General features: G+C 48.4%; 7 protein-coding genes across 10 annotated transcripts; 5 read left to right on the forward strand and 2 right to left on the reverse strand.

Annotated features, from left to right (window-relative positions):
* The first annotated feature begins 26,728 nt into the window (after positions 1 to 26,728).
* On the forward strand, positions 26,729 to 37,640 carry PDIK1L (PDLIM1 interacting kinase 1 like). 2 transcript variants are annotated; one of them, XM_058553299.1, is made up of 3 exons: positions 26,729 to 26,798; positions 28,988 to 29,289; positions 33,265 to 37,640. In XM_058553299.1, exons 2-3 carry the CDS (start codon positions 29,005 to 29,007, stop codon positions 34,003 to 34,005), a joined length of 1,026 nt encoding a protein of 341 aa, XP_058409282.1. In that variant the 5' UTR covers positions 26,729 to 26,798; positions 28,988 to 29,004; the 3' UTR covers positions 34,006 to 37,640. The 2 variants fall into 2 exon arrangements, with proteins under 2 accessions (XP_058409282.1, XP_058409281.1); XM_058553298.1 differs by lacking the exon at positions 26,729 to 26,798 and adding an exon at positions 26,965 to 28,786.
* An 18,491-nt stretch (positions 37,641 to 56,131) lies between these two features.
* Positions 56,132 to 65,102, forward strand: FAM110D (family with sequence similarity 110 member D). Of its 2 annotated transcripts, XM_058552057.1 has the most exons (3): positions 56,132 to 56,186; positions 57,476 to 57,646; positions 63,884 to 65,102. In XM_058552057.1, the coding sequence occupies exon 3, from the start codon at positions 63,977 to 63,979 to the stop codon at positions 64,790 to 64,792; it is 816 nt and encodes a 271-aa protein (XP_058408040.1). In that variant the 5' UTR covers positions 56,132 to 56,186; positions 57,476 to 57,646; positions 63,884 to 63,976; the 3' UTR covers positions 64,793 to 65,102. The 2 variants fall into 2 exon arrangements, with proteins under 2 accessions (XP_058408040.1, XP_058408039.1); XM_058552056.1 differs by lacking the exons at positions 56,132 to 56,186; positions 57,476 to 57,646 and adding an exon at positions 61,335 to 62,048.
* Positions 65,103 to 66,273: 1,171 nt separating this feature from the next.
* C13H1orf232 (chromosome 13 C1orf232 homolog) lies at positions 66,274 to 69,747 on the reverse strand. Its single transcript, XM_058552058.1, has 4 exons — positions 69,648 to 69,747; positions 68,248 to 68,331; positions 68,039 to 68,136; positions 66,274 to 66,568 (listed from the first exon to the last, which is right to left on the reverse strand). Exons 1-4 carry the CDS (start codon positions 69,729 to 69,731, stop codon positions 66,274 to 66,276), a joined length of 561 nt encoding a protein of 186 aa, XP_058408041.1. The 5' UTR covers positions 69,732 to 69,747.
* A 1,396-nt stretch (positions 69,748 to 71,143) lies between these two features.
* ZNF593 (zinc finger protein 593) lies at positions 71,144 to 72,345 on the forward strand. Its single transcript, XM_058552059.1, has 3 exons — positions 71,144 to 71,401; positions 71,634 to 71,696; positions 71,791 to 72,345. The coding sequence occupies exons 1-3, from the start codon at positions 71,202 to 71,204 to the stop codon at positions 71,930 to 71,932; spliced, it is 405 nt and encodes a 134-aa protein (XP_058408042.1). The 5' UTR covers positions 71,144 to 71,201; the 3' UTR covers positions 71,933 to 72,345.
* A 36-nt stretch (positions 72,346 to 72,381) lies between these two features.
* ZNF593OS (ZNF593 opposite strand) lies at positions 72,382 to 72,864 on the reverse strand. Its single transcript, XM_058551940.1, has 2 exons — positions 72,820 to 72,864; positions 72,382 to 72,540 (listed from the first exon to the last, which is right to left on the reverse strand). The coding sequence occupies exons 1-2, from the start codon at positions 72,862 to 72,864 to the stop codon at positions 72,394 to 72,396; spliced, it is 192 nt and encodes a 63-aa protein (XP_058407923.1). The 3' UTR covers positions 72,382 to 72,393.
* A 3,254-nt stretch (positions 72,865 to 76,118) lies between these two features.
* CNKSR1 (connector enhancer of kinase suppressor of Ras 1) lies at positions 76,119 to 85,769 on the forward strand. Of its 2 annotated transcripts, none has more exons than XM_058553300.1 (21): positions 76,119 to 76,202; positions 78,466 to 78,623; positions 78,729 to 78,910; positions 79,521 to 79,605; positions 80,008 to 80,049; positions 80,130 to 80,234; positions 80,802 to 80,861; positions 80,975 to 81,043; positions 81,368 to 81,469; positions 81,551 to 81,621; positions 81,696 to 81,793; positions 81,919 to 82,025; positions 82,102 to 82,132; positions 82,526 to 82,698; positions 83,595 to 83,668; positions 83,786 to 83,857; positions 84,122 to 84,195; positions 84,311 to 84,402; positions 84,484 to 84,583; positions 84,658 to 84,839; positions 85,089 to 85,769. In XM_058553300.1, the coding sequence occupies exons 1-21, from the start codon at positions 76,151 to 76,153 to the stop codon at positions 85,356 to 85,358; spliced, it is 2,199 nt and encodes a 732-aa protein (XP_058409283.1). In that variant the 5' UTR covers positions 76,119 to 76,150; the 3' UTR covers positions 85,359 to 85,769. The 2 variants fall into 2 exon arrangements, with proteins under 2 accessions (XP_058409283.1, XP_058409284.1); XM_058553301.1 differs by having other exon boundaries at positions 84,341 to 84,402.
* Positions 85,770 to 86,431: 662 nt separating this feature from the next.
* CATSPER4 (cation channel sperm associated 4) lies at positions 86,432 to 100,352 on the forward strand. Its single transcript, XM_058553303.1, is given in 11 exon segments — positions 86,432 to 86,743; positions 86,745 to 86,837; positions 87,305 to 87,448; positions 90,576 to 90,677; positions 94,669 to 94,766; positions 94,932 to 95,052; positions 95,256 to 95,389; positions 97,551 to 97,725; positions 98,506 to 98,714; positions 99,062 to 99,227; positions 99,875 to 100,352. Coding segments are annotated over 11 exon segments (1,476 nt in total). The 5' UTR covers positions 86,432 to 86,563; the 3' UTR covers positions 99,929 to 100,352.
* The last annotated feature ends 15,774 nt before the right edge of the window (positions 100,353 to 116,126 follow it).

Raw genomic sequence — 116,126 nt, forward strand, 5'->3', positions numbered from 1 at the left:
ATCTTCTCATTTATTTATTTTTACTGTTTATTTATGAAAATTTCAAACATACAAAAGTAGAGAGAATAGTATAATGAACTCATGTGACCAAACCCTCTTCAATTTTTATCAACATTTTACTAATCTTATGTTTTTTTCTTTTTCTTTTTTTTTTTTTTGGTGAAGAAGATCAGCCCTGAGCTAACATCTGTGCTAATCCTCCTCTTTTTGCTGAGGAAGACTGGCTCTGAGCTAACATCTATTGCCAATCCTCCTCCTTTTTTTCCCCCAAAGCCCCAGTAGACAGTTGTATGTCATAGTTGCACATCCTTTTAGTTGCTGTATGTGGGACGCGGCCTCAGCATGGCTGAAGAAGCGGTGCGTCAGTGCGCGCCCGGGATCCGAACCCAGGCTGCCAGTAGTGGAGTGCACGCACTTAACCACTAAGCCACGGGGCCGGCCCACCAATCTTATTTCATCTATACCTCCACACACTTCCTTTTTCTGGAATATTTTAAAGCCAATCTTGGGGCTGGCCCTGTGGCCAAGTGGTTAAGTTTGGTGCACTCTGCTTTGACAGCCTGGGTTCAGATCCCAGGCACCGACCTACACCACTTGTCAGTGGCTATGCTGTGGCGGCGACCCAGATACAAAATAGAGGGAGATCGGCATGGATGGTAGCTCGAAGCGATTCTTCCTCAAGCAAAAAGAGGAAGATTGGCAACAGATGTTAGCTCAGGGTGACTCTTCCTCAGAAAAAAAAAAGCCAACCTTAGACATCAAGCCATTTCACCCATAAATACTTCAGTAAGCACTTCTAACTGATAAGGATTTTTGTCTTACATAATCAGCATGCCATTATCACATCTAACAAAAATAAGAATTTCTTAATATTATCTAATTTCCAAACCATTTTCAGAGGTCACCAAGTGTCTCAAATGTCTTTTGACGGTTGGTTTGTCCAAATCAGATCCAAATAAAATCTTACATATGACAAATTTTGTTGTTTTTGTCTCATCAATTTCTTTTAATCTATAGCAATTGCCTTCCCTCCCATTCCTCTATGCCACTGATTTGTCAGAGAATGATTCTGGGTATTATGGTTCTCATTTTGACATATCAGGACCTGAAGTTCAGAGAGGTTAAGTGACTTCACATCACCCAGCTAAGAGACAGACTTCTCATTTGGGACTGCCCCCAAAGTCTGTGTTACTAGTGGGAGGAGCTTTAGTGCCAGATGGGGTCCCAGCTGGGTAGGTGTCAGGCAAGGCAGCAGGGAGAATGGTCTGGGACTAGCAAGGAAAAGGGAGGGATGAAAGGTAACAGTAATTATAACACTATTTTATTTTATTTTATTTTTTTGGTGAGGAAAAAAAAAAGCCAACTATGCCCATCTTCCTCTATTTTTTCATGTGAGACGCCTGCCTCCGCATGGCTTGATAAGTGGTGCATAGGTCCATGCCCAGGATCCGAACCTGTGAACCCCCAGCCGCCAAAGCGGAGTGCAGGAACTTAACCACTATGCCACCGGGCCAGACCCTATAACACTATTTTTGATTGATTTAATGCTTGCAAGTGGCACAGCATCTACAAAGAGCTTTACAGCACGATTTCATTCAGTCGCCCACAGCAACCATGAGTAAATCATACTTATCTCCATTTTATAGATGAGGAAACTGAAGCACAGATTAGCATATAGAGTTGCTCTAAGTCCCATGGCTAGTGTAGGCAGAGCTGGAAGAGGCTGATTTAACCTCAAAGTCTATGCTCTTTTTGATAATCACTAGAGAGGGACTTTTCAGAAACCTGAGATTTTGTGGCCTCTTGGTTCAGGGAGAGAACCCTGGCCTGGAGCCTGGACACCTGGACTTCATCTCCAGCTCTGCCAGAGACAAGCGATGTGATGCCCAGCAAGCCCCACCCACCTTCAGTTTCTTCATCTGCCAAATGGAGCAACTATAAGAGATGATCCTAAAGGGTCCTTCCCCCTCCCAAGTGGCCGGGCTCTCAGAGTCCTCCCGGGATGGATGACGCAGGCCTGGGGGCAGTGATGCTGGAGAGTAAACCACCCTCCATCTCCCCTTTCATTTCCACATAGCTCAGGCTCGCTTCTATGCTTCCTCAGTACATCACGGAGCAGAGCCTTTCCACATGTGTGCTGTTCTTCCCCTGCCCTCACGACTCCCCTGGAGCGGGGAGACTGCCCTGCCTCTTCCTTTAAATTTCCCTTCAAGCACCCTCAGAGGGCCAGCCCGTGGCTTAGCGGTTAAGAGTGTGCGCTCCGCTGCTGGCAGCCCAGGTTCGGATCCCGGGCGCGCACCGACGCACCGCTTCTCTGGCCATGCTGAGGCCGCATCCCACATACAGCAACTAGAAGGATGTGCAGCTATGACATACAACTATCTACTGAGGCTTTGGGGGGAAAAATAAATAAATAAAAATTGTACAAAAAAAAAAAAAGCACCCTCAGAAAGAAAGAAAATAGTCCCTTCCCCTATTTTCTTACAGTTTGAGATCCCTGTCACATGCTTCATTGTCATCCTCATTGAAGAATCATCCCAAATCACGGGATCAAACCCATAGGTCATTTGATCCAGAGGCTAAAGCTAGAGCAGTTGGCAGAGGCAGGTCCATGTGGTCTGGGGTGTGATGCAGTGCCCCAGATGCCAGGGCAAAGCCCACTGGACCTGGCCCACGTGCCATGGAAGGGGAGCAGAGCATCTCGGGATCTCAGCACTCAGGGCCAGGAGTCCCACAGCCCTCTTCCCTCTGTCCCTAAGTCCAGACAACCATTGTGGGCAGCTACAAGAGCCCTGGGGAGTGGGTGGCCTTTAGAGAAAGGGTACATGGGTGCCAATAGGATCTGGAGGGGACTCTGCATCAAATGATCCTGAAATAAAGTATTGAAAGTGCTTTATAAACTGTGAGATGCAATAAACCCTTATCATCAGGCCCTGAGAGCACAGAGCAACAGTCAAGAGGCTGCCCGGGGCATTAATGGATCTGAGTTCAACTTTAGGCTCCTCCACGGACCAGCTCTGTTACCGGTAACTTAACCTCTGTGTCTCAGTCTCCTCATCTGTAAAATGAGAGTTGGGTAGAGTAATGATCTCTTTGAGCCTTTCTAGCCCTGAGAGGCTAGGTTCTGGGTGACCGTCTGCCCCCAACACTCTATTCCTTGCTGAAAACTGATGGTGTGGAGGTGGGAGTCCATTTGCCAGGCACATGGCACATATCTGGCACATGACAGATACTCAGCAAACATTGTTGTTAACATTTTCACAATCAGGGGACTAATACTGGCTGGCATTTACTGGACAGTTACTATGGATAACCCCATGGTCTGTGTTTTATCTATTGCAGCATCACAGATTTTCCCCAAACTTGGCAGCTTAAAACAATAATAAACATTGATTATCTCACACATTTTCTGTGAGTCAGGAATTCAAGAGTAGCTTAGCTGAGTGGTTCCAGCTCAGCGTCTCTAAGGAGGTTGTAGTGAAGATGTTGGCTGAGGCTGCAGTTGAGTTTATCTGAAGGCTTCACTGGAGCTTGGAAGGACTGACTTCCACGATGGCTCACTCACATGGTCGGCAAGTTGGTGGAGGCCTCAGTTCCTCGGCACAGGTACCTCTCCATAGGGCTGCTTGCGCGTCCTCATAGCAGGCAGCTGGCTCCCCCCAGAGCGAGTGATCCAAAAGAGCAAGACAGAAGTGGCAATGTCTTTTGTGACTCAGCCTCAGACATCACACACTATCATTTCCACCATGTTCTATTGGTCACACAGACCAACCCTGATACAGTGTGGGAGGGGACCACATAAGGGCATGAATATCAGGAGGCAAGAGTTATTGAGGACCATCTTGGAGGCTGGGTATCACAGACTATTCTAAGTGTTTTATAGCTATTAACGTATTTATTAGTTCAAGAGGTCGAAAATATTATCATCCCCATTTTACAGATAAGAAAATGAGTCACAGAGAGATTAGATAACTTGCCTAAAGTTATACTTCTAGAAAATGGTCTGAGGCATTGTTATGGACTTAATGTTTGTATCTCCCCAAAATTCATATGTTGAAGCTCTAACCCCCGATATGATGGTATTTGGAGATGGGGCCTTTGGGAGGTAATTAGGGTTAGATAAGGTCATGAGTTGAGGCCCTAGTCCAATGGGACTAGTGCCCTTAGAGACACGAGAGAGCCTGCTCTCTCTCTCTTCATGCACACATGCTGAGGAAAGGCCACATGAGCACACAGTGAGATGGCAGCCATCCATAAGCCAAGAGAAGAGGCCTCAGCATGAAACCTACCTCGCTAGCACCTTGATCTTGGATTTTCCAGCCTCCAGAACTGTGAGAAATAAATTTCTGTTGCTTAAGCCACTCGGCCTGTGGTATTTTGTTATGGCAGCCTGAGCAAACTAAGACAGGCATTGAATTCATATAGAGTTCGGGATTTGAATTCAGAGAGTTGGGCTCTTAAACTTTCCCTCCCTCTACTGCCCATTAACACTGGCCCTGACACGCCCTGACCCCTGCCTGACCCCTGGCGGGTGGCCAGAGACTCTCTTCACTAACAGTGAGCCCAGGAGGCAGAGGAAAGACTTGGAAAAGGCACTGGAGGAAGCCTTGGGGCCAACTCCAGGCCCAGGGGCTCAGTGCTGGCCCAGATGTCCCCGTGCTCGCACCCCGGAGAGACAGTCTTGGGGGCCTGCTGCCCACCCACCTGGCCTGCTTCTCCCCACCCCCACCAGCTTGAACCTGGGGTTTGCCACACACACCCTCCGGAGGATCCAGATCCTAACAGTAAGCAGGAGGAAAACAAACTATATTTAAACCCGCAGTTGCTCCATAAACAAAGCTAAAAGACAAGTGACCGTTGGGAGAAAACAGTAGAAACACACGTCAGGATCAGGTGTCAATACCCATAATACATTCAAGTTTTAAAAACAACCAAAGGATACAAAAAGGCAATTCACAAAAGAGTAACTGCCAATGCCCTCTCCCCAAAAACAAAACAAACAAAACAAGGTGCTTGTCCTCACTAATATAAAACATCTCATTAAACCACAATAAAATCTGATTTTTCTTCTATCAGACTGATAAAAATATTAAAGATTAATAATACCCAAGGTTGGTGAAGGTGTAGGGCAATGGACATTGCCATTCCTCTTGACCTTGGGGGAAGGGGTACAATTTGACAAAATGGAGATGTAAAATATTCATACATGTGACTCAGCAGCCATATTCCGAGGAATATATCTTATCAAAAAACTAGAAAGATGACAGAAAGATGTAGTTAGTTAGCTAGCTGGAGATAGATACATAGATAGATAGATAGATAGATATTCAGATAGATAGATCTATTTAGGTACAAGGATTTTTTTGCAATATTGTTTGTAATGCAAAACTTTGGAGACAATCCCAATGTCCATCAATGGAACAAATAAACTGTTGTGTGGTCACATAGCGTACTACATACAGCAAAGAAAATGAACAAATATTGCCACGTACAACAACACAGATGAATCTCATAACAAATGTTGAGCAAAAGAGTACAGACTGTATGATTCTGTCTATATAAAGTTCAAAAAAGACAAAACTAATCTAGGCTGTTAGAAGTCAGGATTACGTTACCCTGGGTTGGAGGGCTGGAAGGGGTGTAAGCCAGGCTCCAGGACTGCTGGTGATGCTCTGTTCTTGACCTGCGTGTGGGTTCTGCAGACTTTCTCACTTTGTGAAAATGTCTTGAACTGTACCCTTACGAACTGAGCACTTTTCCGAAAGTATATTAGACTTAAAAAAAGTTTACTAAAAAATAAAACAAAAGCATACTCCAATAAGCATTCCAACTGTCCGTGCATAAAATAAATATATACATACACAAATATTCCTTCAATTTAAAAAATGACATTGAGCTTTCTACATTGAATACCAATATGAAAAGATGTCAGCAATATGTTAGGCGCAAGCAGAAAAATACACGCCACTTGTATGTTTTATGATTCTTTTCTATTAAAAAAATAATACGTGTGTATGTAAATAGATTTATATCTCAAACATGTTGTACAGGCATAGAAAATGGCTGGGAAGAAAGCTCCACTGTTGAAAAATCACTGTTCCTATGGACTAGAACTCAAGGGCTGGCGTTCCTTGCTGAGGCCCTCTAATGAGCCCAGCAGGAAATCTGAGCTACAGCTGAGCGAGGTGGGTGCTCGCCTCTGTCAGAGCTGGGCCCCTGCCAGCAGGCCACAGGGGATTTAGGATCAGGGTTTCTGAAAGCATTGTGAGACCCGGAGCAGCCAGGTCAAGGCCTGAGGGAGTGTATTTACAGGCCCCAAATAGCCCTGCCCTCGTGGGCCCCAGTGGTGGTGGCGGAGGGGTGAAAGAGGGGGACACAGCCCTATGAGGGGACCCAATCTAGTCATCCCAGCCCTATGAGGTAGGTATGATTGTCTCCATTTCTAGGTCAGGAAGTAGAGGTTACATACGTCGTCCAAGGTCACCCAGGTAGTAAATGGAACAGCTAGGCCTTGAACCCAAATCTGTCTGAACCTCGAGTTAGGGGCTCTGCCCTGGTCTGGGGAGGAAGGGGGTGAAGACAGCAGAGAGCAGCAGGCTGCCCTCAGCAAAGACTCAGAAACGCAGCTCACAGGTCTTTGCAGGGCTGAGAGACTCGGAAGCCCCCAACCCACCAGGAATCACAAAAGCGGGTTCTGCCCAGGGCCTACAGCCATGCCACCTATCTGCGGTCAAAGCTCAATCACTAAATCTGGCCCCTGGGGCCGCTCTGTTCACTCAGCACGGACACCTCGGCTCCAGCTGCCGGCAGCCTGGAGGCCGGCACCATCCAAAATAGATCCCAGAGGTGAGAGCCTCGTCAGCCTACTGTGCCTCTGCACACAGCCTCCCCTGAGGCCCCCAACTCCCTCTCCACCCCCTCACTTCCCCTCCCCCTTCCCCCCACCCCTACGCCAGCCCCTGGGTTCTGAGTCACTCAGGACATGAAGCCTGGCTATTGGGAAGAAGCAAAGGGCTGGCGCAGTAGGGCAGTGGTGGCTGGGACAGCCCGGGTTCTGAACTCAAGTCGCTGAACATGGAGCCAGATGTGGCCTGGCTGATTGTCCTCAGCTGCTTGGAAGAAGCTAATTTACCGACCGTTGGGGGTGGGAGGTGGGGGGCAGCAGTGGTTGTGAGCCTACTATGTACCAGATTTCTTCAGTCCTTACAACTGTGAGAGGTAGGTATCAGCGTCTCCACTTTACAGATAAGGAAACCGAGGCTCAGAGGGGAAGTAACTTGCCCTAAGGTCACCCACGACCTGGACTCTGGAACGAAGGAAGACCTAGATTTTGAGGCTGGCCCTGCTACTTACTGGCTGTGTGGTCTTGGGCAAGTTTACCTCTCTGAGCTTCAGTTGCCTCATCTATAAAGATGATATTAAATTAATATCCAAGTTATAAAATTATTGTAGGGATTAAAAAAGGCAGTGTTAGGGCCGGCCCTGTGGCTTAGCGGTTAAGCACACGTGCTCCGCTACTGGTGGCCCAGGTTCGGATCCCGGGCGCGCACCGAGGCACCGCTTCTCTGGCCATGCTGAGGCCACGTCCCACATACAGCAACTAGAAGGATGTGCAACTATGACGTACAACTATCTACTGGGGCTTTGGGGGAAAAAAAGAAAAGGAGGAGGATTAGCAATAGATGTTAGCTCAGAGCCAGTCTTCCTCAGCAAAAAGAGAAGGATTAGCATGGATGTTAGCTCAGGGCTGATCTTCCTCACAAAAATAAATAAATAAATAAAACTGTTAAAAAATAAAATAAAATAAAAAAATAAAAAAGGCAATGTTAAAACTTTTAGCATGATATCTGGTACAGAGAAGGTCCTTGGTCAGTGTTATCACGATTAATTCAATTATCTGACCAATGAGAGGGTTCACTTCCAAACAGCAGTGGGACTAGGGAACGGTTTTAACCTTCCGGGAGCAACCCAAGAGGTCTTCCTGAGAGAAGCAGCATTTCTGTCTCATTTTAACCCGAGACCATGAGTTCACCGGGTGTGTGTGCGGTTGTGGTGAGGCGGGCGCGAGGGACATTTGGGAGAAGGTGAATGACTTGGGTAGGGAGATTGCCTCAGCCTGGTGTGGGGGGGTCGGATCAGGTCTAAACACGGGCCAGCTTCCAAACCTCGTTCTCGGAGGATGTCCCAACAGTCTGCTTGGGCACCTTGGATGATAAACAAGTTGTCACCCTCCGAGCCCCAAGTGAACCTGACAAACCCTGGCAAAGCTGAGGAAAGAGGAGGAGAGGAGGCCCATCTATAAATACTCCGTGACTCAGGCTCAGCGTCCTGTTGAAAGAGCCGCTTGTGTTTGTGGCTCTGTTGCTCTGGGGAGGTGTACCAGCTAACGGAGGAAGGTCTGGGCCAACCTGAGGTCTCAGACCTCCCAGTTTCCTCTGCTGGGGCAAGTTTGGGGTCTGGGGCCAGGCCCACCATGGTCTGGCTTAGTGTCCAGTCCATTATGGGACTCTCAGAAAATCTCTCACCAGTCTGGGCCACCTGTCATCCAGGAAATGAAACATGTTGGCCCTCTCTGCTTTTGCCAAATGGGCTGTGAGGCAGGATGGCCTAGTGGTTGCGTATACAAGTTTGGGGGTTTTTTTGGTGCCAGAAAAATGTGAGCTCAAGTCCCAATTTCATTCCATAAGTAGCTATGTGATTTTAAACCAGTCATTTCACTTTTCTGAACCTCAGTTTCCTGAACTTTAAAACGGGGAAAATAACGGAAATTCCTTCATACGGTTGTCAGGAGCATGAGAAGAGAGCATATATAAGGCACTTCACACAGGAACAGGCATGTAGCAAACTCTCAGGTAATGATAGGTATTATGATGACAAATTAAGCTCTCTGTTTAAAATACTTTGAAAAAGGGACACTTGGGGATTTGGTTTCCCCAGAGAGATATTTAGGGAGTTGGTGGTTACCCCAGACCTTTACCATCTCTCTGCTTCCCAAACATGAAGAGCTAGGGTATGAAGAAAGCAAGACAGTTCCCAAGATGGGTAGGGAATGGCAGGGCACTGTCATTTATCAAATGCCCACTGTGTGCCAGCTGCTGTCACCATCATCATCTCACTTGACTCCCCCACGACCAGCAGGGTACAACTCCCCTCTACAGACCAGTAAACCAAGGCCCAGGGAAGCCAACTGAATGGCAGAGCTGGGATTTGAACCCAGGTCCATGTGCCTCCAAGTGTGTGGCCCACTGCACCACAGCGCCTGGCTGCCTCCCTGGTCTAGACAGGTGGCCAAAGAAGGGACAGAAGCGAGAGAATGAGGAAGGAAGAACCAAGGAGCTTGGCAACAGTCTGGAAGAGCGTAGTGAACTAGAAGGACAACTGGAGATGGGGAGCTGGTTGGGGAAGACACATGACTTTGAGGTGACTGCTCTGCGGGTCAACCAGCAGACAGACGGGAAAGTCTGACTGAACTCAGAAGAAGGATTAGCCTGGAATGGAGGGAAGCGTCCTTTGCTCAAGACTGTGTGAAACAGGGCCGGCCCCCTGGCTTAGCGGTTAAGTGCGTGCGCTCCGCTACTGGCGGCCCGGGTTCGGATGCTGGGCGCGCACCGCTGCACCACTTGTCCGGCCATGCTGAGGCCGCATCCCACATACAGCAACTAGAAGGATGTGCAGCTATGACATACAACTATCTACTGGGGCTTTGGGGAGAAAAAAAAAAATGAGGAGGATTGGCGATAGATTTTAGCTCAGAGCCGGTCTTCCTCAGCAAAAAAATAAGGAGGATTAGCATGGATGTTAGCTCAGAGCTGATCTTCTTCACACACACACAAAGACTGTGTGAAATGACTTCTGAACTTGCAACATTCAAGACCCTCTTCTGCCTGGCTTTGAGAGCCCTCTCTGTAGTACCCACCTCAGGGCCTTTGCATGTGCTGTGCACTCTGCCTAGTATAGTTTTCCCTTTCTCCTGAGACATCACCTCTCCAAAGAGGTCTTCTTTAACCACTCTATTTAAATAGGTCCCCATCCCATTACTCCTGGACTCAGCACCTATTTGATTCTTAACATTTATCACAATCTATAATTGTTTTACGCAATTTCCTTATCGATTGTCTGTCCCCACCTCCCACCCAAGAAAGTATCTGTTCCATGAGCGGAGGGATTGGATGGGCTTGTTTATTGCTATAGCCACAGCTCCTGGCATACAGTAGGAGCCTAGCTAATATTTGTGGAATAAATGAATGATCCAGCCCCACCTGTCTCCTAATAGCCCCGTTTTTCTGATTCTCTGCTTCTTTGAGACTAGTTTCCCACTATTTCCCTGTCACACCCTCCTCAATCTCGCCTCCTGTGTGACTCCTCTTGGAATGCCCTCTCTCTCCTCTGCCCATTCAAACTCTTCCCAAGGCTTAGCTCCTACCTCCTATAGGAAGCCCACTCAACCCCGGATCAAGTGCCCTTGTGAAGTGAACAACCTATACAACTGTGCATGGCGGCCCTGCTCCAAGCACCACTACTTCTATGTGACTTTGAGCAATTTACTTAGCTCTCTGGGCCCCATTTCCCCCAGTTAATTCTATCCTTGGGAATGTATCTAAGGGAAATAATTCAAAAGCAGAGAAAAACCATAAATGTCCAAAGATATACTCTGAGGCATTATTTAAAATAGAAGAAAAAAATTGAAACAACAAATATGTTAAATGCTAATAATAATAAAAGCTACTGTTTAATGAGTGTTTGAACAGGCCAGGCCACAAGCAGGGCATTGAAAACTGTGGTTAAGAGCACAGACCCCAGAGCCTCGGCCTCACCGTTTACTCTCTGTGATCTGGAGCCAATGACTTAACCTCTTTGATCCTTAGTTTCTTCATCTGTAAAATGGGGATGCTAAAGCTTCCTACCTCATGGGGCTTTTGTTGTTGTTGTTAAGCAAACTTTTTGTTAACTCTAATCCAAATATAGAAAAGTATGCAAATAAGTTGCAGCCCGATGCCTTTTCCCAAAATAAGCCTGGTCATGTAACGAGCAAAGAGGGCGGTTTTGAGGATTACATGAGACAAAACCTGGAAAGTACTTAGAGCGCTGGTAACAGATGGCCAGTATTACCTGCTCTGAATTTCATGGGCATTGTGCGAAGCACTTTACAGGCATTATTTTTATTCAATCCTCACAGTAAGCCTATGAGGTAGGCACTAATATTACCCTCATTTCAAATAAGGAAACCTAGATTCAGAGAAGTTAAATATACTGGCCAACGTCACAAAGTTAGTAAGTGACAGAGATAAGAGAGGAACCCAAGTCTTCTGCCAAAACCCTCCTCCCACACTCCTTGATGCACTGAATCCCCAAGATGTCTATTGCAGCACTAAGTTTAAAAAATTGAATAGTCAATGACCAACTTGGAAAACTGTAGTCCTCTGAATTCTTGAGTCAATAAGTAAAGATTTATTGAGCACCTACTGTGTGCCATGCACTGTTGTAGGCACTGGAAATACACAGCAAGCAAGACCGACAAGTTCCCTGTCCTCATGGAGCTTACATTCTGGTGGGAGAAGACAGACATAAAAATAAAGATAATTTCTGATAGTAATAAATGCTATCAAGAAAATAAAACAGGATAATGGGATGGAGAGCCACTTGCGACGAGGAGGACTGCTTTAGATAAGACATCCAAGGCAGGCCCCCCGAGGAGGTGACCTGAATGATGTGGAGGAGCCGACCATGTGGCAACCTGGGGAAGCCCATTGGAGACAGAGCAGCAATGAGCTTGGCATGTTCAAGAAATAGACAGAATATTATGCAGCCAATCTAAAATATCATCTTGAAAACTAAAACCTGGGAAACGTAAAATAAAAAAGTGCAAGATACACTAAGGTGATAACCATTACAGTACCCTCGTCCCAACCTTCGCTAGACAGACAAAATTCTCAGAAAAGTGAAATGGTTGATTTATTGAGGTGGTGTGATTGTGGGTGGGTTTTAAATTTTTTCCTTCTCAAAAAACATCTGCTGCTGTCACGCTATTGTTTCTGCAATTTTTAAAAAGCATTCCAGGAGTCTCATACAGACCAAATAAGACATTTCTCTGGAGCCGGCCTGGTGGCGTAGTAGTTAAGCTCGTGCACTCTGCTTTGGCAGCTCAGGGTTTGCAGGTTCAGATCCTGGGCATGGACCTACACACTGTTCATCAAGTGATGCTGTGGCGGCGCCCCACATACAAAATAGAGGAAGATGGGCACAGATGTTAGCTCAGGGCCAAGCTTCCTCGGCAAAAAGAGGAAGATTGGCAACAGATGCTAGCTCATGGCCAATCTCCCTCAGACACACGGAAAAAGACAATTCTCTGGTTACTTGCAGGTTATACACACAAGATGAATGTATCATCTCAGTGAAACAGGCTGTGCAATTTCAAGCAAGTCACAGTCTCACTCTGGGCCACAATACTGAACATACAGGATGCCACATTGCCCCGTACACCTGCCAAAAGTGGGGTCCCTCACGGCTGAAGGCACTGGCAAAGTCAAGCCTTTCTGTTATTCATGTGACACATACTTATAAGAATACTTTTTTTTTTAATAATAGGAAAAGAAACTTTGACTCAATAAAAATCAAGCCAGAGAACAAGACGACAAGCCACAGACATATTTGCAAAAGACATATTTGATAAGAACTGTTATCCAACATATACAAAGATCTCTTAAAACTCAATAATAAGAAAATGAACAACCCAATTAAAACATGGGCAAAAGATCTGAACAGCTCAGCAGAGAAGACATACAGATGGCAAATGAGCATATGAAAAACTGATAAGGGAACTGCAAGTGAAAACAACAGTGAGATACCACCACGCCCGTTAGAATGACCCGAATCGGCAACACTGACAACACCAAATGTTAGGGAGGATGCGGAGCAACAGGAACTCTCATTCATTGCTGCGGGGAACGCAAAATGGCACAGCCACTTTGGAAGACAGTTTGGCAATTTTTTATAAAACTAAACATACTCTTACCATACAATCCAGCAATCACACTCTTTGGTATTTACCCAAATGAGTTGAAAACTTACATCCACACAAAAACCTGCACATGAATGTTTATAACAGCTTTATTCATAATTGCCAAAACTTGGAAGTAACCAAGCTGTCCTTCAGTAGGTGAGTGGATAAATAAACTGTGGTACAGCCATACTATGGAATATTATTCAGCAGTAAAAAAAAAAAAAAAAAGGAGAGCTATCAAGCCACGTAAAGACATGGGGGAAATTCAAAGGCATATTACTAAGTGAAAAAAAGACAATCTGAAAAGGCTATATACTGTATGATTAAAACCATGGGACAGTGTGAAAAAGGCAAAAACATGAAGACGGTACAAAGTTCAGTGGTTGCCAGGGGTTTGGGGAGAGGGACAGATTAATAGGTGAATTACAGGGAATTTTTAGGGCAGTGAAAATATTCTATATGATATGTAATGGTAGATATATGTCATTATACATTTGTCAAAACCCATGCACACCAAGAGTGAACCCTAATGTAAACTATGGGCTTTAGGTGATAATGATGTGTCGATGCTGGTTCATTGATTACCACACATGTACCACTCTGGCCTGTGTGGTGGGGGATGCTGCGCGGGGGGTGACAGGGGATATAATGGGATTGTCTGTACTTTCTGCTCAATTTTGCTGTGAACCTAAAATTGTTTAAAAAGTTAAGTTTATTAATTTTTTAAAAAAATCAATACAAGAAAACAAAGAAGCATTGTCTGGTATAGTTCTTAGCTCAGGAGGGGGAATGGGAAATTCCTAGAAGACCTTTGTTCCTTGAGGTCTGCCACCACTCACATGGGAAGGAACAAAAAGTCATATGTAAAATGAAGAGGTTGAACACTACCTATGCACTGAGCTCTGTGCTGTATATGAATTACTTCATTTGTCCTTTCAACAGCCAAATGAAAATGTTTATATTGCACAAAAGGGTTGAAAATTATTATTATTCCCAGTTAACAGCTGAGGAAACTGAGTTTGAGGGATATAGATCCTCCCAGGCACCCTGGTCTGTCTGAGCCCAGAGGCTGGGCTCTAAGCCACTAGGGCAGGTTGGGCGCTCTCTCAGCCCCCTTCTACCTTTCACATTCCACGATTCCGTGAGTTGGTGAGTTGATTTGTCGCTTCTCGGGGGCCCTGCTCACTTGGGCCTTAGATCTCTGGAAGAACAGTGCTGTGCCCTTAGGGGACTGAGAATTTGACTGCCAGGAGCTCGAATTCATGCAGGAATTTCTCACCTTCCCAGACCTTTGACTGCAGGTAGATGGTGTCTGGCAGGAGATGGGGCCAGGTGCTCCCGCTAGGCTGGGAAGGGCTGCTCCCACACAGAGGGAGGGCTCCTTCTCCAGCCCTCAGCCACCTGTTCTCCTGCCCCAGCCTCCCCACCTCCCCTCCTCGTCTTTGGAATGCTACATCCAAGAGCTGGTGGGGCCGGCTGGGTATTAATAACTAGACTCTGACGTGTGTGCTGATTAGAAAGGCATTCCCTCCGGGCAGCCAAGACATTTGAACGCCTTGTCAGCCCATCTCTCCAAGCCTTCCACGGCCCTGAAGAGGATGAGGGTGGCAGGATAATAATAATAACCACAGCTAACCTGTTTTGAGTGCTGTAGGGTGCCAGGCCATGGTGCCAAATGTGTCACTCACATTGTTGAGTTCAATCCCTTCAGGTACTTTTAGTATCTCCATTTTATATATGGGGAAACCGAGGCTCACGCAGGGTGACTGAGAGGTCAAGTAACTGGCCCCAGGCCACACGGTAGGTGAGTGGCTGGGCAGGAACTCAAATCCTATCTGCCGGCAGCACCGAGCCCTCCTGTGGGTGGTGGGAGCCAAGGACAGGCGTCCTGCTCCAGCCACAGTACACACAGTGGCCCGGTTCCTTTAACTTCCAGGAACAGAGCTGACTGAGATGGGGCGGGGGAGGGGGATGAGCTTCCGGGAAGCTGCCCTTCCCGTGGACGTGGATGGCAGAACCAGGCCTGCTGGCCCAGGCCTCGTGACAGCCCCAGGGGGCAGGGACAGGGCCAACCCGGGAGAGGGGCTCTCCTTGGGCTTCTGGAGTGGGGAATCAAGTAACAGGAACATCTGTTCCAGCTGGGGGAAAACAGGGCTCTGCTTGGAACAGGCCTTGACCTCTCTGCTCACTCTTCTCTTCTGGTTCTGGTCTCCATCCCTCACTCACCTCTCTATTCCTTTGAGGTGCTTGACCATTTGGGGCCTCCCAGGAGACAGGGTCAATCACAGGGAGAGGGGAGCAAAGAGGCCCATCTGTCCAGGGGCTCACAGTCACAAAGGCCTTGAATTTAGGCTTTTGACATTAGCTCTTGAGGGGCAGTGTGGCATAGTGGTTGCTTCAGTGGCCACTGAAGCCAGACTACTGCTGGGCCTCCCTTCCAGGTCTGCCACTTAGGGCTGTGTAGCTTTGGTAAGGTTGTTTAACTTCTCTGTGCCTCAGTTTCCCCATCTGTAAAATAAGGATAAATACCTACTTCATAGAGTTTTGTGAAAATTAAATGAGTTAATAAATGTAGAGTGTACATTTCTGTTAAGTGTAAAGCCTGGCACAGAATAAGCACTCAATCAGTGTGAGCTGCTATTCCAAATGATGTTACATATGAAATCATGGACAGCATGGAAAGAAGAAGACATTCATCGAGGAAACTTTAAAAAATCATCACCAATAATCCTGCCATTCAACACAACCAACACCATTTCACCTCATTTCCTTCTGATTATTTTCCTCTCCATCATTTTTACAACATTGTAATCACAATGTACTTAAAAGTTGTACAAATTTGGGAATTTTTTTTCATTTAACGTAATATCCTAAGTATTTCCTATAATCATTCAATAGGCTTTTCTTGAGGGTCTACTATGTGCTGAGCATTGTTCTAGGCTCTGGGCATACAGCAGCCAGGAGAACAGACAAACCCCTTCCTCCAGAGCTTACATTCTAGTGGGCATCCTACATTGCCTTCAGAACTCATTCTTTTACATTGAGGTCTCGTTTACATACAGCAGAGAACACAAATATGAAGCGTGGAGTTTCAATAAATTTTTACATATGTAATCACCCATATAACCACCACCCAGATCAAGATTCAGAACATTTCCATCACCCCAGAAGATTCCTCCACTTTCCCCGTCAATAACCACCCCTCGTCCCCATAGATTACTTTCACCTGTTTAAGAACAGAATTTTCTCTTTTGAGAATGCCTATGTTTTAACGGCTGCAGAATATTCCATCCTATGGATATATTATTGAACATGTATATTGCTTTTAGTTTCTCACTGTTATCAATAGTGCTACAGGGAATGCCACATTTTTAATGATCTCCTTAGGCTAGACTCTCAGAAGTGGGATTGATTTTTGAAAGGGTACTTGGTAAATATTGACCGATTGCTTTCCTAAAAGGTTGTACAGCTCCACCAGCAGTGGGAGGAGCAAGCTACGAGGACACAGCACACTAGAGTCCAGCTCAATCACCCACCTTCTTAGCTAGAATCATCTAGAATTTAGCCTGGGGCCGGCCCAGTGGCTCAGCAGTTAAGTGCACGTGCTCTGCTTTGGCTGCCCAAGGGTTCACAGGTTCGGATCCCAGGCAGCACCGACGCACCGCTTGTCCAGCCATGCTGTGGCAGCGCCCCATATAAAGTAGAGGAAGATGGGCACGGATGTTAGCCCAGGGCCAGTCTTCCTCAGCAAAAAGAGGAGGATTGGCATCGGATGTTAGCTCAGGGCTGATCTTCCTCACACACACACAAAAAAGAATTTAGCCAGAATTTTAGCTAGAATCCTCAGCCGATAATGCAGTGGTACAGCAGCATGTCTCCACAACAAGTCTGACTGGCATGAGAAGAACTCAGAAGACAGAACCTGTCTTGGTCCTGAGTTTGGGACTCAGCTTTAGAATGTCAGAAAGTTTCTTGGTGGTTCAGTCTGGGTTCCCCAGAAAGCAGAGCTAGTGAGAAGGAGGCATTGAGATGTGGAGAGAGGGCATCTTATCTTCAGCCCAACAGATTCCCTCAGCTCTGGGTCCTTAAGGAAAACTGAGTTCAGTGCAGCATTCCTTGACGATTTGTCTTTCCCACCCTAAACTTCCAAACCCCAGGTCTTATGCAATCTCCCACCTGCCCTTCTCCTTGATCACAGCCCAGTCCGCACCACCATCATCTCTCACCTAGATCTTTGCAACTAACCTCCCCACATCCCTCTTGCCCACCCTTGATCCAATCTCCAGCTAGCAGCTGAATGATCTTTTAAACTGGAAATCTGACCATGTTTTAAATCTCTACTTAAAACCCTTTGGTGATGGAATGGATAGACAAAAATCAGTGGATGAATGGATGAACAAAACGTGACATATACATATAATAAAAGATTATTCAGCCTTAAAAGTGAAGAAATTCTGACACATGCTACAACACAGATGAACCTTGAAGACATTATGCTAAGAGAAAGAAGCCAGACACAAAAGGACAAATACTGTTACATATCATATAATGCTTATTTGAGTTACCTAGAATAGTCAGATTCATAGAGACAGAAAGTACAATCATGGTTGCCAGGGGCCGAGGGGAGGGGAACGGGGAGTTATTATTTAACGGGTACAGAGCTTCAGTTTGGGAAGACAAAAAAGTTCTGGAGATGGATAGTGGTGGTGGTTGCACAACAATGTGAATGTACTTAATGCTGCTGAACTGTACACTTAAAAAAGATTAAACCAGTAAATTTTATGTTATGTATATTTTATCACAACTTAAAAAAAAACTTTGACGACCCATTGCTTTTATCTCAAAATCCATAGCATGGTCTACATGACCCTCCAGGATCTGGCCCCCACCTTCTGTTGGTGTTTTAAGGCTGATCATCACATCTCTTCCCCCTTCAACTGGGATCTGGTCCTATTAGGAAATAAGAACAGGAATCAGACAGATGGAGAGAGAAAGATATTTATCTTTCAATTGCAGCAATATTAACAGTAGCCAAGATGTGGAAGCAACTCAAGCGCCCTTCAACAGATGAATGGATAAAGATGTGGTTATATACACAGTGGAATACTACTCAGCCATAATAAAAGACAAAATCGTGCCATTTGGGATAACATGGATGGACCTTGAGGGTATTATGCTAAGCTAAATAAGCCAGAGGAAGACAAATACTGTATGATTTCACTCATATGTGGAAGATAAACACACAGATAAGGAGAACAGGTTAGTGGTTACCAGAGGGAAGGGGGTGGGGGAGGGGTGAAAGGGGTAATGGCGCCCATGTGTTTGGTGACGGAGAAAAACTAGACTATTGGTGGTGAACACAATACAGGCTATATAGAAACTGATATATAATAACGTACACCTGAAATTGCACAAAGTTATAAGCCAATATGACCTCAATAAAATAATTCTTTTTAAAGTGATTAAAAAAAAAGAAATGGGCTTTATTACTGATAAAGTTGGGCTGGAGACAAGGCTTGTATCTTAATACCTTCCTGCCTCCACTGCTGCCCCTAACTCCTAATTTAAACTTCCAGCTCAGTGCTCGGTAGAGCAGCTGGGCACATATATTCCCTCCACCCAGGGTGCTCTTCCCACCACTGCGCACTTGGCTAGTTGCTACTCATCAGTCATTTCTTAGCATAAATGTCACATGCTCAGACAGGCCTTTCATGACCTGAACAACCCATCCTCCCTCCACTCCCGGCCTACTAACAAGTCTCGTGGCCCCTAGCGCTTCTTCTTCATAGCAGTTTCCACAACTATGCTTCTGTGTCTCTTTCCATGATCCTCGTGGAATAAGAAGGTCAGCTCCGTGGTGAGGGCAGGCCCTGTGCATGTGCTGTCCATGGCCATGTCCCCAGTGCCTGGCAGTGCCTGGCTCTTAGGGTGCTGTACATGATGGGGCATGTTACATTCACTAGCACTGCTCACGAGCTCCGTACACTGTTGGGAGGAAAATGTGGGTAAGGCTCTGGGGATGGGAGGTCAGGGGCGAGACGAAGTAACATTCGGTGCTACACTGAGAAGCAGGCCTTTTTTGTTTTGCTGTGTGGGGACTACAGTTTTGTCCAGGGCCCAACTGCTCAGGACCATCGAGAAGCTAAGTGTGGTCACCCGGGGCCTCCCTCTCTGCTCTTTCCCCAAACGGTAATCCACCTCTGCTCTAAGTAACCATTGACCAAGTATTCAAGAAATTGACTCAAGAAAGTCAATTTAAAGAAGTGTCCAAGTGTCTCACTTTGACTCTCAATCTCAATTTAAATGCTACCTCCTCTCAAAAGCTTTCCTGACCCCCATACCCATCATGTAAGAACAGCTTAGGATCTCCTCCTGTGGGCTCACGTAACCCCCTTCTGGCACTAATCATATTGTACTGCCTTTGCCTGTTTAGGTGTCTGTCTCCCCTAATAGACTATGAGGGCCATGAGGGCAGAGCCCTTGTCTTCTTGTTCACTGCTTTTTCACCAGCATCTAGCATAATTGCATCTTGCATCTTGCACAAAGTAGGTCCTCACAAATAGCTGTTGACTTAATGAATAAAGTGCCCACTGTGTGTCAGGCACTAGTTGACTCCTCAGGAGAGGTTTGTGTAGTGACGTTTGCTAGCTGCTCCTCAGCCTCTGGATTTAAGCCAGTGAGTAAGCCTCATCCTCCAGGACATGCAGCTTGGTCAAGAAAGGGCCCACAACCCTAGAAGAGCCAATCAGGTCTGAAAAGACTCAATTCCAGGACTATTGTTTAAGGAACGGAGAAGCTGACTTTCTCATTCCTGTGGGATGTGAACTTCTGAAGCTGAATCCCCAGGAGCACCACTGACCACCTGGGCCCATGAGAGGAGCCAGGCTTAAGAAGAAGTCAGTATGATTGAAGGCAGAGCAAAGGAAGCTGGGTCTTTCCCGATATGTCAGCAGCTGAATCCAACCTTTCCTGAAGCCCTCCCATCTCCGTTCTTCTCAGGTAAGCATGCCAATCATTCCCTTTAAGTCAGTTTGAGTTGGGTTTCTGCCCTTATAACATGAAGCATCCAGAAGGATCAGAGGCAGCCCAAACTTCATCATCTCAGCACCTGCCAAGGCGCTGAGTGAATCCTCAGTTTGGAATGCTCTTGGGACCTTGTCTTGCAGCCCTCAACTTCTCATCCACTCAGTGGATGTGGCTCAGTGGCTCTCAGACAGGGACACTCCCCAGCAGCAGCTCTTGACACCAAGGGCAGGGAACGTGGAGCTTGATTTTCACTACCAACTGCTCCAGTTGTTCTCAGTCCTCACGGAGGAGACAACTAGGACCCATCCAAAGACAAAACAGCTGAAGTTGCAGCTGGCACATGACCTTCTTGGGCCCCTAAATCACTTGTCTGGGGGCTGGATCAGAAATAAACGTTTTAATCTTCCTGGTACAAGCATAGTGGAGGTGTAGGATTGAGGAATCAGAGTGTCAGAGCTGGAAGGATCCTTAGAGATGAGCTGGTCAGACCCCTCATTATGCAAATAGGGAAACTGAGGCCCAGAACAGAGAGGGGACTTGCTCAAGGTCACATAGCCTGGTAGTGCCAAAGCTGGCACTCTCCTTAGAGGAGTTTCTCTATCAGCTTCCCCCTGCAAAGATGGGTCTTGGGCTCCCCTAGCTTGGGAAAGAAAGGAAGGGTACCCTCATGGGGATTCTCTCTGCTATGGCAAGGTAGGAGCTGCTCCCCCAAACAGTCACTGGTCGGCCTGGTGAGTTGTCCACAATAATTCGGTAGAATTTTGATAACACCTTGTGTCTGGCCCAGGGTGAGATGACTTCAGACTTTTGTCAGAAGTCTCTAACAAAGCATCAATGATGCCTCCAGAATTTCTACAGGGAAGGAATTTAGCACCAGCAATCTGGTGGGAAAAGGGACGAAGAGACTTGCCTTGAAGCTGCATTTGCTTAGCAAGTCTACTATGGTTACTGAGATCAGGGTTCTCAATGTCCACTACTAACATTTTGAGCAGGATATTTCTTTGTTGTCGGGAACTGTCCTGCGCCTTGAACAGCATCCTTGGTCTCTACCTACTGGATCCCTGTAGCACCTACCCTCCCGGTTCTGACAGCCAAAAATGTCTCCAGATACCACCAAATGTCCCCTGAGAAGCAAAATCGCCCCATTTGAGAACCACTGACTTAACAGTATGTTTAAGTAGCTGAGAGGGCATGGTATGATACAGATTCCTTTAAAAGAACAGAGGAGACAAAATATAAGGGGCCACCTCTACAAGAAAAGAAAATCATCAGAGGGCTGGTCAGCTCTGGGCAGAACTGTGAACTTTGAATTTCCATGGCTCCCATTCCTATGTAGAAAAAGTGAATAAACTTAGAAAAAGTGAATGAACTATCCAGGAAGAAATTAATATTTGGGGGCCGGCCCAGTGGCGCAAGCGGTTAAGTGCACGCGCTCCGCTGCGGTGGCCCAGGGTTCGCCCGTTCGGATCCCGGGCACGCACCAACACACTGCTTGTCAAGCCATGCCGTGGCAGCCTCCCATATAAAGTGGAGGAAGATGGGCATGGATGTTAGCCCAGGGCCAGTCTTCCTCAGCAAAAAAAGAGGAGGATTGGCAGATGTTAGCTCAGGGCTGATCTCCTCACAAAGAAAAAAAAAATTAATTAATTAATTAATATTTGCATTCATGCTCAAGTGAAGGAAGTAGTATTTAATAGCTACAAGAAGTCAAAAACACCAGCATTATACACTTAAGATGCGAGCATTTCCCTGTATGTAAACTATATTTCAAAGAAATTAATTTAAAAACACATGGGCATTGTAGTCAGACCTGGGTTCAAGTCTCAAAATTCAGACATTTCCTAGCTGTGTCACTTGGGACAAGTCCTCTCACCTCTTAGAACCTCCGTTTCCTCAGTTGTAAAAGGAGAGTAATAATAGTGTGTACCTCACAGGATAACTGCAGCGGGAAGAAGATAATGTATAAACACCACTTCGCACAGTGCCTGGCACAGGAGGCAGTATGAATATTACCTATTATTTATTTACATTTATATTACCTATTTATATTTATCTATAGTTTATAGATGAAATTGCTCCCTAATGATCTGCTTCCTGTGGACCCATTCTAATGAGAGGCATCTCCACTTGCTTCTTCCCCTGTGACCTCTTTGTTCAGATAGGAAAAGTAAGTCCAGAAACACAGCAATTTATGGGGCTTGGGACCTGGAGTCTTGGCTCCACCAGTGACTTATTAGGAACTTAAGTTACTGAGTCTCTCTGAGTCTGTTTCCTCAGCTGTAAAATGGTATGCTAATACTATCCACTTCCTAGGGTTCTTGTGAGGTTTATAAATGACGTGACCCTAGACAGTTCTGGGAATTCAGAACTGCTTTAGGCTGGGGCAGCAGCTGCACTAACAGAATCTACCACCAAGGGGCGGGATTGCTACATCCAACTTCCCACCCAGCCAAGGGAATCTGAGGATAGTTGTCTAATTTTTTATTACGAAAAACTCAAATGTTCACAAAAGTAGAATAGTATAATCAACCCCATGTTCCCAGCAGCAGGTTTCAACAACTGTCAGCATTTTACTAGTCTTCCTCTTTTTGCTTGCTTTGCTACCTGTGGAGTATTTTAAAGCATATCACAGACCTCATTTCATTTTACCAATAATACATCAGTGTGCAGTTCTAATTTGATACAATCAGACATCTTTTGACAGCAAGTGGAGATGGCTCACTTGAATCAGAATCCAAATAAGGTTTTTGCATTTGGTAAGTGTCTCGAGTTTTATGCTTTAACATTCTACCTTCCTTTTTTACTTTCATGCCATGAATTTGTTGCAGAAACCAGGTCACTTGTCCTGTAGAATGTCCCACATTTTGAGTTTGGCTGATTGTGCTGTTTGTCTATTCCCCAAATTTCTGGTAAACTGGTAGTTAGATCTTGCCTTGATTAGGCTTAGATTCTTTTTTTATTTTGTTCAGACAAGAATATTTCATGCAGAACATGGTGTCCCCCTCTTAGTGATTTTAAGATTGGTCAGTGGATTCAGGCAGTGTCAGCCTAAGCTCGCCATTACAAGGCTCCCTAACAACTTTTCATCCAATTGTTTCAGCATCATTTCATGATCATTGCCTAGGCTCATTATTTCATTAGGGTTTGCAAAATTGTGCTTTTCTAATCCTATCATTTCTTCTGTATTTATTAGTTGGAATTCTTCTATAAGAAATAACTTTTTCTTATCTACTGTTTGGTTACCTGCAGTACAACTCATCAGGGAAAGACCAGGAAAATGTTTGATTATTTCCCTTTATTTTTCAATGTAATTTTTCAGAGTAATTAGTTGATCCTCCATAAAATTCCATTGGTAACAAATGTGTTGTTTTCCTTAAGTATCGTTATTAATTAATTGATTTTTATATATTTTATGTGTTGTAATCTATTGGAGTCATTATTTTTCATTTAATGCTCAAATTGTTTCATCTTTGGCCAGTGGGGCCCCTTTGTATCAGTTCCTCAGCCATTTTTACATGACCCCAATAGTCTTTGATAGCTTCCTGGCTTCCAGGCACAAGATGACCCAACCTTATCCTTCCTGCTCCAGTTCTGGAACCAGCAATTTACGAAAGGAACCTTGATTTTCTTTGTTTACCATTTAATTTTTTTTTAACTGGAAAATAGTACTTCGAGACCAAATCTGTGCACTAGGGGTGTTCATTACTACTGGGTTGGTCATTGCTTCTAGGCCTTTTCAGCAGACAGAGCTAGAAAATACATTTTTTAAGGGAAAAATACATACTTCATTCATTCCACTGTTTACAGATCTAAGATTATCCTAGGCTTCTTTAGTGTTTGTAACTTTTTCTCATACGTTGAAAATCTTGATTCCTAATTCCATTAACATAATTACTTATTTGCTTTATCCTAAAATATACCTACTATAGTTTCAAAATAGCAATATCAATATTACTACTAACAATAAGACTAACGAATGCAATTTAATATTTCTATGCAGTTCTCATTGTCCTTAGACTGCAGCTCATTAGGGAGGTAGTCAAAATACTCATAAAGCTGGGGGGGATGGGGGGGGGCTGGCCCCGTGGCGTAGCGGTTAAGTGCGCACACTCTGCTGCTGGTGGCCCAGGGTTCAGCTCCCAGGCACGCACCAATGCACCGTTTGTCAGGCCATGCTGTGGCAGCATCCCACATAAAGTGGAGGAAGGTCGGCATGGGTGTTAGCTCAGGGCCAGTCTTCCTCAGCAAAAAGATGAGGATTGGCATGGATGTTGGCTCAGGGCTGATCTTCCTCACAAAGAAAAAAAACAATCCTTATAAAGCCGCTTGAAATGATTTTCTCTATGTAGTTATGCCACCAACTGCATACAGATGGTTCGTTTGTTTTTAGTTTTTATGGAGTGTTTTATTCTTTTTATTGAACTCTACTTTATAAATACGCAAAACATTTACAACGTTCCAAAATAGTAACTATATAATAAGGTACATTCACAGAAGTCTCATTTCCACCCCTCTTTCCCTTCCGCCCCACATAGGAAACCATTTTTAGAAGACTTGAGTTTATTCTTTCACTGTTTAACTTTTAAATATAAGCAATTAATGTATATTTATATCTCCCTGTTACACAGAAGATAGCATACTATAAACACTATTATGCACCTTGCTTATTTCACTTAACTATATGGACATTACTCCATATTAGCATATGTTTATTAGTATATATAGGAAATCTTCCACTTATCTTTTTACAGCTGCATAGCAGTCCATCCTGTGTATGTACTATAATTTATTCAGCCAGTTCTTTATTGACATGTGAGCAGTTTCCAATCTTTTGCTATAAAAATAATGCCATAATGAATAAACTTGTGCACACAGCTTTTTATATTTTTGCTAATATATCACTAGCATAGATTCCTAGAAGTTCAGGATTTGACCTAGGATTACTGGGTGAAAGAGTAAATACATATGTAATGTGGCTATATATTGCTAAATATCCTTAATTAGAGTGACATCATTTTGCCTTCCCACCAGCAATGTAGGACAATGCTATCCTCAGGTGTATTTTGGTAGCATATCAGTTAGAGGAGGCTGCAGAGATGAATCACAGACAAGGTTCAGCAGACCGCTGAAGACTGGTACATGGCACTCAGGACAAAAGTCGGAACAGATTACACAGCAGGGTTTTAGTGTGTTTGTTTGTTTGTTTTGGTGGTGGTGGTGGGGTTTACACCAGGGGAGTGGGTATTCAAGGCAGCCTCCACCCGCAAAAAACAGACCCCTTTCGGTCAAATAAGGCAGAGGTCTGTTTCCTCACTTGTAAAAACAGGGTTAGTAATAAAGCCTGCCCTTGTGGGGTTTGCTTACGATTAGGAGAAAGAATTTAAAGACCTACCCCAGTTCCAGACTCTCGGGAGAAGGTCCACATATGGAGGACAGAAAATAAAACGGGTACTTGGTTGATCCTTGAAAGCAGGGCAGGGATTCTTTGCATATCGTGCCTTAAACAGCACTGGGAGGAGGAACACCCACTTTATTGACAAATGGTAGGTGCAGAATAAATCGGTGAAGAAATGGATGCTTCTGGCGGATGCCCACTGATCTGTGTAACTAAGTGAATGACCGATTGGTCCGGGTCTCTGAGTAACTGACAGCCCCCGGCTGGCTGTCAGGCGACTGCGTGCTGGAATCTGACAGCTGTCTGGTCGTGGCCCAGTGACTGGGGCTGACCGTCGGGCCCTGAGAGAACCGCTGTCTTCGCTGTCGATCCCGGCCCGTCCGGCTCGGACCGCTGCCTCTCGCCGCGCGCCAGCGGGATCCGACTCCACGACAAGCCCGCAGCTGCCGCCGCCGGGCAGGGCGTGCGCGGGCAGGGGCGGCCAGGTGCGGGCGCCGCCCCCCCTTCGTCCCTGCGCCAGGCAGGGCGCCCCCGACTCCCGGCGGCCGCGGCCCGGGAACAATGAGAAGCCGGCTTCTTTAAGGGAGATACCACCGCGCCGGCGGGGCAGGGGAAGGCGTCTTCCCAGATGATAGCACCCAGCCCCGCGCCGCCACCGCCACACCGGCGACTGCACCGTACGCAAACATGGCTCAGTGGCTCTGACAAAAGGTACAGCCTCCCTCCCGGCGGCGCCGACGCCAGGCCTCCCGGTCGGGCCGCGCCTCCCCGCGGGCCCGCGGAAGAGCCCCGCATCCCGCAGGCACCGCAGTCCCGCGCCGAGGAAGATGCACCGGGCGTTCCACCCCAGCGACCCCCGCACACCTGCCCGCCGCTCGGTAGGTCGGGAGGGGGTCGGAGAGGCAGAGGGGAGGCCGCGCCGGGCGCACGCACACTCAGGCTCGCACCTGCCGCCGCAGACCAGCCCCGGGGCCGCGGGCCGTGCGCGCCCGCTGCGGCAGGGGGGCGAGCGAGCCTCAGGCGTGGACTGGCCTCCCCGCGCCCGTGCCCGGCCACCCCTGCGGGGAGGGGCACGAGTGGTGCGTTCCGGGGCGCGCACACCTTCCGCAACTCCCGGCTCCCGGAGCTTTCAGGAGCTGGGAGGAGACTGGCGGAGCGCCGGGCGCGCGCCCAATAGGGACGGCGCTGGGCGTCCCGGCCGCGCTACGGAAAGCCGGAGGGGGGCGTGGCCGCGGGGCGTAAGGGGGTGTGTCCGCGCGCACCACGGGGGCGCGCGCCGGCCACTGACTGGAGGCTGCGGCGGCGGAGGCGCGAGCTGCCCGATAATGGCGGCCTGCAGAGCCCGTGAGAGGGAGAAGCGGCGGCGGCTACCCTGAGGTAAATCCGGCCCGTCGGCCTGGCAGAGCGGCCCTGCTGCAGAGCCGAGGGCCCTGTCCGTGCCTCCGTCCCCAGGAGGCCTGTCACAGCCCTGTCAGCGGAGTCATCGCGGGGAGGGCCCGCGCTGCTCAGGCCTCCGGCCCGCTCCCCGGGCCAGCGGCCCCAGCTGCGGCCTCCTCATGCCCGTGGCCTCCTCCCCAGGCCCCGGGCCTCAGCCGCCAGCCCCGAGCAGTCGGCGCAGCTGCAGCGCTGGCTCCTCCGGGCGAAGGGCCTCGGGAGGATCCCCTCCGGGTCTCGTCTGGACGCAGCCGAGGAGGGGGAGGGCCTGATGCTCGGCCAATGAGCGGGGTCTGAGCCGCCGCGTCGGGCAACACCTCTGCCCAGGACTGGCCCTTCCCTTCCCTAGCCCAGCAGGTGTAGGGCCCGGCCGCCCGCGTCCGCGCGCGGGGTTTGCACGGCAGGCACGAGGGCCCGGGAAGCGCCGTCCTAAGGCGCTTAGGCGCGCGCGGGGTGCATTATCGTGCTGTGTTTGACCCAGGATCTCAAGGATTTCATAAACACCCTCCCTCCCCGTTATTCAGGTGGTCTTTCGTATGGGGATGTGGGGCAGCTTCCAAGACATCGGCCACCTTGAGATGGCCAGGAGTTGGCGATCCACGGAGCTGGAATGTTTAATCTGTACTTGGGGCAGAGGATTCTGGGCCAGGAAACCCGACTCGAGGAAATACAGCAGGAATTGGAAGGCTGGGTGTCCAGTTAGAGGAAGTGGGACTAAGGAGCAGTCTCAGAAGCTTTCGTTTTCTTTATTAAGTTTATCCTAGGGACTTAAAGTAGCTGTTCCCAGTTTTTCGGGCTCAAGGGTCAGTAGCTTTATGTTCCTCCAAACTGTGCAGTGTAAAGATTGTACAGTCTCGGGTTACTTTTCTTGCCCTTGGTGGCAATCTACAAATGAGAATTTGTTCCTGGAGCTCATTAGAATCTTTACATTCTTTGGAGAGTGAGGAGTCAGGCTTTAGACTTTCTTGATTCCACGCCTGAGCATTTCTGTGTAGGGCCTTTGCTCCTGCCTTTAAATGATTTATCAAGTTGAATTTCAAAGATCTGTCAGAGAGCCCCTTGATGTGTAGGGCAGTTTTTGTTGGCAAAAATGACCTAGATCTACACAACTATTGTTAAACAACAGGTAACTATATTCTAAGTAGCTTAATTTATTTTTAAAGGAACATTTTTCTCTGCAAACTTTATTTTCATTTATTTTGCAAGAAATAAGGAAATAACATAAAATAGGAACATATACAGTTTGGCCGTTTACTTTTAAAGAATAAAAACTACACTTTTTCAGTCTATACGGGATCTGGTTCACTTTCAGTCCCTAAGGAGAAGCCAGGTGTTTGCACTTCCAACTGTGAGGGTGTTTTTGGTTTCAGGGAGGGGTGTGTTTTGGTGAGGAAGAGTGGCCCTGAGCTAACATCTGTGCCATTCTTCCTCTGTTTTGTATGTGCGACGCTCCCACAGCATGGCTTGATGAACACTGTGTAGGTCCATGGGCAGGGATCTGAACCCATGAACCCCAGGCTGCCGAAGCAGAGTGCCAGAACTTAACCACCAGGCTGGCCCCTGTTTTTGCTGTTTTTATGACCTTTTATGTGTGTCAGCTTTAAGGAGAAGCTAGAGTTTTGTTCGTTTTTTCCTGATCAGTAAATAAGAATACTGAATTTTTTGGTTTATTTTTAACAGTGATGTTTGGAAGCAGTTCATTTAAGAGGCAATATAGTATAATGGTTAAAATTATGGATGTCAGAGCCAGATGTCCTGGTTTCAAATCCCAGGTCCACCAGTTACTAGCTGTTTTGACCTTGAGCGTGTTGCTTAACCTCTCCCTGCTTTAGTTTCCTCATCTATAAAATGACCATAATAGTATCTAACATTTTTGTGAGGAAAAAATGAATTTAATATTATGAAGTGCTTGGAACAGTTCCTGATACATGGTAAGTATGTACTACATAAGTGTTAGCCTCTTTATTATTATTATCATCATTATTAAAATACTTAGATTTGCCCAAGGTATAGCAAATATCTTTCAAGCACTGTTAACAGTAAGACAGATGGTAACTAAATTATACTTAAGAAGAAATACAGGCCAGTAGGGTATACTTAATTTCAACAGAGCACTTTGTTGATTTTTCCAGAAACCTTGACCTTGAAGATGGTGAGTAGCCAGCCAAAGTACGATCTAATACGGGAGGTAGGCCGAGGTAGTTACGGTGTTGTGTATGAAGCAGTCATCAGAAAGACCTCTGCACGGGTGGCAGTGAAGAAAATTCGATGCCATGCACCCGAAAATGTTGAACTAGCCCTACGAGAGTTCTGGGCACTAAGCAGTATCAAGAGCCAACATCCAAATGTGATTCACTTGGAGGAATGCATCCTACAAAAAGATGGGATGGTGCAAAAGATGTCCCACGGCTCTAATTCTTCCCTTTATTTACAGGTATGTGTGGTTGAATGGGAAATAGAAATGATTTGAACGTAGCATTGGTCATCAAGAAGGGGAATGAAAGAGTCAGATGAACTTCTACCTTTAAGTGCAGGTGTTTATATAGTTAGGAGTAAATAGAGGTCTGCCAAGAATTGAGTAGATGTTTGCTTTAAAACAAGGTTTTATTTAAACCTGTGATGCAAATACCTAAAAATAACATAAGCCACCTGTTATGCCATGATACTTGCCAATCTGCATAGGAATGGGGCAACATAGAGGCTAGAGAAGTAATTGAGACTACAGTCTAATAAGTTTACTTATTTGAAATCAGTTTTTTTGAAACTGAAGACAGAAGAAAAAGAAAAACTGTACAGCCAATAGCAGCACCCATATGTAATCAAGCATTTCTTTATAAATCACTGGTTTGAACATAAGCCTCTGCTGTTTTAGAGGGTTATGTGGTTTCTTAACCATGCAATTCCGGTTAATTTTCATGATGTAGCTTAGCACCTGAGTATTAGCTAATAGCTGATAGCTAACATTTGGGTTCCTACTCAGTACCATGCTCTGTGCTAAGTGCCTTAAAGGCAGTTGCTCCAAACAATCTTATGGGGAAAGTACTATTATTATCATCATTACAAATGAAGAAACTGAGGCTTAGAATAATGAATTTATCCAAAGTCACATAGCTAGCAAGTGGCAGAATTGGGAGCTGAACCTAGGACTATCTGACAGCTAAAACTTGTGCTCTCTTAACCTCCAGATTACTCTTTTGTAGACCTAGGGAAAACATTAACATAGGAAAACAGAAAAGCCTTTTTTTTTTATGTTGGCTTCTGCCTTAGATCAAAATCTCTAGTAGCTTTATACTCGCTGAAGAGAAAAGATACTTAAGACACAGCTAGTTAAAGACCAGAGCAAAATTTCTTAAGTCCCATCATTCTTGGAAAAGGAAACAACTTTCCATGAGTGTGTTGAAATTCAGAATTTACTATCAGGGCACAGAAGTCTGTATTTAAAACAATAAAAGCTTTTGGACTAGGAACAACAAAGAAACACGTTAATCTATGTAATTAGAAACTTACAAGTTTCATCATATGGTGAACAAATATCAATCTTGAGAACCTAATTTATGCATTTTAGCACACTATGCCCTGAAGTTTTCTCTCTTAAGACAGTGAGTATAAGACACAACTCTTTAGCCTCTATTCATTTTATTTTTTACTTTTGTAAAAGTGCTTATTGTGTAAGTTGCACTGGTAGAAAATGTTGGAAACATTCTCACCACATTCCCTCTTAAAGTGAATAGAACCTTGCTGAATTTTGCATTGACTTTTGGAAACTAAAATTTATAATCTCTTTTGGACTATAAATACAAAGACATTTAAACATATAACTTAGTGCTAATGGTATTCTTGAGTCCAGATCAAGCAACCTTTATAGTAACTAGGCATTAGCTGGTCTTTCATGGCTTTAAGATATAAAGTACTTCCAGACTTTATTCAGTGATTTTTTTTTTTTTCATCTAAAGCACCTTTTTGTTCAGTAATCTCTTTCATTTTTTAAAGCCTAATAGACCTGTGTTTGACTTGTGGCACTTTTTGCTAGCTGTATGACCTTGGATAAAGAACCCAATTTTTCCCCAGCATCTGTATCTTCATAAGTAAAATAGGATAATAATTTCTACCTTCCATAGGAGTTGTTAATATTGGAGGTGATGCAGATAGAATAGTTGGCACATAGGAAGTACTCAGTAATGTGTAGCTCTATTAAAATTGTCTCTTCTATGGATTTATTTAGTTAACCTGACATTCATCCATACATTTAGCAAGTGCCTTTTCTAAATTTATATGTAGTAAAGACAACCAGTATTTACATCTAGTAAAGACAATTAAGCAAATCTGTAGGGTGACCACAGGGTTCCTATGCATGGTCTTCTCCATTCTCTATACACATTTTTATTTTTCTCTATGTTTTTCCAGATATCTTCCTTGTTCTTAGTTGGAATCATTATATCAGTTCCTGAGAGCTAAAAACCTCACCTAGAAGAAAATGTAAAACAACAGAGGACACAATCTCATGCACAGGAACTTAGTGGCCAGTCTGTATACTTTGATAAGTGTCATGAATGAGGAGTACAGGTATAGGAGCATATAATAGGGAACCTGACACAATCCTTGGGTTTAGGAATTGTGAACTGTTTCAACTGAAACTTGTAGGGTGAAGAGGAGTTAGCCAGGTGAGTGAGTGACAAAACTTACCAAGCAGGAAGAACTGTACATACAAATGTCTTGAAGCAAAAAGCATGAAGCATTCTAAGAATTGGAAGAAGATAGTAAGACTGTAGTGTACAGGGAGAGTTGTTTTAGATGAGGCTAGAAAGATCAGCAGAGGTCAGAGCACACAGGATCACAGGATCTCATAGCCCATGTTAAAGAGCTTAGACTATATCCTAAGAGAACAGGGAAGCTGTTGAAGGACTTTAAGCAAGAGAGCCAATGGCTGACATCCTCTACACTTGAAAATAAAGAGATTGGGCTCTGTATGTCTGTAGCTCTCAACCAGGGGCCCTCAAACTAGAGCCCTCGGCTTGTTTTTGTATGGCCTAGATGCTAAAAATAGTTTTTACGTCTTTTTAAAAGTTGCTAAAAAAAGAAAAAAGAAAGGGAAGAAGAATATGGAACAGAGATTTTATGTGGCTTGTCGAGCCTTACTGTAAACCATTCTTTGAATGCTAGGACTCTTCATTGCTCAAAGCTATTTAGGAAGTTTGCTTTTGAGAGTAAAGAAAGAAGAAGAGAGGAAATGAAGAAGGAATAATGGTGCTGGTCTTTAATCTCAGCATATTTAGTAACAGTGCACCAAGTAAATAATTGTGTGATCTGTACCTTTCTATCATTTTCTGTCTTACTGGCAAACACATGCTACAAGGAAAACGCATGCAAAAAAAGACACCTGGAGACCGTTGCAATTACTGCTGTTTGCCATGGGAGGAGATGGCAGGGAGAGATGTTCTTTGCTTCTGCCTGCCAATATGATGAGGAAGTACCAGTAGATTTAAATGTAAAATTAGCAGTTAACTCACTCTTCAACAACTCTGGCTTCCCTACGAAGTTTCTATTCAATCTATGGGTCTGAAAGGACACCATAGGACACGTGTTTCCAAGGCACTATGTGCCTGTATTTTAGAATGGTAGTTCATGTTCAGTTAAGTAATTAATATGCTTGAATTTCAGATAATAGATTAATAGTTAGATAATGATAACAAATAAAACAGTGATTTATTCTAGGTTTTCAACTTGTATCAGGTATACAAGCTCAGACTTGAATTTTTATGTCAAAATGCAAATATGATTTTTATAAATTGATTTTTAGAAGCCATCCAGTGATGGAGATAGCCAGCATATTTGCAATCTGCTGTAGACGTTTATGAAGTAATGATGTCAGTCTTTATTTTTATCAGTAACTACAGGAGCACCTTATTTCTGTAACAACTAGTTGTTCCTTAATCATTTTTCTCTCAATTTCACAGATTATGTTAATAGTGTATGTGAAATGAACAAGAAGTATGTTTCAGGCAGTTTCATTGAATAGAATTTCCTAATTGATGTTTATACCCCAGCTGACAGTCTCCCAGGTCTAGCCGCTGAAACTTTGATCTTTTCATGAAGCTATTAGCCAGGTAGGTAGAGTTCAGCTCCATTGACACATGCAGAAAATGTATAGCCAGTTGGACACTTTTCAAAATAAAGCTATTTTTAAATAAGTATTTACTCTGGACTTGAAGATTTGGTGTGTATTCATTAGAGCCAGAGTGACAGTTTGAAGTGCTGATATTTAAAATGCACATATGAAAGCACTGACCAAAAAAATATTCATGGAATTCCCACTTAAAATTGGAGACTAACTTAACCAGTTACTCTTCTTCTATAGCTGAATTGTATAAACTGTGCAGATGATTGTAATCTATTTTTTTCCTTCTTATAGCTTGTAGAGACTTCATTGAAAGGAGAAATTGCCTTTGATCCCAGAAGCGCCTATTATTTGTGGTTTGTGATGGATTTTTGTGACGGAGGAGATATGAATGAATATCTGTTGTCCAGGAAACCCAATCGTAAAACTAACACCAGCTTCATGCTTCAGCTGAGCAGCGCCCTGGCTTTCTTGCATAAAAACCAGATCATCCACAGAGATCTTAAGCCTGATAACATTCTGATTTCTCAAAGCAGGTTGGATACCAGTGACTTGGAACCTACACTGAAAGTGGCTGACTTTGGTCTAAGTAAAGTTTGTTCAGCCTCTGGGCAGAACCCAGAAGAACCTGTCAGTGTAAACAAGTGTTTCCTTTCCACAGCATGTGGAACAGATTTCTACATGGCTCCTGAAGTGTGGGAGGGACATTACACAGCCAAAGCTGACATCTTTGCTCTGGGGATTATCATCTGGGCGATGCTGGAAAGGATCACATTCATAGACACAGAGACAAAGAAGGAACTCTTGGGGAGTTACGTAAAACAAGGAACTGAGATTGTGCCTGTTGGGGAGGCGCTTCTGGAAAATCCCAAAATGGAACTTCTCATTCCTGTGAAGAAGAAGTCTATGAATGGGCGAATGAAACAACTGATTAAGGAAATGCTGGCTGCAAACCCTCAGGATCGTCCAGATGCTTTTGAACTAGAACTCCGATTAGTGCAAATTGCATTTAAAGATAACAGCTGGGAAACGTGACACATACATTATTTGCAAATATCTTGGATGATATGCTGCTTCTGTTATAACAGTGCTGCAACATAATGTGGCTGAAAAGAATATAAAAAGCTAAACTCCACCTTCTAAGGGTTTAGATTTTATTGTGGGGTGTTTTTTTTCCTCCTTTTACTTAAGTCCAAGCTGGCCATTTTGTTAATATGTTTTAAATGTGTATTACCAATGTGGGTGTAAATTTTTTTTAAATGATCATTGGTAGAAGTTTGGCAGGAAAATTCTCTAAGAGCCAAGAAGAGAAGGGAGTCCAGTTTTCTGAAAATATGTCTCTAAGTATTTTAGACATTCCTTGTCAGTATTAGGAATTTCCATGGAAGAGAGGTTTGCATGCTGGTAATGCAAGCTTTGAAGCTTTGTAAAGGAAACATATATGTATATATTTATGTATATGTAAGTATGTGAATGTGTGCATTTTGCATTCCATATGAAGAAAATGCCACTTCTGTTTAAATTATTTAATGTAGGTTTGGGTTTTTGAGATTTGCTGGTGAAATCAGTGATGAAAAATAAAAGAACCTTCCCTCATCTTCCTACCCTGTCCCTCCCTCTAATGAAATCATCCTAAGTTTTTTATTTTTGTAATATTATACAAGTTTTTTTTTTAAGGCATCATTTTGGAGGGTCTAAAATTATCTGATTAAACATAAATGAAATTAAGTGATCCAAAGCTGCTGAAGTATGTGTGAGCTCTCCAGTGGCCTGTAGCTGGAGGAGTTGGATTGGCCATGCAATCATGCGGTAGCAGGTTGGCAAGGACACTGATGATTCAGTCATACCTTCTTTAGGTAACCAAGTATTCAGTTAACCAATTAAACCACTGCATTGGGACATGTCTGCACTTGAGCATCTGCAATCTGATATAAATCTGCATACAAGATTCTTCTGTTTCTGAAAACTTTGCTATATGTAACTATAGCACTTGATATATTAATTTTTGATTTTAAGACTTTGGCTAAGCTTCATGAAGTTGAAGAAACAAAGTGAGCTCTACCCTCACATTGCCTGCCCTGATACGGTCTCTTGTTTAATTCCTGGGATTCCTTTCATTTGGGCACTAATGCTCTTTTCTCTTGTTTGATTTGACACAGTAATGGTAGTGATATGGTTGTAGTATTAAATGTCGATCACCTTTTTCTAAAGTGGGAGATGATACCTATACAGTTTGGCAAATGGATAAAATATTGTGGCGTCAACTCTATCTTTGAAGTAGAAAAGTTATGAATTTTATATAGTCACTTGGTATGGTCTGTGTCAAAAACCAGTAGACCATGATTATTCTTGAAGTCGATTTGATTTTAGCCTTATATGGTTGTCTCCAACTTGTTTTCCTGTAAATCCAGATAGTTAAAATCTAAGGAAAGGAAATTTTCCTAAAACAGAACATTAGCCTTTAAGGTTAGATAGACTTTTAAGACCATTGTATCTAGGTTAATCTTTATAAAGCACTAGAATCTTTGGTCAAAAGTAAAAAAAAAAAAAGTATTAGAATATTGAGATCATTGATAGTTTGTGTAGTCTCAGCTTTTTTGAACTTCCACAACTTTTGGAATATTGCTATCATAATTTTTTCCTTATTTAAAATGTGTTCAGCAGACTACAGAAGGTGAAAAAGCACAAAAAATTGGAGTACGTAAAATTTCTGGACTATGCATTACTTGGTCTGGAAGTTTAAAATTTGGACCAAAAGATGTTATTGAAATAAAGCCTTTTAAAATAAAAAAAAAATCATATACTTTTAACACCACTTTCAAGCTAATAAATGTAAGAATTCTTTCCGAAATTAGAGGTGGAAATGCACTGGAACCTCGTGATCACCAAATTAGTGTAACACACATCTGGCCAAAGGGATTGATTTACTGGAAGTAAAAAGCATCATTATAACATTGAAGTGTCAATAACATGGCACTTCAGCAGAGACTCACGATGACTCAGGTGATGGTATGCCAGTGCTTCATTTGCTCTTCAAATATCTGTGTGCTTGGAGCCATGGTTTCCTAAGCACGTAGTTTTTGGTCCTGCCTCATTTAAAATAGTTAACGATTATCATTTATTTTGAAAGATTTTACATGTGAAGTGGAATTCTTTCATTGACAGCAAGGGTGTGAGGTGATGAGGAAGTTTCTTCTGGAATTTTCTCAAGTCCTTGTATTCTAAAATAGCCTATGATACCAAGCAAAATGATAGTAAATTGTCTGTCTTTATTCTTTCAGTCAGGAGGTATTTATTAAGTACCTACTGTGTGCTCAGCACTAAAGGTCAGTTGATAAAATGACAGTTTAAAAATGGTGTATAGCCATAGGCCTTTTCCAGTAAGGAGTAAGAAATAAAAGAGGATTAGTGATACTTGGAAATTCCTGGATATTTGCTAGAGGAAACATGAAAGCAAGAATTTGTGCACAGTGCCTTGCCCATAGTAGGTACTCAATAAACAATTATTCCTCATAGAGTCTCTTGCCATGGTTTCATAGTGTTTTATGAAATTTGTCTTAATTGAAAAAAGACCAAATATTTCAAATAAGCTTATAGGCAGCTGTCGCCAGTTAAAATATGGGGTTGTACAGATAGTTCTAGAATGTTATTTTGCACTAGATGTCACTTAGAAAGATGGGGTTCCTGTAGATTTTTGGTGCTAAGGGATACTTTGTCATTATGATGAAGTAAGTGTTAAGTGTCAGATAAATAGCACACTGAATAGTTCTTTCTGCTGGTCTGTTTTTTCCTCTTTGTTGTTGTTGTTTTTAATTGTAAAATGTTTATCAATCACACTATTGTAGCAGCTACAAAATAATTCACCAGCATGACAAAATGGTCAAAAAATAAGTCATCAGCACTTCAAAAATGAAAGCAACTTTTGAAATTTTCTTTTAAAATTGTCAAATATATTTTATGAAGAATTTATAAAAGGGGGGAAATGATTGTAATTTATTGTTCATGACTGTTTTTTTTGTTTGTTTTTTTTTAATAAAGTGAGTTTCAACAAAAAAACCCTGAAAATTCTACATTGCTGCATTGGTGGCTCTCTTGAGTAGTTCTGTAGTGCTTTACTTCATGAACATAAAATAGAGGGTATAAAACTTGAAGCAATGTCATTTTCAGCCTTATCTAATAAATGAAACTTTGTTTCTATAATAGAAGCTATTGCTGAGGAAAAGATGATTGAATTATAGGAGTTTCAGCATTTCGAGTTTTCTAAAATTTTAATGCTTACTATCTTGCTGTATTTGTAAGAGGAACTTGTATTGCCTGAAAAAAAATGACTTGTTCATTTATCTTTCTATCTCATTAAGCTGAGGATGCATCCCAGACTCAGAATGAAGTATGATAAATGCAACAAGAGGATGCAATTTTTTAATCTGTAACTTTGAGACCATGGTTTGTTTTCTATAAAGTCATCTGGCCCACTTTTTTCTTTTCTTTTGTAGGTTTTATTATGTATGCCTTCTCCAGAGTAAACAAAGTACTGAGGATACAATACACTTAGTGGTCCAATGGAACAGCAGATGGAAAAATGGGCGATAGAAAACATTAACTCTACATGTGCTCTAGCCACCAGGAATTGTGCTGCTTCTGACTCAGCCACCTTCTCCTGGATAGTCTTTGTAAACAGGCAAATTTTGCTTTCTATTTAGAGATTAATTTTTTAAGAAAATTGAATCTTAAACTATAAATATTTGTACTTACTAGCCTTTTCATAATCCTTTGCCGTTTACAAAGCGCCTTCACATGGTTTTTACGTATCTTTTCAGTGGGTTTTACTTAAAATAGGGGCTGATTTCTTGATGAGGAGATTAATAGTAGTAACACCAGTTAGCGAGGTAATGGTTTTACCCTAGCACAGGGTTTTAGTGCCTAATCTCTGACACCAGTTGGAGTTTTCTCTAACAACAAAGCTTTATCTTTCTCACTGAAGTAATGAGCCTTGGTTGTTTTGGTCTTTTCTTTAAATTCAAATATTGCTCTCTTGGTTGGCCAATCATAGGCGTCCTCTAAAGTGCAGTGTAATGACAGACAGTTGGTTTGTGGTTAGATAATAACTCCTACTTGAGAAAACCTACCGGCCACACCTCTTGAGGGCAAAGTGTGCCTTTTAAAGGCAGTACTTTCCCTTTTGCAATGATTTTTTATTGGTTAGCAGGGAATTGCAAAAAAAAAAAGATGCCTGGGCTTTTGATTGACTCTTTCATTTCCTCTTCAGCCCTGGTATTTCAAGCTTAGCTTGTTCTGAGCAGAAGTTAGGCAACTTGATATTACTGAAGGTATCGTGGCCTAGCGGTAGAAGCACAGGCTTTGGTGTAGCAGATCTCATATTGAATACTAGCTTTTGCAGATATCTACATAATTAATGTGTGGCATTAAGCAAGTCACTTCATTCTGAGCCTCTGTTCCCATATCTGTAAAATGGAGATGATGATATTTACATTTTGGGGTTTTTGTAAGGGTCAGAGATAATACACATAAAGTGCCTGGCATAATGCCTGGCACATTAAGTTCTCAAATAGTAGCCATTGTTATTTTATTCTGATTTGGCTGATATGTTGAATGAATGAATGGATTCTCAGTGACCCAGTCTTCAGTTATAACTTTGATTCTTCTCTCCTTTAGGAGAATCTGATGAAGGCACTACATCCTCTTCTCAGGAAAATGTTTTCCTTTAATTTCAGGGGATTTATGGAAGCAACATGGACCCCCAGTTAAGGGACCCTGAGCCATAGGCTCCATTGAGTACCTCTGTGCTAAATCTCCTAAGTCAAAAGTAGGCCATACAAGAGGAGAATTCTAGGGTACTTGTTTTGTTTCTTGATCTGGGTGCTAGTTAGATGGGTGTATTTACTTTGTGAAAATTCATCCAGCTGGACTTACACTTTTTACACTTTTCTCTAGGTATTTATACTTTAGTAAAAATTTTATTTAAAAAAAGTGGATTGGGGCTGGAGTCTCTCATGACAGCTGTTGTCAGAAGCAGAGAGGGAAAGGACACAGACTTTGAAATCAGACACTTTGTTACTAGCTGTGTGACTTTTATGAGTTCCCTAACCACTCAAATCCATAGTTTCCCACATGTATAAAACAGAGATAATACCTGACTCTGAGCACTGTGAAGATGAGGTGAGAGGAAGCATGTAGAAATGCATGGCACACTCAACAAATGATTGCTTCCCCTTCTCTTTGGAGGGCTCATAGGGAATGACTCTGAGCTGCCTTTACTGCTAATTTACACCCCTGATAGATAGCAGGTTTGTTTGTTTTTTATTTTAGCATATATTTTTCCACAATTATTTGAAAAATATCTTATATTCTATTACTATGATGTCCTCCCTGGCTCTTTGCCCTGTAGCCCTCCACAGGTATAGTTCTTAACTAATAATCTCCTTAGCCCAGTTTTCTTTCCTCTTCCTGTTTGCTGATAACATGATTAACAGTAATTCAGAATGTCTGCTATCTCTCTGACATAGAGTACCATGCCTGGAAATTTGGAGGACTAATAAGTGCCAGATACTAGAACGACATGCCATTTCTCCTAGCTTCAGATACAAGGCCAAGAGAGTTAGTTAACCAGTGTGACTTGAGAGATGACAGTAGAAGCAGAGCTGCAAGAGGGAGGGAGAAGAATCTGGCAGCAATGGCTAAAACTTGGATAACGAGAGTGGAGTTAGATTGCAGTGGTTCTCAACGCTGGCTGCACATTAGAATTTTAACCTGGGGAGATTAAAAAAAAACCAAACTGATGACTTCTGTTTCTGGCTGTAACGACCATAACAGGGCCTAGATTTCCCATCCTGCCTTAACTAAAATTCCAGACATTGGGCGACTAGCAGTGTAGGACAGTGATTCCTGGGAGAAGAGAATCAAATGAGTGAGCCCTATGATGGCCCCAGCTTACTTCCAGGAGAGAATCTTTAGGCTGCCAGACAGGGAAGGGGAACCTAAAGAGAGACCAGCAATCTTTCTGAATTGAGGAGACAGAATTCAGAGTTCAGGGAGGCCAAACCACTTAGAATTCATGGGGCAGAATATCAGAAAGAGAGAGAGAGCTAAACAAAGAAAGAGCTCCAGACATTTTCAGAGAGTTTTCTTCACGACATGGGCTGAAACTAGAAGGATGTGCAGCTATGACATACCACTATCTACTGGGGCTTTGGGGAGAAAAAGGGAAGAAAAAAGGAGGAGGATTGGCAACAGATGTTAGCTCAGGGCTGGTCTTCTTCAGCAAAAAGAGGATTGGCATGGATGTTAGCTCAGCACTGATCTTCCTCACACACACACACAAAAATAATAATAATTAAAAAAAAAAAAAAGACATTGGCTGAGCAGTACGTGCTTGAGAAGAAACTACATGAGGGCAGGAAAGACCATCCAAAAGGATCAGGCAGAACAACCCTCAGAGCTCATACAGGGCCAAGAATAATCAATATTGCCACCAACCAAAATGGAAATGGAACCGAACTCATTGGATTCATCTCTTGGTGAGTGTGGAGCCGACAAGTACAACCAAAGCCGAAGTAGGTGAAGATTTATTGCTTGCACAAGCAATGGAGAACCCTGGGGATAGCTCCCAAAGCAGTGCTCCCCCCAGGCTTAGAGCCAGTGGAGACTTTATACACAAGAGTGCAGAGGATATGATACAACTGTGTAATAACTGCTCAGTCAGGACGCATGTGCAGCAGGTAAGCAGGCTATTACATGACAAGTTCAAGGTACATGCCATTACATAATAGGCCCATGGTAACTTTTGGACGCTTGGAGCTGGAGCAATTTGCAGGGGCCTTGCTGCAACAGTGTAAGTTTCACTGTAAGATGGTAACATCTGCAAAAATGGGGACATTGGCTTCTGAAAAACAGAACATTTAGTTTCAGGAGAAACTTTCCTTATCTGGAAAACATTTGACAGTCTATGTTATTTTGATCAGATTCTCAGTAACCCTTTCCTTGCCTAGTTCCGGGTCACAGAAAGACTTCCTAATATGTCACAGAAGTACACACATCAGTAGGGAGGCCAAATTAGTCCTAGACTAAAGGTTATTCTGGACTTGCCTAACAAAGCTTAAAACTAAGTCTTGAAAGGATTAGTTTTTTTCCTAAGGAACTTGTGCCAGAACAAAGCTCAAAATTATTTAAAGTAGTACAAAAAGTTCCTCAATAATGTAAAATTCATAATGTCTGCCATCCAATTAAGAAGTATTAGGCATGCAAAGAAGCAGAAAAATACAACCCATGACAAAGAGAAAAATCAACAGAAGCAGACCTCAGAAATTACACAGATGATAGAATAGTATACAAGGGTGTTAAATACACTTGATATGTATATTTGAAGGTAGAGGAAAACACGAGCATGGTAAGGAGAGAAGCTGCGTTGTCCTAAACATAGGACAACAATAACAACTATAAACCCTAAAGACCCTCCAAAATGAACTTTGAGAGATGAAAAATGTAATACTGAGATGAAAAATACTCAGAAATTAGATAATACAGAAGAAAAGATTGGGGACCTTGAAGACATATCAATAGAAGCTACACAAAATGAAACAAAGAGAGAAAAAACGAGAAAAAAATGAACACAGCATTAGTAACCTGTGAGATGTCAGTGGCCTATGTATAATTGGAGTCCCAGGAGAGAATAGAGTTATATTTGAAGCAATAATGGTCAAATTTTTTCCCAAATTTGATGAAAATTACAAACTCATGAAGCTCAACAAGCCCAAGAACAAGAAAACGATACCAAGGTATATCAATTACTTCAAATCAATGATAAAAGAAAAACTTAAATGGAGCCAGATGAAAAAGACACATGCATACAGAAGAAAAAAGATTTAAAAGGACATCAGATTTGTTGGAAATAATGCAGGCGAGAAGACAAGGGAACAACATCTTTTAAATACTTAGAGAAAAAATAGTCAATCTAGAATTTTACACTCAGAAAAAATATCTTTCAAAAATGAAGATGAGGGCCAGCCAGGTGGTGTAGCGGTTAAGTGCGCATGCTCCGCTGCTGGCGGCCTGGGCTCAGATCCCGGGTGCACACCAATGCACCGCTTGTCAGGCCATGCTGTGGCGGTGTCCCACATAAAGTGGAGGAAGATGGGCACAGATGTTAGCCCAGGGCCAGTCTTCCTCAGCAAAACGAGGAGGATTGGCATGGATGTTAGCTCAGGGCCGATCTTCCCCCCCCCCAAAAAAAAAATGAAGATGAAATAAAGACTTTTTTGTAAGTACAAAAGCTGGAAGAATTCATCACTAGCAGACCAGCACTACAAGAATGTTAAAAGCATTCTTTTTTTTTTAATTTATTGCAAAACAGATTTTTTTTTGAGGAAGATTGGCCCTGCACTAACATCTCTTGCCAATCTTCCTCTTTTTCTTTTTTCTCCCCAAAGCCCCAGTACATAGTTGTGTATCATAGTTGTAGAGTTAAAAGCAACTCTTCAGGGAGAAGGAAAATGACAGCAAATGGATCCGAGTCTATACAAAGGAATGAAGAGCATCAGAAATGGTAAATATCTGGGCCGGCCCGTGGCTTAGCAGTTAAGTGCGTGCGCTTCACTACTGGCGGCCTGGGTTTGGATCCCAGGCGTGCACCGACACACTGCTTCTCTAGCCATGCTGAGGCCGCATCCCACATACAGCAACTAGAAAGATGTGCAGCTGTCACATACAACTATCAACTGGGGCTTTAGGTGAAAAAAAATAAATAAAATTATTAAAAAAAAAAAAAGAAATGGTAAATATCTGTGAAAATATAAAATACTTTTTTTCTTTAAAAGAGGAAAAATAATAACAATGTATTGTGAAGTTTATAATATATGTAGCACTAAATGTAGGACAACAATAACACAAAAGCCAGGAGAGGGGTAAAGGAACTACGCTATGTTCTTAAACTATAGGTGAAGTGGTTTAATATTATTTGAAGGAGACTGTAATAAGTTAAAGGTACATACTATAAACCCTAAAGCAACTAGCAAATCCAAAACAAAACAAAAAAGCAACAAAGAGATATAGGTGATAAGCCAATAAAGAAGATAAAATGGAATCATAAAAAATACTCAATCTAAAATAAGGCAGAGGGGCCGGCCTGGTGGCGCAAGCGGTTAAGTACACGCGCTATGCTGCGGCAGCCCAGGGTTCACCGGTTTGGATCCTGGGCACGCACCGATGCACCTCTTGGCAAGCCATGCTGTGGTGGCGTCCCATATAAAGTGGAGGAAGATGGGCACGGATGTTAGCCCAGGGCTGGTCTTCCTCAGCAAAAAAAGAGGAGGATTGGCAGATGTTAGCACAGGGCTGATCTTCCTCACAAAAAAAAAATAAAATAAGGCAGAAAAAATCCTAAATGAGACCAATAACAACATGGTAGATTTAACACTGTGATTTACAATGGAGGCTTTGGAACACACCATATCAGTTCCAACCTGCAGAGGAACTGGAGACTGAAGCTATTAACCAGAATATCTGGGAGGGGCTGGAGACTAAAGGTCAGCCATGCAGGCAGGATGTGATCGAGCTCCCATTCAAACTCTGGGCCCAAAGGCTCAGGTGATCGTCCCTGGCTGGCAGTACTCTTTGAGTGTTGTCACACTTCAACATTGGTAAGATAATGTGTCTTTGAGGATGACAGAAGCTTCGCTTTTGGACCTCTCCCAGACTATGCCCCAAGCGTCTCTCCCTTTGCTTACAATTCTAGCAGGTCTGGTTCTAATTTGTATCCTTTTGCTATAATAAAACTGTAATCATAATTATAACACTTCCCTGTGTTCTGTGTGTTGTTCTTGCAAATTATTGAACCTGAAGGTGGCCATGTCATGGGAACTCCCGAATTTGCAGCTAGCTCCTCTGAAGTGAGGGTGGCCCTGGGAATCTCTGAAGTTGCAGGTGGTGTCGGAAGTGAGGGCATTCTTACGGGGAGTGTTCCCTCAGACTGTGCAATTTGTCTAAACTTCCTTATAACTATTTAGCAATAAAAAGGCACAAACTATTGATAAATGCATCTTTAATGATATTGTAAAAGAAACCAGCACCCTCCCCAAAAGGTACATACCATATGGTTACATTTTATGTTACTAAAATCTAGAACAAATATGAGAGAAAGCAGATCAGTGGTTGCCTGGGGAGGGAGTGGGGAAGGTGGTAGGAGGATGGACTAACAAGGAGCATGGGGAAACTTTTGGGGATGACGGGTATGTTCATGGATTTCATAACTATATCAGAAGTTCACCAAACTATATATTTAAATCTATGCATTTTATTTTACATCAATTATACTTGAATAAAGCTGTTTAAATTTTTAAAAACTGATGCCAAGGGTCCATCTCATATTAATTAAGTAGGAATTTCAACACGTAGGGCCCTCACATTAATATTTTTTAAGTATTAGTGATACTTATGTGAAAAAAGGGTAAAATATTGCCATCAAAACAGAATTGGTCAGACTGAGGGATAGGTAGACAGGTCATAGTGTAGTGTCTTTAAAATGTGCTTACCTGCTACCAACCAGCAGCACAGACCCCATTTCAACACCCCAACACAAACTCAAGGCCCTATCGTCACCCTCAGACTTCTCCTACCTCATGTTAGAACTTAGCTGTATTTCTGGGAAAGAGAAAGAAGAGGTAAGCATTAAATCACTATCAGGTATTTTAGTCTAGGGCAGGGCTTCTTAAGCTGGAATCCAACAAAGGAATCCAGGATTGTCAGTGGACCTGCTAGAATTGTAAGCAAAATTTTACATATATATGCATTTTTCCATGGAGATGGTTCATAACTTTTAGCAGATTCTTAAAGAGGTCCAAAAGACTAGGAACCACTATCCTAGTCGCATAGGGAACCATTGCATGAGAGCTCTGGGTTCAGGGTAAATGGGGTGGATATGGAAAGGAAAAGAATGGACACCAAAGGGATTGAAAAGCTACGTCACAGATTAGCCCAAGGCAGGCTGGAGTTGACTGGCTGTCTCCTGGGAGGTAACCATCCTTGTCTAGGTCTACATGTCAGAACACCACTACATGTGTCTCTGGTCCTCTAGCTGGCTCACACACTAACCTGCCTGCTCCAGAGGCTGGACTTGGGCCCTGCCTTTTCCACTTCAGCAGATGGAATTTCCTGAAGCTAATGAGATCTGGTGGGCCCTCACCCCTCTGCTCTAATCATATCAATACCAGTGGCTGGGAGAGGACCCTTGGTTCTTCTAGTCTTTCTCAAAGGAATGTCAGTGCCTGTGGGCTACAATGGGCTGTGGAGAAGAAAGTATTCTTTGGGGTTAAATTATGTGTTGATCTAGGCCTACCTTTCAGCCTAGGCCCAGTCCTTAGAGAAGAAACTTCTTCACTTCAGGATTTATTTTAAGGACATAGGACCAAAAGGGTTCAATAGAGTAGTGTCTTTGGCCTTCATAATAATTAATCACTGTCAGCACTAACTAGGTATAATTTCTAAGAGCCCTTCCAGCTCTAAAATTCAATGATTCGGGCCGGTCCCGTGGCTTAGCAGTTAAGTGCACGCGCTCTGCTACTGGCAGCCCAGGTTTGGATCCCGGGTGCACACCGACGGAGTGTTTGTCCAGCCATGCTGAGGCCGCGTCCCACATACAGCAACTAGCAGGATGTGCAACTACGACATACAGCTATCTACTGGGGCTTTGGGGAGAAAAAGGGAAAAAGAAGGAGGAGGACTGGCAATAGATGTTAGCTCAGGGCTGATCTTCCTCACAAAAAACAAATAAAATTCAATGATTCTACCCATCATGGAAGATTACTAATGAAAAGATTGTGAAAGTTACAAAGGAATGTTACATACCCCTGCCCTCAGTTGAAAGCACAAAACACACAATATGTTACTATAAATTTGCTCCAAGACACTAGGGTATAAGAAACATCACATTTGGGGCTGGCCCCGTGGTGTAGTGGTTAAGTTCACATGCTCCACTTTGGAGGCCCAGGGTTCGCAGGCCTGGATCCCTGGTATGGACCTACACATAGCTCATCAAGCCATTCTGTGGCTTTGTCCCACATACAAAATAGAGGAAGATTGGCACAGATGTTAGCTCAGGGACAATCTTCTTGAAAGAAAGAGAGAAAGAGGGAGAAAGAGAGAAAGAGGAGAGAAGAGAGAGAGAGAGAGGAGAGAGAGAGAGAGAGAGAGAGAGAGAGAGAGAGAGAGAGAAAGAGAGAAAGAGAGAAAGAAAGAAAGAAGAAGAAAGAAAGAAAGAAAGAAAGAAAGAAAGAGAGAGAGAGAGAGAGAGAGGGAGGGAGGGAGGGAGGGAGGGAGGGAGGGAGGAAGGAAGGAAGGAAGGAAGGAAGGAAGGGAGGAAGGAAAGAAGGAAGAAAGGAAGAAAGGAAGGAAGAAAGAAAGGGAGGAAGGGAGGAAGGGAGGAAGGGAGGGAGGGAGGGAGGGAGGGAGGGAGGGAAGGAGGGAGGAGAGAGAGGAGAGAGAGGGGAGAGAGAGAGAGAAAAGGAAGGAAGGAAGGAAGGAAGGGAGGAAGGGAGGAAGGAAGGAAGGAAAGAAAAAGAAACATCACGTTTCTTTATCCTTTATCCTTAATCTTTCCCAAGATCAGAGGGAACTTCTCCAGAACCATCCATAAGACTTAGAGAAAGGCCTCTGGTCTTCACTCTGTCCAGTGAGATGCTTATTGACCAAGTCCACATGGTCCAGCATTTCCTGTTCATGGGTCCTCTTTACGCCCCATTCAAACACCGGGACCTTGTTCACATTCCATCCCATCAGAAGTCGTGCTGCCAGGGGTCTCTGCTTGAGCCTAGTTCTCACTGAATCAGCCACCCGTCCATTCCTTCAGTCTCAGGAAATACCACCGTGGTTGAGCTGGGTAGGGTTGCTCATTCCCGCCTTTCAACACTTTGAGCCATTCCATTGCCCTCGAGACTTGGGAAGCAAAGCACCTGTCTCTCCACTGAGACAAGTGAAGCCCCAGGCCTTCAGGGCAGAAAGCTCTACTGCCCTCTTAAAATAGAAAAAAAAAAATTGCCTCTCAAGAAAATTAGCCCTACTGTGTGCCAGCCACTATGTTAGATACTTTTAAAAACTCTTTTATTTACAAGAATCCTCTCCCAGTTTATAGATGAGATCTAGGAACCTATAATGACACACTATACATGAGAGAATAGTAATAACCACTAAAATGTGTTAAGCAGTTACTCTGCACCAGACACGGCTTTAAGTGCTTTACATGCATTGACTCATGTAATCCCCCACAACTCTGCAAGGTAGGTACTGTTCTTCACCATTTCACAGGTAAAGAAACAGAGGCACACAGAGGGTAGATAACCTGCCCAAGGTCCACAGTTGGTTCAGGATCTGAACCCAGGCTGTCCCGGCGTGAGGCCCGTGATCTTAATCACTACTGCACACCGCACAGAGGCAAGGCTAGAATTGAGGAGAGATCATGGGAATGCCTAGATGGACTATTGCCAGGAATGCATGTCAGGAAAAAAAGGCTGGAGGAATATAGTGAGATCAGATTATGAAGGGTCTTCAAAGACAGGCAGAGGAATATGAACTTGTGATCGAAGCTGAAAAACTAACGTGTCTTTTGTTCCACCTCCCAGCACTATAACATGCAGGGGTTCTTAATGTAGGATCCACGGATGGATCTCAGAGAATCTCAAACCCTCTGACATTTTAGTGTATCTGCACCAGTGTACACGTTTCTGGGGAGAGGGTCTAGAGCTTGCATTGGATTCTTAAGGGAGTCCATGTCCTCCAAAGGTTAAGAACCTCTGGAGGGTGGATACCAATGGCTTAAGTCCCTGTTCAGCCATATAGTTGGTTAACTTTGGGTAAAACTCAGAGCTTATATTTCTTCATCTATAAAATGAGGACAATAATATCTACCCCTCTGGGTTAGTTGTAAAAATTAAATGACATATTATCATTATAAGTAATAATATACACAAGTCATGCTATATAAAACTCATAACAGAATGTATAAAAGACTATAAAAATGTCATAAAACAAATAAATGTGAGTTATGATGATGAAATCCATGTTTTAACATTTTTTCCAACAATGTAGTGAATTAGATACCTAAGTGACTTCCTGATGAAAAAAATTAAAATGTTGTATAAAGGGTTTTTTAAAATTCTTTTTTACTATGTTGTTACCATGAAAGTAAGGAATACGCCAAGCCCCCAAATGAAGTGAAACCAGCAACGGTGGAGAGGCAAGTAAATGTTTGAATTGTCTTTCACCCTTAGGACGCCTGCCAAACCCTGGGGACCACGACATCCTCCTTTCATGTCTGCATAGGATATATGGGAGGCAGGAGATAAAGCCCAGAGCCTCTGCAAGATGGGAACTCTAATAGGAGACCACAAAGCGTTATAACTACCTGCAAGGGCTGACGTAAAATACACGCTGGCAGTCAGAAGGGAGGAGAGATGAAATTTCCCTTTATCAACTCTGGCCCTGGGAAGAGGAAAACATAAAATCTCCTTTGAGAACTTGTAACTTACAAGCCAGCTCTTTCATGAAATCTGAAGTCAAATCACATTACCTATGTCATCCTAAAATCCTCAAGCAGAGAATTTAATTTAAAGTGGTGTGGATTGGTAGTACCATCAGATTATTGACAGCAATAAATGCAAATTGTCTCTGAAGGAACTCAACATCGACACAGGCCTCAAATAATTCCTACAAATTCCTAGGCAATATGAGCAGCTCATGGTAAAAATAACCAAACACACAAGGTAACAACGCACTATGAGGGAAAACAAGCAGAATTGAGAGATGGTGGAAACAGACCTTCAAAGATATTGGAATTACCAGCCACACAATGTAAAATAACCTTTTTTAATATTTTAAAGAAATAAAAGAGACGCTTGATACTATGTAACTGGTAAATTTGAAAAAGAACCAAATACAATTTCTGAAAATGGAAAAATATGCTAATTGAAATTGAAAACTCAGTAGACAGACTAATCATTAGGGTAGAATTGCTGAAGTAACCATTAAAAAACACCTTCCAAATGAACAGAGTTGGGGGTGGGATAGGGGATCAACCCCAAAAATGTTTTTAAAAAAGGAGAGGGGCAAAGTACCACAAATATAATGCACATTACAAGATGAGAGAAATAAATACAAATATATCAATCTCAATAAATGAGCTAAATTCTCCAGTTCGAAGATAAAGGATGTAAGACCGAATAAAAGAACAAAATCCATTGATGTTCTAAATATCAATGTTCTAGACAGATCTAAAACATCAGAGCACAGATTGACAAAGTTTGGAAAAAGAAATACCAGGCAAAAAAACAAACAAGGATGAAATAGCAATATTAAGGCAAAAAGCATCACTAAAGTGTCACTCTCTAATGATAGAGTTCAATTCAGAGAGAGAGAACATTTCTAAATTGATATGCATCTAACAACGTAACTTCAAAATGCTACAGAGAGAAATGGATAAATCTGCCATACCATTGTGGGATGTTTTAACACCCCTCTCCTAGTAATTGATAGATCAAGTAAACAAACAAAAATTCAGTAGGGACATGGGAGATTCGAACCATACAATTCATAAGCTCTATATATTATCTATTTGTCTATCTCTACTGGCAAAACACTTCACTGTCTTAATTACTGTAGAATTAAGTAAATTAACCCTTAATATCATCCTTGGCACACAGCAGTGCTTAATAGATGTCCGTGATAGCAGCAGCAGCAGAACTTACTGTGTGACTTCAATAAATGGGGCCACTTCACCTCTGTGAGCCTGTTACCTCTTCTGAAAAGGCCATAAATAAATTATTTTTCCAAGTTGCTTTGCAAGCCAATTGAGAATAATATATGTGAAGACATCTCATAAACTACAGGGAAAAATATAAACGTAGGAATTACTGCTCTTACCGGTAAACTGGTAACACAAAGCACCAAGTGTGAAGGTGAATAACCATCGGAGTGGTCACCAGGTGGAACAGCAGCACTAAAGATGTCCAGGGGGTGCACAGCGATGCCAGGCAGTGGTGTGGACCCTTGGGCTACTGGAGCTCAGAAAAGAGAGCCGGTAAGTGAAGGTGACTCAGGAAGGCTTCTTGAAGGGGAAGACTGCCCCCTGGTGGGTGAGCCTGGAACACCTTGCTCAAACACAATCAGGAGCTTTCTGAGAGTTCTGGGGTAGACCACTCCTCAGTCTCTATATGCCCTCAATTCCATGGACTTGCTTCCTGTAGATGCTGTAGGGTAGACTGGGAAAATTTGGAAACAAAATTGTCATTGCAGCCTGTGCCTCACAGTGCCAAGCTCAGCTAATCTCAGTCTTGCTAGGGGCAGTCTCTAAGGGGTAAGCAATTGACTGCAGATCCCACAGTGCATCACCAAACAACACTTGGCCTGGGCTCCCATCTCCTGGTGACCAATCTCTTAGATCACTAATGCTGGCAAGGACGGCCTCTCTAACTAGGGTTGGAGCTGACGACTAAGGGTCTAGGCCCTTCATGGCACAAAGATTTATTCTCATTCTCTCCTGAAGGCATTTACAAATTATCAAGGCTCTGGAATTAGTGGGTGCTTAATATTGTTTGTAGAGCAAATGTTGAAGGGAGGCAGTGGGAAAGAGCATCTAAATTTCAAAGAGTAGAAAGATGTGTTGGAGGAACTGCTCAGAACCCCCTTCAGATGGCCTTGTGATCTCTGCAGGGAAGCTGGAAAGAGGCGGAATTGTTCCTGGGGGCTGAGTCTGTCCCCAGAGTAACACATTGCTGGTGTCACAGCTGGCTTCTCTGAAAGCAGACACTGAGACAGAGTTTGGGGCACAAGATGTTTATTAGAAAACAATTCTTATGAAGGAAGGCTCAGGCAGAAGAAGAAGCTGAACTACAATGCAGGCCTAGAAAAACCTCGCTCTGCCAACCTGGCACGGAGCTCTGGAGTGAGAATTGTCAGTCGTGCCCTGCATTAGGCTGGAACCGCCAGACCTTTATACACCACCTCCTCCAGTCACCAGATACAGGCTGCCTTGGGAAGGGTGTGACCTTGTGTGGGGGGCTCAGCTTCAGGCCATCTACTGACTGCACTTGCCACAGATGGGCAGCAAGCCCCTCACTGAAAGTTGATGTCTACCACAAACCCCCCTGGAGGGCTCAAATCCACTTCCCCATATACATTCAAGGAGCAGCTCCTTCAGGAGTCCACTGGCCCTCCTCCTGAAGGGAAACTTGGAAGAGGAATGTTAGTGGGGTGAACTATAGCCCCCGCCACTGCAGTTGGTGTCAGGGCTGTAATCAATACTCATCATCTCCCTCCTCCTCTATCTATTCTAGATTCCCTCTTCTGCTGGCCTCAGTGGCTCATGTGGTGGCCTGATCCAGACCCTCATCTTCAAGGAGCCTGAGCCCCTGGTCACCATGCCCTTCTTAGGCCAGGGTTGCATCACCTGGCCATTTACAGTTACAGTTGGGCCAGAGAGTATCCAGAAGCACACGAGTAGATCACCCGGGATCCACATGTGTTTCTCCTTGTCCCCATTTGTAACAGCGGCCTTACGTCTATTTGTAATCAGGGTCAAACACCCCTGCCACGACAGTGAACCCACTTCTTGACTGCTGGTCCCTGGGTACAAGGAGCTCAGAGCACTCAGGAGGCAGACGTAGCTTATAACTCAATGCAACTCTTTTTGGCAAAAGTGGGCCCCCTTTGAAGACCAGGACATCTAACCCTGCAGAGCCCAGAGTTGTAGGGCTGGGAAGTACATGGCCTCCAGTGGGTTATCAGGATAATGGGAAGTGGAGTCACTCCTGCTCTAGCCCTTGGTTCCTGTACTCCTCTATTCTTCCTTATGGGGACACGTAAAGGTCTTTGAGTCAGCCAATGCTTTGGAGCAAGTATTGACCATTAGAGTCCCACTTTGGGTCAAAAGCCCAGACTTTTACATCCTCGCCCCCCTGGATCACTGGATGTGAGCCACCCTGGGAAGGGCCTGACCTTGGGTAAGGGGGCTCTGAGCAGCCGAGGCAAACCCTGAAGGAGGTGACGGCCATACGCAGTCAGCTGACTGCACTGCCCACAGATGGGGGCAGCAGGCCCTCCCTTGAAGGTACATTATAAGTAAAGGACCCAGATTATTCAAATGCCCTGTACCAAGGCCTTTTTTCTTGAACTTGCTCTCCTCGTGGTCCCAAGATGACCAGAATAGTTCTAAGAATCACATCTAGACAGATCATCTAGAGGAAAGGGACCATTTCTTCCTGGGTCTCCTTGAGAGCAAGGAAACCTTACCCAGGGCCCCATAGGAGACTTCCCTCATGTTTCACTGGCCCGAAAAGGAAACTGGATGGTCCTGGAAGGCCTTCTGGGGCCCAAAGCTTGTACTACTCTGGTCCAAGACCCACCCTCTCAAGAGACCCTCCCTCGTCTCCCGGGTCTCTTCCAAATTTATTCACGAAATGAATGTATTGAGTACCCACTAAGCACAAAGCACTGTTCCAGGTGCTTGGGATATATTAGGGAACAAAACAAAGATCCTTGCCTCCACTGAACTTACATCCTAGCGCGGGAGACATTTATGAGCATAAATAAGTAAATTATTTAGTGTGTTAGCAAATGATAAGTTAAAAAAAATCAAGAAGATGCAGAGAAAAAGTAAACCAGGGTAAAAAGGTTTGGGAACTCTGCAGAAAGGGGCTGGCTGAATTAATAAATACAGTAGTCAAGGTAGATCTCATCTGGGTGAGATTTGAATAGAGTCTGAAAGGAGATGAAGGAGTTCGCAAAGCGGAGAGCTAAAGGAAAGGCATTCCAGGCAGAGGGTCAAAGGCCCTGAGGTGGAGCATGGTCGGTGTGTTCAAGGAACAGGCAAGGAGGCCAAACATATTTGGGGCAAAGTGAGTGAGAAGGGCGAGAGTGGGAGATAAGATCAGAGATCTGACAGAGCCAAGTCCTGTAAAGCCTTATATATAAGCCATTGAGGACTTCGGCTTTTACTTGAGCGCAACAGGGAGGCTTTTTCAGAGTTTTGAGCAGAGAAGTGACATGATTGACATATTTTTAAAGGACTGATCTAGCTGTTGTGTTGAGAATAGACTATTGGGGGATGAGGTTAGAAGAAGGGAGACGTATTAGAGACAGTTACAGTAATCCAGGCGAGAGATTCTCATGGTTTGAACCAGGGTGATAGGGGTGGAGTGGAAGAGAAGTGATCAAAACCTGGCTGCGTTCTGAAGGTAGAGCCAACAGATGTTGCTGATAGATTAGATGTGGAAAATGAAAGAAAGAGTGTGTCAAAGATTACCCCAAGGTTTTGGCCTAAGCAACTGGAAGGATACTGAGATGGAGAAGGAGGTGAGGAAGGCAATGGTAGGAGGGATTTGGGGCGTCAGGAGATAGATCAGTAGTTTGGTTTTGGATATGCTGATTCTTGGGTTCCCGTATATTAGCATCAATTCAAAGCCAATGTCTAGTAATTCCTAAAAGGTCTGGGTTTTCCCTTCCCCCTTCCTTGTAGAAGATTTACCGTATATGCTTGTGGTAGTGCTACAAGGTCTTCTCTTAGGGAACCTGGCCTCCTATTCAATCAGGACTTCAGGTCTGTGAACTGGCTTAGATCTGGAAATTAGCCAAAAGGCTGAGACGCTCCACTGTGACAATTCAAGTTAGGCTCTGGACATAAGACATGGAGGTTTTTCTGTTATAAAATAATATTTTATAATATTTAACAAGCTGCTCATCTGTTTCATTCCAGGGACACTCTGATCAAAGATCTGTCCAAATCAAGACATTCTGATTATCACTTCATCCTGCTGCACATTACGGTGAAGGCCTCCACCTTGACTCTGGCAGTTTAGCCCTGCACTTGGCCTCTGCTCCTCTAGGACCCCATGATCCCCAATGAAATCAGGGAGCCCATCTCAGTGGTGTCTCTTCCAATATACCCAAGCTACAGAGGAGATCCTCCATAAAGTTTTTCAAGGATACTGATGCTATGACTCCCTACGGCTTATCTCAACACCTAGGTGAAGAACTACCCTCCGAGCCCTCTTGGGGAATGTACTTGGTGGGATTAGGGAGTATATACAATTTCATGTGATGACTCTTCTCCAACATTCCTACCTTCTTAGACACTAGACACATTAACCGGGGAAACGCTGCCATCTCTACCTCACTGAATACAGGTCATGTTGAGTACTAGCTTCAGTCAACTGAACAAGCACACTGTTAGAGCTATTTCAGCCACAAGAGGTAACACATTAAATCCAGAATCTCTAGTATGGGCACTTCTATCAATAAAATCACTCTGATCCAGTGTTGTCTTCTTTCCTCCTTGACTCCACCCCAAGATCTACTAAATTAGGTTCTCCAAACGTAGAGGCCTGGCCTCTGTCTTCTTAATAAGTGTCCCAGGTAAATTTTATGTAGCCAACTGGAATCCACCCAAGGAATGGCATTTGGGAACAAGTGTTCTAATCCACTTTTCTCCTTTTAACAGATCAGAATCTAAGGCTCGAGAGACAAAGTGACTTGCTCCAGACCATGAATGAGTTCACGGCGGTCAGGACCAGAACTCTGGTCTCTTGACTCCTTATGGGAACTTCTCCTGCTCGTCCAGGCCAGCTGTACAACAAACCTGGAGGCATTTGGGGCTGGCCCCGTGACATAGTGGTTAAGTTTGACACGGTCTGCTTCAGTGGCCCAGGTTCTCCAGTTCAGATCCCGGTGTAGATCTATACTACTCGTCAACCATGCTGTGGCAACAACCCACATGCAAAATAGAGGCAGACTGGCACAGCTGTTAGCTCAGGGCTAATCTTCCTCAAGAAAATAATAATAATAATAATAAAAGATTGCTTTCCTGTCCTTCCTTTTGTTGAGATTAAAAATATATATATATCCTGGAGGCATTTGGTCAGTATACCTGAGAAATTACTGCGGAGATGAGTTGGGACAGTGAGCAAAGTGAGGCTGCCCATGTTCAATGCTACAGGCACTATGATGAAGACGACCCTAATTTTGGAGAGAATGATGTGTTTCCTTCTGGTTTATTTTGGTTGTAAGTGACTGAAAAATCAACCCAATAAGGTTAAGCCCAATGGAAATGTATTGGCTTACCCAGCTGTAAGACCACATATAGGTTTGCTTCTGACACGACTAGACACAGAGGCTCCACTCATCAAGATTGATTGCCCCTGTCTCCACTCTCTGTTGACTCAGTCCTCAGGCAGGCTGTCCTCTCTGGGCTCTGTCTCCCCAGGTTCTCACACAGCAGGAAAGAGAGAGAAGCTTTGTCTCAGCAGTCCTAGCAAAAGTCTCATTGGCTATAATTGAGTTACATGTCCATCTTTAAACGAAGTAGTTGGGCCAGAGAAATGTGATAGGCTTTTTGACCCAGGCCCAGGTCAAGCGCCCCACCCTGAGCCCAGTTACTCCACTCCGGGAGCACAGGGATGGAGAGTGGGAGAAAGGTGGCCAAGACCAGGGTGAGACTGCCAGAAGAAAGACGAGTAATTGCTGAATGGCAAAACCCACAGAGGTTCACAGTGCTGGGAACGACGGGGAAGTTGATGACAGTGGAGAAGGTGACAATTATAATCCAGTGGTAAGATTAAGGTGTTAAAGTGCTATGGTGATATTAGGGATGGTGGTTACAACACCCACCTTGTAGGGTATCTGCCCAGCCCTCAACCTCCACCTTCTCTGGGAATTGCTTTCCTCACACACAAAAGGGTAGGTCCCCATGGTCAGGTATTTCAATGTGACACAACACCTCCCTGGCCATGGCTTGGTGCCTTAGAACTGGCTAGGAGGGGTCCCTGCCCTTTAAAGGGCCCCCATATCTAACCACCCAAAAAGCCATTTCTTGAAGACCACACGGGCATCTATCACTCAGGACCCAGCGCTCAACACTGTGCAGTGTAAGCTGTAACCCTCAACATCTGCTCTCAGACCTAACACCACTCAGCCCCAGGGAAACAAACATTTCTCCAAGCCTCTTGCCCTGTGTCCTCAAAACAAAAGACTACTGCATCCAAATGCCACGAAGGTTTGCACTGCTGCTGACACTGCAGACAGCCACTGTTTGGAGTGTGAAGACTGAGTGGTGGAAGCACTTAGGTAAGAGAAAAGATAATTTCATTAACTTGTCCAGTCCTTCCTCTCAGAGAGCACAAATGCCGGAGATTCCTGCACGAGGAACTATTGTTCCCCAGCAAGAGGTGAGCATCCATTTTCTTGCTTCACTTCGTGTTCCAATGTGTAGTAAGGTATTTGCAATAGTAGCATATGATGGCTCAGGAACATTCTGCAATATTAAACAATGCATTTTACTCTTAAATGTGTAAATGAAGGCTAGGCATAGTATGCAAGAAGCATGGTGCCAATTCTTTACTGTTATGAATCTAGACATTGCTTTATGATATGGGGAAAATTGTGATATAAGAGAGAGATTTATATGATTCCATTAAAATATATTGTAATATTATTTGTGTTAATGATAATTTATGATATACACTCCATTTAAATGTTTGAACATGTTACGTAACATTCATAGTTCATCTCTAAATTTAAGTACTGCTTTAAGAATTTTATTTTCAATTCTATTTGCTACTACCTCAGCAGAGCAAAGTTTCACCAAATTGAAATTTTAAAAAACGAAAAAAAAGGAAAAAAGAAGACTGAAGAAAGGTTGTCTAATTAGGCATGACTGTCAGTAGAATACAAATTATGTGGAACTTTTAATTATAACAACACAATTAGTAATTTTGCTGAAATCAAGGCAAGAAAAATAGATTTTATGGAATAAAGATATAATAATTTATGAAGTATTCACATCTTTATTTTCTTACTCATCCAACATTGTTGGCCCTTTAACAAAACACCTAAACTTGCTCAATGATAATTAAATTCAGTCATCTTTGATATTTTGATGACTTTGAATAAAAAATCAACACAGAGGGGCCGGCCCTGTGGCCTAGTAATTAACTTCGGTACACCCCACTTAGGTGGCCTGGGTTCACGGGCCCGGATCCTGGGCGTGGACCTACACCACTCATCAGCCATGCTGTGGTGGTGACCCATATACAAAATAGAGGAAGACTAGCACAGATGTTAGCTAAGGGCAAATATTCCTCAAGCAAAAAAGAGGAAGACTGGCAACAGACGTGAGCTCACAGGGAATCTTCCTCACCAAAAAAAAAAAAAAAAAAAAAATCAAAACATATTTTTCAACATGTCATTAGAAAGGAGTATTTGTCAAGGTAGGAGGACAGAATTCTGGAAACCGCATGAGAAACCCCTGTTTCTTTTCTGTGTGTCCTTCTATTTTACTCAGTCTAGATTGGATGCTTTTTTGTTCCTTGTACTCAATCTAAAGGCACCTTTACGAAGACGGTGGTGGAAGGTGGAGATGTGGATGAAGATGTGATTGATGGAGGTGTGGATGATGAAGATTGGAGCGAGGACTGCCATTGGGGCTGCCCTCATTCCAACTCTTGCTTCCCTCCAGAAGATGAAATTCTGAGAGCCAGCAGCAAGCAAGGCAGGGATGCGGCGGGCAGTGAGAGCAGACTTGCTCTAGCCCTGCCTGAGGCAGAATGGAGGCCACCAGTGCTGCTCAGCGGCTAAGAGCCCAGCTCTGGAGTCCCAGCTCTTCCATCCGCAAGCTGTGTGACGACGGGTGAGTCACTTCGCCTTTCTCTGCCTGTTTCTTCCCCCACTTCACATAGGGTTTTGTAAGAAGTAAGTGAGGTACCGAGCATAAAGCGCTTAGCATAGTGCCTAGCACTTAGTAATACTCAGTAAATGTAGATGGTTTGAGAGCAGAAATCCTCTCTCTTATCCACATGGTGCATTAGCAACATGTAGGTGCTCAGGAAAAAAATATTTCACGACATCTTCCTCTCCACTACCCCACCGCCCCCTCCTCCCTCTTGCCACTCCCACCCCTCCCCCCAGTGAGTACTGGGCAGTGGGTGCTGGGCGCCTGGCTCCGCCCAGAGGCCACACCCCTCAGAGGGAGAGCGGGAGCCAGGCTATTGTTGTGGCTGAGATTCTTTCCGAAACGGAAAGCCCTGAATTAGAGGATGGCTGCGCTAATCTCCGTGGGGCTCACACATTGCCCGGAGGGGGGCCTCCTCCTGCGGGGCTGGGGCCACAGACGCCGGCGCTGAGCTGCCTCCCTCTCCCGGAACTCTCCTCCTCTCACTGAAGCCCAGACCCCTCACTGAGCCCCCATCTCTTCTCTGAGCCTCCCTGAGCTCCCTTCTCTCATCGGAGCCAGTCTTTTCTCAGGGTCCCCATCACCTCACTGAACCCATTCCTCACAGAAGCCCTCCCTTGTCAGCACCCCATCTTCTCTCTAAATGCTCCTGAGCCTCTCCATCTCTCCCCCCCCCCCCGCCCTCTCTCCCCCTTCCTCTCTCCCTCTCTCTCTCCCTCTCTCTCTCTCTCTCTCTCTCTCTCTCTCTCTCTCTCCCTCTCCCTCTCTCAGCAGCCCCTTCCCTACCCTCTTGCCCTCACTGAGACCCTGCCTCCTGCTGTCCTCTTGGCCTATTGCTCTCACCATCCCTCCCCCAACACCCCCTCCCTATCCTCTCCAACCTCCCAACCCCCCACCTCCCATCCCACTCCTGCCAGAAATCCCTTCCAGGCCCAGATACCCCTGCCTCTTTGAAAGCTTCCCACCCAACCCCAGGCAGAACAGATGCCTCCCCATGTGCCCTGCTCTGTCACAGCAGCACTGCTGTCACTTGAGTTGGGATCAGCGCTTCATGCCTCACCCCCCCACTCCCAGAAGGCTGAGCTCCCTGAGAGCAAAAACCAAGTCTGACCCCATGACACAGAGCAGCGTTCAAAATGATTTGTTGACAGCAGCTGAGAGTGAAACTGTGGGATTAGAAAAGAAGATTTCAGCGAGAGGTGTCAGGAAGGTGTTGGTGGAGGGGGAGAGCTAAGAGGCAGATTCATCTAGCATTTATGAGCACCTTGAGGGGCCAGTGCTTTCTCAGCCACCACTTTCTGCCACACAAGAGCTGGGTCTTATCATTCCCATTTTACATGGAAGGATACTCAGAGAGGTTATGTTCTCACTCTAGGCCACACAGCCAGTGAGTAGTGGACCAGGACTAGAATCAAAGACCAGGTGAGGTGTGGCTGGCTGTGGCATGGGGGCTGTAGCTGGCTGGTAAGAGAGGTGACACGTTTCTCCTCTGTGACAATGTGGGTCTAGGGTCTGAGTCTGGATCTGAAGGGCCTCCCTGACCCATCTCATTATTCCCAACACTGACCAGAGCTGCTCCCCAGCCTCCCACCACCGTCTGGGTCTGACTCAGGCCCATTCCGATCGATCCTCAAGGTGATCCGGGAATGAGTGCAGAAATAGGAAGGAAACATCCCTCAGATTTAGCCTCCCCCCCCCCACCAGGTCCTGGCTCTAGGGCGGGAAAGAGCCACTTTAAGGATCTCCCTGGGGAGCCATGACCGGAAAGACAGATGATCCGGTTCACAGCAAGTGTGGCCAGGAGAAGGCAGGGCAGGCAGCTGGAGCCCCACTTCATTATCTCCCCCAACTCCTGCTGACTCTTTCAAGGCTCTCTCACCCAGAAAGCCAACCCATTTGACCTCTCCTCCATGACCCTGCTCTGCCAGTATGGTAGGGGTCTGTGTCCACTGGCATCCTGGGATAGAGTACTGTCACCCCTCAGACTGGGAGCTCCAGAGAGCAAGGCTCCTGACCAGCCCCCACTTCAGACTCCTGAGGGCAGGGCTGTTTCTCCCTCCTCTGACTGGGGACTCCTAGGGCTGGAGGCTAGGGCTGTGTCTCCCCGCTCTGACCCAGCGCTGCTCCTTCAGGGAGGCGAGGTCACTTCTAGTGACCCTCATCAGAGCAGGGGCTGCCGCAGGCCAACACCTGCGTTCCACTCGGAATCTCCTTTTTCTGTAGCCCAGCATCTGTCCTTGGTCCCTAGAAAAGAGCTGAGAAGGGGGACCCTGCCTGTCCTTCCACCCAACCCAGATGCTCCTTTAAGACCAAAGGGATGGGGGTTGTAGGAAGAGTCAGACACAACAGCCCCATCCTCCCCCTCCTTCACAGGCCAGGTTTCCTGCCATTGACAGCATCCCAGCTGGGCCCTGCCCAGCCTCCCTGCTTAACCCCTTCATGACCAGATCTCAGGGCTCCAGGCCTGCACCCCCAACCTTCGTCTATAAAATTAGGAGAATGAAAGTACCTATTTCATTGGGTTGTTTTGAGGATTAAATGTGCTAATCATTTCGTGAAGTCCTCAGAACAGTGCCTCGCATCTATTAATCTCTCAATAAAAGTTAGCTCTTACTCCTAATTGTGTGAGCTAGGATCAGTCATTTCACCCCTCTGGGCCTCAGTCTCTTCAGCTGTCAAATGGGGAAAATAATAAAACCCAGCCCCCAAAGATCGTCCTGGGGATGAATGGTGATAATGTACACAAAAGCGTTTTGTAAAGTGCTGTAACAACACAATGTGGAGCTATCATGGACCAAAAAAAAAATGCTCCCTTTAACTAGGGAATAAAATCTCTTAGTGGGAGATGGGCCTTCCAGTTTTCAAACTCATTACCTTACTCGACAGTCAGAGTGGATTTGGAGTTGGACTTTGGCAAGTCTTCCCCTGTCTGATCCTGTTTCCTTACCCATCAAGTTGGGGGAGTCACCCCTGCTGGGCCCCCTGTCCAGGTCCTTGGGAGGGACAAAGGAGATCAGAGAGCACGGATGCGAATGTGCTTTGCAAACATTAAAACGTGCTAGAGGGGAGGGAAAGAGATTTGTGGAAAGTGGCCAGCTGTGTGTGGGGGGGTGGAGGGCAGGGGGCAGGGACCCCTTGGCAGGGGCATTGGTCTTTGAGCTCTGCATGCTGCAGAGTTCACCTGCTGAGGAGGGGGAGGAGGTCTCCTAGTACCAGCACCGTGGCAACAGGGCTTCCCCTTGAGACATGAGGTATCAGATAAGATGCTGTGCCAGTTCTAGAAGTCCCCAAGTGGAGGCAGAAGAGGAAGGAGGCAGGGCCAGCCTAGTGGTGTAGTGGTTAAGTTCGTGCACTCCGCTTCAGCGACCCGGGATTTGCAGGTTTGGACCCCAGGCCTGGACCTACGCACCGTTCATCAAGCCATGCTGTGGCGGCATCCCATATACAAAATAGAGGAAGATGGGCACAGACGTTAGTGCAGAGCTAATCTTCCTCAGCAAAAAGAGGAAGATTGGCAACAGATGGTAGCTCAGAGCCCATCTTCCTCACCAAAAAAAAAGAAAAAGAACAGAAATGAAAAAAAAAAAAAAAAAAGAAAGAGGAAGGAGGCCAAAGGACCCAGGCTGGGTTCCCGAATCATCCCTTCATCATCCTCTTCCCAGCCAATCCCATTTGCCATCAGAGGACCTTGAGCAGAGGCACCTCCAATGGGCTCCCGAGTGACCTTCATGCCAAGACTTGCTAGAGCAGGCTCACCCTGCACATCTGCAGCACCACTGCCCCCACCCTTAGGCTGCAGATTCCTGGCCTCACCTGGAGGGAGAGCAGGCTTGACACCATCCACACAGCCAGACCGGGACAGGTCTAAACCTGCTTTAGAGGGAAAAAAGCACAGTCAACCAGGACCCTGCTCTGCCTTCCCATTGGAACCAAGAGGATTTGCCCAGGGCCAGCAGAGGGGGCTGACCCCCAGGGAATAGCACGTCCCCACCCCAGGCCTGTAGAGGAAGCCCGGGAATCAGGAGACCTTGTTTGGGGTCCTGGCTGTGCCCCAAGCTCACTGCGCCTCCATGCAAATCACTTAGCCTGTCAGGGCCTGTGTGACCATCTGTAAAATAGAGGAGCTGGACCTGGTCCACAGGTCCTCGCCAGCGCTGAGACTGACCAGGAAGGAGTTAACAGAGGCCAGGCTCTGGGTCAGGAAGGTGAGGGTTAATCTGGGGGGGTGGAGGCTCGCTCAGCTTTTCCTGTGGAGAGTGAGGTTTGGCTGCCACCAAAGTTACTTCCAGTCCTTGCTGTCCCTCCTGCCCTTCATCTGGCCCTGCCCAGGGACCCCTGCATTCAGCCTCCCCACACAGAGGTGAGTGCATCCTGAGCCCAGGGCTGGGGTGGGGGGGCACCCAGGGACCCAAGGGCAGGGAGCTGGCACCAAGCCAGTAAGCACAGTCCCCTAGCCTGATCTGGAGCCAAAGCGTTGGCCACAGTTCAGACCACTGACCCCAGGACTGGGAGAAGGTGGGGGGAAGGATAGAGAGTACAAGGAAGTCTGCCAGACTTCTAGGGTGCAGCGTCTGTGGTTGGGCATCAAGGCCAGCAGAGAAGGCAGGGAAGAGGCAGTGGACGGCAGACTATTTTGGTCCCTGTGTTTAGGGACTTTTTATAGTCTCGCTGCTCAGGATTGAGAAGAGGAGGAGGGACAGGAGGGTACCCATGAGGTCAGACAAGCACAGTGCCCTCCTGGGACCTTGGAATCTGACCCATCGCCTGGTCTAGTCCTTGGGAGCCAGGAAGGAGGGCACTGCCAGGCTCTCCTTACTGCCTGGGCTCCCGGTCACCAACTACCTCCACACTGACTTACTAGACACTAGATGTGTGTGTGTGTGTGTGTGTGTGCGCGCGTGCGTGTGTACATAAAGCTGAACCGGTTGCGCTGGGGTGGGTGGGTTGGCAGGGTCTCTGCCCCAAGGTCTCTTACGGGGCTCCCCTCCCCCCATTCCTGGCAAGTTCTGTTCCCTTGTTGCCTCCAGATCCGAGGTCTCTGCGGTCCCCGCAGCCCCTAGAACTGATGTGTCCCTCTCAGCTGAATCTGAATGGAGGATGTGGGGAGAAGGGGGCAGGGGTGGGGTGTTCCCGGGGAGCCGAGTGGGTGGCCCATTGTGTTACTGCCCAGGGAACTGTCAGCTCTTATTTCCAACCCCTCCTGGCCCCCTTCCCCAGCAGAAGGGAGGTGAAGAAGGGTCATAGGGTCTCAGGATGAGAAGGGGGCAGGGACCCTGAGGGCAGATTTCTGGGAGTGTAGGTTCTTGAGAAGAATTAGTGGAAGGAACTTTGTAGTGAGGCCAGGGGCCCATCTCTAACGGAAATTGCTTGGTTTTATAGCAGCAGGAATAGAGGCAAAACACCAGAGGGAAGTTCTGATAGGCAAGTGAGAGATCCAATCTGAACTAGTTCTGGACTGCAAGGCAAGAGACCTGGGTTCCAGTCCAGGCTCCTACCTCTCAGTAAGACCTGAGCAAGCCCCCTCCTCTCTGGGCCAGTTTCCCCTTTTACTAAATGGAAATGCAGAAGTAGACAAGGTGATGTTTACAGTAAGGCAATCTGGAATTCCCTTGGCAGGGGCACAGAGGGGGTGGCAGATAGCTGGCTGACATGACCTGGTGACCACCTCCCTCTCCTTCCCTGATGGCCCTGCTGGGCCTGGGCAGGGCACTTGGCTGCAATTACTGGAGGCTCCTACCCTGTGGTTATGTCCCTGACCTCGGCGCTCGCTCGGGGGCGGGAAGGGTGGGCCCTGCTGGAGCCAGCCTGTGGCTGGGAAGCCTCCTTGTCTTGGACTCAGAGTTGCTGGGTTGGGAAGAGGTATTTTTTCCGGTTGAGGCCACTTTCGGGAATCGGGCTGGGACCAGCCCCATTTCCTTTTCCAAGTGCCCTGCTCGCTGATGCCTGCTTGGCATGGACCTTTGGCCAGATTATGGCACCCTCAAAGGGGCATATGTTTCTGGGTGGCCAAGGAGCCCCTGCTCAATGTCTTTGAGGGATGGGGGGAAGGGATAGCCTGAGCCTCTGCCCCCTGGGCATGGCACAGGCTGACCTGGATGGAGGAGAGGCGGCTGGCTGATCCTATTCCCAGGAATGCCTGCAGGAGGAGCAAGGACATCTCCTACTCTCCCCCTGATCATTTCTCTTTCCCTGCAGGCCCCAGGGAGTTCAGCCAATTGCTCTCCACTTCTCAACTAGCTGCCTACCTCCAGTGGCTTATGGGGCACTGTCCTACCCAACTCTGCTAAGATGCTCCAGGCCTCTCCCTCCACCCCGTCCAGGGGACGGACCCCCAGCGCAGTGGAGAGGCTGGAGGCTGACAAAGCCAAGTATGTCAAGACGCGCCAGGTGATAGCGCGGCGCCAGGAGCCAGCTCTGCGCGGCGGTCCCGGGCCGCTTACGCCGCACCCCTGCAATGAGCTGGGGCCCTCTGCATCGCCCAGGACGCCCAGACCGGCCCGACGGGGCAGTGGCAGGCGACTGCCAAGGCCTGACTCGCTCATCTTCTATCGCCAGAAGCGGGACTGCAAGGCTTCGGTGAACAAAGAGAACGCCAAGGGCCAGGGGCTGGTGCGGCGCCTCTTCCTGGGAGCCCCCCGAGACGCCGCCTCGAGCAGCCCGGCCCCAATAGAACGACCTGCGGCTCCCGGGAGTTGGGCCGCCCCCCAAGATGCCCCGGAAGCGGCGGGAAAGCGAGCGCTGTGCCCCACGTGCTCGCTGCCCCTATCGGAGAAGGAGCGCTTCTTCAACTACTGCGGCCTGGAGCGCGCGCTGGTGGAGGTGCTGGGAGCCGAGCGCTTCTCTCCGCAGAGCTGGGGCGCCGAGGCCAGCCCCCAACCTGGGTCGTCGCTGCTGCCCGGCTCCGGGGACACCAGCGACTGGACGTCCAGCGACGGCGGCACGGATCGCCCGAACGGTGCGGACGGCGGCGGGGGCTCGGAAGCGGCGGGCTCGGCGCGGGACGGGCGCCCTCCAGTGTCGGTGGTGGAGCGCAACGCACGCGTCATCCAGTGGTTGTACGGCTGCCAGCGCGCCCGCTGCCCACCCCGCGAGTCCGAGGTGTGACATCGGCCGCTCGGGAGCCGGCTCCCGGGGAGTCCGGGGTCCAGGGAGGGGCAAGGGGTGGCCGCGGGCATGGACCTGGGCACAGGCAGGGACACCCTGCCTCTGACGCGCAGGGTGCCTTTAGGCGAGCCCTTCACTCTGGATCGCGGCTTCCCGATGTGAACCATGGGGGGATGGGATAAAATCTCGAAGGCCCTTCCCAGCATAGGCGTCGGAAGGGGAGATGGCGGCCTCGTGGCCCCTGTGGAGGCCGGGTCTGGGTATCCAAGACTGGGGTGGGAGATCAAAGAACCTGCTGAATAAAGTCAAAACGTTATTTAAAGGAGTCGTGAGGTTGGATTAGAGAGAAGTTGAGGAAGGGGGCGGGGCAGGTTTGCGCGGTTACAAGGGTGGGTTTTGGAGTATGGGGTCCAGGCCCGGACAAGCATTTAACCTCTCGGGACCGCAGCTACACCCCTCGGTGATCACAGTATTTTTGAAATGGTCGTAAAGCGCATGGCAAAAGTCCCCGGCACAGAGGAAGTGCTCGATAACCGATAGCCGCTATGACCGCTACCGAATTAGTACTCACACTATTACGATCATCTCCTCCACCGACCCCCAAGTCGCTCCAAATCAGAGCTGGCGGCCGGGAATAGCGCGTTTGGGGAGTTGGGGTAGGGATCTGCTCCAGAAATTGGGGTCCACTGGCCCCTAAAAGGCCCCCATTCCCAGAGCTTTGCTGCCCCCTTTTGGTCACTAGGCATGAAGGGCCTGAGATATGGAGGACCCAGAACTGAGGACAGTAAAAGAAGGGACCCTTCAAACCAGGATTTTGCCAACCCGCAGCCTCACATGCTGCCATTGTCTTCCTTTCCGTCAAAGACACACAAGGTCACCTGTCTTCCTCACACGTTCGCACCTCTAAGTCTGTTCACGGTCCTCCTCTCTTTGCCTGGGTTACCTTCCCTTTTCTCTCCACTCATCCTTCTAAGATTATATATATTCATTCTCCCTCAGGAATTCCCGAATTCCCCAGTCGGCCTCACCTCCTCTGAGCTCCCCAATACAGCCCTATTTTTGTGCCTCAACTTGTCATCTTGTGTGGGACCCGCTGGTAGTCTGAGTTCTCTCGTTAGTCTCTGGTCTTCGCCTAGTACAGGGACGGCGCACATAGCAGGGCCACAGGCAACGTCTGTCGAATTAAAACAGGCTAGACAGGACGACGGGGCCTGTTCTCTGGGGTTCCCCGGGTTCCTGGAAAGTTGTACCTCACGTCTAACACAGTCTATCCCTATACCCGGGCTGTCTCTGGTCATTTTCCCCCTGTATGTTTGTTGGAGAAGGGAGAGAGGATCCCTCCAGATGGACCCCGTCCTGAGGTTACCCACCCAAAAGCAGCCTTCCCCGCTGTCCGGACAAAAGCACGCGGTCACACGGGGTGTGGGGCCAGGCTTTTTATGGGGGGAGGAGAGGGGCGGGCACCCAGTTCGGCTGTCGGGCTAGTCGCCCTTGGGCGCAGCCTTCACCCTCATCTCGGCCAGTTTGTGGGTGAGGAAGCGCCACTTGAAGCCGGCCACAGCGTCGGCCTCCCGCGGCTGCGGGGGCTCGGCGGCCTCCTCCGCGGCCTCGTCCCCGGCTTCGGGGTCCGGCTCCGGGGTGGGTTCGGCGCCGCGCAGCATGGACGCCGCCGCCGCCTGCTGCTGCCACCTGCTGGCGAACGCGTCCCAAAAGCCGGGCCCGCGAGGCGCCTCCGCCGCCGCGGCCGCCTGCGAGAGGGGCCGCGCCGCCAGCGGGCTGCGGGAGAGTGGCGAGGTCAGGGGCCGGCCGAGAAGCCCCCGGAGAGGATGAAGGAGAGGAGGCGGGGTCAAGGGACCAGCAGTAGGGCCCGGGGAGTCAGGAAGAGGTCAGGTGACCGGAGGGGCCCCGGAGACTGGGGGCAGGGCAGGGCCTGGAGGCAAGGCGAGGGCTCTGAGGCACTGGGAAAGGGGGCTGGGGTGGGACAGGGTCAGGGGATTAGGTGAGGGGTCTGGGAAGAGGCGGCTGGGATCAGGATCCCTGGAGAGAGAGCGGGGGTCAGGGAAGGGACTCAGGGAGAGGGATGAGGCCAGAGGGAAGCCAGAGGCGCCAGGTCGGGGAAGGTGGGGGAGGAGCCCTGAGAGAGAGGCGGGGCCCAAGGATGCGTGGGAGGCCAGTGGGACCCGGGTGCCGGCAGACCCGGAGAGGGTGCGGGGTCAGGCTCTGGAGGCGGGGGTCCGGGAAGCCAAGCCTGGGGCGCTAGGGAAAGAGGCGGGTGCGGACAGGGGTCAGGTTCTGGGATGGACGACAAGGGAGACCAGGAAAATGAGGCAACACTGGGAAGAACGGTGGAGCGACCTTGAGGAAAGGAGAAAGGCCTAGATCCGAGGCTTAGGAGAGAGGGGGACTGGGGAGGAAGCAGGAAGATGTGGGGTGATGGGCAATCAAGGAGCGGCGAGGAGGCTTGAGGTGGGAGCCTCAGGTCTGAGGAACAGTGCGAGAGCTGGGAGGGAGCGGGGATGGGCGCCGGGAAAGAGAAAGGAAACCCTGGGGAGGAGCTGGTTGGGTCAGGGGGGCCCTCGGGGAGAAAGGAATAGGGGCGTGTCAAAAGTGGGATGTAACTGGGCTGGAGGAAAGGGCAGAGATGGAGTGTGCGCCAGAGATTGACTTAGGAGGAAGACTGAGGCCCTGGGTCCCACCCCCTAATCCCCCAGCATCAAAGACCTTCTAAGACAGTGGTTCCTACACTAGTGTGCCTTGGGTCTTCAGAGCATTTGCTGAAAATGTGGATCCCAGGTCTCAGCCACACCTGCTGAATCAGAAGCTTTGAAGGAGAGTCTGGAAATCTGTGTTTGTCACAAGCTCCCTGGGAGGATGAGGATTTAAACCAATATTTGGGAACCACTGATCTGGACTACCCTCTGTTCCAGACACCTAAAAGTTCTCCTCTTGGTTCCCTGGTTCCCTGATTCTAAGGAGATGACCCCTCCCTCGTGGATGGAGGGAGAGAGCCCATAATACCTTCTAGCACCTCAATCCCAACAGCTGGTAAATTCCTCCTGAGATCTAACCTAATCTCCCAGATATGCTGATTTGGCCTCTTTCCTGCTAAGAGAAACAGAAACAGCCGGGGGCTGGCCCTCCCCAACCCACCATGGTCAGAAAGACAGACAAATAGACCAGATGGAAAGGACATGAGAGAAGGAGGACCCAGGCCCATCCCAGAACCCTCCCCCTACACACACATACTGGTCAGCACAGGGCTCCGGTGGCAGCAGTTTGTCCTCATCTTCTTTGTTAAACAGAGATGACATTGTCAACCAACCTTTCACCCCGACGCCCTGAACCTGGGAGGGAGAGGCTGGGAGTCAGAGAGGAGCCCCAGCACCACCTCCCAGTACTCCACAGCTGCCTCTGCCATGCTCCCCTGGGCTAGGGTGGAAGAAGGGAGAACTTACCCGGCGAGCCAGCTGTGACATGGGACTGAAGGCCTCTTCAGTGGGTCCTGCTGTCTCAGACTCCACTAACGCTGGGTTCTCCCTCTGGGACACAAAACCCCCACCCAGCATGAGAGAGACCCCAGAGGAATGGGACCCCGCTCCCCCACTGCTAGCCTGGCACCCCAAACCCCAGAGAACTAAACACGCATCTATCTAGTCCCCTCACACTCTCCACAAATGCATACAGGTACTCCTCTACACAAAGCTGCCAGTCACCTACATTACCTGTATAGTAAATCCCTGCTGATGCCCTTGAGCACACACACCTGCCCGCCCACAGACGCCTCCATACACCCCAAAAACATGTGGACAAGGGCATGCACGCTGATGCAGACACACACTTGTACATGAGCATGCCTCCACATGGCTACTGCTCTTCACCTGTACATAGATGTACATACTATGAGGCACCTACACAAGGACACATACCATTCACACCTGTGCACTTATACAACTGCAGACAGCTGCACAGAGGCCCACCCACAGCACACAAAACCTCTCCACCCATCCATAGACACCAAGACACAGATGTACACACACCCAAACACACACACCATACAAACATAACAGCTGCAAATGCCTGCACAAAGGCACGTGGGCATAGACTTCTGCCCAAAATGTACACACCTGAAAATACCCATACCCAGTTCACACCTGCACATATACCTTCACTGGATTCCACACAGACGCCAATCCTAATACTGACCCACAAGTACTTCTACACAAGCCCAGCCCTGACACCAAACTGTCTAGACATACACTTATTCACATACACACACACACCACAGAATGACTTCCTGCTCCTACCACATCTATTTGCACAACTGCCACTTATCGCAGCCTCTAGACCTAAGACTGTTTCAGAGCCTTTTCAATTCTTTTAATATCAGGACAGACATGGTCCAAGGATGGCTCTGATCTGATGCTGCTACAGTGACGCTCAGAGTACAAGTGCCACGTCCCCTACCTCCAGCACAAGGGGGCTCACTTCCTCTCAAGGCAAGGTATCCCACTTCTGCTCAGCTCCACCCATTGCAAAGTTGTGTCGAGCTGAGTGTACCCTATGTGGCTACTGCCCACTGGTCCTAGAAGGATCTCTTCCACGTGGCAGCTCTTGAGATCTTTGGAGACAGTAACCACTCCTCTGGTGCCCTCAAGTCTACTTTTCTTCCTCAGTTTTCTTGAATGTCCTGGCTTTCTGACACTGCCCCATGACATTTGTCATCCCCAAATGTGCCAATTGGTTCTGCACAAATGTGCCTCTCTCTCTCTGAGCCTGTCCCTTGCCCTTCTTAGTACCTTTCTCTCCTGCTGCCCCTCTGCCTAGGCCCCACCCAACAAGCATGGTTGGTACCCACCTCCTCTGCCAGGTCCTCCTCAGATTCCCCACTCAGGGTCTGTAGCACTTTGGACTTGTAAGTTTTCCAGAAGGCCTGGTTCATGGCTGCAGGGGAAACGGGCCTGGCACACAGGCATGGGAAGGCGGTGGCTCAGTGGGCACCCAGTGGTCTGGCTCCAGGAACTTGGTGAGGCCAAGAGCTTGTTCCAGGATCGGGTGACTTCATTAAAGATGTACCAGCCTCCCCAGCTGGCACAGTGCCCTGCAAGTGAACCTGATCCAGAGGAGTCTGGGGTGTGGGTGGGACAGAACAGGCTTCTGCTGCCTCAGCCCCTTGTCACATTAGCCAAAAATAACAAAGACATCTCTTTCCACAGAGGTCTCCTTCCTGGGCCTAGGAGTACTTGAAGTTGATCTCTTGGAATGGCTCCAGAAAAATCCTCTTCTATTCACAAAGTCCATTTACAAAGTCCTTGTGACTGGAGCCATACCAGCTTGCCCTCAGCAGGGCCCCACCCTATGTCCCCACGGAGCCTCTGTGAACTGGAGTGGGAGGGTCCCAAGGCCCCCAGTGGGCGCCCTGGGCTTACATTTCACTGCTTTGTCAGGGCAGGAAACTGATTCCTCTCCCCAGGGATGCACTGCCTGCCTCCTTGTTTCCTGGCAATAGATTCCAACAAGCTGGAGCCCCTGAATTATTGCTGAGCTCCCCTGGTCAGCCTGGAAGGCTCGAGGCTCCGGTAAATGGGGAAAGGCTGTCTGGCTCTCTCCCCACTCTGAGCACACAACACTTAGGCTGGATCTCTGCCTTTGCTGCCAGCCCACGCCTCGGAGCCCAGAGCTCAGAGAAAGAGGGCAAAGATGGGAGGTCCTTCTCTCAGCATTTCCTCTTCTTGTGAGAGGAGCTGACCCCTCTTCAGCCTGGCAGGATGCCTGTGCACTGTGATCTCTGGGGAGGAACACACCCTCCTCACGGATTTGGCTGGGGTTGCAGGGAGGATGGAGACCCGAGGGAATGACTAGGGAGCGGGGAGAAGTGGTGAGGGCTTTGTCAGGGAGTGGAGGTATCTTGGGAAGCTGTGTGGGGGACCGGGATCCCAAACGTATTCACTCTTATTCATTTATTAATTTATTCACATCACAGACATTTCTCAGTGCCTCCCAGAGATGCTTAAAGCATGCCCCCTCTACTGTGGAGTCCAAGATCTGGGAACCAGGAAGCGGTGACAGGGTCAGAGGATGGCGCTGAGATAGGTCGGACCACGCAGGGCGGGCAGGGCAGCGGAACCTGCCGGAATACCCCCAGGCCGGCACCACCCGGCCGCTTCCCCAGCGACGGCCTCACGTCCACGGGTGAGGACGCCTGGTCTGGCCCAGCCCGAAACCCCAACACTGACGTCAATGGCCGCCTGGGGGCGCTCAAGGCGCGGCCTGCTAGAGTGACGTCATCAGAGGCGGTCTGCAGAGCCGGCTTCGGCCCCGGGCGTCGCATGACGTCACTGAGAAGTCCGGAAGTGCCCACACGTGTGCTTGTAACTCGGCTCTGGGTGCCCTGGCCCCGCTGCCACCAGCCATGGGTCGCTCCCGCCGGACGGGCGCGCACCGAGCGCACTCCCTGGCCCGCCAGATGAAGGCGAAGCGGCGGCGGCCGGACCTGGATGAGATTCACCGCGAGCTGCGGCCCCAGGTTTCCGCACGGCCCCGGCCAGACCCCGGCGCCGAACCCGACCCCGACCTGCCAGGGGGCGGCCTGCATCGCTGTCTGGCCTGCGCGTGAGTCCCGGCCAGACCTGGCCTGAGGGGGAGAAGGGTCTGCGGTAAAGGCAGGGGTTGTGAGGTGGCGGCCCCGGGGCGCGCCGGGTCTCCTCTCCGGGGACCCGTGGGTCTGCGGGCCTGCCATCCCTTCAGACCCGGAGCCTGGTGTCAGGGAACGAGCTAGGGTCAGGGAGCTAGGCGTACCTGAGAGGCATCACCTCTCACTCTCCTCTTACCGCCATCCCTACAGGAGGTACTTCATCGATTCCACCACCCTGAAGACCCACTTCCGATCCAAAGACCACAAGAAAAGGTATGAAGGAGTAAGGAGAGGATTGACAGATGGGTGCCAGGCAGACAGGGCTCACATCTGGTCAGCTCCCAACTCCTATTCTTCTTTCTCCCAGGCTAAAGCAGCTGAGCGTGGAGCCCTACAGTCAGGAAGAGGCCGAGAGGGCAGCGGGTATGGGCTCCTATGTGCCCCCCCAGCGGCTGGCAGTACCCACAGAAGTGTCCACAGAGGTCCCTGAGATGGACACATCTACCTGACATGGCCTGAGGATGCAAGGCAGAGGAGCTTCCCATGGACAGTGGTGCAAACGCTAGGCTGGAGAGACTGTGCCAACCTATTTTGGCCCTGGGTTTGGGAAGTGGATGGCCTATTCTGGGTGCCCTCCCCCCGCCCAATAAAGGAATTGAATAAAGGGAGCTTGCCTCTGACTCTAACCTCCAGGCCACTCCCCCAAACTCCTGCCCTGTAAGGGTTTCTTTACTACTCCTGTGTCCAGGGACCAGGGTGTCTATTCCTCACTTGGTCCAGCTTTGGAACCTGCATCCTTGCCCTCCCTCAGGGGTCCTGGCATCTGAGCTGGAGGCCCCAGACAGAGCCCACGTGTGGGGCGGGATCGGGTTTATACCGTCCTGCTTTCACTGAGGGCAGATTGACCCCCAGCGAAGAAGTAGGCTCCCGAGATTGCAGCCCCCTCTGAGTCACCTACCCCCAGGGCCAGTCATGGGGCCTGTGGCGGCCGCTGCTGCCCCACCATCTTCCAGACGGCATAGCAGGAGCCGCCCAGCCCGAGGACAGCCAGCAGTGTAGCCACAACCCCAGCCACTGGACTCCGGGGCTCTGCCTTTAGCTTCCCGGCTACCTGCATCTGGGGGTGCAAGGAGAGTTGCGTCTGAGGGGTCAGTTGAGACTTCTGGGAAGGTGGGGGGGTGTGAAGGGGCTGAGAAAGTACAGCTGGGTGAAAGAGATGCGGATGCCATTGCTGCCCCAGGGAGATTCCACCCCAATCCTCTCGCTTCATTGCCCATCTGGGCCTTGGCTGCTCAGGCGGCAGGGAACGTGACAGCCTGGCTTTTGGGGTATCAACCCAGCCGTGGTAGGGGGATGAAGGAGTCGGTGCCAGAAGCCATCAGTTGGGAGTACTTACCTGTAGCACCCGGAAGTAGCCAGGGGTCAAGCGTCGAAATCGCATGGTGGATGTCGCTAGTCTCCCTGGCGGCCTGTGGGGTGGAAGCAGGAATGAGGACCAGTGGTGTTCATGGTACCAAGTAATGGAAATCAGGGCATAGAGGTTCTTGACCTCTCTTCTGCCCTCAGAGGATGCTCACCAGCGTCTGCCCTCTTAGGTCTGGCAGGGGGCGGGGCAGCTGGACCTTTAAATCTGTCCCTCCCCCCTGCCCATCTGCCCGCCCTGCCAGCCTTAGGAGCAGCTGTCAGGAGAGATCAGCATCAGGCCTGAGCAGCACCTCCCCCACCCACTGGGGAGGCCAGGCTGGGTAGGCAGGAGAGGGCCTGCCTGGCAGGGCTCAGGAGTCTCAGGCCTGGACCAGGTACTGGGAGGGTCTCCCCAGCCCTGGTCCCGGCCACATCCCTACCTCAGATGACTGGATGTTACCAATCAGCTCCCTGCAAAGGAGGGGGAGGTGCCTTATTAAACCCCCTCCAAACAGCAGTATGCCTTTTTCACTTGGTTTGTTACATCAACCACCCCTGCCTTGGGGGAGGGCACATTTCACCCCTTTCCACAAAAGTGAAGTTCCTGCAGGGACTTCCCTACTCTCAGTTTGGGGACTATAATAAAAAGAAATCTGCATATACTGATTAAGAAGGCTGTCCATGGTGTGCTAAAAAATAATAGCTGACTGTGCTGGGCACTGTTCTAAGCACTTTACATGTATTATTTCATTTGGTATTGATTAGCTCATAAAAATGAAAAAAAAAAGCATATTTGGGGAATAGTATGTAGAGTATGCATATTTAGAAAAGGACGAAACACCCAGAAAACAACAGTGGCGCCCACTGGGGTATGGAACAAGGATATGCTGGGAAAAGGGCATGCCCTCCTTTCACTTAATGACCTATTGTTACCTTTGAAATTTTTATAGCAAATATGTAGAAAGAACTTTTAGAAACTCATAAAACTACCTTTAAAATAGAAGCCGCCATTTACTGTGTCCGTAACTGCCTAGCCCTGCCGGGTGCAGGGGGCACAGAGTAAAGGCACTGCTGTGGCTCTTAGGCCCCCATCCTTTTAAGGGAGTACCTGAGCACAAGTGGTGAGTTCTGGTCTGTTTCTCCTCTACAGGCTTGTGAGTTCAGGGAGGACCGGTGCTGGCTGGCTTCTCACCTCTGTATCTTGTGCCCGCTCAGGGTAGTTGTTTGATGAAATCAGGATGGTGGAGATAGATCTGTTTATTGGGCTTCCCCAGAGTGTCACAGGAAGGCCGTGGTAGGAAGAGGCAAAAACGTTAAAGGAGGCCGCAGCACGGAGGAGTGTCGGAGGGACACACACAGTGCAGGGTATGAGGACGTGAGGCGAAGGATGAAGCCAGAGAGGTGAGGGCCATGTTACAAGTTTGGAGCCTACTGTTCACAAACGAGGGGCAAGGCCTGCAGGGCCTGCAGGGACCTGGCCAGCTGGAGCCCCCCCCGTTTGAAGGAAGCAACCTACGGTCTGCACTTGTGTTTGATGCCGCGTGTGAAGGTGGGATGGGGGTCAGCAGAGCTGGCCAAGTTCCAGAGAACTCAGTTTGTATGTGAAGTTATTAAATGCTGACAATTAAAACACATGCAATACACGGGCCATCTGTGGGCCACATTCAGACTGTGGGTGTCTGGGTTACAGGCAAGATCATGAAGGCTGAGTGTTGGGAGCTGGTAGAGATTCTGAATTAGGTGACCCAATCAGAGGGACAGGCTCTGGGAAAGCCTGACAGGCCCCTCCTCACATAATTAAGGCAATAATAACTCAGATCTACCCCGTGTTACAGACTTCAGAATGCTTAAAGGACCTCCTCACAGCACTAAGGTCTAGGTGTTCCTCTTTTAGAGAGGAAGAAACAGGTTCAGAGAGATGTAGGGGTTGGGCTCAGTCACACAGCAAGTGGAACTGATTCTGTCGGATTCCAGAGTCCTGGGACTCCCCTGGCCTGAGATGATGATGATGACAAAGATAACTGCAAACATTTAGTATGTTTCAGACATCGTTCTAAGAGGAAGGCTCTTAACCTGGGCCTCAGAATTCAGGGGGCCCATAAACTTGGATGGGAGAACATATATATATATTTATTTTTACTAACTTCTAACCAAAATTTACTATTTCCGTCTATATGGATTGAAGTGTTAGCAGTATCTGTGGCTTTGTCATCAATAGGAGTCACAGATATTTTTATATCAAACTGTGGTTATTGCAAGTATCTCAAAATATTTATGCTCATAACTATTTCAAAATCGTGATGGTTGTTAACCCACCACTAAATTGCACTCTGTCTCAGACACTTCTGCGATTTAGCTGCCGTTGATCCGGCACCTCTGTGCCCAGTAGAGGGTCAGTGACCAAATGGTGAATCTGCCTGTTCTCACACCAGTGACCCAGGCTTCTCCATTACTCCTGCATTCCCTTTCTTTAGCTGTTTGCTGATCACTGTGTGAGAGGAGGTGAGTCAAAGACCACCCCACAGTTTAATGTTCTTATTCAAGCTGCATGACAATACACTGATGTCGTTAGAAAAGGAAAATTTAACTTTAACTTGCCAGTCTTGTTATTTAATGCTAATAAACACATATTACTATATCATAAATTTAATAATAATTATCATCATTGTAATCTTCAGCATTGTGATTTTATGCTTTTAAAAGCACTATTCTGAGAAAGGGTCCATAGGTTTCACCAGACTGCCAGAAGGGGCCATGGTGCAAAAAACGGAGCTAAAAACCCCTGTTCTAAAGGTTTTAGAGCTATAGACTTGGGTGCTCTGCACAGCAGCCCATTTTACTGACAAGGTAACTGATGCACGATGGGTAGGGTTAGCCCCTGCTGACGCAGCTAACAAGCTGCCCAGCTGGGATTTGCACCCAGGGTTCTGGGCACCCTAACCTCTGGGCTTTGCTGCTGCACTGCTCACCTTTGGGCCCCTTTTGGAGGAGCCTGAAGGTCAGGGTCTGGCTCTGCGATTTGAGGCCAGTTTGGGGCGGGATGCCAGGCTGGCTCTGAGGTCGCCTGGGTCACACACCACTGGCACCGCCCTCAGAGTCAGGCCGCCCAACTGCCTAGGATGCCTGAAGGGCGGGGCAGGAGGCGGACTGGCGTTGGGCCAATGGCTGTCGCTGCGCCTCACCTGGCCAGCCACATGGGCCCAGGTATGCTGGCGGCTCCGCCCAGGGCCCAGCCCAGCCCCTCCCAGGCCTAGGCTCCGGGAGCGGAAATTCCTGCGCCGGCAGGACGGAGCGGGCGTCGATCCAAGCGGCCGGCCGCGGCTATGGAGCCTGTAGCGAGCTGGACCCCAGGGAAGGTGGCAGCTTGGCTGAGAGGTGAGTGGGGCTGGGGCAGAGCTGGGCTTGAGGGGTACTGGGACCGGGAGAGGAAAAGGAAAAAGAACTTGCCGCGTCCGTCAATTGGTTGTCAGTCAACAAATATTTGTAAGTGTCTGTCATGTACCTGGTATAATGCTAGGCAGAAAAATAGATGAGATGACTGCGGGAGGCCCGAGGACCCAGAAGGGGTCTCCCATCGCCCCAGCATTCCAAGAGGCTGCCAGAGGCGATGCGGAGGCAGTGGTTGTGTAATGAAAACACGGGGGGAGGGGCGGCCCTGGCGGGGCCCACGCCCACTTTATCTCTTTCATCTTCCCTCCGCCCTAGGGCGCAGTGGGCTGTTATTAAACCCATTTTTCAGAAGCAGAAACTGGCGCACTGAGCCAAGAAGTGATTTGCTCAGGCTGCGGAGTAGGGCTGGTCCTGGTGTCTTTTCCCTTCTCCCCATCCTGAGGCTCTCAGTGAGAGAAGCAGAAGCTCCAGCCAGACTGAAGGGGTTGGCAAGGCCCTACCCTAGGGGCCTCCAGGGGAGATACCCCCCCCCCCCTCGCGCCTAGATGGACGGGAAAGGCCCAGACTGCCGACAGACTCAGAGAAGGCAGGACATGCAGCTGGGAGGGGGAGGTGAGTCAGGACATCCCTCCTGGAGAGGAGCTAGAGTGGAGGGGCAGCGGGAGTACACTGCCCCAGGCTCAGGGTGACTGGCCCTGGTAAAAGCAGGGATTCAGGGCTGGAGTCAGACTCCCAGACTGGGTTCCAGGCCCAGCCCCTCCACTCCCCAGCTCTGTGACCATAGGTCTCAGTTTCCCCATCAATAAAATGAGAAAGGCAACTCTGATCTCTTGAGGTGGACAAAATGAGACATTGGTGACAAGTGCCAGCATGTGTAGCTCAGTGTCGGGGTCTGCTCGGAGGGATGCAGCACAGCATATTCACCGTGCGTGGGAAGGGAGGTGCTCGAGGGCAGTAGCCGTGGAGTAACAGATTCATGAACTCCTAGTCCGGTTCTCTTAATGTCACACAGGGAATGAGGGAGAGCTACTGATCACACGCATACCCCAGTGAAGGAACCTGGAATGGGAGGAATTTCTTCAGAGTGAGCAAGCTAACTATTAACCTCTATTTGTATCAGTTTTCCCTTCTGTAAAATGGGGATAACGATAGTCTCTCCCTCCTAGATTCGGTGAGGATCAAACGTGTTAATATGTATGAAGCCCTTAAAATGTTGCCTAACACATAGTAAGCATTCAATAGATATTTTTCTTATTTTTGGGTGTCTCCCTTGTGCCAGGCGTGGGCTGGAATTAGAGATGAAGTTATTTCAGACCCAGTCCTTGGAGAGCTCATGATCAAGTGGGAGAGGCCAGTGCTCAAGTGCAGGGGTTTGTAGAGGCACAGGGGGCAGTGGGAGCAAGAGAGGCCCCCCACCCAGACTGGGAAGGCTTCCTGGAGGGAGTTAGATGAAAAAGGGAGTAAAGGAGCTGGAAGAGCAGTCCAGGCAGAAGGAATAGCACATGTGAGGACCCTGAGGCAAAAGGGCATTCCAGGAGCTGCAGGGAGTTAGTGCTCTGGATCTGAAGTGCTGAGTTTGGGGGCTGGGCCAAGAGATGAGACTGGAGAGGCAGGCGGAGGCCTGATCATACAGGGCCTTACAGCTGATGGTCAAGAGTGGCAGTAATCATATGGTGGCTGTTACTGTCTACCATGAACCAGGGAATGGGCCAAGTGCTTGACATGTATCATGTCATTTAATACACACATGATTAGAAGGTAGGTGCATTTATTATCCCTATTTTAGGTGAGGAAACTGAGGCACAATTAAGTAACTTGCTCAAGTCCTAGCACTCTGGTCTCCCTGACCGCAAAGCCCCATGCTTTTATCCCCTAAATCAGTAGTTCTCAGACTTGAGCAAGCATCAGAGTGCCTGGAGGATTTGTTAAAACAAACTGCTAGGCCCTTCCCCCAAGTTCTGATTCAGCAGGTGTGCGGTGGGGCCGAGAAGTTGTATTTCTAACAAGTTCTCCAGGGAGGTGGCTGCTTCTGCTGTCCTGGGCACCATCTTTTGAGAGCTACTGCCCTATACTCTCCTACTTCTCGACTCAGTAGCCTCATCTGTGTAATGGGCAGAACGCAGCCCAGGTCTCAGGGTTGTCATTAGGAATAGATGGGAGGGAAAAGGACTTTGCAAGAGTGAAGAACTGGCCGAAAAGGCCATGACATGCCCTGGCTGCCCCTATGCTACCCCCGCTCTCCCTCCAGGCCTCGATGATTCCCTGCAGGACTATTGCTTTGAGGACTGGGAGCTGCCTGGCAAGTACCTGCTCCAGCTCTGTCCCCGCAGCCTTGAGGCCCTGACTGTGCGGCCTCTAGGCCACCAGGAGCTCATCCTGGAAGGGGTGGAGCAGCTCCAGGCCCTGGTGAGTGAATGGAAGCCACACTGGCTGCAGCTTCCACCCACCTGGGGGTTGCCGATGGGGGGCTGGCCACTGCCAGTGAGGTGACCTGCCCCCTTTCTGGCACAGAGCTCTGGGCTACAGACAGAGAACCTGCAGAGCCTGACAGAGAGGCTCCTGGAGGGGACCCATGCCTTCCAGAGCTTAGTCCAAGGCCATCTGGGGGGCTGTGCCGAGGCCCCTGCCGATGTCCTCAGTGCAGCTGTGGACCTGGTGCATGAGGCCCGTACTCTCCTCTTCTGGCTCAGCAGGTACCTCGGGCTCCTCCCAGGGTCTGGGTGACTGGGGAGGGGACCCTTCTCATCCTTGGCCTCCTCCAGGGCCTGGGAGAGAAAAAGAGAGCTTGACTCTTGTTCAGATATGGCAGAGCAGGGCAAAGAGGGTAGTTGGTCTGTGCGGTTGCACTGGGATGCCTGGCTTCCCACCCCGCCCCTAGCGTGCAATCCTAGCAGTCATATCAACAACACTACATGGAGAGCTTCTCCATCCCTTCACTGGCTGCTGCTTGTCCCACAGGTCCCAGCTCACATGTTACCTCCTCAGGGAAGCCTTCCCTGTTATATACTCTCAGAGCTCCCTACACTTCACAGCAGTTGAAATTAAATCATTATTGATGTAGTTGTGTGTTTAAGGTCTGTCTCCTCAGTGCTTAGAACAGAGCCTGGCTTGTATTAGGTGCTTGACAAATAAGTCCTGTGCTAAGCTCTGTAGGGGGATCAGTCATCTCCTTTAGCCCAAACCAAAACCCATCAGAGCAGGTATTATCCCCAAGTGTCAAATGAGTAGTTGGCTCCGAGTGGTTCTGTGACTTGACTGTTAAGCACAGTCCCCTAACCACTGCTTTGTCCTTCCCCCTGCCAGGTACCTCTTCTCCCACTTAAATGACTTCTCGGCCTGCCAGGAGATTGGGGAGTTGTGCGGGGAGCTGGGCCAAGCCTTGCAGGAGGTAGGAGAACCAGGGGCCAGGCTTGGCCCAGGCCGCAGAGACCAAGCCAAGCTAGAGCTTTTTATAAGCTGTGAATCAGCACAGGATCGGGTGTGAGGGCAGGAAGAGGCGAGGGCAGGAAGAGAGGCGGCCCAGCCACTGGGTAGAGGGCAATGGGGACATGGGGTCTCCTGGTTCGCAGGGGAGCTAGGAAATTTGACTCTCAGGAGGGAGTGGAGCAGGGGAGGGCATGTGTGGTCACTTCTGGGGGCCTGGTGTCAGGGGGATGAGACCTCGGGGCCAAACTCTGAGGCCATGTAGTTCTGGGAAGGGGGCCAGGGTACAGGGAATCCCACCCTGCCCTCGGCAGAAGGTAATGCCTGGTACTCAGGGTAGGCCCCTGCTCTCTCACTGTGCTTCCAGGACTGTCCAGCCGCTGAGAAGGAGAGCAGAGTCCTGAGGATTGTGAGTCTGGGGGTGAGCAGGGAGTGGGGATGGGGGTTGGGATGGGGCTGCGGCTAGACATCCTGCTCCCCCTCCCCCAGTGCAGCCACGTGGTTGGAATCTGCCACAACATCCTGAGCTACAGCCCCAGGGAGCTGCTGGAGCAGAGGGCGGTGCTAGAGCGCGTGCAGCTGGATGATCCTTTGGTGAGCCCTGACCTCTCATCTTTCACCTCTGACCCTCTGGCAGCCTTGCCTGGGCCCTGAAATCTGGTTCTAGGATCCCACAGAATCCGGTACTATTATGACTGGAAAGCCTTTTTTGTACAGATGTTAAAGGCCCAGAGGACTTTCCTAGGGTCCCACCGTCCCAGGGCTGCAGCTGGTGTGGTCTCAGGTGACACATTCCAGCCCTGGGACACAGGCCTGGCAGGTTAAGGGAGAAGGGAGGGGACACAAACTTTTCTGCTTTAATCTTTGACCAGTTGGGAAAACCAGAGCCCCCAGCCCTGCGCCTGGCCCGCTCCTGTCCCTGCTTATCCCTTCAGTTGCTGAAAATCTCATACCTCAGAAGTCAGCAACGCCAGCTTCCCTCCAGCCCTTATCAGAGAGGAGTGGCAAGCCCAAAGTCACACAGCAAGTTGGGCAATGCCATTTTGGGGCCAGCTCTTTTCCCAGTTCTGGCCACCCAAGAATCCTGGTGCCCAGCAGGGGTCCTGCCCACTGGTGCTGCTGCCCCCACACCCTTAGTGACTGCAGCCTCTGCCTTGGCAGGGCCTGGAAATCCACACCACCACCAACTGCCTGCACTTCGTGTCCCGAGTGGGCACCCAGGTGAGAGCCCCACACCCTTTTCAGCCACCTACCCCCAAGACCCTCTTGCCTGGCAGCCAAGCCAGCTTCAGGCCCTCGGAGGCACAGCCTCTGAGCCCCACTCCCCATACCAGGTCCCCACTGACTCCCAGCTGCAGATCCTGCCTGGAGACGAGATTGTCCAGATCAATGAGCAGGTGGTGGTGAGTGAGGAGGAGAGGGACATGGAGGGAGTGAAGGGGGTACTGAGTAGAACCCAGGGCTGGTGGGTAGGGAGGGCCCCTTGGAGAGACCAGGTTGTGGGAGCTGCCTTCCATGAGATGGGCCACCTCACACAAGTTGGAGCAGCCTTGGTAGAGCCAAGGTGGAGGGACTCATGGAGGCTTCCTGGAGGAGGAGGAGGAGGTGAGGCGGAGCAGGAGGCTCAGAGAGGACTCCGCGGGCGAGGGCTGTCAGGTTGCTTCCGAGCCTCCTGCCCAGCTTGATCCAGCCCAGCCTCCCTGCCCTGCCCACCTCCCTGTCCCTAGGTGGGCTGGTCCCATAAGAACGTGGTGAGGGAGCTGTTGCAGAAGTCAGCCGGGGTCAGCTTAGTGCTGAAGAAGGTCCCAGTGCCGGAGACCCCCCCACAGGTACTGCCCCCCGACCCTGCCCCAGCCTGCTTTCAGACCCCTGTTGTCAGCTCCACCACCCTGTTTCTGGTTGTTCCCCAGACCCCGCCTCAGGCCCTGGGCTCCCCACAGCTGAGGATCCCATCGCTGGCTCTGGCCCCACTGTCTCCCAGGTAACAGGCTCTGCACTGGGTGCATCTGGGCAGGGGAGCCATGGGCTCATCTCATGTCCCTCTGCTCTCCCCAGAGCCCCATCTGAAGACGTCTTTGCCTTCCACCTGACCTCAAACCCAAGTCCTGGACCCAGCCCTCCCTCGACAGGCAGTTTCAAAGCCCCACCAGGTGGTAGGTGCCCCGGGCAAGGCATGTGGGGTGCCTGGCTCTGACCCCTGTACTCTGACCCCCCCATCCCACCACTGGGTCTGGGGCTGGGCTCATGGACCCTCCTCTCTCTCCTCTCTCCCTAACAGACTCTTCCTCCCTTGACCCTGAGCCCCTGCCCATCCCCCCTACACCCCCAGTCACACTCCCAGCAGGGGTCACAGAGACTCAGGAGCCCCCAGAAGACCCTGACAAGGTAAGCGCAGGGGCTCAGCAAGGAGGGGTGTGTGGCTCTGGACCCAGACCTTCTCTAACCCCTATGGTCCTTTCAGAGTCCTGTCCCTGGTCGGAAGAAATCGAAAGGTATGAGATGCATCTGACTGATGGGGTCCCCTAATATGAGGAGCTCTTTACAGTGCTGGACAAGGACCCCCCCCCCCCAACTCCCACTTCATACACAGCCTCTCCTGGAAACGGCTCTGTTTCTGGGGTAAGACAGATCTGTGCTCCCAGCCTGGGCCTCTCACCAGCTCTGTGACTTTGGGCAAACGGCTCATCCTCTGATCTTCTGTGTCCTTGTCTCTAAAATGGAAGAGTCTTCCCCACCTCAGAGATGACACTTGTAGCATTCCGAGCACAAAGTATGAGTTCAGAAACACCAGCTTGGGTATGCTCGTGGGGGGCAAGAGAGTGGGTTTGGGGGTCTGGGATGCCTTGCCAGCCCCTCACCAACCGGGCCATGCTGTGCTGCTGCAGGTGTGGCCACGCGGCTGAGCCGCCGGCGGGTGTCATGCCGGGAGCTGGGCCAGCCGGACTGCGATGGCTGGCTCCTGCTGCGCAAGGTGGCTGGTGGCTTCATGGGCCCGCGCTGGCGCCGCTGCTGGTTTGTGCTCAAGGGACACACGCTGTACTGGTACCGCCAGCCCCAGGTGAGACCCCCATACGCACACACAGGTAAGCAAGTGAGTGGGAGCCACGGTTATTCTCCCTCTTCCACCATCCACTCCCATCTGTGATCACAGGCAGGCCACAGACCCTCCTGAGCCCCAGTGTTCCCATCTGTAAAATGAGGACACTCTGGAGAGAAATGAGCTAAAATGTGTGTAAAAGCAGTCTGGAAAATGTATCACAGGCGGTGTAGAGAGAATCACTTTTATTCAGCCCACCACTCCTTCCTCTTCTGTTATTCTGTCCATCCTAGTGATGGGTTATTTGTTCAATTGTTTATTCATTCAACAAACATTCGGGTGCCTACTGTGTACCCAGCTTTGGGGTGGGCACTGGGGACACTGGGAAGACTTGAACAGTTCCTGCTACTCCAGGCTGGTAGGGGAGAGGATGAATATACACTCCCGGACAGCGTGGGGAACACATGCTATGGCGAAGGAAAAGCCCAAGGGGTGGGTGGGAGCCCAGCAGAGGTGACCAGTCCAGCCTGAGGAGTCGAGAAGCCTTCCGAGAAATCAGTGGCTTGGGGTTAGTCAGGTGGAAAGGGGAAAGAAGACCAGGAAGGGGGAACAGCGTTAGCAAAGCTCAGTGGTGAGAAGCAGCTTCATCTGTGTCTATGGACTGAACAAACACACAAGCAGGCTCCTCTTTTGTGGCTATTTCTCTGGATATCTTTGGCTCCCCTTTCCTGGCTCAAAGGCACTCCTCCGTCACATCCCCTGCCCGCACCCCAGATTCCTGCCTTGAGCTCTGGGCACTGAGAGATTTGTGGTTAGAGAGCCCAGGAGATGCCCTCTTTCCGCCCCTGCCCTCAGGAGCCTGACTGGGCCTCGAGGGTGTCGGGGCCTCATGCTGACCCACACTGTGATTCCCGCAGGATGAGAAGGCTGAGGGCCTCATCAACGTCTCCAACTACAGTCTGGAAAGTGGACAGGATCAGAAGAAGAAATAGTTAAGTCCTGGGGTGTGGCAGGCTAGGGTATGGGGAGAGAAAGGGAGAGGTAAGGTGACAGGAGGGGCTAGCTGGGGGCAGCAGGTGGCTGAGCGAGGCCCTCTGCTCCCTGGCAGCGTGTTCCAGCTTACCCATGACGTGTACAAACCCTTTGTCTTCGCTGCTGATACCCTGGGTGATCTGAGCATGTGAGTGCCACCCCCTCACCCCCAACTCCCACGTGAGTACTTGCGAGCCTGGTCAGGAGCCTGGATTCAAATCCAAGCTCTCTGATAGTGGTTGGTCAAGACACTCACTTCTCTAAGCCTCAGTTTCATCATCTGTGAAATGAGCTAATAAGAGTTCCTACCTGTCAGAGTTACTCTGAGGATTAAATTAAAAAATGATATAGGTGGAAAGCCCCTCTCATACAGTAGATGGGAACTCCCTGAGACCCACTTGCCCTTCCGCAGGTGGGTGCGCCATCTCATTACCTGCATTTCCAAGTACCAGTCTCCAGGCCGGGCCCCCCTACCCCGAGAGGAAGGTGGGTGTCTCACAGCGGGGGGTCTCACCTGAGCCTCTGCCTTTCCTGGGTTGGGGTCTGGGAACTCAAATGCCCTAGCCCACTCCTTGGCCTCCCCAAACCCTGTGAAGCTTAGTGGGTTCCCCAACTGCTGCTGTCACCCCAGACTGCTACAGTGAGACAGAAGCAGAAGACCCTGACGACGAGATTGGGTCCCGCTCAGCCTCGGTGAGTAGGGGACGGGCGGGGGTGAGTAGCAGGGCATGGAGCTCAGACTGATACCCTCTTCTCCTTCCGCCCTGCCTGCAGCCCAGCCTGGCCCATGCTTGCAGTTCACTGCATGGAGACACATCACCTGCAGCCACCCCCACGCAGGGCAGCCCCCGGACCTCCTTCGGCTCTCCAATAGGTGCTGTGCTGGGATTGGGCGCCGAGATGGAGGGCTGGGGTGGCACACCCTCATTCTGCTCCCTTCTCCCACAGACAACAGTGAAGGGGCACTGGAAGGAATGGTGCGGGGGCTGAGGCAGGGTGGCTTGTCCCTTCTTGGCCGGCCACAGCCCTTCACTCATGAACAATGGCGGAGCTCTTTCATGCGGCGCAACCGAGACCCCCAGCTCAATGAGCGAGTGCACCGGGTGCGGGCGCTACAGAGCACACTCAAGGTCAGCTGGGCTCTGGGTATGGCGAGGGGCTGGGCTCTGGGCTTTTGGCTCTGGTTCCTGGCCCTCAGCTCTGAGGTCAGCTGTGGACTGGGCCCAGTTCTAGGTTCCTAGAGCCAGGCTCTGGATCTGAGAATCAGAGCTAGACTGGGCCAGGTGCTGGGTTCTAGGCACTGGACTCCAGAGTTAGCTCTGGGCTCAGGCTCCGCCCCTCCCCGCGTGATCATGACCCCTTAGCCCCTACTCTTACAGGCAAAGCTGCAGGAGCTGCAGGCCCTGGAGGAAGTGCTAGGTGACCCCGAGCTGACTGCGGAGAAGTTCCGACAGTGGAAAGAGCAGAACCAGGAGCTCTACTCAGAAGGCCTGGGGGCCTGGGGAGTGTTGACAGCTGAGGGGAGCTCCCCAGTCCAGACCTCTGACTCCAGAGAACAGTCTTCCCCCACTCTGCCCTCTGACCCTGAGGAGCACTCCCATGTCTGCCCCCTGACTCCAGAGAGCAACCTCCAACCTCCTGACCTCTGACCCTGGCCAGTATCCTGATCTCCAGCCCTGAGGACCACCTCAACCCCCAGCCTCTGACATGTCTAGGACAGAGCATCCCTAGCTTCTGCTCAAGGTTGGAAGTAGTACTGGTCCATGGTCTCACCCCAAACTGACTCCCACTGCCTGAGCTTCCACCATTTCCGCTCCTTTCTCCCCTGGAGGGGGTGAAGTGAAGCGAGCTGTGTGCCATCCTCTCTTCCCTTGCCAACGAAGGAGCAGGAGGCTGGGCTGAAAGAAACTCTCTCCCCGTCCTCTGACCTTTGGGGGCACAGGCCTGCCCCCATCAGTCCCTGGGCACTTCTGCCTTCACCGAACCAGTCTGTACAGGCCTTCTTCACTTTACACAAGAGACACTTGTCAACCAAATAAAGTCAATTTCTCTAACATGAATCTACGCGTGCCTTTTACTTCCATATTAGAATCAGGAATCTGCTCCCCAGAGGGTACTGACTTCCATATTAGAATCAGGAATCTGCTCCCCAGAGGGGACCGGGATGAAAAGTTGTCAGGGGAGTGAAGGCTCTCAGTAACTAGCCCACTGTGCGGCCCACTGACCTGGGCTCTGTTCCTGAAGCTCTGTGCCTGCCAGGATGGTGGATGCTGATCCATGGCTAGTGAGGGCTTCTACTCATGCCCATCTCTCCCCAGCCCTTCGGAGACCAGAGGATGCTCTCTTGCCCCATTCCCCAGGGGGACAAAGTAAGAAATAGAGACCAGCCTTTCACTCTGTGGATGGGGAACATACCTTGCATGGAAGGGCAGGGTGGGTGGCCCTGGAGACTGGGGTGGTGGGATGGGGTAGCTGGTAGGGAGGGGTGCAGGTTGTGGTCTGCTAGGAGGAGGGCCTTGGGGTGAAACACTTTTCTCCTCTTCTCAGCCCAGTCTCACCTCTAGCTCGTGGACCCAGAGCAGGGACACGCCCTTGTGTCTCCATCCAGGCTGTACAGAAGACTTGACCTGCTCCCATCAGCCTCCGACCTCTGACCCCAGTCCAGCCTCTTCCTGTCCCTGGCTTCCTCTGCAGCCTACTGAGGGAGGTCAGTGGGAGGAGCTTCTCTCGATTGGAATTCCTTAGTGGAATGCAGACAGCTTAAGGTCACAGAGGCCTCTATGATATCACCACAAGGAGGAGTAAGACCACTTGGAATGAAGTTTCTTTGAGGAGTGGAAGGAGACTGAGCAACATGACAGACAATCAAAAGATCTGGTGGCAGCATTGGACCGACACCACCAATATCAAGCCTTTGAACGTCATAGTAGGTGGCCCCTGCCTGGCTTCACTACCCAAGCTGGGCATCCCGGGGTGGGAGGAGGCACAGGAGGACTGTACTGGGTTTGGAGGGGCAGTGGCTGCACTGCTGGACCCTCTCCTCACCCTTGCAGAGGGCCACTCATGAGCCCTACATCCGGCCAGAGGAGCAGGTGCTCATCAACCGCCGAGACGTCACTAATAGAAGGGTAAGAAAGAGGTAGGGCTGCGGGGATCCTCACCCGACACTGACCCTTCTGCAACTGTGCCTGTGGGGCAGCAGGCCCTCATAATAACTCTGCCCCTTCTGCCTTCTAAATGTCCCCCCAGGGGACCCTCCCCTGCAGTGAACCCTGGGGTGATGCCACCGTGATATGTTGATAACTGCCAGACAGTGCCCTCCACAGGAACTCCTATATAATGACACTCACCAGCAGAGGCCCCAAAAGAGTCTCCCTTGCAAGGAGCCCCACAATGATCCCCCAGCAGTGACCTACTTTTAGTGGCCATTTAGGTGGTGACCTCTACACTGATGCCTCCATTCCATAATCCCCTCTCAGGCAACTTCTCCCCCTAGAGTGGCCCCCCAGAGACCCCCATTCACTGAGAGCAAACGTCCAGGCAGAGGCTTCATACAGTGATGCCTGCCTGAAGGAAGGTCCCTGCCCTCTCCCAGGATGCCTGGGACATGCAGGAGTTCATCACGCGCATGTATATCAAGCAGCTGCTCAGACACCCGGCCTTCCAGCTGCTGCTGGCTATGCTGCTGGTGGTCAACGCTATCACCGTCGCACTCCGCACCAACTCCTTCCTTGGCCAGGTGGGACACCAGCCTGACCTCTGCCCCCACTGATCTAACTGGGGGGCCTGGTGCAAGGCACTTTTCTCTCTGGGCCTCAGTCTCCTATCTGTCCATGAGGGTGGATTGGATGCTTTTCAAGGGCGTGACAGCTCTGACTTTCCAGGGGTCTGGAGATCAAGGAAGACTTCGTGGTGGAGGGGACCCATCTTTGAGGAATGCACTGGATTTGTAGCAGAAGGGCAGGAGAAAAATGGTGTAAGCAGAGGCAGGCAAATGGGTGCCTGTGAGGAAGGTATTCCATTTTAGTCAATAGTCACTAAGTGAGAATCATGCTGAGCCAGGTATTGTGCTCAGTGCCAGGGGTCCAGGTATGAACATAACAGAGTTCTGTCCCAGACAGACACAAACATGTCATTACAAATGCCTGAGTGTCACACAGAGTATGCAGGAGCTCAAACGAGGCATCGACCCTAATCTGGGGGGTCAGGGAGGGCTTCCTGGAGAAAGAGATGCAAACTGAGATTAAGAATGAGTAGGAGTTGGCCAGGCACAGAGAGGTGGGGAAGAGCATTTTGAGCAGAAGAAACAGCGTTTGAGTGAGTTCTGTATGTCCAACTTGAAGTCTAGTATGACTTTGGTCTTATCCTTGATATTTTAGTTTCTTACAAGGAGTAAACTACATACATGAACTGTGCTATTTAAAATCAATATTTTAAAAATGTCCAGCATGGTGGCTGATGAGTTCAGAGAGGTGATCAGCAGCCAGATCATGCAGGGTCTTTAAGTTATGTTAAAGAGGATGGCCTTTATCCTAAGTCATTGGAAGTCTAGGGAAAGGTTTAAAGCATGGAAGTGACATGACTAGACACGTGTTTTAGAAAATTCACATTGCGTGGGAGAGGCCAAGAGTGGCGGAAGGTGGACCAGGCAGGGCCGTGTTGCAGATGTTCAGGTGAAAGATGATGGGGCTTGGACCAGGACAATGGCAGTGAGTGAAAAGAGGTCACGTGCATTTGAAGCTCTCTAGAGTCAGATCCGTGGCCTTCCTGATTGATTCTTTTTATAGCAAACACTTATTGTGTGCTCCTTTGTTTAACATATGTCATCACCTCATGCATGTAGAGAAAGGGAGAGCAAGAAGTTATGTTTCTGGCTTGAGCAACTGTGCGAGGATGGTGCTGTTGTTGGGACGTGGGGGTGAAGGAGGAAGAGCAAGTTTGGGGAGGATGATGAGGTCAGTATTTGAAGTGCCCGTGCAGTATTCACAGAGAGATGGCTAGTGAGTAGGTGACAGTCAAATCTGAAACACCACAGAGAGCGCTGAGATGGAGATGGCCACGTGAGAGTCACCAGCATCCAGGTGGTTCGTTGCCAAAGCTAAAGGAATGGATGAGGTTGCCTGGAGAGACAGCGCCGAGTGAGAGGAGAAGGGGGCCAAGACAGAGCTCGGAGGAAAGCCTTCAAGTAAAGGGCAGAAAGTAGAGGAGACGCAAAAGGAGACTGAGGAGATGTGCCAGAGGAGAGAGAGGGAGCCGAGAGGAGTGTCCAACAAGGGAGCAGACACAGGGTCAGATGTAGCCAAGAGATGAGGTGGGATAAGGACTACGAAGCATCCCTTGGATCTAGCTCTTGTGATCTTGACAAGAGCTGCCTCTGACGTGGTGGAAGCAGAAACCCAGGTGCCAAGGTTTGCAGAATGAGTAGGCTGGAGGGCAGATTGCAACCCAACAATGGATCATGAAATCAGTTCAGAGTGCAGACACCAGCACTTTGATATGAAAAAGAGTGAAATAGAAATTGTGTGTGTGTGTGAAAGAGAGAGAGAGAGGAGAGAGAAACAGCATTATGGTATAAAATGTAACATATATTTCTTACTATGGGTCCCAGTCAAAATGCTAAAAGACCTGGTATTGGATATGTGTCCATGAAAGTCAAATCCTAGAGGCCTGTGAATGCCAGACTGGTTTTAAACCTTACCCGGCAGGCCATAGGGAGCCATGGAAGGCTTCTGGGTAGAGAAGGCAACTCTGATTTAGCCATAGATGCCCATGATGTGGAGAAGGCAGGAGACTATTTAGGAAGCTTTTTCAATAAATAGTGAAGAGGGCCTATTGCCTCCAGTGGCCGGCGGGGTGGAGCTGAGGGGACAGATGAGGCAAAAGAAAGCTCTTTCTTGTTGTAGGCAGACATCCCTGGCCCATAACAGCCTTTTAGGAATTTGGAGCAAGCAGGGAGCCCATAAACCTTAACCTCCCATCTGGGTTTAAGAAGCTCTGCCCAGCCTTGTATGGGTTGGTGGATGGGGGTGGTGGCAAGGTGTGGGTGGCAGGAGGCCTCCGTGTGTGGCAGCGAGCCTTGGGGCACTCAGTCTGTTGGCAGTGGAGGTGAAGACAGGGAGGCGTCAAGGTGACTTCGGTAACTGCCAGGGTGGAACTTCCAGGGGGCTGGAAGCTGTTAAGGGGGTCACAAACTATAGCAGGATCACAGCTTAATGGAAGCTAAGGGAGTAAGATCTAGGTTGGGTGAAAGTGAGTTAGGTTTTAGGCAGAATTCAAAGTCAAGTCATCCATCTATCTATCCATCCACCCAGAGTACCTGTCCTGGACCCATGAGTGGGGAGATACCCAGATGTTTGGTCAGGCCTGACCTGGGGGATTTGGGGACCTGGAGCAGCAGGAGTGGTTGGGATACCCAGAGGAAGAAGGATGGGGCTTGATGTCCTCTATCTCAGGGGCCACGTCTTTTCCTCCCAGTCCTGGAGCCTGTTCCGCCCCTCCCCTACCTCCTTTTTGCAAATATCTCTACTCTTGAGGTTAGGAGCCAGGGTCTGTAGTTAAACAACATTCTTTATCGACTAACTATCTGACCTGGGCACCTCTCTGATTCTTCATCTGTAAAATGGGAATAAAACCTACTTTGTAGGACAATGGTGATGGTAGTGTGAAATGAAGAATGTGTGGTCTTTGCCTGGTGCCTGGCATGTACATGGAAAGTGTGCTTTAAGGGAGCTACAGAGATGCTGAGGATGAAGAACAGCAGGAATATGGGCCTTCCCTCCCTGGGAGACGTCCTCTCTCCCTGGCCTCGCCCAGGCCCCGCTCCACTGACCTCTCTGTCCCTCTCTTTTTCTCTGTCTTCCATGTAGAAACACTATGAGTTGTTCTCTACCATAGATGATATTGTGCTGACCATCCTTATCTGTGAGGTTCTCCTTGGCTGGTTAAATGGCTTCTGGATTTTCTGGAAGGTGAGATCTTGGGCCCTCCCCACTGTTGCCCCTACTCCTCCGTAGGGACTGCACCCCACCCTGTCCCTACCCCTGTGCTCCTGGCCCTGCAAACTAAGGGGTTTGTGTTTGTGTGTGTGTGTGTGTATGCGTGCACTCAGAGAGAGAGACTGACTACTTCTGAGGTGTCTGTGATGCAGCAGAAAGTAACTTTTACTAGAAGTATAGCCTCCCTGGGTTCCAGGCCCCGCTCCAGCCTTCCCCAGTTCTGTGACCTTGGGAAAATCTTGAGTTCCTTATCTGAAAAATGGGATAGAGAGTATCTACCTTAATTTATTGGGTTCAAGAGCAGGGGTCAGCAGACTTTCTGTAAAGGGTCGGATAAACATTTTAAGCTTTGTGGGCCCTACAGTCTCTGTTGCAAACACTCACTTCCTCTCTGGGAGCACAAAGGCAGCTGTAGACAGTACACAGATGAATGAGCATGGCTGTGTTCCAAATGAACTTTATTCATGGGCACTGAATTTTGAACTTCATATAATTTTCACGTGTCACAAAATATTATTCTTCTTTTGATTTATTCCCCACAACCATTTAAAAATATAAAAACCATTCTTAGCCTGGTGGTCTTGCAAAAAAAAAGGGCTGCTGGCCAGATCTGGCCCCCTGGGCTGGTGGATGGGGGTGACTCCTAGAGAGTATCAAAGAGTTGTTTGGGCAGGAATGGGTCTTACAGTTACCTTAAATGAGACAAAGACTCAAACTCTTTGTTTGAATAAGACTTCTGGAGTCAAGGAACTTATTTTGTATACAAAGAGGCTTAAAAAAACAACCTATTGAAAAAAAAAACCCTTTCATAAAAGGAAAGTATCATTTAAATACCATTATCAGGACAACTGATTAGCGTTCCAAGCTTTCCAGGGGTTAGAGGCTTCACTTCATAGAACACAGAATGTAGAACCTGGAACAAAAATTCTGAGATCTGGATGTCTGAAAGACTGCTTTGTGCAAACAACACTTGCAAGGATGTTTATTAACAGAAATTAGACTGGGATGGTGCATATTTACATGTCTCCACACTCAAGAGGAGAATAGGTACCATGATTTTTGTGAACCTTTCAATATACCACTTTATCAGAACTAGCTCTAGAATGCAGGCAGACTTCTGTTCCATAAGAGGGAACATTTCCTCCTTCATATCTTCCGGAGATTTCTTTCAGCAGCAGTTAGAAGGCCTGCATTTTCAAGGGACCTAAACTTTCAAGGTTAAGCCCCAGAGTTTTGTTATCATGATAGAACTGAAGCAAGCCTAAGAATCTTGTGTTCTCCAAGCTACTCTGCTTGTCTGCTAAACCACGGCTTCTCAACCTCAGCCCTATTGACATTTTGTAATTTTATTTATTTATTTATTTTCCCCCCAAAAGCCCCAGTAGATAGTTGTATGTCATAGCTGCACATCCTTCTAGTTGCTGTATGTGGGACGCGGCCTCAGCATGGCCGGAGAAGTGGTGCCACAGTGCGCGCCGGGGATCCGAACCCCGGGCCGCCAGCAGCGAAGCACGCACTTAACCGCTAAGCCACGGGGCCGGCCCCCTATTGACATTTTGGCCTGGATAATCCTTTGTTGTGGGGGACTGTCCTGTGCATTGTAGGATGTTTAGCAGCATTCCTGGCCTCTACCCATTAGATGCCATTAGCACCTTCCTAGTTGTGACAACCAAGAATGTCCCAAGACATTGCCAAATGTCCCCTAGAGGGGACAGCAAAATTACCCCTGGGGCCAGGCTTTCAAGGGCAAAACCCAGGACTTGTTAGAGGCTGCTTCTGCCTCCTCCTTCCCCACCCCCATCCCTTCCCCAGTCCTGGGGCACAAAGCCTGCTCCTTGTTGAATGGGTGTGGGGGAGTGGAGGGGAGGGAAAGGGAAAATGCAGAGAAGGGAGGAAGTCTGTAAATTAATATCTCAAATATTACCCAGCCACACAAAGATCCTCAAAATTTCGTCCCCAGCTCTCCCTTGTCTGCTGCCCTCACGTGGCTCCTTCCTCCTCCTCATCTCCACAGCCTGTTTATCACTATTTCACCACCTAAATATTTCTCAAATTTCTTGCCGCCTCTGCATCTCTGCTACCCCTGTTCTAGTTCTTGCCTGTCTTCTCTCACCAGGATCTTTGTCTGGCTTCCTGTGTCCCCCACCTGCCATCAAGGTAATCTTCCCCAGGCACAAGACAAAGCATCCTTAAAATACTCCAGTGGCTCCCTGTTATTTGTAGGATGAGGTCAAAATGCCTTATTGTACTTGATTAAGGCCTTCCATGATGTGGCCCTTGCTTATTTTTGCAGCCTCATCACTCCCGGCCTCACCCTTTGTGTTCCAGCTACACCAAACAGCTTGTAGTTGCATTTACACATGCACACACATACACACGCATGCATGCACATGCACACATGCACTGCTGTTCTCACCTCTATGCCCTTGTGCATGTTGACCCCTAGTTTATACAAGCTCCCTGCCACTTATTCACTTGCTTTACTCCTACTTACAGCTTAAGACTCATTCAGATGACTTCTCTTCCAGGAAGTCTTCCTGTCTCTCCCAGGCTGGGTTAGGTGTTGCTCTGTGTCTCCCTAATACCGTGTGCTTCTCTCTCTCACGTGCCGTTAAAATTTACTGTCTATCCACCTCCCTCAAAATAGTCTATGAGCCCAGCAGGGCAGAAATCCTGTATCCTCAGGATCCAGTTCAGGGTCTGGCATACAGTGGGAGCTTAATATTGGAGGGATAGAGGGATGGATCTGTAGACAGGCCGACTTGTGTCTCCTTGTGTGTGTGTAGACGCAGACTCTCTGAATTGGGAGACCAGGAGGGCCTGTGTTTATTGGGCTGCCCAATAAATTTAAGAATATTTTTTCCATTAAAAAATAGTTTTCTTTTGGAATATTTAATGCAGATACATATTGGTCAAAACTATATTGAAAGGTACACACAGAATTCTTGCTTCCACTCCCGAGCTTTCATCCCTTCCCCCCCCCAGGTAATTTTTGTATATTTATAGTCTCCTGTTTATCCTCCTAGTGTTTATTTTGCAATCATAAGCAAATGTGGATATATTTTTAGTCCTCCCTTTCCTAACAGTAGCATACTACAAACACTGTTCTGCGCTTTGCTTTTGTCACTTAATGGATCCTGCAACCTTTCTATATCAGTACATGAAGGTCTTTCTCATTTTTTTTTGTGGTTACACAGCACTCCACTGAATGAATGTGCCATAGTTTATTCTACCAGTGTCTGATTGCTGGACCCTTTGGTTGTTTTCAACTTAAACAAATGTCATTTTGTACTTGTACCAGAGTTTCTGTGGGTCAGATTTCTAGAAGTGGGATCACTGGTCACTAGTCAATGCATCTACTGTTTATTAGATAGAGCAAATTCCCCTCTTTAGTGGTTGTGCTGGAATTACATGTGAGCTTCCTTCCCCCATCCCCACTCCTATATGAGTTTGAGCTTTATTGGACAAAGGGCTTGTAAAAATTTGCCTGTCTCTCTTTCTTGTACAGTGAGAGCTTGTTTACCTCTGAACTGGCTACTAAAGCAGTGTTCCTTAATGTTTTTATTAGTATTTTCATTTTATTATTAATTGTAGTGTTACATAAAGGCTGGAGCATCCAAACACTCTTCGATCACCTAACTGTAGGGCAAGGCCATTTTCAGCAGTGCACTAGCCAAGGTGGGCGCCCAGCTTAGGAACTAGCTGAGCATATGTGAGAGTCTCCGCTGTGTGTCTCTCAGACTGCATTTGGTTGTTGATACATGCATGAGACAGTGAGTGCATGCATGTTTGGTGGCGTGTTTGGGGGGCAGCAGGATGAGTAACAGCAGTGGATGGCAGATGACTGGCCCTGCTCTGAGAGGAACATTGAGCGCCCCCATCCCTGGGGTATGGGGAGGGCAGACCCAGGATGTCCCCGTGGGCTGGGCCTGACAGACCCTGCTGGGGCTGGCCCACCCCCCAGGACGGCTGGAACATCCTCAACTTCCTTATCATCTTTATCTTGCTCCTGGGGTTCTTCATTAACGAACTCAGTGTCATCTCTATCACCTACACCCTCAGGTGAGCTGGGACTGGAGAAAAGAAGGGGACCTGTCTGGACCCTGGGAGAGATGGAGGGATTGTTACCAGGTGGGGATCAGCTCTGCCTGTCTGGGCAGGTGGGAGGGCAGTGAGGAGGAGGATCTGGGAGGGGCTGAGGGGCACCCCTGAGAGGCTCTGCCACAGGGTGCTTCGTCTGGTACATGTGTGCATGACGGTGGAGCCCCTGGCCCGGATCATCCGCGTCATCCTGCAGTCGGTACCTGACATGGCCAATATCATGGCTCTCATCCTCTTCTTCATGCTGGTCAGTGCCCTCCCCCACCCCAGCCACTCCCCTTCCCTGAACAGGCCCCTGGGTGACTGGGGATACCAGAGTGTCTGGAGAAGAGGAGAGGCCTGTGGGCCTGATCCCTGTGATTCCCTGGCAGCATTCATTTGCGTGGCATTTGCATGTCCTGGCTCCAAGGCCCTGGGGTGAAGTCTGTGTGGTCTTTGTCTCTCTGGCAGGTGTTCTCCGTGTTTGGGGTCACTCTCTTTGGTGGTTTCGTGCCCACACATTTCCAGAACATGCAGGTTGCCCTGTACACCCTCTTCATCTGCATCACCCAGGATGGCTGGGTGGACATCTACAGTGACTTTCAGTGAGTGCCCATGGGGCTTCCAGGCCCCCAGCCCAGCCCAGCCCAGCCAGGCAGGGGCTGGGGCTCCCATGGGGCAAAAAACTGACTGGGGAGGGAGAAGGGCTCTTGGTGGAGTAGGGCTCCAGGGCTTGGGATGAGGATGGCTCAGCAGGAGGCGGATGCCCGGGGCTTTAAACTGGGGAAAAGAAGATCCCTGGGGCTGGGGCCTCTGGGTTTGTGGTCTCTTTGAAGGCTTGTCCCCTTGAAACTCCACTCATTCAAAGTCCCACTGCAGGCCTGTTCATGGAGATTTTTCCCATCATGCTAAACAGCAAGGTAGCGAAGCCTTGGGCAAGGGAGCATGTCTGTGGTGGCACCTAGGGTCTCAGGGCAGCCTCTCAGCCCACACTGGAGCCCAACAAACTGCCTGCACTCCTGGGAACCTAGGGTCTTATTTTATTCATTCTTAGACCCACTTCCCAAGGTCATTCTTGGCCATAGACAGCTGCCTGGGTTCTGTTCTTTACCTTTTTTTTTTTTTTTTTTAAAGAATTTATTTAAGATTGCTGTTACCTCCTCCTTTATTTATTTCTTTCTTTTTCCCCAAAGCCTCAGTAGATAGTCGTATGTCATAGTTGCACATCCTTCTAGTTGCTGTATGTGGGATGCGGCCTCAGCATGGCCAGAGAAGCGGTGCATTGGTGCGTGCCCGGGATCCGACCCCGGGCTGCCAGCAGCGGAGCGCACGCACTTAACCGCTAAGCCACGGGGCCGACCCTATTCTTTACCTTTTTCCCATTAAGTCTAAACCCTATTTCTTTTTTTTTTTTTTTTTGTATTTTATTTATTTTTTTGTGAGGAAGATCAGCCCTGAGCTAACATCCAATGCCAATCCTACTCTTTTTTTTGCTGAGGAAGGTTGGCCCTGAGCTAACATCCGTGCCCATCTTCCTCCACTTTATATGGGACGCCGCCACAGCATGGCTTGACAAGCGGTGTGTCGGTGCACGCCCGGGATCCGAACCTGCGAACCCCGGGCCACCGAAGCGGAGCCTGCGCACTTAACTGCTTACGCCACTGGGCCGGCCCCTAAACCCTACTTCTTTCCAGTCCACTCCAGGGAGTGGGTCCTCCTGACTGATTTCTTTTTATCCCCTTTGTGTGAGAGTAGAAGCCCAGTTGGTAAAGAGCTTCTCTGGTCATTATCCATTATGACGTAGGCAGTGGAAAAACCATAGAGGGTGCAGTAGAGGGGGACTGAGCTTTTGAGTCTGCTCCACCACACTAGCCATGCGACCTTGGGCAAGTTACTTCATCTCTCTTCCGAGCCTGTTTTCTTATCTGTCACTTGGGGATTACAATACAATATTAACTATGTCTGGATTGCTGTGAGGATCAATAGAGAAAATCTATATAAATCTCTTAGCACAGAGCCTGGCACAGAATATATATATATATATATATATATATATATATATGTAATGAGAGAGAGAGAAAGAGAGGAGGAGAGAGAGAAGACTATTGTTGGGGAGAATATTTTATGGGAGATTTACAACAAGGTATTAACAGTGAATGGGATTTTTTCCTGTAAAATTTCCTTCTGATCTTTCTATAATGAGCTTGAATTACTTTTTTTTTTTCCTGAGGAAGACCAGTCCTGAGCTAACATCTGATGCCAATCCTCCTCTTTTTTTTGCTGAGGAAGACTGGCCCTGGGCTAACATCCGTGCCCATCTTCCTCCACTTTATATGGGACACCGCCACAGCATGGCTTGACAAGCAGTGCGTCAGTGTGCAACCGGGATCCCAGCCGGTGAACCCCAGGCCGCCGCAGTGGAGCGCACGCACTTAACCGCTTGCGCCACTGGGCCGGCCCCTTGAGTTACTTTTTATAACATGAAAAACATGAATAGAGTGTAGCCAATAGATTAAACTTGATAATGCTGATGTACAAATCCCCGCCTTGCAGGGCTGGCTTAAGGACTGCCTACTGCTAGCAGTACAGCGGGTGCTCAGGAAAGAGCGGCTGCTACGACAATTAGGAGTAGGCATTGGATCTGTACAACGGCAGGGAGGTAGCAGAAGTCCCAGTAGGCCTTGAGATAATTCCCCATTTCATAGATGAGGAAAGTGAGGCCCAAAGGGCCAGGGAGGTGATGGGGCCCCCACCTGCCATCTCCAGGATGGAGACGAGGGAGTACGCAATGGAGATTGGGGGTGCCATCTACTTTGCCATCTTCATCACCATCGGTGCCTTCATTGGCGTCAACCTCTTGGTTGTCGTGGTGACCACCAATCTGGAGCAAATGATGAAGGCAAGAGAGCAGGGGCGACAGCATCAAGTAACTTTCAGTAAGGTGAGTGGGGTGGGGAGGGCAGAAGGGAGGAGAGAGAGTGTGTGCATGAGTGCTGATTTGAGCATAGGTATATGGGTGTGTGTGCTTGCACACTCAAGGGCCTGGAGAAAGCCAAGCCTGAGACCTGGAGGCAGCATCCCCCACCTTCAGTGCCAACTCACAGTTGGGGCTTCTGATGGATGTGGATTTCCTAGATGTCTTGTTTCAATGGCAACTCAAAACTGAGCAGCTGGGTGACCATAGGGCATGTAACCAGTCTAAGCTTCAATTTCCTCTTCTGTAAAATGTGAATAATAATCGTACTTACCTCAGAGGGCTACTATGAGAATTACATGGGTAAATGAATAGTACTTGGCACATCCTAAGAACTCGACAAATGTTAGCTACAGTACTATTCATTCCAGGGTAGACCTTCCAAAAGGGTGGGGGTGGGGAGGGAGGAGTACTTCCCAAAGTGTTGAGGGCTGCCGGCTGTGACTTGAGAGTAGACAGGGCTTTAGAAACTTGCTGGGTAGGATTTATCAGGGGTGAAATGGGGGGAGTGGGGGTTAAGTTTTGAAAAGGGATGAGAATTTCCAAAGAGGTGGGATAAGGGCTTGTGCATTTGAAGTTGAGCTCCCACAGCAAGGTAGAGAGGCTAAGGTTGGTTGGAGCCGAAATGAGGGGCATTAGAACCCCAGTGTCCTAAGAAACTCATCCTCCCTGAAGCCAAGCAGGAAACGGCTGGGGGAGGGGGTGCCGGCTGAGCTGTCCATCCCATCTCCGTGTACCCCTCTCCAGACAGACGACCAGGAAGACGGGAATAACGAGCTGCCACTGGTGCACTGTGTGGTCGCCCGTTTGGAGATGTCTGGCCTCCCCCAGGAGCCGCTTATGGGGGGCCCCCTGTCGAACCTCTCGGAAAACACATGCGATAACTTTTGCTTGGTGCTCGAGGCAATACAGGAGAACTTGATGCAGTACAAGGAGATCCGAGATGAGCTCAACACGTAGGGCGGGTACTGGGGGTACCGCCGAGTCCCGTGAGTCAGGGCTGAGCGGAGGCCTTAGATTCTTCTGGCCTCACATCCTAACTATTTTATAATGCGGACCCTGGGGCCCAGACAGGTTAAGTGACTTGCCCAGGGTCCCCCAGCCTGCTGGTGGAAGAGCTCAAATCCAGACCTCGGGGTTCCTCCCATCTAACACTAGGGGGCGCACAGCTCAGCCTGGGTCTCTAGCATAGCAAAGGGGGAGATTGAAGGAGGGTGGACACCAGAGAAGAGGTGGGAGGGCTGCCCCCTTCCCCCTCCCCTTTGCCCCGCCCCCCGGAACGCACTCACCCCTCTGCCCCCAGGATAGTGGACGAAGTACGCTCCATCCGCTTCAACCAGGAGCAGGAGGAGGAGCTGATGCACAGGCCCTTGTCGCTGAGCCAGTCGATGGAGATCGGGTCCTCCGTGGACATCCGTGAAATGACTTGCCAGCAAGACTTGATCACCGCGCTCATCAACAGGGAAAAGGTGCATCTTCCCTCTCCTCCCCAATTAGTTCTCACCCCGCCGCCCAGCCCAGCCCAGCCTAGCCTAGCTTCTGCCGCATTCGTCAAGGTTTCTGTCTATTCCAAGATCTGGTCCGCCCCCTGGTCTCCCCCCAGCAGTCACCAATGAGGTGACTAACCAATGAGGTTAGGTTCCACCCTTTCCTTTTCCGAGAGGCCCCGCCCACTCCGGTCAGGCTCCGCCCATTGAGCCACTTCTATCTCTAGCGCCCTCAAACCTCCTCTTTCTTAGTGTGACTTGAGCCAACTCGGTTCCTGCTTATTGGCTGATACTTAGGCTCACTGGTGGCAAAGGACCCCTGGGTCCTGTCTAGGGTGCGTAAGAGCAGCCTCCTCCTGAGGGAGGAAGCTTCTAGGGAGAAAAATGCACACACCCACATTAGTATCTGCTTCCCACACCATCTGACTGGGCTAGAATGATCTGGAGCCTTGTGAATATCCACAGCCTAGGCTCCCAAGCTCAGAGAGGATACAGGCAGGCTAGACTTAGACATATGAAGGACTTCCCTGAGAGGCCTAGATAGGCAGCTGTTGAAGGTGGAGGAGGGGAGTAAGGGAGTCTGCCATGTCAGGGTATGGGGATTGACAAGAAGACATCTTGGTTTGCAGGTTCAGGAATCCAACACAAATGTACTCCTTAACAAACACAAGGCCAGCCGCTGAAAGGGCAGGACGGGAGCCGAGGGACCTGCGCACACACACCCGTGTATCCCTAGCATGGGTGCATCTTCCTGTATCCCTAGCATGACTTGGCACAGCCTGGCCTGAGCCTATCCTCTCCCTTACACCTGGGCAGATGCCTGGGGCTGCGAAGGGGAAGGAATCTCTAGGGCTTGTGCCTGCGAACTCCAGGTCCAGAGGAGCCAGGATGGAGAAGGATGCTGGATGACAGTGGGAGCCCTGCCACAAGGATGAGCAGAGAAGGGGGGTACTGGCCGAGGCAGCCGGGATTTGTCCTAAGGATGGGCATCCCTGGCCGCCTGCTCTAGGCCAGAGCTAGATGGGGCCTAAGTGGGCCCAACCACCAAGAGGAGAAAGGTGAGGCCAATGGGGCCAGGCATCTGTGTGTGACAATAAAGTTTTGTGTTGAGATCAATGTGTGTGATTGGTGGATCTCCAGCCCCTTGGGGCAACCTTGCCCCAGGTCTGATGGGCAAGACGGATCTTGCCCCTCAACAGCCTGTCTGTCTGATGGGAGAGTCACTGACTGACCTCCAGAGCTTCCAGTCTAATGGGAGAGAAAATCTATACCCTGAAAATTTCTGTCTTAATGGTAGACATATAGTCCCTGCCCCTAGGGTCCTAAATTTTGGGGGTGAAAGTCTAGTCCTCCTGGTTGGGAGCCCCTGTCTGATGAAGGACACAGCTCTACCCTCTCTCTCTGTCTGAAAGTGGAGGAGACTGGTCCTAATTCTGAGGAGCCCTAGTCTGATGAGTCACCATTGACCAAGTTGTGCAGATACAGGTAGCTCCATCCTGGGGCAATGGAGAATGACTGGGCAAAGTGTGGGTCCTGGCAGGCTCTCTGGAGGAGAGGTGCACTGAAGCTTGCTGGAAGACAGCAGGAGGAGTTTGTGGGTCAGGTGAATGAAGTCTGGTGGGGAACTTGAGACCTGTGAGGCCTCTTTGGGACCTTCACACCAAAGGCCATTGAGAGCCACAGCAGGTTCTTGAGCTAGGCAGTGCAGAGTCTAAGAAAGCTGTGGCAGTCACGGGCAATAGGAAGAGCTGCCTTGGAGGACAGGAGACCTAGATTCTCATCCTGGGGCAAGTGGGCCTCACTTTCCCCAACTGTGCAATGGGGAGAGGATGAGACTGATCTCCAGCTCTGAAATCAGGTGGCCAGCTCTCAGCCCAGGAATTGGGAGACCGAGGAGATCAGCCGTGTTGCTGAGACTCAGGTTCCCCGGTGTTGGATGGGGGAAGGCTGGAAGGCCGAGAGTTCTGCCCAGCTGTTCAGCAAAGGCTGACAATTAGGGACCTTGGGGATATTCACCAGTGGGAATGGGAGTCGCCAAAGGCCCACTGATTGCCACTGATGGGAAACTCCACCCCCCATCCCCTCCCATTAGCATTGGTTCCAGACCTAAAAAGCCCCCTGGGGCCTGCTGGGAAGGAGTCTGGACAACAGGGGACAAGGTGGTATACTCTGCAGGCAGGTGAGAGGTGACACCAGTGCCAGCAGCGCCTCACTGTCTTGGAGCTGCTCTCTGTTCCCTGTTTGGGTCAGGACTCCTTCCCAGTGCCCTCCAGGACCATCAACTAGCCGAGCCATGGGCAGCCAGTGGCTTTTGCTGCTGCTGCTGCTCTTTATTGGGGATGGAGCCCTCATTCTGCCTGGTGAGTAGCCATATACAGCCTTTCCATCTATCCTTCTCTGGGGGCTCTCATAGCCCCACTTCTGGCTGGCCAGAGAGGGGAAGAAGGTAGGGGAAGATCAGATAGCGTCCCCAGGAAGATATTATAATGTGAGCACAGCCACCCCCCACCCCACCCCTAAATTGTCTGGAAGGCTTGGGGCACCAGTGAGTTTTTAGGCAGGAGCACGATGGATGACCTCCAAGGGGCTTCTGGCTTTGCCCATCCATACTCTTGATGCTCTTTGTCTGTCTACTCCCTCCATTTTGTCTGTCATCTCAGCTATCTCCCACCCCCCACTTTTTTTGTGTGTGTGTGAGGAAGATCAGCCCTGAGCTAACATCCATGCCAATCCTCCTGTTTTTGCTGAGGAAGACCGGCCCTGAGCCAACATCCATTGCCAACCCCCCCCGTTTTTTTTTCCCCGAAGCCCGAGTAGATAGTTGTACGTCACAGTTGCACATCCTTCTAGTTGCTGTATGTGGGACGTGGCCTCAGCATGGCCGGAGAAGCAGTGCATCGGTGCACGCCTGGGATCCAAACCCGGGCCGCCAGCAGCGGAGCACGCGCAACCAACCGCTAAGCCACGGGGTCGGCCCTATCTCCCCCTTTCTGTCTGTCCTTTCTGTCTGGGCCAGGCCAACAGCTTAGGGTTTCAGCAGGCTAGTTCTCTCCCAAGCTTGCCCAGAACTGAGGGCCCAGGGGCTTGGAACCGTGCTGTCCTCCTCCCCCGCCCCACTCTAGCAAAGAGCATCCGCCATCTCCAATGCCTCACTGAGTCTGAGGAAGGAGTGCAGTCCTGGATCCTGAGCTCCTAGGACAGTCTGGGGGAAGATACTGGGCGGCGGCAGTAAATTGCCTATCTCAACACTCCCATAAGTCCACGACTTTTTCCAGGGACAGGAGTCTCCTTGGCAAAGCACCCAAGAAGCAGATACCAATTCTGGTGAGAGGACCAGAAGGCGATAATCATTACCAAGAGCAGGTTCTACTTACTGAGCACCTACTATATGCTAAGCCTTGTGCTAAGTGCTTCATATGCTTTATCTCATTTAACCCTCATGACCATCAGTGAAGTGGGTACTATTATCATTCCTGTTTTACAGTTGAGGAAACTGAGGTTCAGAGATATGAAGTGATTTGTCCCCCGTTACAGAGCTGGGATTCTATCCCAGGTCTGACTTCAGAGACCAGGCCACACCCCATTGCTTCTCAAAGGAGCTGCTGTGGGCAGGAAATCTCAATATCATAAAGATATCAATTCTTACTCAATCTATAATTGCAGCACGCTTTCAATCAAAATCCCAACACGGTATTTTGTAGCACTTGATAGGCGGATTCCAGTATATGTAAGAAAGAACAAAAGGCCAACAATAGCCAAGATAGTTTTGAAGAGCAAGATGGCAGACACACTCTAGCAAATACTGAGATTTACATTAAAGTAAATCTGGTGTTGGTGCAGAGAAATGAACCGATGCAATGGAAAAGCATGGAAACTGGTCTGGATACACGACGACAGGTAGCATGACGAATCAGTGGGAAAAGTACAGACTTTTCCATAAGGGGGAAGGAACAACTGGTTGACAACATGGAAAAAACAAAATCAGATCCAATGGAAACATCTCTCCCTGCAAATAAAAACTTGAGACTCCTGTAGCAAGACATCTGTTCATTTCAGCCTGGACTTTTGTTGCAAACAGACCCACAGATCACTAGAGTTTAGAAGACTCCGACGATGTTGAGCCCAAGTCCCTCACCGTGCTGAGGGGGTCATGGAGGCACTGAGAGGGATGGGGTCTTGCAGAAGATCACACAGCACGTCAGTAATAGAGCCAGATCTAGAGCTTAGATTCCTCGATTCTTTCCATGCATCCTGGCCAGCTTTCCTGCTGTATTGTGACCCGTTAGCTCTGCACAGGGCTGCAAGAAAGTGGGGTGTGGAAGGAGCAGGTGCCAGAGAGGGGCAGGGTTAGGGACAAGGGTCAAGGCCTCTTCAGAGCTAGGTTGTGGGAAGGATGAGCCCACCACCTTGTCTGGGTCACCTCCAGTTTTCTGAATTAGTCCTTTGACACCTGCCAAGGATGCAATGACAGACCGTCTGGTGATGGACCTGTTTCTGCCCATTGCCAAGGTGAAAGAGGAAGGTTTCCAAGGGATCCAGCTCAATGTAGCTGATTTGGGCCTTTCTCTCTGGAGATAGTGGCTGGCTCAGTCATGAGAATGAAGCTGTTTTTGTGAGGCAGTGCAGCACAGTAGGGAAGACATTGGGCTCTGGGGTCTGATGGACATGGTATCAAATGCAGTGCCACCACTTCCTGGCTGTGTGACCTTGCATAGATGTCTTCACTTGTCTGAGCCTCAGTTTCTTCATTTGATAAATAGAAATAATCATCCTTACCTCAGGTCGGATGTGAGGATTCAATGCGCCATTGCTTGTGCATTGGAGCAGCACCTTACTCAGACAATGTGAAAATTGAACAATGTCAAACCATCCTTGACTGCTATTGCACTAAATGAAGCACCTGGTGTTATGAGAGGTTCGGGGATTCGATCGGAGACGTAAAAGAAACTTTCCACTCCAAACAAATGGACTGAAGGTATATTTTATTATATAGAGGATAGTAAAGGCGATAGTCCGCAAACAGATCCAAATAGGTCAAATAATAAGAGGGAAAAAACACCAGCTCGACTGGAAAGGGAAAACATCCACATCGGCTGAGATAGCAGCAGATCCGAATAGGTCATATAATAAGAGGGAAAAACATCAGATCGATCGGAAAGGGAAACACCAGATCCACTGAAGGGAAATGACACAAATCAACCGGAAAGAGAAACACCAGGTTGACGGAAAAGAGAACACATCAGATCAATTACTTCACAGTAAATCAATTACTCACAACATCCACACCCCACTGCCGGGAGAGTCCTGTCAATCAACACGGCTGGGCAAGGATCACACATCCTGGGCAAGGCGTCCCTTCCACAGGTGGAACTCTCACCGGGTCTCAGTCTCCAGCAGTTTATATAAGCAGTTACAGAGTTTGCAGAGCAAGCATCTAGTGTTCCATGCACAAAATGGTTATCAGCGGCATATGTGCACTGAGCCCCTTGGCTAACGTCCCAGCCCAGTAATTGTGTACGTGCATTGTTCTCTTTGGTTATCGTCTTAGCCCGGCACAGATGGCCAGTCCATCCCGAGCTCGGTCGCTCCAAGAGCCTTGAAATGTTACAACTTGCAACTCTGTCCGTGGGAGAAGGGCCAGTTCCCACCACGCAGAAAGCAGCTTTTATATTTCTTTTTGTGCTGGTAGCTGTAGGTCAATGGAGCGGCCAAACGTGGCTGTACTCATGTCAAGACACTTGGCTTGCAATTGGGGGTCACATTCCTCAAAAAATTGTATATCTTTAAATATTAGAATCATATTCAGTGCGGTAGAAAACTCACACCAAAAAAGGCATGAAGAAACCAGAGACCAAATGCAATAACAGATTTCCGCCCTTTGCTGACTCTGTGTCTAGAATAGTCATTGAGCAAAATGAGACATAGTTGCCAGCACTAGTTAAATTCACTCTCCTGGTATGCATCAGCTAAGAGCTATTAGCATAGAGCTGGCATATAAATGAATGCGAGCCAGTAATAATGAAGCTGATGTTGATATTATTATTATTATTTTTGTGTGTGTGTGTGTGAGGAAGATCAGCCCTGAGCTAACATCCGTGCCAATCCTCCTCTTTATGCTGAGGAAGACTGGCCCTGGGCTGACATCTCTGCCCATCTTCCTCCACTTCATACGGGACGCCACCACAGCATGGCCTGACAAGCGGTGTATCGGTGCGCGACTGGGATCCGAACCCTGGCCGCCGGCAGCAGAGCACATGCACTTAACCGCTACGCCACGGGGCCGGCCCCGGTGTTAATATTATTTTTATTGAATCTTCCTAAAAGGATACTTGGTAAGTGAGAACATCCGAGAAGAACTCTGGATTGATGGAGGGAATAAGTGTAGTGGTTTGTTTTTGTTTTTTACAGGCATTATTACAACCTGGGGGGTTGAATCAGATACAACAGCCTCCACAAAAGTCTCTGTGCCTAAGGGAACTATGGTGTATTCATCCACAGCTTCAGCTCTGTCCAACAATGGGAGAGACAATGTCCCTGCAGCTCCACTTCACACCTCACTAACAACCAGGAGGACAGCAGCATCTGAGTCTCAGAAGCATACAACACCAGCTACTCCCCCAACTTCACCACTAGCCAGCAGCTCTGCTGCGTCCGCTGAGCAGACAACCTCAGTACATGAGACTCAGGAGGAGAGATTAAATACAACTATCACCACAATCCCCGAGAGCAAAGCACTGTCAAATTCCATGATGACTTCTACACTGAAGGACCAGGGAGGGACATCCAGAAGCACAGCCTCATCCAGCACGGCCACTTCAGCTGAGACTCCAAATCATAATCAGAGAGCTCCAACTGCAGCCCCATTAGCATCAAGCTCCATAGTCATTGGATTGGAATCATCAGCATGCACTGACTCTCAGATGTCAGCCACTCTCACAGCTCCCACAGCATTAAACACACCAGGCAATGACATTACATCATCAGGGCCCACCACAACCACTGTCTCCGAGGAGGCAGCTACAACGATATCCCCAACCACACTGAACAAAATCACTGACATAAAAGAATCTCTACCCATGACAACCAGTGCAGTTATCCACACCACTCCACTAACCGTGACCACTCTAGGGACAGCTGTTCTTGGAACAACCATGTCTGGGACTCAGGAAGGGGAAACTACAGCTGCACCCTCAACCCCAACAACAGCCCCCACGATGAGCGCGCTGTCTGATACACGTCACAACACTGCAGCACAGGCACCATCCCATCCAGCAGAATCAGCCTCCACTGCTGGCACTGCAACAGCCCAGTCACCTGAGACAACAGCTGCCCATTCAACAGCCCTTATCCTCAGTTCCTCAGGGACGACAAAATCCTCTGCCATGACTGGGGCCAGTCAAGCTTTCCCGAAACACTCCCAGAGCAGTGGTCCTGGAGAAGGAGTCTGTGCTTTGGATGAGTACCCAACTGGCAAGGGCATTTGTATGTGCAATGACAGCTACTACGCCCACTCAGGTAAGTCTGAGGAACTCATGTCAGTAGAGCAAAGAAGAGGTGGGGGCCAGGGTGGATGTCATAACTCTGTGGAAACCCAGAGGAATGTGTGTCCAAAGGGTATGGGGGGGCTGGTGGGGTTTGGTCAGACGTTGGCATCTAAAGAGTCCATCCAGGTAGAGGTGATTTCTAGTGAGAGGATAGGTAGCTGGGCATATGAGTTTGTCTTAGTCCGTTCAGGCTGCTGTAACAAAATACCACACACTGGGTGGCTTATAAACAACAGAAATTTATTGCTCACGGTTCTGGAGGCTTGAAGTCCAAGATCAAGGGACCAGCCAATTCGGTGTCTGGTGAGGGCCCACCGCATGGTTCATAGAGAGTTGTCTTCTCGCTATGTCCTCATGTAGTGGAAGGGGCAAGGGAGCTCTCTGGGGTCCCTTTTATAAGGGCACTACTCCCATCCATGAGGGCTCCACCCTCATGACCAAATCACCTCCCAAATGCCCCACCTCCTAATACCATCACATTGGGCATTAGGATTTAACATATGGATTTTGGGAGAACACAAACATTCAGTCTATAGCAGATGTGGAATGGACAGTTCGTCAACCCCCGGCCCCCAGGACTCCAACTGCTGGCCAGAGATTAAACCTTCCTGAGGGAAAGAGCTGATAATCTACCAAAGACAAAGGCTGTAGCCCCAGCAGAGGCCTGGAGGGCTAAGCAGCGAAACTGAGGCAAAAAGCTTATTGTTGGGGCAAGACCAGTGTGGCAGATATTACAGAAAGGCTGAGTTCACAGGGCCTCCCCAGGCGGTGCAACTAACTCCCAGGTCCACCGTCTAGGAGGGGGAAAGCTGGGTCCTAGGAACTGAAAAGATGATGGTGTCCCCCAAACATATGTCCTCCACAGTCGAAATAATTCTAACCCCCCAAAATATTTCAGTTTAACAAAATTCTAATTTTCCTAAAATGACTGCTCTGCTTTTTTAAATATCAAATTCCTTCAAAAAATATTTCTTTGGCATTCCTGCTTTGGTCTATTGGATGATCCAGCCTTGAGATGAAGCTTCTCTTACATTCAAAACTAAGCACTGCTTAACGTATGGGCCAGTTTTTTCCAAAATGTATTTTGCCGGACACCAGTGCTATGGGATTTCAAAAGACATTACACTAAAAAAAAAGGATTCTGTTGTCAAAAAATATATTTGGGAAATACTGGATTAAACAAAACTATTTCTTGACTGCAGGACTTTTCAGAGCCTTTAATATTTAATATTCCACTGTCCACTGTGACTTCTTTAAAAGTCAGATTTTTAAAGCAGATTATAGCATGAGTTTTCCAAGAGTGTCTGTACCCAGAATCCTCATTCTGAGAGACACTAACGTAGTACCTTGGAATATACCCTGTTGCAGAGGAGGGGAATTCAGATGAGAGCTGAGCGGGGCCGGGCAGGATAGAAGTGACCAAGATGACCAGTCCAACCCAGGGGGGTTTTAGTCAAACCCTGGGTAGGAACTGGCTCATTAGAGGGTTATCCCCATCTCAACAACCTCTCTCGGTGAGACCAGGGTTATGTGCCCACTTCTACAACGCTGCATGTGTCCCTCCACAGAAAATATAAAGTCTATTCTTGTGTTTTCACACATTGAGAACGAGCCAGCTTTTATTGATGTGTTAATTTTTTTTCCCTGTGAGTAAACAGGGACTCTGCAAGGTAGACTGTCTGGGTTTGAACTATGCCTCATTTTCTTCTCCTGGGGATAATAAGAGCACATTTACTTCACCACATTAGTGTTTGAGTATTAGCTACTATTAATGTTATTATTTGGCACTCCGTATCACAATATACTATTGATTGCGATAGCAGAAAGTTATGTGATTGACTTCACAACACACATTGGTACAAACCATCTGCCCTTAAATTGCATCCCATCCCTCTGAGCAAACATGCATGCCAAGATAGAAAGAATGAGCTTTTTAAAAGAGGAAAGGAAAAAAAATCTTTAAATTCAAAGTAATAAAACAAGTCCAGAAATGTTTTGTGCTAGTATTTCCACTACACTTCCCTTTTTAATGACTAACTTTTAAGCAGTTCATCCCAAATTCAATAGCAAATGTGGAAAGAGCAGACGCAGAAAGAAGGGAAGGGGGTTAAGTATTAACCTTCTCACTCATCACCAAAAAAGCACTGGTGTTTGACATTTATCAGGACATCTTGTGGTGCCAGGGGCAGAAAACCAACTCTAATTGGCTTGAGCAAAATAAATAAATAAACAAATAAATAAATAAAATTGAAATCATGAAACAAAATAAAACAAAATTTGTTGGCTCATGAAACTAAAAAGTCCTGAAGAGGACCTGAAGATTCTGACCCCTCAGGTCCTCAAAGGCGCTCCCTCCCTCCCCTCCCTCAGCACTGTCTTTCTCGAGTTTAGGCTTTTATGAGACAGAAAGAGCCATTGACTTCAAGCAGTTTAGGCCCCTCCAAAACCCCCAAGGCCCAGGATACCTGTTGGAATGAGACAGAAATCAAAGAACAAAACAAATTGACACATCCAAAAATAATCTCACCAGATAAGTAACAGAAACCAGCTGGGCTGGGCCGGCCCCGCGGCATAGCGATTAAGTGCTCACGCTCTGCTGCTGGTGGCCCGGGTTTGGATCCCAGGCGCGCACCGACCCACCGCTTGTCAGGCCACGCTGTGGCGGCGTCCCACATAAAGTGGAGGAAGATGGGCATGGATGTTAGCTCAGGGTTGATCTTCCTCACAAAACAAAACAAAACAAAAAAAACCCAACTGCGCTGGCTAAGGGAAAACATGAGAATGTATTATAAGGGTGTCTCGTGGAGGCCAAAGTAGGCTCCAACCGGGCTTTCCAGGGACTGGGACTTGGAACTGCGGATGTGGCAGGAACCAGGAGGAACCTCTCTCCTGTCAATCTTGCTGCCCCCAGTCTGCACCTGCATCTGCTTTGTTCCTCTCACCACACAGTGTGGCTTTTCCTGCCTCTCAGCCCACGTGGTAGAAAATTGCTGCCTCACAACACTCAAGCTTTATACTGCCTCCTTTTATGCTCAGTTCCTGGGAAAGAGATTCTGAGTGGATCAGCGAAAGCCAGGGATAAGGGTCCCCCAGTGCAATCATGGTGTGGGGGTCTCACCTCCTGCGAGGGGAGCCTTTGTTTCAGGGAGTTGTTGTGGGTTGGACTAGTATCCCCACAGTGTCTCCTCCCTCCAGATTAGACTAGTGCCCCTTCCTGTGGCAGCATTCCAGGAGCCCTGGCTCTTGTCCTCCTGCAGAACCATCCAGGGTGTTGGTGGCCCTGCACTGCCAGCCACCGAAAATTGAGGTGGTCCTGAGCAGCTGCTTCCTGAAGACTCGCCACTGGATCCTGACGGAAGGCGCCTTCTCAGGATGCTCCAGTGTCAGCAAGATAGAGGAAGATCACCGCGTCAGGGTCTTCACACTGGAGAAGAAGGAGGGCACTTGTGGACCCCGCCTCTCTGTAAGCAAGCTGGGAGGGGCCCCCTGATAGGAAGGGAGGAATATGTGGGGCAGGTGGCCGGAGCTGGGAAAGGAGTGAGTGGGCACCAGTCGTTACTATTTCCATCTGACTGAGGAATAATTCTCCGGAATGGAGTCAAGTCTTAGCCATCAAACCAGTCTTTTTTTTGTGTGTGTGAGAGGAAGGTCAGCCCTGAGCTAACATCCATGCTAATCCTCTTCTTTTTGCTGAGGAAGACTGGCTCTGAGCTAACATCTATTGCCAATCCTCCTCCTCTTTTTCCCCAAAGCCCCAGTAGATAGTTGTATGTCATAGTTGCACATCCTTCTAGTTGCTGTATGTGGGACGCGGCCTCAGCATGGCCAGAGAAGCGGTGTGTTGGTGTGTGCCCGGGATCCGAACCCGAGCCGCCAGTAGCAGAGCGCGCACTTAACCGCTAAGCCACGGGGCCGGCCCCAAACCAGCCTTTTTTAGGGAAAAGACCCTGCTGTTCCCCATAGGACTGGGAATGCCCTTATAGATGGTGCCATGTTTAATGGATTGGGATATTGGTTTCCAAACCCGTCAGCCACAGAACCCTTTAAAATAATAACAACCACAACCAAGACTTATTAATTTCTTACCATGTGCTGTGTGTCCAAATGCACACGGCATGTGCATCATCTCATTAAATCTTCACAACAATGCCATGAAGTTCCCATTTTACAGATGAGCAATCTTAGGCTCAGAGCAGTTGCGGGATTTTCCCAAGTCTCACACCTATTAACTGAGCTGGTTTGTGCTCCTAACTGCTCACCAATGCCGCTGCCTCCTTTCTTTGGAAGGGATCTTACATAAAAGCCAAATATAAAAATAAATCTGTGAACACAGAGCAGCTTTGATTGAATGGGGAGGAAGAAGAGTGCCCTGCTGGGTCAGCTGTCCCCCAGACACGTAAGTGGGCTTTCATGCCCCTTCAAGGGGTGCTCTGGGCTCCCTGGGCTCAATTTGAAAACCAGAGTTTGTCCTAAAATGATGATTCCTCTCAGTGTCTACCGTTATTTCCAGTTCTGCCACACAGAGGTTCATGGGGTCTCTTGTTTAGGTCATGGAATAGAGTCGGCAGTTTAAACATGCAATAGCTAAGACCACAGCCACGCCCCTAGAACTCTCTATCAGTGTTCTTTTTAATAAACTGCTTTATTTACAGCAACAAAACAAATCATTCTGATTCTTTTAAAAAATCCTATGGAAACAATAAAATACCAAAAAGACATCCAAATCTTGGGCTAGGGATCAGGATGTGGCAATTTTAAGAAGCACTCCAATGATTATTCTTTTGTTTCTTTCTTTCCAAGCGATTCTAAAATGCACACTGAAATTTGAAAACCATTGGCACAGAGGTTAAGAACCTGGGCTCTGGAATCAGAGAGATGTTGAATTCTGGCTCTGGTACTTGCTTTGGGCATCTTTTAACTTTCTAAGCCTCAGTTTGCTCTTCTGTAAAATGGGACAAATAACAGAACCCTCCTCAGAGGGCTGTGGTCAGGCCATAGTGCCTGGCATACAGCCCATGCTCAGTAAACTTTAGCCATTACTTTTATTTAAATAAACAACTTGCAGCCAATGAGGATGGGCAAAGGTATCCCCTGGAGATCTGAGGGTAATGGCCACCTCCCTTTCTTTTCTAGACCAACAACAGCCATGCCCTTTACTCTCTGGAGGTGCAGCTTCCGCAGGTCCTTTCTGGCTTCACCGATACTGACTCCACGATGCTCAGCTTCAGCTGCACGTATCCTCTGGTGGTGAACGTCAGCCAGACCCACCCTTACCCAGTGGTCTCCTTCCCGTGAGTTCTGCTCTGTCAACTGCCTCTCAGGCTGGGCCCTGCAGAGGCTCCTGAGTTCTCATTGCTACCTCTAATCCAGGCAAAAGCAGTCAAAACCCTCAGGATGTTGGACCCCCCCACGCCCACCCACCAATCATAGGAATCTCTTAGATTGAGACTCAAAGAAGTAGTGGAAGAAAAAAGATGCTTCTATGAAGTAATGCATTATGGGTTGCTTATGTAAATGACAATGGGGTAGGATGGTTTAGAGGGCTTCAAGGGTAGTAGGTCTGGGGATCTATGAGGTGGCCCCTCACTTTTTAGGAAGTCCAGGAGGAACGTTAGCAGATTTGCTTTTCCCCTCCCCTTATTCTCTATGGCTAACAGTGCTCATGACCTTGGGTGCAAGGCAGAAGGTGAGTGAGTGTCCCTCCCTGTAGGGTGTTGTGGTGAGGGTCTCACTCCTGTCCCTTTCCAGATATATCACCATCCATGTTCTGGGCACTGGGGACACCATCGTCATCCTGGGCATCTTCACGGACCCTCAGCTCTCATTTCCACTTGAGAATAGACCAGCTCCCCTTGGCAAACCTCTCTACATGGTCCTCCGAGCCACAAGCAGTGATCCAGACAGATTTGCCCTGGTGGCCAATGAGGTCTTTGCCAGCACCAACATCTCCAGGACAGGTCCAGTTAAGGATACCTACCACTTTGTGAAGGAGAGGTAAGGGTCTGTCAGGCCCTGGTAACCTCCTGCCAGTACCAGACTAGCTCTTGGACTGTGGCTTGTGCCAGGTGCTTTTGTATCTATGCACACAGATCCTGTCACTCTTCTCTGTATCTGTAGTACATGAGCACTGGGAGAAAGCAAGTGCTGGGTGAATGTTTGTTAAATGAATGCAAGTATTATCAGTCCCATTTTGCAGACGAGTAAATTAAGGCGCAGGGAGATTAAGGCCTGTCCAAGATTATAGCCAATAAATGACACTCATTCCTTTTATTCTTTCCGCAAACAATTATTGAGGGCCTACAATGATAAAAGCAAAAAACAAAAACTAACATTTCAGAGTGCTATACACTGTGTTATACATTTGACATGCATTACATTTAATAGCTAATCATAGGTAATACTGACATAGCATTTACTCCATGCCTGGCACCGTTTGAATCACTTCACATATATTAGCTCATTTAAGCCTCACAACACACTGTATGAGATAGTTATATTTTTGTTCCTATGTTATAGATGGAGAAACTGAGGTTCAGTTCACACAACTGGTAAGTGGCAGACCTTGCTAAGTGCTGGACAGAGATAAGTAAGCCAAGTCCTTACCTTCAACAGCTCATGATCTAAGGAAGGAACTGGGTCTCCTGGCTTCTAGGTTGTATTTCATTAATATTAACAAGTCTTCACAGAGCACAGTGAATCATTCATTACCTCATTTTTTTTGCAGGGAAAGATTCCCCCTAAGCTAACATCCGTTGCCAATCTTCCTCCCTTTTTTCCTTTTTTCTCCCCCTGCAAAGCCCCAGTACATAGTTGAGTACAGTTGTAAGTTCTTCTGGTTCTTCTTTGTGAGCCACTGCCACAGCATGGCTACTGACAGATGAGTGGTGTGGTTCTGCTCCCGGGAACAAAACCTCGGCCGATGAAGCGGAGTGCACTGAACTTTAACTGCTAGGCCGTCAGGGCTGGCTCACCTCATTTACTTTTGAAAACAACCCTATGAAGAAGTATTATTTCCTCCACTTTACAGATGAGGGGATTAGAGAGGGGATCAGAGAGTTTATTTTTTTATTTTTATTTTTTGTGAGGAGATCAGCCCTGTGCTAACATCTGCCAATCCTCCTCTTTTTTTTTTTTTTTTTGGTTGCTAAGGAAGACTGGCCCTGGGCTAACATCTGTGCCCATCTTCCTCCACTTTATATGGGACGCCGCCACAGCATGGCTTGCCAAGCAGTGCGTCGGTGCGCACCCGGGATCCAAGCTGGCAAACCCCGGGCCGCTGCAGTGGAACACGAGCACTTAACCGCTTGCGCCACCCGGCCGGCCCCAGGGATCAGAGAGTTTAAATGACTTGGCCAATGGCACACTCTTGGTCTATTCAAGGTCCAGAGTTCAGGTTTTTTTTATTTAAAGATTTTATTTACTTATTTTTTCCCCCTGCAAAGCCCCAGTAGATAGTTGTATGTCATAGCTGCACATCCTTCTAGTTGCTGTATGTGGGACTCGGCCTCAGCGTGGCCGGAGAAGCGGTGCCTCGGTGCGCGCCTGGGATCGGAACCCGGGCCGCCAGCAGCAGAGCGCACGCACTTAACCGCTAAGCCATGGGGCCGGCCCGTGACTTCAGGTTCTGAAACACCACCAAATCTGTCCTAAGCATGTTATTCCTCCTTTGTCAGGAGGAAATAGAACATAGTGATTAAGGGTATAGGCAGCTGATGAAGCCAGGCTGCTACCTGAAGAAACATGGGCACCCAACTTAACCTCTCTGAGCCTCAGTTTCCTCATTTTTAAAAAAGAAAGGGTCTATCAAGGGGGGAAACTAGAATGGATTTATTGATGGTGAGCTTGAGCCCTGGAACAAAGGCCCTGGGATAAAAAGACCAAGTGGGGTTTGAGGAGTACAAGAGACTGAGATCAGAGAGGTGACTCCCTAATGCCTACAGGAAGTAGCATCTGTGTGGACAGGCCACTTGGTGGAAAAGTAATCTGCTGTCCCTTAGGTTTTTGCATTGGCTGGTTTCTCTTCCTGGAACCCAAAACTCCCGCATACCCTCATGAAAAACTCTCATCTCCTTCAAGTCTTTGCTAAAATGTCACCATTTCAATGAAGCCTATCCCGCACATGCTATTTAAAATTGCAAACTACCCTCCACTCATCCACTCTAGATTCCTATTTCTTTCTTCTATGTAATTATCACCTCCTAACTATATACTATATTACACGAGATCATTTACTTTTTTATTAAGTTAGTTATTGTCTGTCTCCCCTCACCCAAAAGAGAATAGGAAGTTTTGGTTTGTTCTATTCACTCATGTTCCCTAATTCTCCCAAGCACCTAGAACAGAGCCTATGTATAGTAAAAATTTCTTTCTGCCCATGGACTTTACACCACATGCCTATCCAAATATTACCAGTTATAGTGAAGGGGTTACATTTAGGTTATTGTCACCTCAAAAAAAGTCACCATGACAATAGTGTGGAGAGTTCAGACCCTTAGCTCGGAATCCCTTAGCTCAGAATTTTCTGTCTGTCAGAGTTTGCCACCAATCCCTATATTGCCACCAGTAACTGTTTTCCTTTTTCAATTTGGAGAAGTTATTGCCAATAAGCTATCACTGATAAACTAGGCTCAGTGAAGAAACAAACTTTATTAAAAGGAAAGAGACAGAAAAACAAAAAAATAAAATGAAAGTGAAGAAAAATAAAAGGTCATCTCTCCATGAATTACTACCGTTACACAATCAAAATAATAATAGTGAGGAGGAAGAGGGGGAAGGAGAAGAAAGGAAAACAGAGGGAGAGAAAAGATGTTAAAAAAAAAAAAGAGGGCAGGCTCCGTGGCTTAGCGGTTGGGTGCGCGCGCTCCGCTGCCGGGACCGGGGTTCGGATCCCGCGGGCGCACCGACACACCGCTTCTCCGGCCATGCTGAGGCCGCGTCCCACATACAGCAACTAGAAGGATGTGCAGCTAGGACATATAACTATCTACTGGGGCTTTGGGGGAAAAAAAATAAATAAAAAATTATAAAAAAAAAAGAAAAGAAAAAGAAGAAAGAAAGAGGAGAGGAGGGGTGCAAAGTATTGTCTTCCTCCTAGGATTGAAGTGAGAATGAAATGAAATAATGCAAGTAAAGTTCTCAGCACGTGACCCAACATCTACACCCATAGGGGACAAGCAAAAAGGCGGAAATCAATGTTTGTCCATCCACACCGCGGCCCCGAGCTAGGGCGCCTAACAGTTGGTGATGCCGCCTCTCCCCATAGTTGCCCGGTCAGCAACCAGCTGCTCGGGGGCCTGCGGGACAACGGGGCCTCTCTGGAGATGACGCTGGCCTTCAA

The sequence above is a fragment of the Diceros bicornis genome, chromosome 13, assembly GCF_020826845.1.
Source record: "Diceros bicornis minor isolate mBicDic1 chromosome 13, mDicBic1.mat.cur, whole genome shotgun sequence".
Classification (NCBI taxonomy): domain Eukaryota; kingdom Metazoa; phylum Chordata; class Mammalia; order Perissodactyla; family Rhinocerotidae; genus Diceros; species Diceros bicornis.

What these genes read in the sequence shown, in the direction of transcription:
- ZNF593OS (XM_058551940.1), bottom strand. Translation starts at nt 72,864, where the DNA reads ATGCGATTTCGACGCTTGACCCCTGGCTACTTCCGGGTGCTACAG. An exon ending in GCTACTTCCGGGTGCTACAG is followed by an intron (nt 72,541 to 72,819) that starts GTAAGTACTCCC and finishes TTGCACCCCCAG; the next exon opens with ATGCAGGTAGCCGGGAAGCT.
- FAM110D (XM_058552057.1), top strand. Translation starts at nt 63,977, where the DNA reads ATGCTCCAGGCCTCTCCCTCCACCCCGTCCAGGGGACGGACCCCCAGC.
- C13H1orf232 (XM_058552058.1), bottom strand. Translation starts at nt 69,731, where the DNA reads ATGAACCAGGCCTTCTGGAAAACTTACAAGTCCAAAGTGCTACAGACC. An exon ending in TGTCACAGCTGGCTCGCCGG is followed by an intron (nt 68,137 to 68,247) that starts GTAAGTTCTCCC and finishes TCTCCCTCCCAG; the next exon opens with GTTCAGGGCGTCGGGGTGAA. An exon ending in CCGGAGCCCTGTGCTGACCA is followed by an intron (nt 66,569 to 68,038) that starts GTATGTGTGTGT and finishes ACTCTCCCGCAG; the next exon opens with CCCGCTGGCGGCGCGGCCCC.
- ZNF593 (XM_058552059.1), top strand. Translation starts at nt 71,202, where the DNA reads ATGGGTCGCTCCCGCCGGACGGGCGCGCACCGAGCGCACTCCCTGGCC. An exon ending in CATCGCTGTCTGGCCTGCGC is followed by an intron (nt 71,402 to 71,633) that starts GTGAGTCCCGGC and finishes CCATCCCTACAG; the next exon opens with GAGGTACTTCATCGATTCCA. An exon ending in TCCAAAGACCACAAGAAAAG is followed by an intron (nt 71,697 to 71,790) that starts GTATGAAGGAGT and finishes TCTTTCTCCCAG; the next exon opens with GCTAAAGCAGCTGAGCGTGG.
- CNKSR1 (XM_058553300.1), top strand. Translation starts at nt 76,151, where the DNA reads ATGGAGCCTGTAGCGAGCTGGACCCCAGGGAAGGTGGCAGCTTGGCTG. An exon ending in AGATCAATGAGCAGGTGGTG is followed by an intron (nt 81,044 to 81,367) that starts GTGAGTGAGGAG and finishes CCCTGTCCCTAG; the next exon opens with GTGGGCTGGTCCCATAAGAA. An exon ending in CAGGATCAGAAGAAGAAATA is followed by an intron (nt 83,669 to 83,785) that starts GTTAAGTCCTGG and finishes GCTCCCTGGCAG; the next exon opens with CGTGTTCCAGCTTACCCATG.
- PDIK1L (XM_058553298.1), top strand. Translation starts at nt 28,756, where the DNA reads ATGAAGTGCTTGGAACAGTTCCTGATACATG. An exon ending in GGAACAGTTCCTGATACATG is followed by an intron (nt 28,787 to 28,987) that starts GTAAGTATGTAC and finishes TGATTTTTCCAG; the next exon opens with AAACCTTGACCTTGAAGATG. An exon ending in ATTCTTCCCTTTATTTACAG is followed by an intron (nt 29,290 to 33,264) that starts GTATGTGTGGTT and finishes TCCTTCTTATAG; the next exon opens with CTTGTAGAGACTTCATTGAA.